A 144,179-nucleotide genomic window follows, 5' to 3' on the forward strand; every position below is an offset into this window, starting at 1 on the left:
GCACTGTACCACAATAACCCCCCCCCCCCCCCCCCCCCCCCCCTCTCTCTCTCTCTCTCTTGATAGAAACACTTGAGTAGCTACACAAGCTGGTGGGTTGCTCTTCCCCACGAATCAGCAAGACAAATGAGATTTAAGTCACAATGAGAATAACGAGAATTAACCATTGGATCAGGATGAGCATTACAAGCCAGTCAGACAACAGCTTGATTCGCTTCACGAAAACGCATGTATGAATCGGATTTTCATGTTGAACATGGCTGAGAGGTTGAGGCATTCCTTTTATGATGCAATCCAATCTCCACGGGATTCCTCTAAGACAGTCGATGATGAGCTTCGAATCTCCTTCCATGACGATCGGTTGGTCCGTGAAGTTAGTATACCCAATGTTATAAGCCTTGGTCACAAGGACATTCCCCTTATGATTTCTTGCAATACATCCAGATCCCTTCATTCATGCAGGATGCATCAAAATTGATCTTGATGCAATCAAACTTGGGGCTAAACCACTCAATAACATTCCAAACTTTGTTATTTGAAATGTTTTTACTTAAAATAATATCCTTAATCTCCTTCCAAGCTCTTTCAATAATGGACTGAGGATTACTCAATTTATCATTGAAACATTTATCGTTTCTATTCTTTCAAATGAATCATACGATCAGATATTCTTGACCACCACTGATTAATTGAAGCATCATTGGTCGAAGGCACCGGGAGACTCGAATGCATTAGTCTCCAAACAAAAGCAATCTTAGTTGAAAATATTGCTACCATTGTTGATAATGTTAATCAGGTCAGATCCTAGTTTGCCCTTTTAGTGAATTAAAAAGACTGAATGCCAAGAAAGCTTGTACGAGGGATAGTTGGTCCCAATTCCCAACTATCTACATCTTTGGATACAGTCCTAATTCCTAACCTTTGACATTGTAAAAATGAGATCAAATTTGCCATAAAAACATTTCCCCATGAATACAAATTTATAATTACCGAGATATTCCCAATGTGCGACTGAAATATGCTGTAAGGCACGCTCTGTGAGGAACGGATCCAAACTCTGTCAAAAATGTTGATCAGAACGCAGTTACCGTATTCCGATAATACATGAAATCTTATGATCAGTAGTACTAAAGAGTGAAAGTTATCATACATATTAACATCTAGAATCTAAATCTTCATCTTAAATGTTGCCGTATTCAAGTGCAGAATTCTTTTTTAATAGGTTTTTTTAAGTAGTTTTTTAAATAGGTAAAATATTTGGGAGTTTTTTTAATTGTAAATGTTTATGAGGATAGTAAAAAGGGTGCAAATTTTACACCAGGTCCACTTTTACTCTTCAAGGCTCGGTTTGGAAGGAATACAAATACAAATATATATAATACAAATCAATGTTCAAAATTTCGCAACGTATCAACCCGTATCGTTTCGGTATAAGTCCGATACATGGAACGCATAGAAATTATCTGTAGCGCTTGGAATTCTCTTCTCATTAATTTCGTTAATTAATAACCCTCTTTCTCATTAAATTCGTTTTGTTAGTATAAAACTACAAATTAGCAATAGCAAGATTCAAACCCTAACTATTAGACTTTAAGAACTAGAGGTAAACCAATCACCACTAAGCCACACCCATTTGCTTGCTATAAGTTTATGCATTTTTATTTTAAGTAAATTTTCTCTTTTTCTTAGTATATGCTTATCAATAAATGTTAGAATTAATTATTAAAATTTATGTATTAATAAACATTAAGATAAATTATATTGATTATTTTAAAACTAATGTATATCAATATACATTTTAGTTTTTATTTTTTTTTGTTTTTTCACGTTTTAGTTATTCCATCATTTGTCAATAGTTACTAAGTGTGTCTTGATATCTCGAATTTTATATAGATCATTAAATTACAGTTTTTACTTTTAAATAACTTATTTATCGTTATTAATATATATTTTTAGGATTTATTTGCATTTTTGAGCATATTTATGCGTATCTTGATTTTTCATCCATATCTATACGTATCCAAAGCGTATCCCAATACGTCTCTTAAAATTATCTTTTCGATACACCTTATATTTCCGATACTTTAAACTTTAATACAAATACATACAAAATAATACAAAAATATAAGGCTTTGCACTCCTTCCAAACTAGGTCTTAAGGGTCCATTTGATTCACAACCAAAATCGAAATCAAAATTGGAATAATTTATTCCCATAGTCTGCTTGGTCTAGACATGAATGGGAATGGGAATGGAAATTAGATTCAGTTAGAATAAGATTTCATTCCCAAGGGAGGGGAGGGAATGGTCAATCCAAACAATTGGATCATTCCAATTCCGATTCCAAACCCTTATTTTTGTGAACCGGCCCCAAGTGTAAACAACTGAAACTTGAGCTCAGTTCGGAAAGAATATAAATACAAATATGTACAGTACAAATTAACACAAAAAACAAGATTTTACATTCAACATATTTGTATTTGTACTCCTTCCAAAAACAAGGTTTTACATTCAAGATATTTGTATTTGTACTCCTTCCAAAAACAAGGTTATACATTCAACATATTTGTATTTGTACTCCTTCCAAAATGTGCCTCAATCTTATTATATGACAAAACCTTATATTTTGTATTATTTTACATTCCTAAACCAATCTTGTATTTGCACTGAACATATTTGTATTCGTATTCTTCCCAAACTGAGCCTTAATCATCGAGTGAGAAGGAAGCATACCCATCCAAATTGAACAAACAAAAATAAGCTACCAAGACAACACTTGAAAGTTGAAACTAAAATGGTTTCAACTAGAAAACTATAAAATGACACCCTTGGTTACCAAGTTTGAAGATAACAAGAAACTAATGACCAGGCTTAGTCAATAATCAAAATTTATTAAAAGTAACTCAAATAAATTTCCCACTTGATGCCAAAGAACTAGCTCTGCCAACCACAATAAAGTGACGAAGCCAACACGTAACAGCGCAGGAAATGGTCCGAAGAATCATTCTACAGATTTACCAATTTACTTGATAAAATGAGCACTCTTGCCATAAAGCAATTAAGAACCACCCAAATCTAAATTTCCATCTCTATAAGTAGACTTTCTCCAAATACACCTCATCACAACTCTAGCTACTAACCTTTTATCACTCTTCTTCACAGCTCTACTCCTGATGCAGAAATCTAGGCCTAAAAAGTCTACTGTGCAAACCTGCTTTCAAAAATCTTTTAAGTACATTGTCCACAGCTAAACCTTGAATTTCATACATGTCCATATGATCTATACCCCTAAGGCTACATTTAGAAACCATGCAAATAAGTGTTAATGAAAATATGTAGAATGTAAAAAGGTCCATACGCTCACAAATTTATCTTCTTACCAAACAGACTTTTAGCTGTAATAGATGCAAACATGAATTCCAATAAAACATATACCTTTTTTTTTATCAAAAGTCCACTTGAATGCAAATTTACTTCTTTTTCATTGATGTACTTTTACATCTTATTATCAATGTAAATGTGCATTGGAAAATGTGTTTTATTTCATTTGTCAATGCATAAATGTAATGTTGTCAAACACAAGCAAAAGTGAACCAGAGTGCAAATTTACCCTGAACCGGGATCTACACTCCATTTGCTTCATTTCCAAACACAGCCTGAAAAACCTATTTTGCAAGGTCAATATTGGCACAATATGCATTACTCTTATACTAACAACCTGACAGTTAATGAGCTCAAAAACAAATAACCTTCAATCTGTTTCCATGTTAAAACTTGCCAAAGTACATCGTTGGGCATAATCTAGTGGGAAGTTATTTATCTTCACTAAAAGAAAAAACATGGTAATAACAGATCCAACCATCAAATTTTGGAGACACAAGGTCATAAATATTTTGAATGATTTATCATTATGCATGAAGAAATCCCCCAACTGGTCATTTGGCCACAGAAGAAAACATTCACACCTCCAAAGTAAGTCTTAGAGATAGTAGGGACTTTTTGACGCAAAGACTTGTATGGGGTATAAAAATGAAAAAGTACGCCAAGAATGGGAAAAATAGATTTTCGGTGTCCAAATGACTCCCCCAGTCTAGCTTGAGACAAAATTCAACCCAACCATCAATAAATGCTTTTGAAGAAAAAAAAAATGAGCTTGAAAACTAGGATAAAAAGGCAACCGTATTGTATTCAAGTTGTATCATACATTGACAAGCACAACAGAAGATGCATTTTAAGAGTTATAATTAATCATGTACCATGCATCATCTAGCAATTAATAGGAGCAATCATATCTTGAAACTTGCAAGTTAAAACAAAGAGAACTCTTCTGGAATCTAGATTGAGTACAACAGGAGAAACAGCTAATGTGGACATCAATTGCAAAAATTATAGTTATCTATTGACTGAAGCCAACCAAAACAACATTCAGAAAGGCATAAAAGTTTGCCTTCTCTGCAATCCAAATAAAGATAATATGGGTCAAACATCCATTTCAAAGTTGTAAAAACAAACTACAGGTGTTGTCTACCCCCAATAAACTGTTACATAACATTAGCTTGTAGATATCAGACTACAAGGAGACACGCGTCACATAGGTTCCACAAATAACAATCACAAGATATACCCAAAATCACTGGTGTTGATCTAGAAGAAGACATAAACTGTACGGTAGAACTTGGATAACAAACCAATATCATATCTAGCCAAATTCACCGTCTCACAAACTATAAACATTTAAAGTAAAGCAGATTTTATGGAGGAAGTCTCCATTGCAAGGCCCACAATGCATACTCAACTAGCACGGCTTCGAATGACATCAAGTCCCATCTCAGTAGGATCAGTCGCTTGCAACTCTATCTGAATGCCATCCAACTCCCTCTTGAATCTGTCCTTAGAGCTTGCATAAATCATCTTACTTCTCACCCTTGAAGTATCAGGTGACCTTCACCAAGAGAAACCCAAAAAGATGAGCATAGACGAATAAAAGAACAATCAACAATGTTAAAACTAGAACTTTGAAGGAGGGACCGGAGGAAAAGGAAATGAATGTTGGCAACATTAAGCATTACCATGCAATAAAGAAAATCCTGCTTTTTTGGCAATTCTCCTCCGTTACAAAGTCAAAATCATAAACGGCATATCGGCATTCATCAGCAGGAAGGCTTGCAGTGAAGTCCTCATAGCTTTCAGTAGGCTCGCCAACCTTTTCAACAACAACCTGCTTTTGTTTTTCCTCTATCTTGAAAACTATGAAGCGGTAGGTTCTTTTTGCCTTCAATTCCAAAAACTTCAATTTGCAGTCATCATGCACAGCCATCCCCGATGCTGCGTTGGCCTATGCATTGGACGGAAGTTAGATCAAGCAGCCCTTGTTATATTCAAAATTCCAATGAAGTATAAGAAAAAATCTATTTGCCATAGGAATAATTTAGACAGACAACAAAACCATTGAAATTTTCAGACAAGGACCAAAGATCATGAAACGATAAAGATCACGAACCTGACTATACGAACATTTCACTTGTTCTGGAGCTTATATAAAGCAGATCGACGTAAAAAAGCAAACTAAAAACTGCAAACCAAGTTAATCCCAAAAAAAGATCCCTAAATCTGAGTCATTTCACAAAATTATAAGCGCGGGCATGGTCCTAAAGCTACAGCCATTATCAGCGAATAGAATTTACGATCAAATAAAAAGAGATCCATTCTGATCGAAAAAATCAACACAATTCATGTCGCCCGCCACGAGATCCATGACATATACGCTCCTGAAAAGCTTCCGTCGCTATCTCGAATTAGATGAAACTCAATTTATAAAATCCAGCACATAAAATAGGTCTATCGATTCAATGGAATGGATATTCAGAAATTGACAATCAAATCAAAGAGAATAATCGATTCTGTTGGCTGAATGAATTATGAATTGAATGAACAAATCCCGTTAAAATCAATCATGTCTGTTTGATTTAAGATAAATGAGTTCCACCAAACAAACCAGTCACGGAACAAGCTGCTAAGTTATTAAGACTTTAAAGAAGATTGAAACATGAAAAAATTAGTGGAGAAGAAAACATAACCCTAGGGCTGGAAGAAAAAAAAACAAAGCAGATAAATACGTTAAAAATAAAAAGGAAAACCTCACCATTTTTGAGGGGGATGATCGGAGATTGACGAGGGTGTTGAAACGAGAGGGCTGGAGAGAATCTAGGGCAGCGTGAGCGGAGAAGATATAGAGAAGGACCCTCCTCCGATAACAAGGGCCTTCGCAATGAAAATGGAACCCTTCTCTTTCGGTGGCTTCTCCTCTAATATAATGATGGATTGATGGTCATAGATTACCACAGAGAATAAAGTATCATGTTCCAATAGAAATTTGACACGTCATGGTGAGCTGGAAAAAATATCATGTGTTTTACTCCATCAAGGATGAAGCTGCTTCACCTCACGTTCACAGTCGCTTGTAGGAGTCGTCTTCGTGGATCTCTTTGAGTGCTCTTTGAGTCGGTGGCGAATTACTTAAATATCCGTTGTTTCTACTGATTTTACGGGAATTGCCATTTGATTCTTCAGAGTTCAGACTTGAAACCAGTAAACCGCTGCTTCATTTGACTGCCAAAAATAAACGACCGTTTTCTTTTAACAATGTTAAAATTCCTGTTTTTGCCTACGACACTTGTATTTCGGTCGGGTCCATTCGTACCGACTGTTGGAACCCTATTAAAAATGACAAATATTCCACATATGTGATGTGATGTGGTATACCGTATACACTACATCAACAAGATAAAGCCTCGTTTTGTAGAAATAGCGGTTTGGAATCGGACTGTTTGGTTGGGTGAAATTGGAATCTCATTTCCATTTCTGTTAGAGCTTGTCTTTCTCTTGGGAATGAAATTTTATTCTTACTGATTCTAATTTCTATTCTCATTCATGTTGATGTTGTCTAATCCAAAGTGTTTTGAACTACAGATGCATTTAGATAGTATTGCCAATTAAACGATCGAGGTGGAAGGACAAAGATGCGTGTTGAAATAATCTATAATCACAAGGAGGGTTAGAGGTTCAAGGAATTATTCCCCGAGTAAGTATTCCAACCCTAAAGTCAAAAAGAGATAGGAGATAAATCGAAATGAGCTGAGGAGAATAGGCTAGTTCAGACTGAGGTGAATGGGAAGGATGTTGAGGTAGGTTAAGAGTCCAAAGTCCTTTACCTTGAAGGGGAGATGCCTTTATATAGATGAACATCCATATCGTAATCGAATAAAGTCTGCAAAGTTGTCAGTATGAAATCGATTGCTGAAGTTTCTAGGAGGTTCCCCTTTCCTCGACAAGGTGTGTTTCTTTGTCCACGTATAACGTTATCTCCTTAGTGCGCATTCCTATGGCACAGGCACATTGAGCGGTGTTGACGTGGTATGAGGAAGTCAGCCATGGAGACTGAAACATGGTGACTTCAACCAACTCAGGCACCACCCGACACCTGTTTGAACCAAACAGACTATGGGAATGGACCATTCCGATTCCCATTCTAATTGTGAACCACATAGACCTTGAATTTATGTGCTTAGCGCAATAGCATTAGTCTTGCACCTCATAAGACCTGGGTAAGATCGGATGAATCGAGTTATATGTAAAAAACGAACCCCAATCATATCAACCAGACAAAGCCAACCCAATAACCAAAGCACAAGTGAGCACATGGATGTCAATAGGTTAGGTTTTGTATAGGTTTGAAAACCTAATCGCCTAATTAAGATGGTGTTTGGTATGACTTACGTTTATTTGATAAACGGTGCCATGTCAGTACCAAATCAACATTTATCCCATCATGCAAATTTGTATGCATAGGTATTAATAAAAGTTGGTATTGGTTTATGTGTACGCAAACAATTGGGGGTTAGGTTTCGTATAGGTTTGAAAACCTAATCGCCTAATTAAGATGGTGTTTGGTATGACTTACGTTTATTTGATAAACGGTGCCATGTCAGTACCAAATCAACATTTATCCCATCATGCAAATTTGTATGCATAGGTATTGATAAAAGTTGGTATTGGTTTATGTGTACGCAAACAATTGGGGGAAGCTTCATTTTAACGCTTCCCCAAACGGTTAAGTGTTCATTCACTGTTCCATTGATGTGGTGCCTAATTGTCAATAAACTCTTTATCAAGTACTTTTTCTCAGTTTTGAAGACAAATCAAGTACAAATATTTATTTAATAAATGAAATCTATACCAAACACGTACTAAATGAAATAGAATTACCGAACCCAAACCAACTTGATCCATAGGGTTACAATGCCTAGACCCGACTTGTGAACACTACACATGGTTTAAAGTTTTATTTAAGTTGTGCTTGTCTTTTGACAAAACTATTGATATACTAGCTCTTCCACAAGTTTCTAAAATTTAATAATTATCCATAACTAAAACAATTTTAAAAGAAAAAAAACATGATTTAAAGTCTTTTTTTTCACAAGATAAAGATTTATATAACATTATCTAAAGTATCTAAATTAACGACATTACAATCCATCACAATATGGGGAAGTCAAAAAGGAATGCAACGAATCAACAATGCTAATAAGTCATATATTAAAAAAAATGGCAAATTTCTTAAACTACCTTTATGGTTTAACTAATTGACTAAGTATACCCCTACTGTTTGACTATTGTTTGATACTACCCCTACTGTTTCTAACAATTGACTACTTCTACCCTTACCGTTAGCATTTGTTAATATTCCGTCACATGTGACATATACTTTTTTTAAACCCAATTTTACCCTTCATCCCTCTCCCTCTTCCTTCTTCTTCTTCTCCTCCTTCACCATCTTCTTCAAGAGAGCCACCGACACCTCTTGCCAATCTACTGATGAAAACCCAAAAGCTCCACTATATGGGGAAGAGAAAATCCATCTTGATGGCAAGAAGAGTTATCCCTCTTTTCGTTGGTTCTCTTCGAGCCTCAATCTCACTAGAAACGGCTTCTTACAGAGACAGCTCCGCTTTCTAGGGTTCAAGCATTCGCTTTTCGCTTTGGTCTTTACATATCATGAGGAGGTAGTGTGTTTTGATACTTGGATTTGGGCAGTTTTGAGGGAAGTAATGATTTAAGGACCGAGAGAGAGAGAGAGAGAGAGAGATTGGTGTTGTGTTGGCTTTGAAAGTTGAAACTAGTACAGGTATAGGGTAGCCCTCCGCCCAAAGCTCCTCCATAGCTGCCCATCTCATCTCAAATCAAGAAACCAATATCTGGACTTGGGCAGTGAAGATAGACCGAGGAAGATGAAGAAGAACCATAAGAGATTCCAATTTGACCTAAGGGATAAATGGGCATTTCAGCCCTTCCGTTAATATTTTAACGGTAATGGTAATTTTTCAAAACAATAGGGGTATACTTAGTCAATTAGCTAAACCATAAGGGTAGTTAAAGAAATCTGCCCTTAAAAATGATGATAAGTAGTGGAGGTATGCTTTAACCCAAATCTAATGCATATCAGTTGTCTCAATTATAAGAGACAAGGTTATATAAATCCTGTTTTTCCATTTTGTTATATTCAATATTAATTTTATTATCAAATTATGGGCATTTAAATCATTTTTTTATTATTTCCACCTAAATTATGTTCAGTCTATCCCTATATCTTCTAGCCCATGCAACTTATAACAAATTCTTCTAATGAGTGTTTAGATGTTCTTTTATGCACGTAACCATAACCAACTCAGTTTGTTTTCTAACCCCATCCTTTCTACTTTTCCACTTATCCGTCTAAGTGCATGCATTTCTGCCACAATTATTTTTTGCACATACTATTTTTTAATTGCCCAAATACTCTGCTCCATGCACATAATTGACCTTACAACTATTTTATAAAGTTTTCCTTTTAGCTAAAATGGTATTCGCATATCACATCAGATCTCAAATGCACCCCTTCATTTTAAATATTTTGTTCTAATTCTATGAGCTACATTCTCCTCAATTTCCCCTTTGTTATGAATCATTGAATCATGATAATAAAAGAGGCCACATTGAATTATTTCTTGGTTTTTATTACCCAAAAAAAAAAAAACTATCTATTGGTTTCCAATCTTAAGTACACCTTAATTTGTATTATTATTATTATTATTATTATTATCAAATTTACATTGCATACACTCTATTTTAGTCATTATTTTAAAACTACTTGATTCAAATATATTTGTCTATAACTTAAATTTTCATTTAATCCGTTGTTATTTTAATCAATTAATGCTATGCTGTCAACAAACACCAAAACACCACAAGACCTTCCTCTTCTTGAATTGTATAGATTTATTTACCTTTTTCATTCTAACCAAACACAGCCTAAGTGAAAACCCATTCTAACTACAATCAAAGTTGACTTATATTTCTTTTTTGTAACTTTTATATTCCTTGCATCTGGACATGCCTCTCATAATCTCACTCACACATGTATGATCTTCATGGGACAAAAGAGTAAGAAAACTTTGGCTGTCCACATTTGATAGCTTTTGATATTCATGGGCTCTCCCCATGTGACATGTTAGTCCATACAGCCCATGAGTCATGCCTCTAGCACCGTTATTGTTGCATGGAGTGCATATGGACCAATTTATTGGGAAGAGCCCTGTGGATAACACAAGCCAAAATCTATTTGGTTGCTTTGCAATCAAAACCAGTGTTCTTAAAATCAGACTGAAAAAACCGGAAACCAGATATTTGACTGGTTCTGTTTCACCCCAAAATTGATTTTTGGTCAAAACCGTTGATTTGGTCAGCAAATTGCTGGTCTGAGCTGTCAACTCATCAACCCGAATAACAATTTTTGGCCTTTTTTAATTTTTTATTTTTTGTCAGAGTGTGCCATCCACTAGGGCCGGACGGTTGTGTTGTTTGACCCAGGAACTGGACCCCATAACGGTTCCCTGTCCGGTCTAGTTTTAAAAACCTTGATCAAAACTAAACATAAATTTTACATCTGGTTCAGTTTTGCATCCATTATGATTTGTACACATTATTAATGCAAAATTTATACTTTTTGTCTCATTTGCACTCACTATAGGGTTGTTCACGGGTCGGGTTGGGTCGGTTTACTACGATTTTTCCAACCGACCCAACCTGGTCGGGTTACCTGACATAGAAACCGAAACCGACCCAGTGTTAAGCAAAACCGACCTGGTCGGTTTGAGTCGGGTTGGGTCGGTTTCGGTCGATTTCGGTTCTAAGTTCATCCCTGTGATAAAATCTTGCTAATTTTAAAAACAGTCATAAATTGAACATCATTTCAGCTATCTCCTATGATAAAATTTAAATGAAAAGTTAATCACAAAAGTTGTTCATTAATCACTATTCACTAATCCAAAGTTTCTTGTAACCATTCAAAAATTATGTGGCCTAATGGGCTTTGGAACTTCATGTTTGAACTAAGTTGGTTTGGTTCGGTTTAGGAATTTGCACAACCCGAAATCGACCCGTGTTGATGAAAACCCGACCGACTCGGGTTGGGTCGGTCTGGGTTGATTGGTTTGGTCGGGTTGAGCCTTCTTATGAACAACCCTACTCACTGATAATGCAATTTTTGCATCCAAAATTAATGCAAAATTTGCACTACCTTCCTCACCTTTCAATTCTCTTTTTTATTTACAAAGTATGGATCATATCATCCTTTCTATTTAACCAAAATTTACATTCTACCTATTTGCACTCTCATGCGTTTACACTAGTGCAAATTTCCATTTGAATGATCCAATAGGTATTTTCTAATAAAAATTGTATTTACTGCCAACACTTATAATTACTTCCTTCCCTAGGAACAACACTCCTAAAATTTTATTTATATTTGAATATCCACTGTCACTCTTCCAATTCCATTCATCTATCTTCTTTTCATTTCTTTTCTTTCTTTTTTTTTAGGTCAAAATGTATAACTAGTCTGAAAGGAAGGGCAGGTTAAGGGGACATTTGATAACGGTTGCTGAAATAAATGATTTACTACTTTATCTTTCAATTAATAAATAATCAGATAATAAATATTTAAGCTTGGGAAAAATACATAATACATTGCAAAACCTTGTATTTTGTATTATTTTATATTCATAAACTTTACATTTGCACAATTGAACTGTACATATTTGAATTTATACTCTTCCCAAATTTGGCTCACGTCACTGTACACAAACATTTGTTAAAAGCTATAAACTTTTCAATTCAGCAACTTCAGCTTTCAATGTGTCAGATGGCCCTTAAGACTTAAAGTGTCAACTGCCTCGTTAGTGGAGACTAGAGATGGAATCTTGCCTTCACCAGGGTCTTGGGGATTATGGATTTGGAGTTGGACAGGCTAGAGGCTACCTGTTGTGTGGATTCCTAATCGATCTGCCCTTAACACTTAGGCTGCATTTGACATTCCTTATTTTAAAGATTTATCTTCTTTTTACAGTTTTTTTTTTTGTGATAAATCGAAAGATACAAGAGGGACTACACAGCTCTGGGTTAGCACGTCCCCAATAATCCATATAACTAATTAAAGATAAAGCTCTAAGAATCGAATCAGATTGAAAAGAAGAAATATGGGCTTGATTTGCTAACCAATTTACTGCTTTGTTGGCTTTCCTATAGACATGCTGATAGTCAATTTCTCCATCGAAGCTTTGACATATCATCTTGTAGCCATCAATGATAGTCTTCAGTCTCTACGGCAGCTTGATCCTGTTTCTAAGGCAGTCGATGACAAGTTTGGAGTCCATTGTTAAAATTTCCTACTAAGTTGTAGGCCTTCCAAGCAGCCCAAGCCTCGGCTAGTAGTAATCCAAATTTTATAAGCTTTTAAATCAATTATTTTCTCCAAATGGTCTTTAGCAATGCAACCAATTGAGCAATTTTCATTCATGCAAGTGGCATCAAAATAAATTTTGATGGAATTTAAGTATGGATTTCTCCATCGGCGGAATCCAAGTTTTTATTTTGTTACTTCTTTCCTTCAGACAATCTTTAGTTTCCAAAAAAAAAGTTCATAGCTCTATCAAGAATGATGGCTGGAGGCAAACATATATTTCTAAAGGTCTTTCATTCTGATTTTTCCAAATATACCACAAGAGAATTCTAGTTTTTTCTTTTATATTGGCGTATTGCCCATTTTCCAAATCAATCTGTCTATCCTTGGTAATGAGGGTATGAAGGTGGTTCTAATCTTGTCCCAATCATGGGCGGCAATTAAGTTTCTAATAAGAGTCTCATTCCATATTCTTCCCTCCTTATCAATTACATCACTAACTTTCAAATCACTATTAGAAATTGAGGTTTCATCAACCATTTCCCTCAGAGGAGTATCATCAGCCCAATTGTCTTTCCAAAAGCTTATATCTTCACCATTACCCACCTTCCATCCAATGCCAGTAAAAGTACGCTTCGAAGACCAAGAACACTCTTTTTTTTTTTTTAAATAATCTCTTTTTAAATACTTATTTGTGACCACTTGGCCCTAAATATTTTTCTTATCATTTAAGATTTGTTTATAGTTAAAATATCCCCATGGAAACTTAGTTTTTAATTGCCAAAATAGAGAAATAAGTTCTTGAAATAAGTAATGGCAAATGCAGCCTTAGCTCTGTTATAAAGGAGGCTGGGCCCATTAAACATTAGATCTACATATCAAGGATGACCAACACGGCTGCACTGCAGGACTGGTAGGTATGTGCAGACTACAGAGTACAAACTTGTGCTTTAAGGACGGACAGTCTCTTTTTACTCGTGTTAGTCCAACCGCAATAAGTACGTCTACATGGACGGGGTGACAGCTATACGCTGTTCACACTTCACACAGCGCTAGGTAGTCCCAGATCCAAATTCCTCGGCCGTTCGTGTTTTCCAATTTCCACCCTCTTGGGCACGAACAAACATTACAAAGTAGCGGGATATGATGTTTAGGATGAATCCACCGTTTCGTTTCCAGTTTTCTGTTAACTTTTCTTTGTCGAGAGACAATATAATTATAACGGGTTTTTACACCAGCAAGCTGCCTCTGACTCTGAGATATTTTGGTTGGTCGTTGACATGGGGACTTTGGATCTCGGGGTTTTATTGTTCAGTCTATTTTAATAAATCTTAGTTTTATTATACAATTAAGATAGGTGTCAGTTCACAATTGTTGTCAATGTAAGGGCGGATATTAGTATTGTAGGTGGTGGTATTTAAAATTTTGAATTTATTATAAATTTGCAGTGAAAGAATTCTAAGATAGAGATGGAGTGCAGTATAGTTACTTGGATCTTTCCATACTTAATGCTTTGATAATTCATTAATAGTACGTGGGCCCAAGGCCCAACCCAATTTAAAAGAGAGAGGGAGACACGCGCCTCTCCGGACAGAGAAAGATGGCTTTCCACAGATGTGAGAGGAATGTCTCTACTGTCTACGCACAAACACAATGGCCCATTGAGATGGCTTTTGGCTGTGCGTCAAATTCACGCTACTCGTTTGATGATAATCCATTGTCTTGTTGGGACTTCTAGTTTTAAATGTCTATTTTATTCATTTTGCTTGAAAAAGGTCTGCAACTTCAATTTTTTTTTTTGCCACATGAAAATTTAAATTACATAACAGGCCAAGTCATTTGTGAAATTTGTCTTTCCAAAAGCAATTGGAATCCTCTACAGTAGCCGGAGCATACTGGGTCAATCATTGACACACCTAGTCAGACTGACCTACATGTCTGTTTCATGATTGATCCAGTACAACCGCAGAGGATTCGTATTCTTCCAAAATCAGCTAACACCTTATAATCCAAAATCCTGCCCATGTAAATTCTCCACAGTCCACACCATCTATCCACTATCCTACTTATGTTATTATTCCTAAACTTGTAATGCATGCTCAATCTCACACTTTTAATTCTCGGGCCTTGTATTTTTATAAGGGAAAATTATCGATTAGTATCCTGTATTTCAGTTCCTGAAATTTAAAATGTGATGATTTATTATTTTAAATTTTAAAACATATTAATTCAGTATTTACCATTAATTAACCGTTAAGTGATACTTGAGAAAGACATAAATGTCTTTCAAATGTTATTTAACCTTCTTTATAAATCATTTAAATATTCACAAAAAATTAAGAGTCCCAAAACCTTGCCTCTTCTATTCAAGAAAGTTGAGGCTATGTATCAATGGGCATTCTGGTCACCCCAACTTTTTTAAATAGAAGAGACAATGATTTGGGACTATTAATTTTTTGTCAATGTTTAGATGGTTGACAAAGAAAATCAGATGACATTCAAGGGTATTTGTGTCTTTTGCAAATACCTCTTAATGGCCGGTTAATAACTAGTTAACAACAGGTACTGAATTGATACATTTTGAAAGTTCAGATACTGAAACGTCGCATTTTAAAGTTTGAGGACCAAAGTGACGCTAGGCCCAAAGTACAGGATACTAATCGGAAATTTTCTCTTTTTATAAATACTTAGAATCTTCTTATTTATTGGCATATCAAGGTTGACTCACTTCAACATTATCATATATCAAAATTAAGAGGTGGTTGGATGCTTTCACCACTGAGGGCTGTTTAATTTGTGTATTAGTTGGTTTATTCCAGTTTTGACGCGGGATCGAATTTCGCAACCAGCATTTTAGAAAAAAAAGGGTCAAGAGGAAATTATTAATGATGGTACTGAATAGAAAAAAAAATTCTTCCACCATAATGAGTTAATGCCCTACTAACTTGATATTAGCCAAAAGGATAGAAGGGTCTAGTATATAGCACATTGTTCCCAAGGGGAGACAGGATCTGCTCCTCATACCTAGGGGTGTTCATGGGTCGGGTTGGGTCGGTTTTGGTTTTGTTCCTGTACAAAAGGACACCTAATTGAATTCTAATTGTAATTGCCTAATGGATTGCCTATTTGGTGTAAAAGATTATAGAAAGTTAGAAAGTATGATAGATTTTCTATTCTAATTGTAATTGCCTAATGAGCTTTCTAGTTCTAGTAGAAGACTAGTTATAGTTAAATAGGAAACTACTCAAACTAGGAACTATCGAACTAGTAGAAAACTAGTTCGGGTCAGGTCGGGTTGGTTTCGATTTTCACACAAAAAAACCGAAACCAACCCGATATATCAGTTTATATATTTGCCCAACCCGAAACCAATCGGTACTGATGAAAACCCGACCGACGGGTTGGGTCGGTCCGAGTTGGTCGGTTTGGTCGGATTGGGCATTCTTATGAACAGCCCTACTCATACCTGGATGTACATGTGAGGCGCCCATTTGTGAAGAGCAGATCCCGTCTCCCCTAAGGGAGTCAAAGCCACATGTATCGTGCCGCCTCCAAGAGAGAGAGATAGAGTCCATTTATTTCATGTTTGCTTTTGGTAAATCCATATGTTAGCCCTCTACCCAAATGTATACTGAAGTTTTTCTCAGATATACTTGCTATATAATTATTTTTTCTTTTGAAGGTTTCACATAAAAATGCGTTAATTCTTTTACCACTTGACAAGTTCTATGTGCTGAAATTTGTTCGAGTAATAGGGGAGGATAAAATAAGAGGGATTATATAGGCCCTAACTATATTGCAAATAGAGTCTCAACCTCTCTTAGTTCCCTTTTTGAAAACCACTCTCTCCCGGAGATTAAAATGGTTGGGTCAAAGTTCACTTGGTCAAACAAAAAATAGGGACATAAAAGGGTAAAAGAAAAGCTTGATTGGGGAATGGCTACAATTCATTGGCATTCCATGTTTCCATCAGCCCGAATTACCTCCATTAAAACTGTCTTCTCCGACCACTCCCTCTTAATTCTTGATACAAATCCCCAAACAACCTCAGGCCCAAAACAATTCCATTTCTTACCTATATGGGTAGAGGAAGAGGATTGTAGACAAATAAATGAAACCCAATGGTCTTCCCCTCCAGAATCAACAACAATCCCGTATAAACTTCACCAATGTAAAGCGGCTCTCAAGGAATAGAATGCACTTAGATCGGAAAAATTGAGGCAAAACTTAAGGAAATTGAGGAAAACCTCTCCAAACTGGAAGAGGAAGAGAATGCAGAATGCCAACAAAGAAAATCTTCGCTAATGAGGGAATATGAAAAATGGTTAATGAGAGAAGAAAAATTGTGGAGAGTAAAATCTCGAGAGTTATGGCTTAAAGAAAGTGATAAAAACACTAGATACTTCCAACTAATCACAAATTTCAACAGAAGAAGAAACGCATTGGAGTTTAAAAAAAAAAAAAAAAAAACACCTCAAGGAGAATTGATGTCTTTGGAAGAAGTAGCAGATGCTTTCAAAATTCAGACAAAGGAGGTGAGCAATAATGATCATATTGAAATCCCTGAAATCCAACATCTAATAATGGAAAAACTTACTAAGCAAGAAGCTCAAGAAATCTTATGCCCCCACTGATGAGGAAATTGAACAAGTTGTCAAGTCTCTATGAACCCATTCAGCACTTGGACCTGATGGATTTACTCCTTTCTTTTACCAGAAATTTTGGAGTGTAGTAAAATCGGATGTTTGCAGACTGGTGAGAGAATTTTTTAGTTCAGCAAAATTTCCTCTAGAAATAAATTCTACAAATCTAGTGTACATTATAAAAGTCAAGATTCCTGAAGTAGTAAGTCAATTCAAACATATTAGTGTATGTAATGTAATCTACAAGATTTTGTCAAAGTATTTGGTCCAAAGGATGCATAAGTATCTAGATAGACTCATTGCTCCAAACCAATGAGCATTCATAGAAGGGCGTCAATGTGTGGATAATGTGATTTTAACAATGGAAATTGTACACAAAATGAAAAAACAAAGGAAAATGATGGGTTCTGTTGAAAATTGACATGTCAAATGCATATGACAGAATGAGAATAGATTTTATTGTTAAGGTGTTACAGGAAATAGGGTTTCCAAATAAATAGTGTGGGATGATAAAATGGTGCATTGAAACCCCAAGATTCTCAATCAAAATAAATGGAACACACAAGGAGTTCTTCCCTCTAAAGGATGGGCTAAGGCAGGGGGACCCCTTATCACCCTACCTATTTATAATTGGGATGCAAATCCTTTCATGTCTGCTCTTTAAAGAAGAAGCTCAAAAGAAAATTCAAGGGATCACACTTAGCAGATATGGTCTAAAAATATCACATTTGTTGTTTGCTGATGACTGCCTTATGATCTACAAAGCAGAGGTATCAACCAAGTGCTAAGGGTATTAAAAGAGTTTGAGAAGGTGTCAGGTCAAATAATAAATAAAGTGAAATCGAGAGTTTATTTTAGTCCTGAGGTGCATAGAAGAAAAGTGAAAATACTCCTGTCAACCCTTCACATGAAAAAACTCAAACAAGTGGAGAAATATTTGGGAGTTCAAGTTGCTCTATGCGATACAAGTAGAATAAATCAGTTGGAACTGCTAGACAAAATAAACACAAGGCTTGGATTATGGAAAGCAAAACTGCTGTCACAAGCAGGAAGAATCACCATGGTAAAATCAACACTCCAGGCTGTACCAAATTACATAATGGGTTCCTTAATCCTTCCAAGCTCTACATTAAAAAAAGTTAGAACAAACCCAGAGAAATTTTCGGTGGGATGGCTCAGTAGAAAGCAAATCTATTCATACCATAGCCTAGAAAATCCTTTGTAAACCAAAAAAGATGGGTGGTTTAGGATTCAGAAAAATGAAAGAATTTAATCAAGCCCTGCTTTCAAAACAAATCTGGAGACTGTTTTCTAGAGAGAAGGGCCTATGGAGGGAAGCAATAAAGGAAAAATATTTCAAAAATAAATCTATTTACTCTCTAAAAAAGAAGTAGTCTATTTCCGGGTGGTGGAAACAAGTTATTACTCTATGGGACAAATTAAAAACGAATACCACTTGGCAAATAAAGGATGGTACTTCGATTCATATTTCTAACCCATGGGTACTAGTATTACCAAATGGAGTTCCAGAAATTAAATCTGAAGCTCAAACACATTCGATGGGGATAACAGTGAATGAATTCATCTCCAGCTCTGGTGCATGGGATCAACAGAAAATTGAACTCTTCTTCAAGCAAGAGAGTATCTAGCCTATCCTACAAACTGTGATCTCGCATCATCTCTCAATAGACAAGCTCATCTGGAAAAAATTCAAATCTGGAGAGTATGATGTAAACATTGGCTACGGATTTCTCATGTCAACACAGACATCCTCTTCTGGACAGCATTGGAATTGGAACCTCATATGGAAATGTAAAATTCCTATGAGATTCCAAATCTTTATGTGAAAGGCATGGTGGAATGGAATAAAACAAAGGATAAATTGCACTTCTTAAATGAAGAGGAGAAGAAATATCCTTTGTGCCAAACAACCACAAAGACTTGGCAGCATCCCTTTTTCGGTTGCTCCTATGCTCGTGCGGTGTGGTTATCTGCTTCTTTGGGAATAAACCCAGAGCAAATCCATAACAAGGAACTTTATCACTTCACTCTTGAATGGATAGAAACTACGTTAAATGGTCTAAACAAAGAGGAAAAGCGGGTCTTCATTGCAAAGTTTTTTCATTCTCTTTAGACTTATATGGGACACGAGGAATGCAACTCTACATAAAAATCATGTTATGAGTCCAGCAAAACTACTACATCACATGCATTGGTTCCTACAACCAAGCCCAAAAATACAGAGTTCCCATCCATTATTTATGCATTCACACATACTTTTGTCCACAAAATATAGAATGTTCATTGATGGCTCTTTCATTTCATCATCTGGTATGGCAGGGACAGGAGCTCAAATACTCTCAACAGATGATATTGCAATTTTCTCAGGGAGTAGAAAAGTTGCTATCGCAAACCCACTCCAAGCTGAATGGTGGGCCCTCCTATATGGCATACAATATGCCTACAAGCTGAAGTTAAAGTCTCTGGCCATCTTTTCTGACTCAGAAAGCTTAGTTAACAACATCTATATGGATGTCAAAAATGATTGGCTTACTCAACCTATAAAGCAGAAAGTTAATCATGTAAATAGAAATATGAATATGGATGCTCATGAACTTGCATATAATGCATGTAAATATAATATATTAGTAGAAAATTCAAGCAGCCAAAGTAGCCTTTGTAATGTTGCAAATGAGTAATGCCAGGTTTCTGAGGTTTAAAAAAAAAAAAACTCTATTGCAAATTTGCAACACGGAAGATTATAAAATGGAAACAATGAAAAAAAAAGATTTTTTATGGATTCTTCCCTTTTATAAATTTGTATAGCTTAGAGCAGTGACAGATGATGGAATCTATCACCATAATCTTTTCCACATAATGCCATTACTTGTCTTGCCTTCATGGCCACACCACTATGCAAGACCTAATCCATTCATTCATCTCACTCCATTTTGTTTTACTACGTATTCAGCCCATCCTTCTATTCTCCTCTCCCTTCCCTTAAAAAGTGCATTCTAGTTAAATATAAACCTAAGGTCAAGGGCCTATGATCCCTTTACCAAGATCGAGAATAATACTAAACAAAGGCATTTATGTGGTTTACATTGTTGTAGCCTGAAACCAATGCAAAAACAATATATTTCATGTGAAACAGTAAAGGCTTAGTTTGGATCAATTTTTTTTAAAAATCGAGTCAGAACCAAAATTATTCTGGCCACCAGTTTTTGGGTTAATAGTTTGACCATTTAGTTCGAATGAATGGTCTATTCTGACAAAAAAGTTTAAAAATTAAAAATAATTAAAATAAAAATGATCAAAACTGTTGAATGGCTCAAATGAATTGATGATTCGATCGCTCGGGTCAACGGGTCATTGACCAATTCAACAGTTTTTTGCCAGGAATCAAAACTGTTTGGAATAAAACAAAACCAAATGCCTAGGCAGTTCCCAGGTCAAATAGTTTGATCGTCTAGGTCAACGATGATTCAAAAACACTAGTTTAGATTCTTTGGAAAGAATACAAATACAAATGTGTACACTTTGTATTTTATATTTCTAAACCTATATTGGCATTGTACTCTTTCCAAATTGAGACTAGAGGTGAAACCACTGCTGGTAATCATCTGAATTATTCATGATGAATTTTACAATTTTCTTAAGACTTTGTTTGTTTGTAGTGCAAATCAGAATTGAATAAAAATTTTAACTTGTTTTGGAATTTGCATCTATTTGTAGCTGTGATTTCCACTCATATTTGATGCAAAATTTGCATCACCTCATCTTGCCTTAATTCTCTCATATAAAGTAGTTACAGATCATTTTATTTCTTCCATATCAATGAACAACCCCGTTATCTCTAATCTCTCTTTGGTACCGCCATTCTATTTCATATAAAGTGGAATTGCATCATCTTCCTCAATTTACTTCCAAACAAAGTAGAAATTGAAACAAATCAATCCAGTTCTTTTGCACTCTCATGCATTCACATTAGTGCAACCATAAACAATCAGAGCCTAAGTAACTTTTTAAATCTACACACAATTCAATTTTTATTAATGTCTATTTAATTTGAAACATTTTTAACAAAATTATTTTTCAAAAAACGAAAGGATTTAAAATATGGGGATTATCATATATCGCACATGTGCACACACACATAAACACGCAAACTAAACAACAACAATTACATATAGGCCTTGTAAGCTTTTTCGGTAAGTTATTTACTTGGTTAAATATTTCTTAATAAACACTTATGAGAGTAAATGCATATATCCATGTTTTATTATTTTTTAGAAAAATAAGGCAATGACTGATGAATCAATTTTGAGTGATGGCCAATTTTTTGTGCTAAGTACCTCATCATTTGGTTTGCTTCCAAGTGGCCGATGACTCGGGCCGAAGTGAAGAACTTTGGCTGCCGAGCTGAGTCAAGCTGGGCAGGCTAGGTGGCGAGCTGACTATAGTGCCGAGCTGCCTATGTGGTGCCGAGCTGACTAGGTGGCGAGCTGCCTGTGAGGTGTCGGGCTGACAAGGTGCTGAGCTGCCTGTGAGGTGCCGAGCTGTCTAGGTGTCAAGCTACCTATGAGGTGCCGGGCTGAACAGGTGCCGAAGTAGATTGATGAGCTTCATTGCTCTTTAGAGACCTGCAAGGAACCAAATGTCAGAGGACGCGGGGTGGCTAACCTGTTGAGGTCGCTCCGATGCTTAAGTCAGTACTCTCATAGTAGACTACGAGCTAAAAATCACAAAGTATGAGAGTTAGAATTTGCTTACTTGCTTACTTGCCATTGGGGTTGGTGCCTTTATATAGACATTGTTTGGTGTGGGCTTCACGCACCATATCCGAGATTTCTGTGAGGTCGTCTAAGTGGTTCGAGATTCCTGGAAGTAACCGCCATGCACGTTGACCACCCTTTGGATCGTTCGGCACGTGGGCCAACTTCCAAAGATCGTGGGAGTGTTAGGATATGCATGCCAAATTTGTCAATGAGCATGTCTCGCAGGTCGGCGCCTGGTTGCCTGGAACAGGCACCAAGCTGCCAGGCCGCACTTGGACCATGCCGCCAAGTCGCGCTGGGCCAGGCCGCTAGGTTGGACACCATCAACTTGGCAAGTTGTTGCCTGAGTGGTTTCAGGTGTCACCTAGTTGTTCTGAGGTGCCATGTGTCACAATGTCGTTGGAGGGCAAAATCCACCCTCATCATTTTCCCCCCACTCCCGACTTGAAAGTAACTTGGCGAAGGGAGTAAATTTCTCCTCTTGGCCCGGAATGAATAATTCAATGAGCTCGTAAGCGTCGATTTAATTCCTTAGGCTCTAGGAGCGACTCATAGTTCGCTCCTTGATTTTGCCCATGCTGAAGAGGCGACTAGGTCTTATGTGGTGAGGAGGTCTTTGCTACTAGTTTGGTATTTTGGCCCTTAGGCTCTGTGAGCGACTCGTAGTCCGCTCTCATTGATTTTGCCCATGCCGAAGAGGCGACTGTGTCTTATGTGGTGCCGAAGTCTTTGCCAATTCGGCACTTTAGTCCTTAGGCTCTGGGAGCGACTTGTAGTCCACTCTCCTTGATCTTTCATTTTGCCCATGCTAAAGAGGCGATTGGGTCTTATCTGCCCATGCCGATGAGGCGATTGGGACTTATCATGGTGCCGAGGTCTTTTATCAGTTCGCCAGTTCGCGCCTGGGCTAGGCCGCCAGGTTACGCCTATGCCAGGTCGCCATGTCGCGCCTGGGCCAAGCCGCCAGGTCGGCGCATGTGCCAGGCTTCCAGGCCACACATGGGTCAAGCCGCATCTGGGCCGCCAGGTCGGCGCCTCAGAGCTACGACTACACTGCATCAGCCTCGTTAGTGACGTTGGTTACCCACTCCTACAAGAAGCTACTAGGAGTCAACTTACAGGGGCAGCACTACTGACTTTAGGTCACTAGCTCGCACGGGAGCCTTGGAAGGCTCAACCGGCAGGGGCGTCCATGCAATCTGTTGGCCCCCTACTCCCGCGGAAGCCACGAAGAGCTCATCTTTGTAGAGGGTACCTCACGAAGAGGACTAATGAGGCTTTATCTGAGTTGAAATAAAGTTGGTAGAGCTGCTTAGTCTGTTGGCCATCAACTTCCTGCATAGTCTTTGAGTTCATAAAAAATGGAACTAAAAAGTGAGAGCTTTTAGTAGAACTTAGCTTTCTGGAAGAAGAGGACTTAGCCTTTCGGAGGATGAGAACTTAGCTTTTTGTAGCGTTTCCCACAGACGGCACCAATTGATGAGTCAATTTTTGGGTGATGGCCAATTTTTTGTGCTTAGTACCTCGTCATTTGGTCTGCTTCCAAGTGGCCGATGACTCAAGCCAAAGTGGAGAACTTTGGTTGCCGAGCTGAGCCAAGCTGGGCAGGCTAGGTGGCGAGATGGCTATAGTGTCAATCTACCTATGAGGTGCCGAGCTGACCAAGTGGCGAGCTGCCTGTGAGGTGCCGGGTTGACCAGGTGCCGAGTTGCCTGGGTGTCGAGCTGCCTATGAGGTGTCGGGCTGATTAGGTGCCGAGTTGGATTGATGAGCTCCATTGCTCTTTAGAGACCGACCTGCAAAGAACCAAATGTCAGAGGACCCAGGGTGGCTAACCCGGCGAGGTCGCTCCGATACTTAAGTCAATACTCTCATAGTAGACTGCGAGTTAAAAATCACAAAGTGTGAGAGTTAGAATTTGCTTACTTGCTTACTTGCTTACTTGCCATTGGGGTTGGTGCCTTTATATTGGCATTGTTTGGCATGGGCTTCACGCACCATATCCGAGATTTTTGTGAGGTCGTCTAAGTGGTTCGAGATTCCTTGAGGTAACTGCCATGCACATTGATCACCCTCCGGATCGTTCGACACGTGGGCCAACTTCCAAGGATCATGGGAGTGTTAGGATATGCATGTCGAATTTGTCAGTAGCACGTCTCGCAGGTCGCCAGGTCGGCGCCTGTGCCAAGCCGCCAGGTCGCACCTGGGCCAAGCCGCCAGGTCGACACCTGTGTCAGGCCGCCAGGTCGATGCCTGGGCCAGGCCGCCAGGTCAGCACATGTGCGAAGCTGCCAGGCCGCGTTGGGCCAGGCCATGCCACCAGGTCGCGCTGGGCCAAGCCGCTAGGTTGGACACCACCAACTTGGCAAGTTATTGCCTGAGTGGTTCCGGGTGTCATCTAGTTGTTCTGAGATGCCATATGTCACAATGTTGTTGGAGGGCAAAATCTGCCCTCATCAATGATTATTTTAATCATAAAAATTTATTATTAAAATTGTAATTTTGTCTCATCCAAATATTGACAATTAAGATTATTTACAGAATATTAAAAACTGACCAAATCAACCCAATCTGATCGATTTCCCAAAGTTATCGATCGGTTTTGGGCCTTAAGATTATAAAACCCAACTGTTCAAGTCGGTTTCAGTTTATAAGCTCGTAATTTTGTAAATCGAAAGTGAACCGACTCGAACCGATAGTTACAATCTTTTAAATTCTAAGTAATGTAATAAATTGGATAGTTGTCGTCCTTCCCCTTTTTCCCAAAATGTTTTGCCTTTTTTCTACTTATCCTTCCCCTTTTTCTCGAAAATAGCCTTTGGATTGCTCCCACATCTTTTTCATTTCACAATGAATAGTGATTGAGTTGCCGCCTCTCCAATCCTTCCTCTTTCCCTATTTTGTATTTTGCACTCTGCGGTTTTGAAAAGCTTGGCGTTCTTTTAATGGAGCACAACCACCTCCGTGGTGTTTGGTTTGCCATCGAGATGTTTCATTCTAACTTCCATGTTGATAATGGCATCTAGTTTTCCTTGGACGTACAACGGAGGTTTCATTCTAACCTTCTCCAACAACACAAACCCTAGATGGTAGATATCCAAACCGTCCCCTTTTTTGCTTTGATTTTTTATTTGTTTTTTAAATCATTCATTCAAGGATTTCTAGTTTGTTATCTTTACAAGCACTCGTAACATTGGTTTAATATTTTTTTTGTTCTTTGAAAATTTCATCATGGATTGCAATATTTTGATCTTTGAGCATATACAGCAATACACATTTCTTACTTTAATATTTTGTAAATATAGATTCAAAATAAATAAATATTTCGTTTTTTCGCTTGTGCAGTTTTTCTCTTCTACGAAAAGAAAACATTTGTCACCCAGTATAAAGTTGGAAACTTGCAAGAGTTGCATTCAGCAGCTTCCCTAAAGTCAACGCTTTGAGGACACTAGTAAGGCCAACCGACCAACCGAGAAACTGACCAAATCGAGAAACCTATAATGGGTCGGTTTTTAGGTACTCTTGGTCGGCTTCGGGTGTATGGTAAATATATCAACCCGAGCATGTCGGTTTAGTTTGGACAAATTACCGGCATCAAATCAAACCGACTCATGTCCTATTGTCAACTTGGAAAAGTTATTTATTCACTTGTAAGATGGGTATGGGTAAGTGATATATAGGGGAAATAAAATTTATATGAACCCCACATAAATTTGAAACAATATGGATATCTTGGATAATGGAAGCTAAAACTTCATTGACCAAATTTCTCCCTGATGAGGGCATATTTGGTCCTTCAATCACATCATGATACATAGCATCTTGGAACAGTTGGAAAATATATAGATACCACCTAAGCGATGATTTGGAGTCCTAGATCGTGGTTCGTCTTTGCTTCAACCTGGCGACTTCGACCCACAACTTAGGTCAGTTAGGAGCACCTCATCTAGGGTCGACCTATAGTACCTCGTTATTGGCCGAAGTGACATCGACGCGAGGAGCGACCTCTCTTGAGGGCTTGCCGGCCTGACTGAGGTTCAGGAGGCGACCTGCGAGTTGTGCTCGTTGACAAATTCAGTATGCATATCCCGACACTCGCAAGTTTCTCAGAAGTTGGCCCATGTACCGAGTGTTCTAGAGGATGGTCAACGTGCGTGGCGGTTACCTCCAAGGATTTCGGACCTGATGAAGGGTGATTTGGCGCGACCTAGCGAGAAGGGGACATGTGGAAATGACCTAACTAAGGGATGACAGCTCAACCTAGCAAGACTAGTTCGCAACATTTGAGTTCGGGTGTTCGGTTACCTCGGCACAGAGTCACCTCGGCACAGGGTCACCTCGGCATTCAATCCAGTTCGGAACTAAAGAACCAAAGTATCAGCTCGGGGCTACCAGCCCGAACCGCCACGTAATGACTCTGAAAGTTTCTCCAGTAGATTCTGAACCTCACAGGATCACGCCGTGTAACGGCATGCCTAATCTTCTCCTCGCCCGGATCGGGCGGAATTAATAATCTTTATTAATTGATACGTTACTCCCCAATTCAACTATATAAAGGCACCAACCCCAATGACACAAGGTATGCGTGATTTTTCTACTCTCTAGATCTCTAGCTCTCAAAGCTTTCAGCTCGCACCACAATATACTAACTTAAGCATCGGAGCAACCTCGTCGGGTTAGCCACCCCAGGTTCTCTGATCCGTTGTCTTATAGATTCACCTAGCTCGTTGCTCAATTGGAAGCCAGATCATCCTCCAGTAGGGAGTAGTTAGATTGCGCAGCATCAGGACCAGTTAGGCATGACCTCCCAGAAATCACGGATGTAGTGCCTGAAGCCCACGCCAAGCAATGCCTATATAAAGGCACCAACTCCAGTGACACAAGGGAGAGGTGAGTAAGCACATTCTAGCTCTCATACTTTCTGATTTTTTAGCTTGCGATCTACTACGAGAGTACTAATTTAATCATCGGAGCGACCTTGTCGGGTTAGCCACCCCGAGTCCTCTAACATTCATTCCTTGTAGGTTTCTCTGAAGAGCTATCCCGCTTGGTAATCAACCTAGCTCGGCACCCAATCTACCCACACCTCGGCCTAGCCAACTCGGCATCCAAGTCCTCATCCAGCAAAAATCCTCCACTTCAGCCTCTGAGTCATCGGCCACCTAGAAGTAGTCCGAATAATAGGGTGTTGCCAAAAAAACCCTCCATCACTCCCCTCTCAAAATCCAAAAAAAAAAGGTTTGTTCTTAATGCCAAATTGTCAACGATCACCTAATCGATTCCTGGTTTATCCAGTTCGACTGTCTGGTCCAGTCTGGTTTTGAAAACCATGGTTGTTGTTTTTGAGGGGTGGGGGTATAATAAAGGGTTCTTAGTTGAGAAGCTTCTATTCTGAAGATAAAGCACCTGTATACCAAATCAGCTACCGCATTGATGATTTAGCCCATTTTCAAGGGCTAGATCGCAACAGATTCGGGCTTTCTAAGGTGGGCCCTATATAGACAACCTTTAAGTTATATTTAGTTAAAGGGAAATTGTCCAAAACCCACCATCACTTTTTATGAATTCTCTTAAACTCACTATAACTTTTCAAAACGTCCAAAACTCACCATGTCAATGAGATTTTATTTTCTATAACTCGCCATCCGTTATAATACTATTAAAGTTCAATGACCCAAGTTGTCCATGTCAACCTAAATGCATGTTTCATGACTAAACTGCCCCTGAATGGTTTACTTGGAAAAAAAAGAGGGATGGAACAGAGTGAAGGTAAGTGACTCGAAGACGAGTTCACCTCTGAAAGCTGCTTGGATACTGAAAATGCTGAAAAACCCCAATCCACAGATTCACAAAAGGAATTTGATGATTTTTTTTCATAGATGGTACCCGATCCACGGTCTGGCCATCAACCCCAACATTTGCACTAAACATATCAAAATCAGTTAGAACATAATCCTGCCAAGAGAAAGAAAAATTACACAAAGATAGGGATGGGGAGATGAAAACTGAAAAGGGAAGAGAAGTGGAAACAAGCCAATATGGTAGGGAAGGTCTAGCTTGTCGATTACTTCCTTAATGTTGTCATTGCTATTGTTGTCATAGATGAACCAGCACTCCACACCAAGCCAATCCACTCCCGAAGCGACGAGGCTTGGTTCTAGAGTCTTATGGTTTGGGAATAAGACTCGATCCTCGATTCTAAGAAAGGCAATCCCAGGGTTGAATCTTGAATTGAATTGCTAGCAGACAAGGAGAGAGACGATAAATGGGAGGAGATAAGAATAGGGTGGAAGGCAGCATAGCGAGGAGAGAAAGATCAAATGCCACATGCAAATATTATCGTACACTCTCAATGCAAAACCAAAGAAAGCTATATTTTGGATAGATAGAGAGAAATAATAAGTCATCAAGTTACACGGGGAGAGGAGGTGATGTATCATGTACCAGCCGAGGAAGGCAAAGGCAATAGGCAAGATGAGTGCCTGAAACCCGACACCGACGTTAAAGTTGTGGAAAGCAGCCATGCGTCCTACGGGTTTAGCTTGGTGAGGTGGCCCACCTCCTCCAAGTACCTTTCATGTTAATGAGCACCCTCTTCATCGGCGTACCGGTTGGGCTTGAGAACCTCGGCGATATCAGCTATGTTGGAGTCCAAGAAGTCAATGACTTTCCCTCCTTGGACATTGGCCTTGGAGATTTCTGCCCCAATGGAGTTAGCATCTCTGGTGCTGATACACAAGGCATCACTAGTATCGACACTAACTCTATCTCCACTCTCTCCTCCATTGATTCTATAACTTTTTTTCTGATACTCAAATAGTATCCCCTCCTTTTAATCACACAACTGTGACGATGAAAGAGTCACAATCAAGACTACCATCTCTCTCTCTCTCTCTCTCCCCCGGGGTGATGCACTCTTTTTGTAGTAGTAGGAGCAAGAGCAGGAGTACATGGCCTCAATCCATGAATTAATTATGGAGTTTTGTTTGTTTTTCCCTTGTCTACTCTTCTTTCTGTCTGTCCCTATCCGATTCCTCATCAAACTCAAACATCATCAGTGGATCCTGTGTTTTTGTGTATGTGAGTGCTAGAGAGAGAGAGAGAGATGAGGGGATTCTGAAGACAATAGATGGATAGAGAAAGGAAGGAGGGAAAGAGAAGAAGACATGTATATAAACTCAAATCAGAAGTGGGGAAAGGACGACCATGATGAGTCACTGAGGCAGGGATAAGAGAGTGAAGTGAAGTTGTAGTAATGCAGAAAAACTTAGAAACTCAGGTTTGGGAATAAGACTCGATCCTCGATTCTAAAGGAAGGCAATCCCAGGGTTGAATCTTGAATTGAATTTCTAGAAGACAAGGAGAGACGATAGATAGGGGGAGATAAGAATAGGGTGGAAGGTAGCAAAGCGAAGGGAGAAGCCATCGAAGAGGAAGAAAGCAAAGCAAGAGATAATGAAGGATAAAATAGTGAATTAACGATGCATGTTAGTCAACTTACCGTTATCCTTTTGACATGGTGAGTTTTAGACATTTTGAAAAGTTATGGTGAGTTTAAGAGAATTCATAAAAAGTAATATGGTGGGTTTTAGACAATTACCCTTAGTTAAAAACCTAGGGAGCCCAAATTAGCTGTCAGTCAGTCAAGTCTTTTGGCTGCTCAATTCAGTCTCATTTAGAATGCTTCAAAGCAGTAGAACTAGTTTACTTGGGATGTTCAGGTCAGCTCTCCCAAATGATCACTTAACTTCCTTAATGGCTGAATCCATTGGGTGCTGAAACTCCAAATTGTCAATAGAAAGCGATCACTTAATTTCCTTAATGGCTTAATCTATTGGGTGCTGAAACTCCAAATCGTCGGTAGAAAGCGGGACAACTGGACAACCTTAAGAGATGCAAGAAACCATTTGCCTATCCTTGTGAAGAGACTGGATCTGCTCCTCACATAGGGCACCTCACACGCACATCCTACCATGCATTGGGAACATCTCCCGTACTTGTAAGTTATTTTTCACGGAGATGTTCCCAATACACTATGGATGTGCATGTGAGGCGCCCAAGTGTGAGGAGCAGATCATGTTCCCCTTGTGAAAGGGGTTTTATTATAGATCTTATAACTCTTCTGCTCACACAATTGCTTGTAGGGGTTTTGTGTAGGAAGGAGAGCACTTTGGAAGTTGGAACTCCCCCGATTTGGCTCTAGAAAAGGATTGCAAGAGAATTGCCTGGCTCTTTTCTTTTGTGGTGTGTCTATAGTTTGGTTGGTGTGTCCATCATGTTTGTTTGGCTATGTTATACGATGTTTATATTTTTAACATTGTTATTTATCAAATTTTAATTTATACATTCTTTGTTTATCTAAATTTCAATTTATACATTCAAGAAAAAAGCCTCATGAAGGGCTATTGGGATTTCCAACTAACCCCATTCTGCTACCTTTCCTACTAACCCAATCACTTTGTGACAGTTGTTCCATTTTCATGTGACCTCAATCCTACGTGCAACAATTTACACGTGAGATGTCTTCCCCTCTCACCCCCTTCTAGCGCTGGTTCAACTCCGGCTGGTAGAAAATCCCCCTCCTCCCCCTCTGGTTCAATAGAGTTTCAATTTTCATTAAGACGTACCTTTCCGAAGCAAGCCCAAGTTCGTTTTAACCGACCTTCACGGGAACCTCCTCCTAATTCTCTCTTTGATAGCTATATGCCTGTATCCATGCCGGACATTATCGGTGACCGTGAAAACTCCGTTAACGCCGTCGATGAGCCTATAGTAATCCAGAGAAAAGAATCTCCGCTGTTACATATGGTAACTGATGAGGGCGGATTTGGCCCTCCAATGATCTTGTAACACCTGGCACCTCATGCCAATTAAGTGCAACCCTTTGATAGCTAGACAGCTCGAAGCTCGCCATAGGTAGCTTACCACAGGCAGTTCGCTACAGGCAGCTCGCCACAGGCAGCTCGCCACTAGGCAGCTCGCCATTATGCAACACTCACAGGCAGCTCGCCACTTGGCAGATCGCCATCACGCAACACTCACAGGCAGCTTGCCACTAGGCAGCTTGCCACTAGGCAGCTCGCCATCATGTAGCCTAGCGCCTCAGAACAACTAGGTGACACCCGAGACCACTTTGACAACAACTTGCCTTTGCTAAGTTGATGGTGTCCCACCAGGTGCGACCTGGCACAGGCGCGGCCTGGCACGAGCTACCAGCCTGGCCTTGGCACGAGCTGGCAACTTGGCCCTAGCACGAGCTGGCGGCCTGGCCCTAGCACGAGCTGGCAGCTTGGCCCTGGCGCGACCTGGCCCCGACACGAGCTGGCGGCCTAGCCCAGGCACCGACCAGGCGGCGTGACATAGGTGCCAATCTGACAACCTCGAGGAGCTCACCACCGTACCCCACATTTTACGAGATTGTGACTTGTAACGGCTATATTAGCTCACCCACTCCCCGGTTCTGACGAGAAGGGACAGTTTTACCGTTTGATGGCATTTCACCCACCTAACACGCAAGCCAGTCCCATCACAGCTGGGATCCAGGAACTGCTCCACCTAACCCATGAGGACTCCAGTATATAAAGACCTCACCCCCCCAGGGGCAAAGGTATGATGCGAAAAGGGATGGGTAACCTATGCTCTCTAGCTCTCTCATTTTCTTATCATCTTCAAGCTCTCTATTACTATATTGCGCTAACTTAGCCATCGGAGTGACCTCACCGGGTAAACACCCTCGGGTTCTCTGATTTAGTTCTCGCAGGTCCCTCAGCTCCCGCCGCTTACAAAGATGAACAGATCATCGCCAGTAGGGAGTAGCCAGTTCAGTTCCCATCGTTATTGGTAGTCAGATCACCTCTTGCTGGCAGCAGTCGGGTTGCACTACATTAGGGAGCTCGTCATCAAGGTAGCTCACCTCCAGGCAGCTCATCAAGGTAGCTCACCTCCAGGCAGCTCATCAAGGTAGCTCACCTCCAAGCAGCTCATCAAGGTAGCTCACCTCCTAGCAGCTCATCAAGGTAGTTCACCACCAGGGAGCTCCACTTCAGCCTCTGAGTCACAGGCCACTTGGGAGCAGACGAGATGACGAGGTACTTAGCCAAAAAACTTGACAAATCACGAAAAAAAATGATACGTGACTGGAAACGGTTACATCATTTGGCGTCGTCTGTGGGAATCACGCTACAAAAAGCTAAGTTCTCATCCTATGAAAAGCTAAGTTCTTATCTTACAAAAAAAGCTAAATCCTCTTCTCCCAGAAGGCTAAGTCCTCACCTTTTTAGGAACCAAACCTCTCGCTTTATAGTTTCCATTTTTTATGAACTCAAAAACTATGTAGGGAGCAAACAAACTAAGTAGCTCTAAGATGCCTGCCTGGCAGCCTGTGCCGACCTGGCGCGACCTGGAACGGGTGCTGACCTGGCGACCTGGCCCAGGCACGAACTAATGAACTGAAAAGGCACCAGCCTTAGAAACAAGTAAGCAAGCTCTAGCTCTCAGATTATGATTTCTAACTCGCAATCTACTATGAGAGTACTGACTTAGCCATCGGAGTGACCTCACCAAGTTAGCCACCCCAGGTCCTCTGACATTTAGTTCCTTGCGGGTCTCTAAAGAGCAACGAAGTTCAGGAGTGGACTACAGGTCCCTCCTAAAGCCTAAGGGCCACATTACTGCTGAAAAGACCTAGTCGCCTCTACGGCATGGGCAAAGTTCAGGAGTGGACTACGGGTCCCTCCCAAAGCCTAAGGGTCACATTACTGCTGAAAGACCCAGTCGCCTCTACGGCATGGGCAAAGTTCAGGAGTGGACTACGGGTCCCTCCCAAAGCCTAACTGCCACATTACTACTGGAAAGACCCAGTCACCTCTATGGCATGGGCAAAGTTCAGGAGTGGACTACGGGTCCCTCCCAAAGCCTAAGGGCCACATTACTGTTGAAAGACCCAGTCGCCTCTATGGCATGGGCAAAGTTCAAGAGTGGACTACGAGTCGCTCCCAAAACCTACGGGTCACACTACTGCTTAAGACCCAGTCGCCTCTCTGGCATGGGCATCAATACTGCTTAAGACCCAGTCGCCTCTACGGCATGGGCAACACTGCTGCTTAAGACCCAGTTGCCTCTATGGCATGCACAACACTACTGCACAAGACCCAGTCGCCTCGTCGGCATGGGCAAAGTCAAGGAGAACGGACTACAAGTTGCTCCCAGAATCTAAGGGCTAAAGTACCGAACTGGCAGAGACCTTGGTGCCTCACGGGCAGCTCGCTTCCAAGCAACTCCCAGAGCCTAAGAAACTGAATCAGTGCCTACGAGCTCGTCGAATTACGGGCCAAAAGGAGAAATCTACTCACTTCGCCAAGTTACTTTCAGCTTGGGAGTGGGGGCAAATGATGAGGGTGGATTTGGCCCTCCAATGATCTTGTTACATCTGGCACCTCATGCCAATTAAGTGCAGCCCCTTGACAGCTAGACAGCTTGAAGCTCGCCACAAGCAGTTCACTACAGGCAGCTCGCCACTAGGCAGCTCACCATCATGCAGCTTGCCACTAGGCAGCTCGCCATCATGTAGCCTGGCACCTCAGAACAACTAGGCGACACCTGGGACCACTTGACAATAACTCGCCTTTGCTAAGTTGATGGTGTCCCACCAGGCACGGCCTGGCACAAGTTGACAGCCTGGCCCTGGCACGAGCTAGCGGCCTGGCCCAGGCACCGACCAGGCGGCCTGACACAAGCGCCAACCTGACAACCTCGAGGAGCTCACCACCGCACCCTGCATTTTACGTGATTGTGACTTGTAACGGCTATATTAGCTCACCCACTCATCGGTTCTAACGAGAAGGGACAGTTTTACCATTTGATGGCATTTCACCCACCTAACACGCAAGCTAGTCCCATCACAGTTGGGATCCTGGAACTGCTCCACCTAACCCATGAGGACTCCAGTATATAAAGACCTTACCCCCCTCAAGGGACAAAGGTATGATGCGAAAAGAGATGGGTAACCTCTGCTCTCTAGCTCTCTCATTCTCTTATCATCTTCAAGCTCTCTACTACTATATTATGCTAATTTAGCCATCGAAGTGACCTCACCGGATAAACACCCCCGGGTTCTTTGATTTAGTTCTCGTAGATCCCTCAGCTCCCGCTTCTTACAAAGATTAACAGATCATCGCCAACAGGGAGTATCCAGTTCAGTTCCCGTCGTTACTGGTGGCCAGATCACCTCTTGTCGGCAGCAGTCAGGTTGCCCTACACTAGGGAGCTCGTCATCAAGGTAGCTCGCCTCCAGGCAGCTCATCACATCAAGGTATCTCACCTCCAAGCAGTTTATCAAGGTAGCTCACTTCTTAGTAGCTCATCAAGGTAGTTCACCACCAGGGAGCTCCACTTCAGCCTCTGAGTCACAGTCCACTTGGGAGCAGACGAAATAACAAAGTATTTAACCAAAAAACTTGACACATCACAAAAAAAATGATACATGACCGAAAACGGTTACATCAGTAACGATTCTTGCCCTTCTGCTCGGTCCCTTACATTTGGTCGCGGCATTGATTCTCTTGGCGTGCTTCCTTCCAAATTACCTAGCTTTCTCGTGCGTAGTAAAGTTGTTCTCCTTTTCTCCGTCAGTTCTGCTTAGCCTTTTCCCTCTCTCTCTCTCTCTCCTTTCGTCTTTCTGAATTCTGACGCTTTTTTTTTTTCAGGATATTTGTTTTGCTCTTGTTTTTTACGGTGCTTCCTGTTAACGATGAAAGTAATTAGGTCGAACATTGGCGTGGTAAAATCGCTTTTTCCCTAATTTTCTCCAAATAACTTTTGTCTTAATTTTATGGTGTAATTTGCATATGAATTTTCAGGTACATCTGTTACCATTGCTGTGCGTATTTTCCGGTGACGCTGCATGTAGAGAATATAAAGGCGTTTGAATCCAAACGAGCTTATGGTATCCATTTATTCATTCAATTGTCAATATATGATGTTTCAGTTCTTTTTGGCCTGCCCGACGGTCCTGGATCCTGGACCAAGACTAGGTTACGCTGATTTTGTTCATGACGGACTCTATCCAATCTGGGCTAATACGGAGCTGACCTATCAACTTTTGCGATTGGAACACTGTTGAACCAGAGGGGGAGGAGGGGGGTTTCCTATCAGCCGGAGTTGAACCAGCACTAGAAGGGGGTGGGAGGGGAAGATATCTCACGTGTAAATTGTTGCACGTAAGATTGAGGTCACATGAAAATGGGACAATTGTCACCAAGTGATTGGGTTAGTAGGAAAGGCAGCAGAATGGGGTTAGTAGGAAATCCGGATTGGTACTACTACACCAAGGTCCATCACATCGATGCTGAAGTCTATCGAATTCTGATGTTTGATTGAGGCTTCACAGTTTGCTCTAACGTTAACGGATTCCTTGATGTCAAGAGGTGCTGGGCTTGGGTGGATTCAGTCAGTCAATATAACCTCTTCTCTGCTTGTACGTCCAGTCCTGCAAAGGACTAAATCAATTCAAAGGTACCGAGACAAGGATCCGAACAGTAACGAATTGTGTCATTCCTCTACAAGTTTCATTGATTCGGAGACCACTTTATTCTGTGCAATCCCTTGCTATGCAAAATTCCAAACTTTGACAGTTGCTGACACACAAGCGTTGGAGGGGATTTTCATTCTGACATAACTGCACCACCTAACATGAATTCATCCTATATGTGGCTTCATTCATTCGTTAAGTTAAAGCGTTGGAGGAGATTCTTCTGTTCTCCATCAACTACCTCCAGGCTCCAGCGACAAATTCAATGTGGTTGTAAAGAGATGAGTGGCAGCAACAAGAGGGACTTTGTATAAGGGAAATAGAGAAGAGTTAGGATAAGATAAATTCAATGTGGTTGATTGATAAAAAAATTAGATGACACACAGAGGAGTTTTTTTTTTTTTTTTTTGTATTTTTACATGCCACTTTTTAAGTTTTAACCTGATCTTCAACCCAGTCCAAACTTACATTTTTTGGGTTTTCTTCAGGCTAACTTGGCCTAAGCTGCTGCACCCTATGCTTTAGTTAGCAAAATATAATTATTAGAAGTTTCTACTTTTTTTTTTTTTTGAACAAAGGCCTTAAAGTGCAGAGAGCTAAGCCAGATTCATTTACTACTGCTCAAAAATACAATCAGATGAAAGATATCAAGTAGGAAAGCTGGAGGAGAACTCCAGGTATGAACATGGAAAATAGTAAGAGCATGTTTGGCTATCACATGGGCAGTCTTGTTTCCATGTTTGGAAATCCAATGAACTGAGCAATGAGGGAGTGATGACATTATGAGTTTGCATTCAGAAATCAAGGACTTGATACACCAAGGAACAGGGCTTTGTAACAAGTTGAGAGTCTCCCTCTAAAATGGTAGAATGAACACCACTTTCAAGGGCAAGTCGAACAGCAGCTAGAGCAGCTTGGGCTTCCACTTCCACAGGAGAGCAAATAGGAATTTTAATAGCCCTTCCAACACGGAAATCCCCCAAAGAATAATAATTAATAGTAATTTATAATAATTAATAAAATTATTTATTAATAGTAATTTACTATATTCATTAATAAAAATTAATAATAATTTATAATAATTAATAAAATTATTTATTATTTTAAACGACACAATGAATGAATCACATCCGAGCAAATGACACCGTGAATGTAGTACATGAAGCAACGAATGAATAGGCTGAAGATTTGCCGGAGGTAACCACAACCACAAAGACATAGCAAATTGGTTGGATGCAAGATCATAAGTCGAGTGGCGGATAATCAGTCCAACGATCAGTCAGCGACAGCTAAAAAACCTGTGAATGTGCTTACTAACGGCCAAATCACCAATCTGCTTTGAATGCGCTTATAAAGGGTCTGCTATACCAAGATTGTTTGAATGGCACTCCTACGTAGGTGTATATTATAAAAAAACTGAACTGAACCAGAAAAATACAGTCAGGCTGTGTTTGGTTTGAAAGAAAAAATAGGAAAAGGAAGGAAAAAGAAGGGAAAGGAAAAGAAACATTTACAAAACTTGTATAGATTTTTCTACCTTTTATTTCCTTTCCCTACCTTTTCCTTTAAACCAAACATAGCCTTAAAGAAAAAAAAGATTGATTTAGTATCTTTGAAAAAACTGAAACATCAGTTTGGCTTTCGATTAACCTAGAAAAACTGATTGGTATAGGGAATTGTAAAAACCAGTAACATCAATTCAGTTCACGCCTACATATTGGCTATTGCCGATATCAAGCATCAACTACTACATCACAATTGCACTTCAGGTGGCCTTTCATTGATGGGCTTCCAGGTTATCTGTTGCAGAATAGTTTAACCTGAGTTCGCATGGGTGCCCCACAGTGTGAGACTGGATCTGCTCCTCATAGAGGGCGCCTCACACGCACATCCTACCATACATTGGGAACATCTTTCGTATTTTTATGTTATTATTCACAGGAGATGTTTTCAATGCACGGTGGATATGTATGTGAGGCGCTCAAGTGTGAGGAGCAGATCCTGTCTCCCACAGAGTGTGTCCCACACGTGTCCCACCACATAATCTAGTTGTGTATTGAAAAATCTTCGCATTGCAAGTATAGGGATGTTCCCAATGCATGCTGAGATTGTACATATGGGGCATGTTCTATGGATGCACCTCATAGACGCCCCACATGCACATCTCAGCTGCACATGGTTGGAATGTGTTGTGGGGCGCCAATATGATCTATGTTTAATCCTATGTCCCAAGTCTCAACATGCTTCAAAGTTTCAACATACTTTTTGTGAAACATCTCACCATGGGATGAGATCCACCACCATCTTTACCTATAAAAAAAGATCACCCATAAGATTGGGACCCATTGTGTCTTCAGACACAGATCATATTGAAACTTGTGAGTTGAGATTTGCTCCTCACACTTATCCCACAGTGTATTGGAAACATCTCCCCATGAATAATAAATATAAGTATTGGAGATGTTCTGTCTTTCAAAAAAAAGTATGGGAGATGTTCTTAATGTGGGGTCAGGACACGAAGTAAGATCAGTGTAAGGAGTAGATTTGGAGTCAAAACTTGTTGGAACAGTTCGACATTTTTTTCCCGCAAGCAGATCATGTTCATTTAACTCTCATCTAATTCAGTCATTTAGAATTTCAGTATCCACCTGCATCATGTTGTCTGATTGGCTCAAATGGAATTAGGATTCCTCTGCCATTGTCAATAAAATATGTTCAAATACCCTTTCCAACATGATGTGATACCGCACATCCTAATATCCTATCATGAGATTGGACCCATCATGTATGAGATGTGTGGTGTCAGATCACATTTCACATTGGAAGGGCATTGGAATGAGATCAGATTGGCATCCCACAGCACCTCCCACCTATGTATTGGAACATCTCCCCATGACAAGTATGGGAGATGTTCACCACACACACTGAAATGTGTATGTGGGGCACCAATCTCATCTTTGTTGGAATGTATTTTGTTTGTAGGAGATCTCAATTAAGGCTGATTATGGCCCGGGCTTAACACCAAATCCAATGATAAGGACTTTAAGCTAGGCCTGGACCCAGGCCCGTCCAGCCTGCACCCCAGGCCTAAAGCCTAAGCCTGGCCCTACACAGGCCAAGACTGGGCTTACAGGCTTTATGGGCGTAACAAGTAAAGACTTTAAGCCCATGAAATCAAATAATAAATTTTAATTTATTGAACATTTTAAATTAAATAATAGGTAAATGTAATACATACAAAAACAAATAGACAATCCAAAGTTAAATTGGGCTTAGCTATGTTTTAGACATATGGCACAAAAAACAACGTATGACCATCATTTAATTGTTAGACTTGAATTGGCTTGAATTATCTATCCCTTTATAGAGGAAGGCAAGGCCTTCATTCTCAATCTTGAACAATGTGGGACTTGTAACAACACTAAATAATTAATGCAACTATTGAGTGTTTTTCCAAAGTCCCTATTACTTAGGGAATGAGAAGGAAGGCAAAGCCTTCACCTATATAAAGCTTTGCTTATGAGGGCAATTCATAAATATTTATTTATATGCTAAAATAAAGTTAATAAACTATAAAACTTTTATATTTAATATACATATTGTGGGTTGGGTCGGCCCTATATTTCCGGGCTTGGGCCTGGGCTATACACAAAATTCTGGGTCAAGCCTGGAAATTTGCGGGCTGGGCCAGGCCGGACCAAGAATGATTAGCCCTAATCTCAATCCGCTCATATGCTCGACACGTCAGCGGAAATTTTCACACGATAACAATAATCACTGATACGAGATCCCACCAACGCTATACAAATGACATGTCAGCAGCGAATGGATCCACAATAATGGATAACCTGTAAAAACGCCAATTTTAATTTCGTGTACCCTTGAAGAAAAAAACGGAGAAATACACTGTAACCCACTACAAAATTCTGAAATTACAACTTACAGCCCCCCATAGTCTACTACTAGCCCCCTCCCCTATAAATCACATCCTGCCCGGGGATTTGACATCATCCCACGGTTAGGATTCAGAATCTGAAATTATAGACTCCTATAATCTACTAATAACTCCCTATAAACCGTATCCTACTTGTGGATTTAATATCATTCCACTTTCAAGATTCATCCCACCTGTACGGTGGAACTAAAAATTGTGGTGGATTGAACAATCATTCTCCCGAAAAAAAACTTCCCATATTCTCGTTAGTCGTTTCTTCTACACGTCACGTTATGCTTTCGACATTATCTCTCTCGTGTCGGGTTTTAGATTGGGTTATTGCCACTCCTTTGCTTTCTCGTGTTGTTCTGATTTTTAAGGTTTCAAGGGGAGAGTAGAGAGCGTGTTTAATTACTTTTCTTATATTTTCGCCCTTTCTTATTTTTTAGCTGAAGTCTGAATCACGTTAATTCCTTATTTGGATATTCTTTGTTGGTATTTCTCTTTCTAGGGAACGAGTTTTGAATCAAGCTTCAAATATATTGATATGCCGGTAGGGGTATATTGGGCAAATCCATACATATTTTTATTATTATTATTATTTTTTGCAACTGATTCAAGGGGTTGGTTTAACTCTCCTCTACCCTCTAAACCAGTCAAACCTCTGATACACCCATTATAAGAGCATATCGAGGGGTCTCGGAAGGATAAGTATCGTTCTATAAGAGTTGATACATGTTCATACTTTGAATGAAAAGGTGGCGGGATGACGCACGAGAGTTATTCAAGAATTGAATCAAAACGTGATCATCCCCTGCATAAGTACTACTGAACCAGAACCGTTCCCAAGAAGAAGCAAGCCAAAGAGACTCCGGATGTCAATCAGTGCAACGCCCGTTTGAACATTTGCAACTTTACATATACGAAGATATTCTCAATGGAAGGCGGTAAAAACTGCTCGAATGGGTTTTGCCTTGACTGAAGCCGAACTCGAATAAATAAACTGTATAGGTACGAAAATATTCCAGGCTGAATAGGCTGTTCGAACGGGACATGCACTGACCAAAGCCGATGAGGAACATAGTAAAAAGGTTCCTTCTGTATCTATATGTCTCAAGTCATAATGGAAGCTCCAAACCCTGTTTGCTCATCTGGAGTTAGAAGATTAATATTCAAGTTCAGCAAGAGCAAGGAAGATTATAAGTTTATAACAATGGCACTCTCTTTTCAGTGGGTCAGCATATGAGGAAGGCTATGGACAATGACCTCTCTTACAGAGGCAAAAAGAAGAAGTCTGAGAACCTCAATGTGACCCTGTAAGGGTAATAGATTTACAGATGTCTAAGAAGGTTGGTTACGCTACAAACGTGAGAAAGTTGTTATCAACTGGTATTCTCGAAGGAGCTACTGTGAAGTATATTTCATTTGCAAGGGAAGTAAGTTTCTCACCTTGTATGTTATCTACTTATGTTCCATTGCTTTCTTCTTTTACTGACATTCTCGTTGGTCGGGATGCTTATCAGAAAGAGCTTCTTGGAGTTATACAAGGTGGGGGATATTTGTGCGGCTGTCCTTTATGTAACTTCTCCTAAGTAAGTTGGTAATATTTAATTCCCAGTGGTTCTGTCAAGGAAAATTCTTATGGCACTTGCTTTGTTTACAAGACATTCAGATGATCTTTGCAGGTTCGTAATGCCTGAGTTTGAGCAGCATGCTGGTTGCAGAACTAAACATCTTAACATCCTAATGATAACATTTTCCTGGAAAATGGGAAGTCAATTCATGGTATCGTCCAAGAGCTAAGGATCACACCTCTCCACTTGTCGCTAGATGTGATTTATGCAGTTGCCGGTACATCAGTCAATGAGAAGCGCTACCTGGCTTGGAAAGGTGAGGCAACCGTACGAGTTACTTTCTGACTCAATATGTTATACAAAGGGCAGCATACCTGTGTTTGTGATGGAACAAAGGGTTCTATCTTTGATGTGAAGTTGTATGCATGTCTTACCTAGACATCAATCTGGCTTTTTATGTTGGTAGTTCCACTCTCATGCATATCAGGTCAGTTACCCTTTCCAGGGGAAGAGGGAGACAGGAAATGAACTACTGGTCTCTTAATTGGAAATGATTTTGGGTTTCATATATCTTAACAAATATCCTATTCCATCCTTTCCAGAATCTTTCCAAAGAGCAAATGCTCAACAAATTAACGAAAAGACTGAAAGGGAGAAACAAGCTGGGACCCCCTCCTCACGGTTCACTGAAGCGGAATTTTGATGGGAGTACCCAGGGCAACCCGAGGCCCTCTGACCTCTGGGTTGGGAGGCTGGAGAAGTTGACTCTTGCTCTACTCTGGCCCATTAGGTGTTGGGAACTCTATTCGGGTAGAATTGTTAGCTGCAATACAAGGAATACTTCTCATAAAAGAAATGGGTATGGAGCAGCTTCTGGTTGAAGGGGACTCTAAGACAGTGGTGGACTGGTTAAATAATGCAGAGGATATCATGTGGGGCTACAAAAATGAGTTAAAGAAATTCAAGTGGCTGATAAGGAATATGTTGTAACACCACAGTGGGTTGGGAGATCAACTAATGCATTTGCTGACGTCTTGGCAAAACAAGGGACAAATAGGAAAACATTGTTCGGGGTGCAACTGTAGTTTTTGTTTTAACATTCTTGTACTCTTTGATGTAGTTTATGTCTTTTCTGTTTGGAGAGGCGGCACCTTGCATCTCTCTAAGGGGGTTTTCATGTAACCAATCTTTGAATTAATGGAATATGATACTTTATTTATAAAAAAAAAGGCAAACAAAACAAGGAAAACTTGGAAGATTCACTACAAGTTGGAGATCAAGTTTTTGTACAATTGAAGGATGTGGATCAGGTAAGAGAGCTTTCTGAGTTGTCAGTTTAGCCGTTGTTGATGATAGAATGGGACGGGATGGAGAAGTTTCAGAGGTAGGGGAGAGTGAGGATGAACATGTTTTAGATCAAACAAGGCCAGCTGAGATAAAAATGGATCTGAATAAAGTGGTTGGGAGAGAAGTACAGGTTAGCAATTTATTGGGTCTCTACTTTGTGGCTGTGGGAGAAGAGTTTGCCATGAAAGCTTTTCTGGATGTGGAAAAGGGTGAGAAAAGTTGATCAATTTTCGTTTGTATCATTTTTTATCTAACCAAACATTATAGCTGGGACCAACATTGGGTGATGGCCCTTTTTGCATCAAACCAAACATAGCCTTGATGACTTTTGATCCCCAAATTCGCATAGTGGTCTGCATGTTATCTTTTTTTTCCCATTCTTTCTTCCTTTCCTTTTTTTTTTGTCTAGTGACTAACATTCTTTCTGGATTGAAACTTTCAGCTGCCCCAGTCAACACACGAGAAACAACAACTGTGGTTCAAGTTACTATGCACAGAAGTTTCATACCAAGAGTTTGATGAAGCAAAAGGCAAAATGTTAGCAATCTTTTTTAATTCTTCCCCCTCTCCCCCATGTGTTTTTGTCTAATCTTCAAGTTAATGTGCTCATAGAAGTTGATATTGCTTAGGTAGCTGAAATTTAATACTAGTTGCAAAGAAATAGAATATAATAGTAGATTAATAATGAGGAATAGTAAAACATCGAAAGGGAAAGGAAAGAAACACAGTATACAGATAAGAAATTCTTTTGTGGGAGAACCTAAAAAGAAAATAAATATCTAAGAAGATAGGAGACAATAACTGGTAAGTGCTAGCTCATTCCACCATTATGAAAAAAAAATACTATGAAGAAAGAGATAAGTGTTAGTAACATTTTTGGAGAGTAAATATCATCATTCTGAAATTATTTCAACTGTTTTAAGGTCCCCTTTTCCAAGGCTTTTATATAAATCAACGGGCTTGTGAGTGTGCACTCACGAAGGAATTTCTTAAAAATTGGAGTTAGATGATGTTAGGGCAAGGCTTAGATGATGATGAAATGGAAGTTAGGTGATCACTCTTCTTTTGGTACTTCAATGCCTGGGTCATGCCTTTGCTTTGCTAATCAACTGGCTTCTAATCAGTCACCATGATTTTAAATGCATGAGACTCCAACATGAGGAGTTGGTGGCCTAGGTGATGCATTTTCAGTTGAAGTGACTGGATAGTTGCTTCTGGTTCTTGGTTCTTAGAGAAATCTGGAGCTGTCAAGATGATTTCTTTGTCTCTCTTTATCGTTTGAGTTATTGACTTCCTATTTATTGTTAGGACAAATTCCAATATTTGTAACTCAGGTACACAACAGAAGAATACCACTGAAGCTGCGGGCAAGAAGAGGTAGGTATAACATTCTGGTTTTCTATAACCAGAATAAAAAAGATCAGAACCACATTATTGAGTAATAGTGCACCTTTTAGCTATGATTGAATGGGTTTAGCAGTTTATTGTTTTCTGTTCACAGGGACAATGATCTACATCAGTTATCTTTCTTGCCAAATGGGCTTCCAGATGGAGCAGACTTAGCTTACTATTCCAAGGGACAGGTGTTGGTTTAGTCTATTTTTATGTTGCTGACTGGTTCTTGGTGTGAATAATTCTTGTTGAAAATACACACATCTGAGATGTCCCTATATGTTCTGCAGAGATTGCTTGAGGGCTATAAACAGGGAAATGGTATAGTGTGTAGTTGTTGTAATAATGAGGTAAGATCATATCATTTTATTGATTTCATCCAAGAATTTTTGTTTCAAGAAGATGAACTCACCTTTTTTATATATTTTTCTGTGGACAGATTAGCCCCTCGCAGTTTGAAGCTCATGCTGGATGGGCAACTAGGCGTCAACTGTGAGTACCTATGAAATACTGTCATTACCTGTTAATGGTCAATACATGTTTTTCTTTATTTTTAACATTTTTCTGTTCTTTGCAGCTACCGTCACATCTATACATCTAGTGAATTTTCACTCCACGATGTATCCATGTCATTAGCAAATGGACAAAATTTGCTGCTAGTGACAGTGATGATATATGTACAGTATGTGGAGATGGGGGGGGGGGGAATTGATGCTTTGTGATGGATGTCCTCAGCCTTTCATACAGGTGTATATATTGTGGCAAAATGATGTTTCTGTGGATTTGTCCTGTTTCAGGTTATATAAGTGGATTGTTTCTTTTTTTCTTCTTTTTGGTACAGTTTGAATGTTAGCATTACCTTTTTTATGTTCTCATGCCATACTAAAGGAAAATAGGAAAACAAATACCATTACTTGGTGTAAAGGTAAAATATTGGGCTGGCAAGTTTGAGAACATGGGTTTGAGTCTGTGAGTGGTCACTCTGTGCAACAAAAAAAAAGAGCCAAATGTTAGGACTCTGTCCAGTCTATCCCTCCCAAGGCCCCAGATTGCTGGGACCAACATTGGGTAATGACCTTTTTTATGACTAGTTTAAGAAATCTATTTTTTGTATAAATCATTAAATTAGAAGTTAAGAGAATGAAGAAAACAATGGAAATAGATATTTTACTGGAAAATCTCAGTAAACAAAAAAAAAAAAACAAGAGGCACCTTAGCTTGAAATTAGGCAAAGGAATACAACAACAATAAACAACTTTAAGATGTTTTGGTTATATGCCATGGGTATGCTTCTCCAAAATCTGTCTGAAAATAAAAAGATTTTCTTCTTGATCAATTTTATGTGATTTGGTGCAATGTGCCATGGCTGTACCATTTGTACATCATTCTTAATATACCATAAGGTGATCACCTAGCATGTCTTATTGCCTAGGTATTTACTTGTTGCCTAGGAATTTGCTCAGATTACTAGGAAGATGTGGTATATTGTCTATCAGATGGTTTTTGGTGTTAACCCTGGAAAAATGCCTTATACATAAGCAGTGCATTGTGGTACCTGAGCTGCACATTGTGTCATAGTTTTCACCCTTCTGTTTTTTTTTATTTATTTATTAAAAACACTGCTTCGTTGATATGGTGAAAATTTACTTTCTTTTCATGTTTCTTGTAGTCTTCTTGCTACTAGGTTTCTTATTTTGGCCTTTGATGCCCTTTCAATAGGGCAATACCATTAATTCATTAACGTTTATCAATCACAAATGGAAAAAGATTAGTCTTCCATCAGTATTTGCATTGCGCGATGCCTAAATTTAACTTAAAAGAATCAAAGACTTTTTTTTTAAGATACAGGATAGCCCAAGGAAGAAGACTGAATGTATTAACAAATTGAATAAAATGTGTTAAGCAAATCAAGCTCAGATACACCCTGACAAAACACACAAGTTTCACTAAGATATTCTGGAGGAAGAGGTGATTCATTTTTACAGAATCAAAAGTAGGAAAACCTGAAACTGGCAGTTCATATTTATACAATTTAATCCCCATAAAAAAGTTGTTTTGTGGGGTATCATCCCAGTTACTGAGAAAAAGTTGTGTAAACATTCCCTTCAAAACTTACAGGTCTTGGGTCAGTGAAATTGCAATTCTTCTTCTGTTTTTATAAGTTAATGAATTCATTAATATCAAAAATTTTCAAACATTACAAGCATCCCTTGGAGAGGCATGAGATGCAACCTCTCCCAACAAAGATAGCACTTTACAACTTACAACTGAGCCCAATACAATAAATCCCTATTCACCTCCAGCGCCTTTTAAAACACTGCTAGATGCATAACTAACTTCCAGCATTTAAGCATGAAGTGGTCATTGTCAGACACAGAGTCACATTTTTATACTTGTCAACCCAAGAGTTTGCCATTGCATCAAGCAACAGCCCCTACAAACCAACCAAGAGCTGCCACTGTCAAATAGATGATTGGTTGATCACATCTGTTTTAATGCTTCGGTCCTTGTGTTACAGTCCTAGGTTAAAGAGAAAGAAGGAAAAGAAAGAGAGGAGGAGAAGAAGAGAGAAAGGAAAATAATGATCTGGACTGGAGAAAGTTCTCACCCAGATGACCTCAACCTTATATAGATTTGCTATAGATTACAAAGACTATTACGCCCCTACTTAAGTGTGGGAACATGTAACTTAAAGCAAGACAGAATAGACAAAACACAACTTAATAAATAAGAGTTAAAAGACTAAAGTGACCTTGTTTAGCCAGCTCTAAAAACATCCAACCCTGATCCATGATTTAGCTTTCTTCTATTTCTGTATATTAGGCATTGACTGTTGAATATGGTTTAGTTTGTATCCATTGTTTTACTATTTTTGTGATTTAAGTAGATAATATGCAGGTAGACAGTTTTCAAATGTCATGTGTCCTTTTGTTTTTGCAATTTTGGATAGATATTTCACTTGGTAATGATGCTTTGTTATATTTTGTTTTAATGCTTAATATATAGGCTCTATTTATGCTTATGTAATATTATAATTCATCTCTTTTGCCAACTCATCTTTCTTTGCTTCCACTTGCAGCTTGTTTGGAATTACAGTGTGTACCAGAAGGTGACTGGCATTGTCCACATTGTAAGGATTGTGAATAAACCCTAGTTGATTCTAGGTCAAAGTAGAGAAGAAGGAAGAAGAAATAAAAGAGAAAGAAGAAGAAGAGTGTTCGGCCAGACTAGAAGAGAGAATGTGAAAAATCGCTCTCCTAGCCGACCCACTTGAATTTTATTCATAAAACTTGGAGTTACAAGAAAAACAGTTTTGTCCCTCATATAAGATGGGACACATAACTTAAACTCAGATACAATAGACCTTTCACTTTCAAGAAGATAAACCAGAATGACCAAAATACCCCTGACTCGAGCATTCTAACACTCTCCCTAAAGCTGGAGAGTATATATCATATAGTCCCAGCTTGTTACAAATGTAATCTATTCTTCCCCGAGACAATCCCTTTGTGAAGAGATCTGCCCACTGATTTCCTGAGCTCACGTGAGATGTAGTTATTACCCCACTTATCACTTTCTCTCTCACAAAGTGACAATCCACCTCAATATGTTTAGTTCTTTCATGGAAGACGGGATTGGATGAGATGTGAACAACAGCTTGGTTATCATAGTATAGTTTCATGGGTTTGTCAATTGAGAACCCCATCTCCTGTAGTAAGTTCTTCAGCCATACTAGTTCACATGTGGTATGGGCCATAGCCCTGTACTCTGCTTCTGCACTACTTCTTGCCACCACTGTTTGTTTCTTGCTCTTCCAAGTTACAAGATTGCCACCCAGGAAGGTACAATACCTTGTGGTTGACCTCCTGTCTGATATAGAATCAGCCCAGTCAGTATCTGTGTACCCTACTATCTCAAGAGTTCCCCCCTTTTGGTATAACAAACCACAACCTGGAGAGCACCCTTTAGGTACCTAACAATTCTCAAAACAGCTTCCCAGTGAGGAACCCGGGGATGTTGCATAAATTGTCTCACCACACTTACAGCAAATGATATATCTGGTCGGGTAATGGTCAGATAGTTCAACTTTCCCACCAACCTTCTGTATCTTCCAGGATCATCAAACTCTTCACCTGCATCCACACTTAACTTGGCATTGAGTTCCATAGGAGTCTCTACTGGTTTAGCACCTAACAACCCAGTTTCTTCAAGTAGATCAAGAACATATTTTCTCCGACATAGGTTGATCCCCTGTTTTGACCTCGCAACCTCAATTCCTAGGAAATACTTTAGCTTCCCCAGATCTTTCGTATTGAAGTGGTCCTGTAAGAATTTTTTCAGCCTGTCAATGCCATTGTTGTCACTTCCAGTTATGACAATATCATCCACATACACGACTAGCAAGATTGTCCCATCCTTTGAGTTATAGCTGAACACAGAATGATCAACCTGACACTGTTTCATCCCAAAGGCCTTCACCACTTCACTGAACCTGCCAAACCATGCACGTGGAGATTGTTTCAGTCCATAGATTGCCTTTTTGAGCCTGCACACCTTACCAGCCTCCCCCTGAGCAACAAACCCTGGCGGTTGCTCCATATACACCTCCTCAACAAGATCACCATGTAGGAAGGCATTTTTTATGTCAAGTTGCACGAGAGGCCAATCATACATAACAGCTAATGAGATCAACACCCGAATTGAACCAATTTTAGCCACAGGAGAGAATGTCTCCATATAGTCCACACCATATAACTGAGAATAGCCCTTGGCCACTAACCGTGCCTTCAATCGTTCCACACTGCCATCAGGAAGATGCTTCACTGTATAGATCCATTTACACCCAACAGTGTGCTTACCAGGAGAAAGGGTGGTGAGTTCCCACGTGTGATTATGTTGTAAAGCAGAGAGTTCTTCTTCTATGGCTTGCCGCCACCCTAGGGAGGTAAGGGCTTCCTGTACAGTCTTGGGAATGGGAACCGATGAGAGTAATGATATAAACTTGCAATGAGAAATAGAAAGGTGAGCAGTGGAAACATAGTCTGAAATGGGATGAGAAGTACAAGTACGTTTACCTTTTCGCAAAGCAATAGGAAGATCAAGATCTGAGGGAGAAGGAGCAGTAGCAAGATTTGTCGACAGGTGCTGAAGTGGAGGAGGGGCCGAAGCACTTCTGCGGGTATACACTTGAGTAATTGGCAGCCTCTCTGTAGTAACAGGCATATGATGTGCATCTGCAGTAGGAATGGGAGCTACGGGGAGAGGGTTCATAATCGGTACAGGAAGAGGAACCACAGAGGGAGAAGAAGAGACCCCGACATCTGAGAAAAATGGAACTGATTCAAAGAAGGTGACATCAGAGCACACAAACGATTTATGAAATTTTGGGTTATAACACTTATACCCTTTTTGAGTCCTCAAGTAGCCAAGAAAATACACTTCGTAGCTCGAGCATCTAGCTTTTCTACTCCAGGCCCCAAGTGTTGAACAAAACAAACACAGCCAAAGACTCTTGGTGTGAGAGGAAATGGAGACAAAGTGGGAAACAACACGGAGAAAGGGGATTGGCTTCCAAGGATTGACATGGGCATCCGATTTATCAAAAAACAGGATGTAAGAACAGCATCACTCCAAAAATGCTTTGGGACATGCATATTGATCATCAAGGACCAAGCAGTTTTAAGAAGATGTCTATTTTTCCGTTCAGCTACACCATTTTGTTGTGGGGTGTAGGCACAAGAAGTTTGATGACTTATTCCATGATGTTCTAGGTATTGCTGAAATGGTGAAGAGATGTATTTTTTGGCATTATCAGAGCGAAGTATTCACTACGGTCTTTCATAAGATAGATCCATGTCATCCTTGAAAAGTCATCAACAAAGGTTACAAAGTACTTAAACCCATTGTATAACACAATTTTAACTGAACCCCATACATCAGAATGAACTAAATCAAAAGGACTTGAGACATGACTCTCAATTCTTGGACTAAATGAGACTCGATGATGTTTTCCCAACTGACATGACTCACGATCTAATGATGAAAGATGACTCAAAGAAGGAACTAGCAGCTTCAAAGCCTTGAGAGAGGGATGATCGAGTCTACAGTGCCATTAGAGAGGAGTAAGAAACAACTGAAAAGCCACTGGGGGGCCACCACCATCAAGGTAATACAAACCACCTGCTTCATCCCCTCTACCAATCTTCTTCCCCGTCTTGAGATCCTGAAACACACAAGAAGAGGGATAGAAGGTTACAGAACAATTAAGAGACTTGGTTAATCTGCTAACATACATAAAGTTAAACGGGAACTTAGGAACATATAAAACAGATGCTAAAGACAAGGAGGAGAAATCAACATCACTGTTTTTATTGTAGCTACAGTAGTCCGAACCAATAAGGAGAAGAAGAAAGAGAAGAAGAAGAAGATGAAAGAATTGTCGAACCTGATAGCTAAACCCTATCAGTCGACCTCTTAATAGTGATTAGGCTTCTAATTAAATGTACAAGGACTAAACTGTCCCTACTTAAGTATGGGACAGAGAACCTTTAATAAGACTGCCACATAAGCTCATAACTTAACCAAGGTGAGTTGACTAATCTACCCTTATTCGGATAACTCTAACACTCCCCCTCAAGCTAGAGAATATATGCCATATAATCCCAGCTTATTACATATATAGTTCACTCTCCCAGAGCTTAAGGCTTTTGTAAACAAATCTGCCCACTGATCACCTGAGCTTACATGTTTTGTGCTTATCTCTCCAGTAAGAACCTTCTCCCTCACAAAGTGGCAATCAATCTCTATGTGCTTTCTTCTCTCATGAAAAACAGGGTTGGATGAGATATGGAGCGCAGCTTGATTGTCACAGTACAACTTCATAGGTTTATCCATGTGGAACCCGATTTCTTGTAGGAGATTCCTCAACCACACTAATTCACATGTAGTGTGTGCCATGGCTCTGTACTCGGCTTCAGCACTGCTTCTAGCCACAACCGTCTGCTTTTTACTCTTCCACGTCTCAAGATTTCCTCCAAGAAATGTGTAGTAACCTGTAGTAGATCTTCTATCAGACACAGAGCCCGCTTAATCTGCATCCGTGTACCCAACTACTTCAAGTTTTCCTCCTGGTTTATACAATAGCCCACGGCCCGGAGCTCCCTTCAAATATCTTACAATTCTAAGAACTGCATCCCAGTGAGATATACGAGGGTTCTGCATAAATTGGCTCACCACACTGACTGCAAAGGAGATGTCTGGTCTCGTGATAGTCAAATAGTTCAGCTTCCCCACTAGTCGTCTATACCTTCCAGGATCATCAAATATTTCCCCTGTATCACTGCTCAACTTAACATTTGGTTCCATAGGAGTCTCAGCCGGTTTTGCACCTAACAGTCCTGTTTCGTCCAATAGATCGAGAACATATTTTCTTTGGCACAGGTTTACACCTTGTCTTGATCTAGCAACTTCTATACCCAAGAAATACTTCAATGTCCCAAGGTCTTTTGTTTGAAAATGATTTTGCAGAAAGACCTTGAGTTTGTCGATCCCCAATTTGTCACTGCCAGTTATGACAATATCATCCACATAGACCACTAATAAAATCTTTCCAGCTTCTGAGTCATAGCTGAACACTGAGTGATCAACCTGGCATTGTTTCATTCCAAAATTCTTCACCACTTCACTAAACTTCCCGAACCAAGCATGAGGCGATTGTTTCAACCCATAAATTGCCTTTTTCAGTCTGCACACCTTACCAGCCTCCCCCTGAGCAACAAACCCAAGTGGTTGCTCCATATATACCTCCTCTATAAGGTCACCATGAAGGAAGGCATTTTTTATGTCAAGTTGAAATAAGGGCCAATCATACATAACTGCTAGGGAAATTAACACACGGACAGAGCTAATCTTAGCCACTGGAGAGAAGGTCTCCATATAGTCCACTCCATACAACTGTGAATACCCTTTAGCAAAAAGTCTGGCTTTCAGACGCTCCACACTACCATCTGGCAAGTATTTAACAGTATACACCCATTTACAACCCACAACATGCTTACCAGGAGGAAGAGTAGTGAGCTCCCACGTGTGAGTATGCTGAAGAGCATAGAGTTCCTCCTCCATTGCCTACCTCCACCCAGGTGAACTAAGAGCCTCTTGGACATTGTTAGGTATGGAAATAGATGACAATAGTGAAACAAATTGGCGATGTGAGGCGGAAAGGCGAGATACTGAAACAAAATTGGAAATGGGATGGAGAGTAGAACTACGTTTACCTTTCCATAAGGCAATGGGTAGGTCAAGTCCTGAAGGTTCAGCAACAGGAGCAACAACAGGATCCGCGGACAAGGTAGAAGCTGGAGGAGGGGCCGGTGTCGTTCGACGTGTATACACTTACCGAATTGGTGGTCGTTCAGTAGGGATCTGCACTGGATGAGGTGACGAGTCAACTCCAACAGGAACACCCGGAACGGGATCACTGACCAAAAGAGGAAGAGGAAGTAAAGGTGGAGACGAAGATACTTCAGTTCTTGAGAAGAAGGGAACAGACTCAAAAAAGGTGACATCAGGACAGACATAGCACTTCCGAGTAATGGGATTGTAACACTTGTACCCTTTTTGAGTCCGAGAGTAGCCAAGAAAGACACACTTAATGGAGCGTGCATCCAACTTGTCTATTCCAGGACTCAGATTGTGAACAAAGCACACACAGCCAAAGATACGAGGTGTTAATGGAAAGGGAGACAAGGTGGGGAACAAGGTAGAGAAGGGAGACCGACCATGAAGAATAAAGGAGGGCATCCGATTAATGAGGAAACACGCAGTAAGTACAACATCACTCCAAAACCGTTTAGGAACACTCATATGATGAAGAATAGACTGAGCTGTTTCAAGGAGATGACGGTTCTTCCGTTCGGCCACCCCATTTTGTTGAGGAGTGGATGCACAAGAAGTTTGATGAATGATGCCATGCTGTTCTAAATACTGTTGAAAGGAAGTTAGAAAATATTTACGACCATTATCTGAACGAAGAACTTTGATTGGAACACCAAATTGTGTACGTATTTCAGCATGGAATTTTTGAAAAATGGAAAATAATTCACTCCTTTCTTTCATTAAATAAATCCATGTAATTCTTGAATAATCATCAATAAAAGTGACAAAATACTTGTAACCATTATAAGACTATTTTGATCGGGCCCCAAACATCTGAATGAACCAAAGCAAAAGGACTCAACATACGACTTTCAACTCTAGGACTGAAGGAAACACGACGATGTTTCCCAAACTGACATGACTCACACTGTAACACTGACAAATGACTCAAAGACGGAACTAGTATCTTGAGTGCCTTGAGAGAAGGATGTCCCAGTCGACAATGCCACTGTAGAGGAGTGAGTGATGTCTGAAGTGCAACTGACGATCCACCACTGTCAAGGTAATACAATCCACCAGCTTCATGCCCCCCACCAATCTTCTTCCCCGTCCTGAGATCCTGAAAAACACAAGAGGAAGGGAAAAAAGTAACAGAGCAGTTAAGAGTCTTGGTTAATTTACTAACAGACATAAGATTGAATGGAAACTTAGGGACATAGAGAACAGATGATAAAGAAAGAGAAGCCATGTCAACATTGCCAACACCACAGATGGGAGAGGAGGAACCATTGGCAAGGGTAACAGTTTGAGATGTGGAAGTTTTAGAGAGAGAAGAGAACACACCTGGAGTCCCGGTCATGTGATCAGAGGCTCCAGAGTCAATAATCCAATGAGAGGTTTTAGATGACAGGCAAGCTATACCTGAGTGGGCAAGAGTAGCAATAGTGTGCTGTGAAGTGGACTGAAGGAACCGCTCATACTCATCACGCGGTACACTCACCATCTCCCTTCCGAAAACAGATGTAGATGTGGAAGGAGTTAGGTCTGCCTGTTGATTATCACTGACATCAACCCCACCAGCAACAGCATGATTGACCCATTTAGAGGGAGGGCGGCCATGAAGATCATAACAGAAATTTACGGAATGTCCTTCCTTGCCACATTGGGTACACTTCCTTGTAGAGCTGCCTTTTTCTTTGCCACGACCTCCCCCTGAGTCACAACCACTACCACGACCAAATATGGAACCACCAAGACCTCCTCGGGAGGCATGTCCTCCCCCTTTCGTACCACGTCCACCTCCTCTGGTTGTCACAAAAGCTGATCTATCAGACTGTGTGGGATTCTTTGTCTGTCCCAAAGAAATCCTGTGAAGCCAAGCAAACACTTCCTCAAGTGTAGGAAGGGTAGAGCCCCCCAATATTTGGGCCCTAACTGGTTCATACTCTGATTTCAACCCCACTAAGAACCTTGTGACATCTAGTTGTTCCCTCTGTTGTTGCTGAACCTTAACATCTGGAGTGAGAGGATGATAGACATTGAGTTCATTTCTGAGGTTCTTCATACTGGCATAGTACTCTTCTAGGGTTTTATTTCCTTGTTGCAGACCAAAGTACTCCTGATAGAGCTGATATACCCTTGTAGTATTATCTTGCCCAGAATACAGTTTCTTGGCATGTTCCCATATGTCCTTAGCTGTATCTAAGAACATGAAGTTGGCACTTATTTTGGGTTCCATACTGTTCCATAGCCATGTCATGATTTGAGCATCCTCCTGTTCCCAATCATCAAACCCTAGAGAGTCAGCCGGTGGTTTATCTTCTTTCACATGCTTCACTTTTCTCTTTGCCTTGTGAAAAACTTCCACCGACTTGGCCCATGGAACATAGTTCTCACCATTCAGTTTAATTGAGGTCATCTGTACACCTAGATAGTCAGAGGAAACCACCACACTAGGTTTCTGATCACTACAGCCATCTCCCATTGCTGCCATGATACTCTTTCAATGCTGCCTCTAATCTGAATTCCCAATCACCAACTAAGTGCTGCTGTCAAGAGTTTGATGTTCCAGAACCTACGGCAGTCCCTAAACACAATGATAGATACACACGCCTTTGTTCTTAACCACACCACTACTGATTTCACAAAAAAAAAACACAAACTACACCGACATTAATTCAGCACTTACTAACCACATGCAAGCTCTCTTACAACTACTCAACAGAGTTTGTGCATCACAAGCACCACCACACAGCCATAGCTGTCACACACAATACAGACCTGCTTTAACGCTTTTAAGAGGGCATCACAAGACCAACAAAAACTCAACTAGTACCATTGCATTACACCTTGCACCATTCGGCCACCTACAGTAGCAGCCCTTACACCATTTGGTCACTGTAAACACAGCCTGTTCTTGGAATTTTTCCAAGAACCAGGGCAACAACCAACCTAGTTCTCTAGGTTCTGATCAGTCCTCTCAAGTTCTTGAAGATTTTCAACCCAGAAATACCAACAGCACACAGAGGAGAGATAACCAACCTTCGTTTGAGAGCTTCAGCCAACCATTCACTGCTGAAGTTGTTTTCTTAGGAAAGGAGGTTCTGTGCACCAGAAAAAAGAAGAGCTGTGATGTTTCAGGCTTGGGACGAACCACTTTTCTCCATTGACAGCCCAGAGAAGAAAAGGAGAGAACTGAAGCACGAATTGAAGTTGTCACGAACTGAAACAGGTCACGATCTGAAGTTGTCACGCTCTGATGCCATGTTTCTACTGTAGCTACAGTAGTCCGAACCAGTAAGGATAAGAAGAAAGAGAAGGAGAAGAAGAAGAAGATGAAAGAACTGTCGAACCTGATAGCTAAACCCTATCAGTCGACCTCTTAATAGTGATTAGGCTTCTAATTAAATGTACAAGGACTAAACTGCCCCTACTTAAGTATGGGACAGAGAACCTCTAATAAGACTGCCACATAAGCTCATAACTTAACCAAGGTGAGTTGACTAATCTACCCTTATTCGGCTAACTCTAACAATCACCAACACCACAAATAGGAGATGTAGAGCCATTAGCAAGAGTAACTGACTGAGATGTGGAGGAGCGAGAAAGGGAAGAAAATACTTCAAGAGTCCCAGACATATGGTCTGAGGCTCCAGAATCAATGATCCAGGGTGAGGCTTTGGAAGCTAAGCAAGTCATACCTGAATGGGCAAGTGTAGTTGTGTTCTGCTGAGATGTTTGAAGGAACTGCTCATATACTGCCCGTGGTACACTCACCATTTCCTGCCCGGAAGCACAAGCGGGTGTGGAGGGGGTTGAGGCTGTTTGCTGGCTTTCAGTAATTGTGCTACTACTCTTAGATGTAGCATGGTTAGCCCAAGTGTTGAGTGGACCATGCAAATCATAGCAGAAATTAACTGTGTGCCCCTCTAAGCCACAATGTGTACATTTTCTCTGAGCATTACTCCTTCCTCTTCCACGGCCTCCCCCTGACTCTCGGCCTCCAGTCCGGCCACTAGCCCGGTTAAACATGTGTCCACCACGGTTGCTTGGAGGGCCACTGCTGCCACCACCACTTCTATTTCCACGGCCTCTCCCTTTAGTCACTACCAAACCAGATCTATCAGAGAAGGAAGAATGTTCCACCGGCTCAATGGATGTCCTTTTAAGATGGGCAAAAACTTCTTCAAGTGAAGGGAGAGCTGATCCCCCCAATATCTGTGCTCTGATAGGCTCATACTCAACCTTCAAGCCCACAAGAAACCTAGTCACATCAAGTTGTTCACGTTGCTTTTGTTGGATCTGGACATCTGATGTTAGAGGGTGATACACATTTAGCTCATTGTGGATGTTCCTCAAACTTGCATAATACTCCTCTAAGCTTTGACTTCCCTGCTTCAAATTGAAGTACTCTTGGTATAACTGATATACCCTAGTTGTGTTGTCTTGTCCAGAGTACAATTTTTTAGCATGATCCCAGATCTCTTTGGTTGTATCTAGGAACATGAAGTTCACACTAATCTTTGGTTCCATGCTGTTCCAAAGCCATGTCATTATCTGTGCATCATCTTGTTCCCAATCACTCAACACAGGGGAATTAGAGGAAGGTTTCTCCTCCCTCACATGTTTTACTTTCCTCTTGGCCTTCAAGAACACCTCTACAGATTTTGCCCATGGTACATAGTTCTCACCATTCAACTTGATGGATGTCATTTGAACACTTATATAATCTGAAGAAAGCATGATGCTGGTTTTGTTGTCATTCCCATCTACGGAAGAAGCCATCTCAATTATTTCACCTTCAAATATACAACACAACCTCACACTCTTTCACAAGGCTTATCTCACTTATAACACCACCAACCCCAGCTTCTTTAAATACACATTACACACCACACACTAAGGCTGAAATCACTCAGTCTTCACATCAAACACCTGGGCTGCACACTGCAGAACCATTCACCATCAACACACTAAGACTGAAATCATTCAGTCTTCACATCAAATACTTGGACTGCACACTGCAGAACTGATTACACACAAGGTCTAGGACACAACCACCACCACCACCAATCACCACGACACAACCTCCACCAATTTACTGTTGTTGTGAACTTCAGCAGTCGACAACTCTTCTTTCAGCATACATATGAAGAAAAATGCAGAGAAACACGACTGAAATGCATATCAGTCACACCGAGCATCACCACAACCAACTTTTGAAGAAAAAAGAAAACATTCGCAGTCCCTTATTTGGACAAACAACAATAGTGTTCATACCTATCCACATTCAGCCCTCTTCGATACTGAATAGAGGGTTTAGTATACCACTTCAACGACCACCACAGCAACAACCGGAGGCATTCTCACCTCCAGGCCCACAAAACGACAACTCCTTTTCAGCCCCTTATCGAACCTCCACTCAGGTCAGTCGAAAAAGAAGAAGATGACTGTGAAAGTTGGCGGCGAACCCAGAAAGAAAACAGCAACAAGAAAGAAATAAAGATACAACCTTACAACTCTGATACCATGTGAATAAACCCTAGTTGATTCTAGGTCAAAGTAGAGAAGAAGGAAGAAGAAAGAAAAGAGAAAGAAGAAGAAGAGTGTTCGGTCAGACTAGAAGAGAGAATGTGAAAAATTGCTCTCCTAGCCGACCCACATGAATTTTATTCATAAAACTTAGAGTTACAAGAAAGACAGTTTTGTCCCTCATATAAGATGAGACACAACTTAAACTCAGATACAATAGACCTTTCACTTTCAAGAAGATAAACCAGAATGACCAAAATACCCCTGACTCGAGCATTCTAACAAGGATAAAGCCAGGCTTGGTAGAAATACGATTTGTGGTGAATCTGCAAATGGTGTGGGACCAATTACCATAAGGTTGACACGAGTTTTTAAAGCACCAGCAACTGGGATTAGTGGCTGCGTTGTTTGCAGGTAGGCTGCCATGGGTAATTTATCTAACATGATGGAGTAAGGTCATCTATCTAGTATCATGAGTTTGATTGGATGAATCTTGGCTCGTCTATGTCTTAAGTAAAATATATTCTAATCCGGTGGTCCCAATTAGGGGTGTCAATTGGACTGGATTTGGTCCCATCCGATCCAGTCCAATGTTCCAGTCCAATGTGAGTCCATTACAAATGGACCAGGTCCAATCCAAACCAATGAATATTTTGGACCATTTTGGATTGGTCCAATTCAATGTTTGGACCATCCAATCTGTTCAAATTTGTTTTAATTTAGATTAATTCTAACCCAAACCTGGTCCATTGACACCTATGTTCTTATCTTCTATCAATGGACCAGATATTTGCTCAATCCAACCCAATCTAATATAAATTCATTATGGATGGACTGGGTCCGATCCAATCCAATAAATACTTTGGACCATTAAATCAGGACTGGTCCAATTCAATATGTCTTATTGGTCTGACCAATCCGTCCAAATTGATTTTGGTTTAGACTGGGTCCAATCCAAAACAGGTCCATTGACACCCCCAGTCCCAATGATGTTTTTTTATAATAATAAAAAAAGAAATTTCACTAAAAAAAAGGAAAAAAAGATACAATCAGGGGTGATAAGGCATTACCATCTCAGACATACTCCACTTAACAACTTGTATTAACCTTATTGTAATTGTTATGATACAGGAAAGGAAATTCCATGGGTTTTCAAAAAATGAGGTCACAACGTTTCTTAACTGTGAATCTGAAAACCCATGGAATTTCCTTTCCTCTACAAGACTGCCAATGACCAATGTTGTATGGAGCACAGTGCAGGGCAGTCAGGAAACAACATTTCCAAAAAATGAGTGGCAGAAAAATGAATGTTGAGAAGGATGAATGGAAAAGTTAGAATGGATAGGATTGAAAATAACTTAATTGAAGGAACCTAGGAGTAGATAGGTGATAAAATGAGGGAAAGTAAACTAAGATGGTTTTTTTATGTGCAGAGAAGACTACATACAGTACCAGTTGCTACAAGCTGAAGGAGTTAGAAGAGCTAGTGGCAGACCAAAAAGGACATGGGTTGACGTAGTGAGAAATGATTTAAGGTTCCATAATTTAACAAAGGATGTGGCACTGAACATAATAGAATGACAGGACATGATTCATATAGCCAAAACCATATGGTTGGGACAAGGCTTATATGATAATGATGACAACGATAGTTTAGGTAGTTAATATAATTGTGTGGATAAAGAATTGTCTTAGTTAAAAAAAAAAAAACTATTTTTGTAAAGAAGTCCTAATATCTACATTGGCTAATTGATCTACTTTCTTTGGTATTTTCTAATTTAGGGCCCATGATTTCTGTGTGTCAAAATTTGATGAGCGGACTGTTATACTCTGTGACCAAGTATGTTGTCTCCCATTTCTTACTTCTTACTACTATTTTTTTTTTCTTTATGTTTTTTCTTATCATTGGGACATTCTCTTCCTTTTCAGTGTGAGAAGGAGTTCCATGTTGGTTGTCTACGAAATTGTGGATTATGTGATCTAGAAGTCCTGAAACTTCCTACAATATTCACCAGTTGGCTACCAGGATATTCATTTTACTACTTTCTTTATCACAGGAGCTACCCAAGGGCAAATGGTTTTGTTGTGAGGACTGTAGTAGGATCCATTCTGCATTACAGAATTTGGTTCTTAGAGGAGCAGAAATTATTCCAGCACCAGTCTCCCATATAATAAACAAGAAGCTTGAAGAAAAAGGCCTAACTGATGAAGCTGGCAATGATGTGCAATGGCAACTTTTAAGTGGGAAAGTTGCCTCTCCAGACCATCACCCATTGCTTTCCAAGGCTGCTGCAATCTTCCTTGTAAGTCTCTACTGGTACAAAGTGGATTTTCATATCTTTAATCCACTCTTTTGAGTACCATGTAAACTTAAGAATTAAAGTTGCTTGCAATCTATGAACTTTTTGTAGTTATCATGTAATTAAATTATGCTTATGTTAATTATATATGTATTTTTATTAGAACATATTTAATTTTTCATTGTTTATTTAATGTTGTTGCCTAGGCTGGGTTTGGCATGCGCCTACTTCAATATGACCCCGACCCAAAGCCAGATTAAAGCTTACCTGGCCCTATCTTGGTGGGGTCAAGTCAATGAGGGTTTATTACTTAACCCAACCCACTGACATCCCTAGTCTAGGCATTGACTCTCACCTTGCCAGGCCAAAACGCCTAGGCAGCTTAGGTGGCACCCTGCTTCCTTAATGACATTGGATTGAACATCTATTGAATCTTGTGGAAATAAATAGGCAATTACCCAATGTTGGTCCCGGGCTCCCAGCTATTTGGGGTCTTGGATGGGGTGGACTGGACAAGAACCTAACTCTTGGAACTTTTTTGTTTTTGCACAAAGTGGTTGCTCTCAGACTCGAAGTCTTGAACCTGCATTGTCACATGCTTCTTAACCCAGGATGCTTGAACCTGAATGTAATGCATGTGCTTGTTTTCAACTTGTTCTTGTTTACATGTTGATGCTTGAACGTTATCCTATTGGTACCTTTCAATAAAAAACATTATCCTATTGTTTAAGTATGCCTTCTGATGTCATTTTACAGGACTGTTTTGATCCTATTGTCATGTGTGGTCGTGATTTAGTACCTATTATGGTCTATGGGTAAGTTTTTAACATACTCTGTTTACTTTAACCGCTCTTTCTTCAAGAATATGGTTTTTGCTTCCATTGATGTTTTTGACAATTAATAGCTCCAACTAAAAGTCTACATTGGACTGCTTGCTTAAATCAAATTGTTGCATAACTTAAAAATGTTAATAAGCAAAAAGATCTAAATAAGAACAGTTGTCTAAAAGCAAGTTTTTTTACGACTTAATAACATCAACTTCTAACTAAGGTGGTGTTTGATAACTGCTGAAATAAGTAGTGAAAGCAAAATGAAGAAAGCAATTCCAAATTTAAGAATGACCCATTCTGCATTTTAGTAACTTGCTACCTACTTATTTGCTGAACGATGAAGCATGGCCAATGGGGTTATTGGTTTGTCCTAAAAGATTTTCATAGACCTTATCCCTAGACTTAAGCTGTTTTTTTTATTCTGCTTTCAAAACTTAGATCAACAGTTATCGAAGAAGGATTCGATGAGGTCAGAAATGGAAACTAATTTTTACCTCATATAAAAGAAATCTGCCCATAGACCTTATCCCTAGATTTAAGCTGTTTTTAGGCAGCTAATTTTTTAAGTATCTTGTATAAAAGTGGTTAGGGAGAGAAGGTATTTGGGATTTTAGTTAAATAATGGAACTATAGTTTAATGGTGCTACAATTTTTTTCTTACCACTATACTCCCAATAACTTCTTGGGAAAATAATTACTTCCCTCGTGTTTATTGCTAATAGGATTCATGTTTGCATCACACTTCTGCTTGTGTATGCATAGTCAAAATAAATAAGTTTTTTTCTGCCGGAAAGAAAGCATGTTAACAAAAGTGTATAGTGTATCTGGATGATGGAATCGTTCATGCATGCATGGTAGCAGATATAAGTAGCATCACTCATGCTGGAATATCAGTGTGAAAAATTTGTGCTTGCTTGCACGTCTCCTCACCCCCAATCTGCATAAATGTTACAAAATGTTCTATCTTGGTTGTTTAATATTGTGCAGGAGAAATTTAGCTGGGCAAGAATTTGGGGGGATGTATTCTGTTGTTTTAACTGTGAAGTAAGTTTCCCTTGAAAAAAAAAGGTTTTTCTTGCAGCCTTTTTGTTCCAAATTTGTTCTTTTTAATCTTACACTGATTGTTTTAAACTTTTATATTTTCCATTCTGCAGCTCCATTGTTGTATCAGCTGGAATTCTAAGAATTTTTTGCCGGGTGGTTGCAGAACTTCCTTTGGTAGCTACAAGTAGAGAAAATCAAGGAAAGGTGTAAAATGTGGCTTTGGAATTGCAACAAAATCTTGAAATCTCTTATTGCAACTTTGACCTTATCAGCTTTCTCTTTACCCTTGTTTATCTTTAGACTGCACCAAATAGGCCCTCTTTGGTGCCAAAGCCTGTCAAAGCCCTACTTCATTCTAGGGTTGGTTACAGTTACACAAGTATGGCATGTCTTGTAAAATTTCTTTTTTTTCTTTTTTTTTTCCAGAATGTGAAGTATCATTGTATTGTATTAACTAGCAAAAAATATACATGGTCCTCTGTGTCAAAGTCAGTTTGAAAGTCAGAAAAGAAAGAAAGAGATAGACAGACAGAGAACAACCGAATGGTGGGTGTGACACCTTGTGTCAATTGACACCCTAAAAGATATATTTATATTAAGTTGTAAAAGGACAGATCTGCCCTTAATGTACAGGAGAGAGATAATACAAAGAGCAGATATACAACAAAGAAAAGTAAAAGTACAAAAGTAGCCCTACGGCTAGATTTCACTGTCTCTACACTCCCCCTCAAACTGATGCCTAGGAATAAGCATCAGTTTGCCCATGAGAAATAGATGCCCGAGCCCATGTCATTGATTTAGTCAACAAGTCTGCTAGTTGGAGCCCGGAAGAGACATGAGGAAGAGATATGGTATCCTCAAGAAGGAGATCACGAATGAAGTGACAATCAACTTCTATGTGTTTGGTGCGCTCATAGAAGACGGGGTTGGATGCAATTTTTATTGCACTGATATTGTTTGCATAAAGAGGAGCGGACAATGATGGCTCATTTAGTATTTCAAATAGAAGAGCCCGAAGCCATATGATCTCACTACACACAGAAGACATAGCCCTGTATTCAACTTCAGTAGAAGATTTGGACACAATAGCTTGTTTCTTGCACTTCCATGAGATAAGGGAGTTGCCTAGGAAGACACACCAGCCAATGGTGGACCATCAGGTGTCAGGGCATCCAGCCCAATCAGCATCCACATAGGCCATAAGATGAATGGGAGATGATGAGGAGAAGAATATCCCATATAATAGTGTGCCTCGCACATATCTTACAATCCAATGAACTGCAGATAAATGTGGTTGTCTCAGAGAAGACACAAACTGACTTACTATCTGAACTTTATAAGATATTTTCGGCCGAGTCATGGTGAGATAGATTAAACTGCCCACTAGCTGACGATAAAGGGTAGGCTCTTCAAGGGGAGACCCATCATCTTTGCTGAGTTTTAGGTTCAGTTCTAGTGGAGTGTCAACAATCTTTGAGTCACTAAGATTTGCCAGTTTAACCAGGTCAGCCACATACTTTTGTTGATTAACAAAGTAGCCTCGAGAATTTCTACTCACTTCAAGGCCCAAAAAATATGTCAAAGGCCCCAAGTTCATCTTGAATGAGTATATCATTAACATAGAGGAGTAACATTGTTACTCCCTGCTTCCCCCTTAAGATGAATAAGGAATAATCAGAAGGGCTCTGGTTAAAGCCAGCATCAGTGATGACGGATCTGAACTTTTCAAACCATGCCCTAAGGGCTTGCTTCAGGCCATAAATGACTTCTTCAAATGACAAACAAACTGCAAATCTGTACAGTATCCTAGAGGGGGCTTCATATAGACTGTCTCTTTTAATTCCCCATGAAGAAAAGCATTCTTGACATCCATCTGATGGGTTGTCCATTGTTTGGCTACAGATAAGGCCATCAGAAGATGTACAGTAGTCATTTTAGCTACAAGAGCAAAAGTCTCCTCATAGTCTATCCCGTTTTCCCATTTGTATCCCTGTGCAACAAGTCTGGCTTTATATCTATCTAGGCTCCCATCAGATTTCAGTTTCATAGAATAGACCCATCGACTTCCTATGAGAGAGGCTTCAAGTGGAGCTTGAACCAGGTCCTAGGTGTCATTCTCAAGAAGGGCTCAAATCTCAGAATCCATGGCATCTTAATAGTATGGTTCTGCTACGGCCTGCTGGTAAGATCTGGGAATGTCTGTGGTAGATAAAACAACAGAAAAGGAGTTATGTTCTGGTGAATAACCATAGTGGTTAGGTGGTCGAGAGATTCTAGTGGAATGACGTAAAATGGGTTCAGGAGGAAGGTTAGGTACATGTAGGTGGCGTTTGATAAATCTGAAAAGTTAAAAAGATATTAAAAGTGTCTGAAATCTGAAAAGAGGCATAGATGCTTTTCTACTTTTTAGAGGATCTGAATCCATAAGTTTGTTTGTGTTGGATCAACCCTTTACCATATGAAATTTACTGATTTTACTATTTTACCCCTAGAACATACTATTTGTAAATGTTGAGTTCAATTTGCATTATCTCATTAAAAATAATTTTCAACCTCAAAATAACATTGAAACAATACAAATAAAAAATAATAAATCAATAATTACTAATTGTTAGCGTAGGGATATTTCTGTCTTTATACCTAGATTAATGTTGCTGATTTGTAATGTTGTGTTGGAACCCGTGCTCCTAACTTAAGTAAGGGCACATAGGTCTTTTCAGATATTTTTAATAATATAAATACTGCTTGGCCGACTAGGAGATGTTATGTTGAGTCTTCCAGTTCGAACCATAATTTCTCTCTTCTCTCTTTCTCTCTTTCTCTCTTTCTTCCACCTTTCTCCTTCTACATAACTGATCTCAGACAGACAGAACTCTAAGGCAGAACCGAATTATAACATGGTATCAAAGCAACTTGAATCTGCCTAGATTTCTGCTTGCCTAGGGTTCTATTCTCTGCGCACACTATCTAGGGTTTTTCCTCTTTCTTTTCTGCATTCGATTGGAGATAAGGGAAAGGGCTGAAAAGGAGTGATCGCCCTCTTCCCTTGGAGGTTTCTATGCCTCTAGTCAGGTTGTATGTGGTCGGTTGCTGTGATTTCTGAGATCGCCCTCTCCTAGTAGAGGAAGAATAGAGGGCCGAACTGTGTGTGCAGTGGCTGTCGTGTGTGGCTGTTGTGTGTGCAGTGGCTGTCGTGTGTGGCTGTTGTGTGTGCAGTGGCTGTCGTGTGTGGACTGATTTCCTGCCCGTATGGTTGTTACTTCAGTGATAAGGTAAGAGATCTCAGTGCATGATATCTGTTATGGATTAAATAGGAAGTGTGTTTCAGACCATATGCTAGGGTTTCTGACAGTAATGTGCTAGGGTTTATGCTGGTTTCTTTATGCATTTCGAAGGAAGAGATATGATCATATAGTGGTGAGATTTCAGGTAGTTGTAGGAGTAGGGTTTGTGGTGTAAAGAGCACACTTTTCAGCAACAACAAGTGCTGAAATCAGTGTGACAGGTGTGATCTAGGGTTTGTGGTGTAAAGAGCACACATTCCAATAACAATAAGTGTCGCAATCAGTGTGACAGGTGTGACCTAGTGGTGTGTAGTGTGCAGATCTCAGTGATAATAGAATTCAGCAAGTGTGCAGAATCGGTGATAACATAATGGGAGATAATAGTGATTATAAGCCTAGTGTGATGGTGCCTACAGACTACCTGAATGTTCAGATGACCTCCATTAAATTAAATGGAGAGAATTATGTGCCTTGGGCTAAATCCGTTGAAGTCTTTCTGAAGGCAAAGAAGAAGGTAAAACACATCAGAGAGGAGAAACCCTCCTCTGACTCTCACGAGTATGAAGACTGGGAGAAAGAGAATGCTCAGATCATCATATGGTTGTGGAACAGTATGGAACCCAGGATTAGTGTGAACTTCATGTTTCTTGATACTGCCAAAGATGTGTGGGACCATGCGAAGAAATTGTATTCGGGGCAGGACAATACAACCAGTGTTTATCAGCTGTATCAAGAGTACTTTAGCCTGCAACAGGGCAATCAGAGTCTTGAGGAGTACTATGCCAACATGAGAAACATACGTAATGAGTTGAATGTCTATCATCCTCTCACTTCTAATGTCAAGATTCAGCAACAACAGAGAGAGCAGCTTGATGTGACTACATTTTTGGTGGGACTAAAGTCTGAATATGAACCAGTACGGGCTCAGATATTAGGAGGATCAGCTCTTCCCTCCTTAGAAGAGGTATTTGCTCGACTCCGGAGGATTTCTATCGGATCTACTGAGAACTCTAATATCTCAGATAGATCTGCCTTTGTTGTATCGAGAGGCCGTGGTGTTAGAGGTGGAGCTAGGGGAGCTCAGTCTGGCCGTGGTGGTGGTAGTGGTTCTGCTTATGGACGAAGTGGCAATGGTGGGTCTACTCATAATCGTGGTGGTGGTCGTACTGGGGGCAGAGATTCAGGGGGAGCCCGTGGTAGAGGACGTGGCTCAGGCCCGAGGAAGTGCACTCATTGTGGTATGGATGGACATACCATCAACTATTGTTATGATCTACATGGTCCTCCCTCAACCTGGGCCAATCATGCCACGACCGGTGACTCAAGTTCCAGCTTTAGACAGGATAATCATTCATCTGATCCGATGCCTCCTACATCCAAAGATGGTCCCGTGAAGGAGATGGTGAGTGTTCCCCGTGATGAATATGAGAGGTTTATCCAATCACAGCAGAACACAGCGACTTTCGCTCACTCAGGTATGGCTTGTCTGGCATCCACACCCAATCCCCGGATCATTGACTCTGGAGCCTCCGATCACATGACTGGAACTCCAGGTGTGTTTTCCTCCTTATCTCATTGCTCAACATCACAATTTGTCACCCTTGCTAATGGTTCCACATCCTCAATTTGTGGTGTTGGTAATGTTGACCTAGATCCTGTATCCCTCTCCTCAGTTCTGTATGTTCCTAAATTGCCTTTTAACCTTATGTCTGTTAGTAAGCTGACCAAATCACTTAACTGCTCCATTTACCTTTTATCCTTCTATGTGTGTTTTTCAGGATCTCAAGACGGGGATGAAGATTGGTGGAGGGCATGAAGCAGGTGGACTGTATTATCTTGACGGTGGTGGCGGTAGAACTTCAACAGCTCTCCAGTCGTCTCTTTCTCCTCTCCAGTGGCACTGTCGATTTGGTCATCCGTCGCTAAAAGTCTTGAAGTCCTTGGTTCCGTCCTTGAGTCAGCTTCCTGTTTTGGATTGTGAGTCGTGTCAGTTTGGGAAACACCATCGTGTTCCCTTTAGTTCTAGGGTTGATAACCGTGTGTCGAGTCCTTTTTCTTTAGTTCATTCAGATGTTTGGGGTCCTTATAAAGTGATGTCATATAATGGATACAGATATTTTGTCATTTTTGTGGATGATTTTTCAAGGATGACATGGCTCTATTTAATGAAAGAAAGAAGTGAATTGTTTACCATTTTTCAGAAATTTGATGCTGAGATTCGTAACCAATTTGGTACCCACATCAAAGTTTTCCGTTCTGATAATGGCCGCGAATATTTATCCTCATCATTTCAGGAATACCTAGACCAACATGGCATTATACATCAGACCTCGTGTACCTACACCCCACAACAAAACGGGGTGGCTGAGAGAAAGAATCACCATCTCCTTGAAACAGCAAGATCCCTCATGCATCACATGCATGTTCCCAAACCTTTTTGGAGTGATGCAGTGCTTACCTCTTGCTTTCTGATTAATCGGATGCCCACGTTCATCCTTGATGGTCATTCTCCATTTCAGGTCTTGTTTCCCACTTTGTCTAAGTTTCCTCTTACACCGAGAGTTTTTGGGTGTGTCTGCTTTGTCCATAATCTGGGCCCCGGGAATGACAAGTTCGATGCCCGTTCTCTCAAGTGCATCTTCCTTGGCTATTCTCGGACCCAGAAAGGGTATAGGTGTTACCATCCTGGTTCTTGACGGTCCTTTGTGTGTGCTGATGTCAGCTTCTTTGAGTCTATTCCGTTCTTTTTGGGGTCTGGTGATTCTTCTTCCTCCTCATCACCTCCTCCTCTTCCACTTCCCGTTGTCGACCCTCCTTCCTTTGTTCCAGCCGTGACCAAACCCTTGCCTCCGGTGCCACCACCTGTTGAACGCCCACCTATCCGTCATGTGTATACACATCGCCCATGCGACTACTTCGGCTACATCTCCGTCAACAGATCCGACACCAGACCCGCACTTAGCATCTAAGCTTGATCTACTCATTGCTTTGCGGAAAGGTAAACGTACTTGCACTCTTCATCCCATTTCTAATTATGTTTCTCTTACTCACCTTTCCGCTTCCCATCGCTAGTTTGTCACCCTGTTATCATCAGTTGTTGTCCCTAAAGATGTCCAAGAAGCCCTTGCCTCTCCAGGGTGGTGTCGAGCCATGGAAGAAGAACTCTCAGCCCTTCATCATAATCATACTTGGGACCTCACTGCTCTTCCTCCTGGGAAGCAAGCTGTTGGTTGTAAATGGGTTTATACAGTTAAGTATCTACCTGATGGTAGTGTTGAACGCCTGAAAGTGCGATTGGTTGCAAAAGGGTACTCCCAAACCTATGGTATTGACTACACAGAGACCTCACCGGTTGCTAAGATAGGGTCAGTTCGTGTTGTGATCTCTCTTGCAGCCATGTATGAGTGGCCACTATATCAGCTTGATATCAAGAATGCCTTTTTGCATGGTGACTTACTCGATGAGGTCTACATGGAGCAACCTCCAGGGTTTGTTGCTCAGGGGGAGGATGGTAAGGTGTGCAGACTAAGGAAGGCTATATATGGGCTTAAACAGTCTCCTCGAGCATGGTTTGGTAGGTTCAGTGAGGTGGTAAAGAAGTTTGGTATGAAACAGTGCAAAGTTGACCATTCTATATTTAGTCATGATTCTCCGGGAGGAAAAATACTGTTGGTGGTGTATGTAGATGATATTGTTATTACTGGGAATGATAACATTGGTATTGATAGGCTGAAGACTTATCTGCAGGATCACTTTCAGACAAAGGATCTGGGTAAGCTGAAATACTTCTTGGGGATAGAGGTAGCAAGATCCAAGTATGGTATTAACCTGTGCCAGAGAAAATATGTGCTTGATTTGCTGGAAGAAACAGGCTTGTTGGGTGCCAAACCAGCTGAAACACCCATGGACACAAATACCAAGCTAAGCAGTGATATGGGTGAAGTGTTTGAAGACCCTGGCAGATACCGATGACTTGTGGGCAAACTGAACTACCTAACCATTACTAGACCAAACATCTCATTTGCGGTTAGTGTGGTAAGTCAGTTCATGCAAAAACCTCTGATTCCTCATTGGAATGCAGTTCTGAGAATTGTGAAGTATCTAAAAGGGGCTCCGGGTCGTGGTCTGATATACAAGAGTGGCGGAAAACTTGAAATAGAAGGGTATTCTGATGCTGACTGGGCCGGTTCTATGTCTGATAGGCGGTCTACTACAGGCTATTGCACGTTTCTGGGAGGTAACCTGGTGACATGGAAAGGTAAGAAGCAGACGGTTGTGGCAAGAAGCAGTGCAGAAGCAGAATATAGGGCTATGGCGCACACCGCTTGTGAATTAGTGTGGCTAAGGAACCTTCTACAGGAAGTAGGGTACAGCATTAACACTCCCATGAAGCTCTATTGTGATAATCAGGCTGCAGTTCATATTTCCTCTAATCCAGTGTTTCATGAAAGAACCAAGCACATGAGGTTGACTGTCACTTTGTGAGGGAGAAGGTGCTGAATGGAGAGCTAGACACTACACATGTTAATACAGGAAATCAGTGGGCTGACTTATTTACAAAAGGCTTGAGTCGGGGAAGAGTGGACTACATATGTAACAAGCTGGGAGTATATGATATATACTCACCAGCTTGAGGGGGAGTGTTAGCGTAGGGGTATTTCTGTCTTTATACCTAGATTAATGTTGCTGATTTGTAATGTTGTGTTGGAACCAGTGCTCCTAACCTAAGTAAGGGCACATAGGTCTTTTCAGATATTTTTAATAATATAAATACTACCTGGCCGACTGGGAGATGTTATGTTGAGTCTTCCAGTTCGAACCAGAATTTCTCTCTTCTCTCTTTCTCTCTTTCTTCCACCTTTCTCCTTCTACATAACTGATCTCAGACAGACAGAACTCTAAGGCAGAACCGAATTATAACACTAATTAATAAATGAAATGATTAAATTTTAAAAAATAATTAATGACTATAAAAATATTAAAATAATTAATAATTTACACAAATAAAATTAAAATAATTTTAAAAATTTAATGAAATAATTAAAAATTACTAGTTAATAAAAATAATTAATAAATAACACAAGTAAATTTAATAAAAATTATTAAAATAATTAATAATTAATAAAAATAATTTATAATTAAATATTTTTACTCACTGAATAGTGGTGGTGAAAACACAGGAGAGAGAGAGAGAGAAGACAGGGGGAGAGAGAGTCACTGCTGCAAGTTGCAACGGCAGTGGCGGTGGCGGGAACATAGGGGAGGGAGAGAGAGAGAGAGTGAAAGAGAAGATAGGGGAGAGAGAGGGGAAGAGAGAGACCCACCACTGCAAGTTGCAGCGGCGGTGGCGATGGTGGGAACATAAGGGAGAGAGAGAGGGAGCGAGAGAGAAGACAGTGGAGAGAGGGAGCCGCCGCTGCAAGTTGCAGTGGTGGTGGTGGGAACACAGGAGAGAGAGAGAGAGAGAGAGGCGTTCTTCCTCCTTGAGCGAGAGCGAGAGCGAGAGAGGCGTTCTTCCTCCTTGCGAAATGATTAGGTTTTTTGGATTTGGGGGTAATCAAGGGTAGCACACATCATTTCTAAAAAAATAAAAGGGTAGATTCGACCTTGCACCGGCTCTAAAACGTGTCTGAGCGCGTTAAGAGCTGGCCCAAGGTCTATTATTTTCAGATCTGAATATAAGATTCAAACCATGTTTAAGAGGTAAAACCAAACAAGGGGTGAGGTCTGAAAAGCAGCATTTTCAGATTCAGACCTCTAGAAAGTGCAATCAAACGACCCCTTACTGAGGGAGCTGGAGTGACCAGATTAGCAACTGGAGGCGGAGCAGAGGGGGGGGATGGAGACTGAAGAAGGCCGTTGCTTCTTGAAGTATGTTTGAAGCTACTGCGGAGGTGACAATGGAATATCTGAGGTGCCTACAGAATCAAAACTGGGCAACAAGGAAATAGAAGGAGCTGGGAATTTCACAATATGTTCAAAAAAGGACACACTTTCAAGAAAGACTACATTACGAGAGATTCGAAGGCGACGAACCAAGGGATCATAGCAAAGGAACCCCTTATGTTCAAAACTGTATCCCATGAAGGCACACAAAGCTGCTTGTGTAGTTAACTTTGTGCATTCATGGGGTGGAAGGTGGACAAAAGAAGCACAACCAAAAACCTTGAGCATGGATAGGTCTGGGGGTTTGTGAAAAAGAGATTGAAAATGAGAGGAGTTATTCAAAACAGATGACGGAAGATGATTTATGAGATACACAGCAGTGCTGACCGCCTCCACCCAAAACCAAGAGGGTACATGGGAATCCTATAAAAGGGTTCTAACTACACTCAAGAATGCCCATTCTTCCTTTCTGCTACCCCGTTTTGTTGTGGGGTGCTCGGACAAGATTTTTGGGGTTGAATTCCATGTTGTTTCAGGTAGTTCTGGAAATCCCCATCAATATACTCTCCCCCTGAATCCTATCTTAGCACACAGATTCGAGCATCAAATTAGGTAATTACATAGGTGTGAAAGTGTTTAAAAACAATGTACACTTTAGATTTCTTTCAAATAAAATAAGCCCAAGTAGAATGAGTGCAGTCATCAATGAAGGTTACAAAGTACTTATATCCCAGCCGTGAAACAACTGAAGACGACCAGACATCACTATGTATTAAATGAAAGGGAACGGTTGCATGCTCAGAACAAGAAGGAAAGGGTAAAATATGACTCTTACATAAACCACAAGTAATGCAATCATTATTCACATTCTTAAAAGAAACATCAGAAATAGGTAAACTACCAGAAGCAAATAACTGATCAAGTTTCTTAGAAAAATGATGGCCAAGGCGTCTATGCCACAAATGCCAATCACTATTATAATTAAAAGATCTAGAACTAGAAGTAGTAGAAGGCAAACAAGAAGTAGAAGCAGAATTAGTCTTATTCTTCTCAAACTCCAAGGCAAAGAGTCTTCCCAGTCTATGCCCCTTCCCCTTCACCTCCCCAGTTTGTCGGTCCTGTATCAAGCAATCATCAAAAGTAAATGAGACATTATTACCTTCCTCTACAAGTTGGCCAACAAAAATCAAACAGATGGTGAGTTTAGGTACAAATAGAGTTTTGGATAAATGAAACGAAGATGATTTAGAGGTAGATAAATACAAATCATCACAACCAAGTATGTCAAGTTCTCACCGTTTGCAGTAATGTCTATTGGGAAGATGGGGTTTGGGATACTGACCAAGAGTAGCCCCTGTCATGTGGTTAGAGGCTCCTGAGTCTATATACCAGAGGTGGTTCGGTGAAGGGCAATAGGTCGGTGACTTACCAGACAGACTGATAGTAGAAAACACTGAGGAGATGACCGAGGACATGAGCTGTCGATTCCTTTCTTCAAACATATTGTTGGAGGTGTCGTTTTGGCCAGCTATAGAAGTGATAGAGGAGGAAGCATTTGAACCATCTACATCAGTCTAATAGGCCTTGTAGTTCCCTTTCTTTTGATTTGGACCACTACCTTTCTGTAGCCGGGTAGGACATTTAGTGATGATGTGGCCGACCTGCTTGCAAAAGGTGCATGTGTGTCTTCTTAAAATGGGAGACAACATGCCCGTCCTTGCATTCATAACACCGTATCTTAGAGAAATCCTTCTTCCCCTTTGGTTTAGTTGCCAAGAAGACAACATCAATGTTGGAATCCTTTTTTTTTTATGAATAATAATAAGTTTATTGATTCAGAAGCAACTTTAGAGTGAGTTCATACATCATCCCAACGAGAGGCACGAGCTGCAGCCCCTCCTTGAGTCTTACAAGTAAGCTAGGAAAGAAAAACAATAATCACAACTGAGCCCAAAATAATTCTTCCCTATTTACCCCTTGCTTAGCTAACACATCTGACAAAGTATTTGCTGATCTCCCCACCCACTGTACAGTGACCAACATATTCCTTGTCAACCAACTAAATTTCTTCATTTCATTCTTGTATCGCCACATAGCCTCTTCATAATTTTTTAACCAACCCACCACCACTTTGGAATCCCCCTCGATTATTAGGTGTTGTACCCCCAGCTGGTTTGCAAATTGCACCCCTTGTATAGCAGCTAAGAGTTCTGCCCTGATGGAGTTCCCAATTCCCAAGGGAACTGAGTAGAGCAACAAAATCTCTCCCTTCTCATTTCTCAAAGCACCCCCCACTCCGGATAATCCCGGATTACCCATGCTGCTTCCATCAAAGTTCAATTTTATTGAGCCTTCGGGTGGAGGAGACCAGCTTGTAATTGATTTGTCCTTTAAAGATGAGCACCTTGCTACTACTGACCAATTTCTCCAAAGGTCATTAAAGGAGAATTGATGGAAGATTTCCAAGGTTTTCAGCCAATGTATTGCCCTGTTTAACACACAGTCTTTCAAATCTTGGTTGTTCCTTTCCTTGTCTTGAAAAATTCTGAGATTCCTTTCTTCCCAAAGAGTCCAAGTCAAAGCAGCACGAGCACATCTCCACATAATTCTCCCTATTTTTGTAGGCCAATAAAAGGTAGAATGGTTGAAGAGCATGTGAACTTCTGCTAGTAGACTCCAACTACCCCCAAACAACGAAAGTAGCCAAGCCCAAAGGTCTGCAGAAAAGGGACAAGATACTAGTAGATGGTAACAATCCTCACCGTGAGCTCTACAGAAGATACACCAATTAGGAGAAATACAGAGAAAAGGTCTTCTCTTTTGTAGGTTGTCTAAAGTGTTTACTTTCCCATGGAATACTTCCCAACAAAAAGCCATAATTTTTGGGGGGACTGGCCTGCACCAAATTTCTTTAGACAGAAAGGGTTGGTGAGAAGAAAGTTGAGAGATGGACTTGAAGAAAGAAGCACAAGAGAAGGTTCCAATGGGTCTAGGAGTCCAAACTCTCTTATCTGGCTTGGAGGGATCCAAACAAACCTGATTAAGACAACCAAGCAAAATAGAAAGAGACTCAATTTCAGCATCCCTAAGTCCTCTACGAAACCCAAAATCCCAAGTAGGATCTAAGGGTGTTCCCAAAGGTGAAACAAATTTTGAGACCACCTCTTTTTTGTACAAAGAAATAGAAAAAAGCGAAGGGAACAAGTCCTTTAACGGTGAGTCTCCTACCCAAATATCCTCCCAAAAAAGAACAGAGTTGCCAGAACAAACTTCATACCTGATAAAATTGAGGAATTGAGGAAGGGTGTTGTGAATAGCCTTCCACGATGCTGCTAGGTTAGCTTGCCTCGATACACCAGCATCCCATCCGTTCTCTGACCTCCCATGAATGCTTCCCACCACCTCATGCCACAATCTCTCTCTTTCCAAAGGCCATCTCCACAACCATTTCCCTAACAGAGCTTGATTCTTTCTAATTACCCTCCCAATTCCCAAGCCCCCCCTCTTCTTTACTTCTGCACACAATTTCCCAATTAACCAAGTGATCCTTTTTTTCTTGTCCCGGCTCCCATAAGAAGTCTCTCATCAACTTCTCCAGTTTCCTGACTTCCCTAACTGGTATCCTAAAGACAAACAAATAATAGGTAGGTAAGTTAGCCAAGGTAGCTCTTATTAGGGTAATTCTCCCTCCTAAAGAGATATAGTTCCTCTTCCATGAGGCTAATCTCTTCTCAAACTTTTCTATCACTAGGGTCCAAAATCTACTCTCCCTAGGATTTGCCCCTAAAGGAAGCCCTAAATATGACATAGGCCAAGCAGAGGTGGAACGCTCAAGACACTCCGCAATAGCCTCGACCTCCCCTACCTCTAAATTTATACCCGCTATGCAGCTCTTTTCCAGATTTATTCTCAAATTAGAGACACTTTCAAATCCTTTTATTATCTCCTTTAGGTTTGCTACCTTTTCACTAATACCTCCTTCACAAAAAATCATTAGGTCATCTGCAAACTGAAGGTGGGTGACGGGGACTTGGTGTCTCCCTATTCTCCAACCCCTAATGGCATCTTCGCTGTCAGCCTTAGTAATGATCCTACTAATCACATCAGCTACTAAGGTAAAAAGGAAGGGTGAAAGTGGATCCCCTTGCCTGACACCCCTGCAAGCTGGAAAAAAGTCTCTCACCGTACCATTTACCAGAATAGAGTAGTGACAAGTACTGATACACCCAAAGATCCAACTACACCACTTGTCCCCAAGTCCACAGTTTTGCATAACCTCCAATAGAAACTTTCAGTCCACCAAATCATAGGCCTTTTCAAGATCCAATTTACAAATGAATCCTCTCTTACTAGACCTTTTCATTTCCTCCACACACTCATTCGCAATTAAGATCTGATCTGTTATTTGTCGCCCTTGAATGAAAGCCCCCTGGGTTTCACTAATGATGGTAGGGAGGACTGTTTTGATTCTTAATGAGAGCACTTTAGCCAGAATTTTATAGATGCTTGTCACCAAACTAATAGGCCTATAATCTTTTGGTGGTTGGCATCATTCTTCTTAGGTATCAAGGCCAAAAAGGTGGCATTAATTCCAGGGCTTATAGTATGATTGTCTGCAAATTCCTTAAAGACTTCAGCTAGATCCTCTTTCAACACCTCCCAACAGTCTTGATAAAAACCCATTGTAAAGCCATCTGGACCCGGAGCCTTGGATCTATCCATTATAAAGACAGCTTTCTTAATCTCTTCTTCCTCGAAATATCCTTCCTTCCATCCAGTGCAGTCTGAGTAGTCAATCTGGTTTCTGCCCTCAAAATCTCCCCAAGAATAGTATCTAAGTCAGAAGTGTTCCTCGGTTTAGGATATTATATCGGGCAACTTCAAATTCTGGTCTTAGGTGCATTAGGAAGTGCATAGTTTTTCTCCTGTCGAAGTGTTCCTTCATGTATTTAACACAATAGTCTGAAGAATTATCTCCCATGTGAACTAACTCATATTCTGTCCAAAGGTTAATGAACCCGGCATAGTACTCTTGGACCTTTCTATCTCCCTGATAGTAAGAAAAAATGTCAACCTCTATCTGATACTGTCTAGAGGTATTCGGCTGTTAATAAACTTTCTCAAGGTATTGATACATCTCATAGGCTGTCCTGTACCCTCTCATAGGGATAGCAATATCAGTTTCGACTGAGACTAGAATCCATGATGCAATTTTTGCGTTGTCGATCTTCCACTGATTAATTCCCTTAATGTCAGAGTCATCAGGTTTAGACACAAATCCATCTAGGTACCCCCGAAGACCCTTAGCTTTGACATGGAACTAAAAATTGAACTTCCATAGTGCGTAGTTCGTACCGTTGAACTTAATAGGAAGAACATCCATCCTCTCTGATACCATTGAATGACAAAAGGCAACAACACACACTTCCATAAACAAAGAATTTCAAACCAGAGAAGAAAAGAAGAATACCTTTCGGCTGATGCCCAAAAATGGCAATTGTAGATTTCTGCTGAACTGAAAAGTGGATCAAAACCCCTCAAAGACAAAACCAATCCAAACCAAACCAAAGAAGTTCAATAGATCTGTTCTAGGCAACACCAGATCTAAAGTTCCAGGCTGATCCGATGTCTCTATAGGGAGATATGAAAAATAGATTGAACCCAGTGGCGCAGCAGTCCAGAAAACAGAACTGTAAAGTTCAGATCTATAGCCGATCCAGGAAGAGAAGTAAAGAAGATACTCAAGAACTTCCAAATACTATTAGGGAGTTCTTGAATCAGAGGTAGCCAAGGTGTTGAGTGAAGTTCAGGTCGTGACCTGCTCTGATACCATGTCAGAGTCAGCTTGAAAATCAGAAAAGAAAGAGAGAGACAGACAGAGAGAGAACAGCCTAATGGTGGGTGTGACACCTTGTGTCAGTCAACACCCTAAAAGATATATTTATATTAAGTTGTAACGATGAAGTAAATTCCTCCCCTCTAAAGGTATTTAGGGTGGAAATCTAGTTCTTTAGCATTTCTATCGAAGTATTAATGACCTCGTCAGGGTTATCTTTATGTTCAAAAATCCTGTCATTCCTCTCCTGCCAAATAGCCCATAAGACTGCAAGAGGCACTGTCGCCCAACACTTTCTTCATCTCTTGGTCATACCACTTGCCAACCTGCCAGGAGACTCTTCACCCAATCTGGGCAGCACCAGTACACTGGAACCACCTTATAAAAGTGGAGCCAAATCCTGTTAGAGAACTTGCAAAACAGGAATAGGTGATTTAGAGATCTCTTCCTTCTCAATAAAGGCGGGTAAGGTTAATCCGGCAACTGCTGGCTAGAAGGCAAAAACCACTTTTGCCATTCAAAGTCGTTGCACTCGTGCTCCTCACCTGAGGGTCCCTTCGCTCCAGTAGCCTGGATTGGCAGATGGAAGTACCAAGGTGCATCTGGTGGTAGGCCACTCCCTTCTTGTAAGCATCTCCTTGGTCAAGCATTTCTCCCAAGCTGCGACCCACACAAAATATATATATATATATATATATATATATATATATATATCTTTGATGGAGCTTCTGTGCTCCAAAAGGCCTTAGCCGGAAAAGATTGATCTGATTCCACCCATCAAAGAAAGATAAAAGGATTTAACCGAGAACAGTCCTTTTTTAGTCCTCCACCCTATATCCTGCTCTTCCCTTTTCTTTGGAGTAAGGCAAACAATCCTGCAACTTCTTAGTCTTGTAAAATTTTCCTTTAGCAGCTCTTAATATACCTTGAAAAAAAATAGGAAAAGAAGGAAAACGTGTCATTTATTTTGCTTCTAGGTAAGTTCATATTTGTCATGATAGGAAGGCATTAAAAGCCACATTAGCTAACATCTTTGAAAGAGAATGAGAACGAACAAGGAAGAAATAGCCAAAATATCTTGCAAATGGAATCCATGTGGGGCACATACTAGCTGTCCTTGGCATTTTCTCTTCATAAAAGTGAGTTTATTGAAGCATGCTGCTTGGAGCATACCTTAAAGATCCCTCAGCTTTGGGCCTGTGTAATTCTTGATGCCCCCAGACTTAGTGGAATCCATCCCCCTCTTCCTATTCTCATGGGATTTCCCTCATCCTGTACAAGAAGTCAAGAAACGAGTTGGCAACCATGCATACAGGCATAAAACTTTTCTGCTTAGGTAGATTTATTTTGTCATTGCCTTGTTCAGTTGTCTGTTTCATGTTTTTATTTCTTTGTTTTTTTGCCTTGCAAGAAATTTATTCAAAGGGGAAAATTGCTAGGCAGCACCAAATTCCCAATGTGAAGGAAACAACCTTAATATAGTCTTTGCATATGCTTGTTGGCTATGTATTGATGTTCATTCAATATTGGTGTAATATAATACTGGTTTTGGCCTTCAGTTGGTTGAGTATAGTTTTAACTCTTGTTTTGTAGGGTTATTTTCAAGCATTGTTTTCATGCATTGAGAGGCTACTTTGTTCTTTGAATGTGGAAAATCTTGTGCTTCCTGCTTCCGAGGAAAGCTGAAAATAACTATGAAAATAAATTTTGGGCAGTTATTGAAGTATACAAAGGACCTCCAGCTAATGATTTTCCGGGGCACTTTCAATGCTAGAGAAGGCAGCATAGCAAATAACAGAATAACAGTATCTCCTTGTATGGTTGTTCCAAAACTAAGATTCTGTGAATTTGGTTAATTTTTTATTTGTTATTTTTCTATTGTATTTTTTTTCTGCCATTTTGTTTCTGAGTGCAGTGGCTATCATTGATTTAGGACTAGATAGACAATTGGTTGCATGTAAAATATATGAAGGAAAGATAGTGAAGAAAAAGCTCACAAAGAAATGATGGATGCGCATTGTAAAAGTATGAATGAGAATGAGAATGTCAATTTGCCAAATGTGCATTAATACTAACAGGTACCAATATTATGATGCATACATTTTTGTCATGCATGCTCCAGATTACACCTGCGGGTGCAAATTTGTCAATGTTGAGCCATGGTTTCTAACCCAACTTTCAATTGTCACAACTTGTTTTGGTAATACAAGAGAAAGAGCCAAGAGTTACACATGTCTGTCGGGCAATAAGCAGATTCACTTCTCTAGTCATGGTGGACGTGAAGACAAATGGATATGGGTGTGGGAAAAAACTGGGCAGTATAGTGTGAAATCGGGGTACGACATCCTGGGCAGTATAGTGTAGGGTACCTTTGTATCCCAAAATTCAACTCTTTATTTGGAAGCTGCTTTCTAATGGGATACGATTTTGTGAGATTGGCAGAGGAGCTTGGTTTGGTTCAATTTTGTGGTGGTGGATCCCGGAGCCTGATAGGAATTCAGTGAAGCTGTGGTTGAGGTGTATGGCATTAAAAACTCGTTTGTATGTGAATTGTGAACGCTGCTGTTTCTCCTTTTCAAAGGAGAATCCGTTGGGAAAAAGAATACTCCTATGTGCATCATTTGGTGTATTAGATATGTCTAAAAGTTAAGCCTCCCTTCGCTTTTTGGTAAATTATTTATCCAGGTAAATGCAATTACTTGGATAAATTTTTCCTGTGAAACACTTATCCAGGTAAGTGCATTTACCTATGCTTTTTTATTTTTTGGGTAAATAAGGTAATGACCATTTTTTCTATAGAAATCCATTATTAAAATGAGCATTTTTGTTCCATTCAAGTGTTGGTAACTTTCCCTCGATGTGGAAAAGTTATTTATCCATTTAGAACATGGGTTTCACTTTCTTGGGTAAGTGATACCCAATAAAATAAACTCTCATTAATCTCCACATAAAACTGAAAAGAGAACATAGGATTCTTGGTCCATGGGAACCAAAATCCCATTGACCAACTTTTCCCTCGCTTCAAATCCGAAAAAAGAACGCTCCCTAAATGGTAAATATCCATATTTCCCTTCTAAATCATGTTGCGGTTGTCTTCTTCATTTCATATTTTGGTAGCATAATGTCACCAAACATAATCCGATGAATTTATCCATTTTTTTCAGGAAAAAATCATGTGACAGTAGAATTCAGATTAACTGAACACTTTAGCTGTTCAGCAGGCCGTGGAATGTTTAGGTGAATTATGAGGGGAGCTTTAATTCTTTGGGTAAGTTATAACGATCCCCATGTACTATGGGCTTAGTGACAAGACCAAACTTTTGCGTTTCCATAATATCCCCTAGACTGCTATGTCGAATAATGAAAAGTATTACATCACCAAAATGTCCCACTAAATTTTCTTTATCTTATTTTTTTCTTGCCATTTTCTCTTAAAATATAATGGCCCAGAAACACATTTGGTCATCGCCAGAAAAGGAAAAAATGACTTTATCTGGTGAGATATTCCCAGCAATGAGAAAACTGACATTTTCACCAGTGATAATCGCCGAAAAAAGGAAAAAAAAAATCTCTAACAAGTTCATTGGTGATGTCTTCTCATATCTCTATCATACTTCCCTTGTTGTCATGATCCTGCGCTACCACTGCTGCTAGGAGTTGCAGCCATGAAGACACAGTCGTGATGGCGAAGACAGACAGACCGACCGGATCTCCCGCGAATCAAGCAAAAACTCTGCGCAAAAGGCGTCACCTGTACATTCGGAATATCTTGAATTCATGTAATGAGATATGTTTCTAATCTGCGGCTGGATGCAAAGACTTGCAGCAGAATGTATGTGGAGTTTTTGCTTTTATTATGTCCGATGGAGCATTGAGTAACATTTATAGATTCTATTTTCCATATCACGTGCGAGGTTAGGATTCGAAAGAGAACGGATGCTTGAAAGAACGAGAAAAAAGAGAGAGAGAGAGAGGAATATGTCCCGCATTATTCTTTTTTTCTACTAGAACTATAACTAGAATATATCCAGCGCTTACTGAGCTCTAATAGAATCTTACAAAATCTTTACTTTGCCTCACTCACTTCGATTGATTGTGCACGGCGGCAGAGACACAGAGAGCTCGTCCTTAGAATAAACCCTAATCGCCACTACTAAACCCATTCCCCAGTTCGTGCATCGTTTCTTTCGAATGGCATTATCTGTCCATCACCACATTACGCTCAAAGTTCCAGAAGTTGGTTGCGGAAAGGTGGGTTGAAGAAACCATGTTCTTTTATGTCAATTTGAGGGGTTTAAGTGCGTATTGGTAGTGTTTCCAAGTGGTTATCGTTAGTTTTATTGTTAAGTAAGAAATGGATATTTTGCAGCGCCAGAGTTCGCTTGTTTATTTTCTCCGTCACTTTAGGGTCTTTTCTGTATATTCGAGTCTGAAGGAAGCTTCAAACTATATACCTGCAGCTCCGATTCTCCTGCCAGAGGGACCATGGAAACAGGTGAGGTTTGTGATAATTTTTTTTCGTATTTCTCTTTTTCGGTGTCTACAATAACATATTGTTGTGCCTACCAAGCTTTGCCTTTTGCATCCGGTTGTTGGTGATTCTCAGTATTGTAGCTGTGGTATTTCCTATATTCTACATTTAGATGTTAACTGCTAAAACGTCACGTACATGGTAGTAGGTAAAACGGATTCTCAAGCCTGTGAAAATCATGAATTCAACCCCTATAATTTACTAATAGCTTTAACAATGTAGATTCCGGGAGGCGTTACTGCTGCAAAGGGATTCAAGGCTGCAGGGATGTATGGTGGGTTGCGTGCAAAGGGAGAGAAGCCTGACCTTGCACTTGTAACATGTGACGTTGATGCTGTTGCTGCAGGTGATTTTGTTTACCTGAAATATTTCCAACTTTACTCATCTTGTCTAAGATAGGCTTGGACCTATACATTTCTCAAGGATTTAAATTTTTTCTTAACATTGGGTTTGGACCTGGTTTGAAACAGAAAATTTCTCCAAAATTTTGGTGAAATTTCAAGAAAACTTATCAATAATATCTTTGTTATTTTAAATTCTTTTCATTTCCACTATCCTTTCTCCATCTGGCTCTTTTCTTTTCTTCTAAAGCACCTATAAACAATTAACCATTCTCCTATTAGTATCAATTATAGAAAAAAAAACTTAGGATTTTTCTTATCCACATATTTCCTTCCGGATGCTCTGGAAACTGAAACAAAACCTAATCCTTGATCTTGCTTTAGAACCGGTTATTGTCTCTTCAAATCTGTAGTTGATTTGTAAGCTGTTGATATCTTCCCACCACTTGATTTAGAAAAAGAAACAGATTGGATAGTACATAGTACCAATATTTAAAATTCACAGACTCCTAATCATCTCATACTCGTTTGTTCTCAGGGGCATTTACGACAAATGTAGTTTCAGCTGCACCGGTTTTATACTGCAAACAGATGCTGGATAAGTCAAAAATGGTATGCCAGTGGAACTGTATCAGGGCCCAGGCCCTATCCATTTTGGATTTCTGTTCAGAATTACACCAATAAAAGATATGTATTTGCTTAGACTACACTGATAAAAAAAGTTTTTTTCTTTTTTTTTTTTGTAAAAAATTACTAGGCCAATTAGTGAAAAGCAGTCTGTAGCATAGTATGAGAGTTGCACATGTCAGATATGATTTGTGTATTTCTGACCCCAAATAATTGCAATTAAGGTAGAGTTTAGTTGATATGAACTAAGATCCGCATATTCTAGAATAAAGTTTCATCTGATTGGGTGGTTGCAACTATATAGACAACATCCCTTGTGTTCTTATATTATTTTCCTCTCATTCTTTGATGGTTTAACCATGGAAATCTCTTAGCTAAGACCTATAAATTGATGATTTTACTTTATGTAGATTTCATGTCATTGTTCAATTACAAATATTTATTACTATCTTCAATTAATTCAATTGTTCAATTCTAAATAAATGAATTGGTCTGAGCATTTCAGTATTCCACTGAATAGTATATGTGAGGTGATGCACGTCTAATTGTAAACCACATATTTAGTCTATAGGAATCAAGGTAACTGGCACATTGGATTTATATTATTTGTAGAGTTATTCATAAGTATATATGACATGTGTATCTGTCTCTAACAAGGCAACTTAAAAGAAAATGGTGTGTCTTTATATGGTCAATAACCAACTACTTTGGTGGGAGAAATTATTTTCATTCTTTATATTCTTGATAACGGCAACTTTTAGTGTTTTGTGGATATTACATTCTTCAATATCTTCATATTGCTATCTTTTCAGGCACGTGCGGTGTTAATAAATGCTGGCCAAGCAAATGCTGCAACAGTAAGCACTTTTGTTATCATTTTTTAAGCCATATTTGTTCTAGCCAAGGTTCAAAATATCGATACAGGTCAATACGCCAGATGGGGTGTATCGGCCTGTATCAAAGGCTGCCTTTATTTATTTTTTTTAATTTTTTTCTTTCACACTGGTTTGGGGCGGAGGGGGTCAGTTTAAGGCCCCCGTCTACCCCCCTGAAATAGGTGGGACCCCAAAATACTGAGCATAGGGGCATATTGGAGGGTTGTATTTGGCTGATATGCCCCAATACGTTGCTATATTTTGATCCTTGGTTCTGGCACTCAGTTAACCATTAGCCAATGATCCTTTTTTATCTTAGATTTTAGTATGAACATTGTCGTGCATAAAAAGAACTTGAAAATCTTTATTTATCAAAAAAAAAAAGAACTTGAAAATCTTTTACACATTTTTCTAGTCCATTACCATAGAAGGTTGCAGTTCTCATAGTTTCTCTATAAATCTTATGCTTCTGTGCTTATTTTTTCCACTGAATCTATGAGAATTTGAGTTCCAATGGCTTTTGCACTCTATGAAGAATTGATTGTCATACACTTAAGGTGATCATCCAATTTATCCCAGGGTGATGCAGGTTATCAGGATGTGATAGAATGTGCAAGTGCTGTTGCAAAGGTATTTGAACTTCAAGTGTTAAAATACCAAGTTATCAAGTTTGGTCATGCACAGATTGGATGTTTCTGTTCTGCTAATGTAACCATCTTGTTGTTGCAGCTTCTTGAACTTAGACTAGAGGAAGTTTTAATTGAATCTACTGGTGTGATTGGGCAACGAATAAAGAAGGTAGATGTAGAGACATTGCCTTTGTTTGCTATGTGTTCTATACCTTATATCTGGCATATGGATGCTGCGTTTTACCTTCTTGAGATTCAACTTGGAGATTTCCAACCTATCATTAATCTTGGGATCTGATTTCCTTGATCCATTTATATTATTTTATGCAGGATGCTCTTCTAAGTTCACTTCCAAAGCTAGTTGGTTTGTTGTCATCAACTACTGAGGGGTATTTCTTTTCACCACTCTCATTCATTCAACTTCTGGTTTGACAAGTTGACATCTTCTTGTTTGTGAAGGAGCTTGTTTGCATTCTGTTATTTTCACATTTTAATTTCTACAACATGAAATGTTATTATGCCTCACTTTTTTTGTTTCTTCCCTTTGCCTTGAGTTTGTATGAATAATTAAACACAGATGTGATATGCCTTTTATTTCTACTATTCCTATATATTGTATAAAATTCTGATTTGTTTTGGTCGGCATGCAGGGCAGATTCTGCAGCAGTAGCAATTACAACCACTGATCTTGTGAGCAAGACTGTGGCCATTGAGTCAGAGGTTTGCTTAATTCTTTTTGTATAGACTAGTAAAAATGTACGCGCGTTGCACATGACAATATCAAATGATGATGATGATAATCGTCAGCAACCAAATGACCTTACTGATTTAACCATTAACCTATTTAACCAGGAAAATGGACTATGATTAGGGGTGGATTCGAGCCGAGCCGAATAGTACAAGGCTCGAGCTTGGCTCGGCTCGGCTCAAGCTCGATTTGAGAAAAAATATTTTATAAAAATAAAAAATTATATATAAAAAATATTTTTATTTGATATTTAAAAAATTAAGAATTATAATATGTTTATTATATATAAAAGCTGAGCCGAGCCGAGCCGAGCTTTTCATGAGCCAAGCTCGAGTAGATCGTGAAGAGCTCGGCTTGTGGCCACCCCTAACTATGATTAAGACATTAATTCATTTTTTTCTTCGTATTTTAGCTATTTCTATCTATACTAACAATAATTCTTATTTTTTAAACATATTTTTGTTTAATATAAAGAATATATAATATTAATGCATGTTCAATTTTTTTTATAAAATTTATAAAAAATTCTATATTTTTATTTTTATTATTTAATTTATGAGATAATAAAAATTACTTATTTACCAAGAGGAAATGCAATTCCAATATATTGTTTGAATATTGGTTTTTAATATTGTGGTCAAATCAATTATATGTATATATATATATATCATTTATATATAATATATATGTTATTTATATTGCATTTTGTAAACTTCTTATATGATGAAAATAGTTGAAAAAGACATTTTTTTTGTTTTTCTTTATTTCAACTATTATATTTTCTTTTTCTTTTAATAATTTATTATTATTTTTAATTAAATCGGGTCATATCAGATTCGGATATCCATCATATTGATCGGATTCAGATTTGAATCAATATTTATGAGATCCGATCAGATCTTCGGATCGAATCGAATTCAAATATACCTTGATTCAAATCCAATTTGATCTATTTGCATCCCTACCAAACTACTTGCCTACAATGACCTAGCTAATTAAATCATTGAACCATTTGACATGGTTAGTAGTGTCATGTGTTAGACATTAATGCTCTTTATTTTTTATTCTAATTTTTATTCCATTTCTATCATTAATGAAAATAATTCTCATTAATCACATTTTTTTTTATATGATGAATATATAATATTATAGAATGTACCCAAAATTATCTACAAATTTCTATATTTTCTAGAATTTTATGTATTTTATTATTTAATAATAACACCATGTGTTGATCCATTTGACATGGATAGTTTTTGTTGGGAAGCCTATTTGGAAAGATTCAACACTAGTGATCTACTCCAAAATAAGAGACCCATTACTTGCTTGTCACCTCATTGGTGTATTCTATGTAAAGCGAATGGGGAGACTGGTTTTCACCTACTGGTGTCTTGCCATTTGGCGATGTCAATTTGGGATTGAGCTTTTTTCCTCTTTGGGTGTAGTTGGAACCCTCCATCAGACTTGCAGGGCCTTTTTTCCCCTTCTTTTTTCAGGTAGCGTATGAAAAGGGGAAGGACTATGTGGAGAGGACTGAGGGCTGCAGTATGTTGGACACTATGGGAAGAAAGAAATTCCAGGATATTCTCAGAAGCTGAGAGAGGGTGGAAGAACTGAGGGCTATCATACATATTAGGGTTGTACAGTGACTGAAATCTTTGGAGTTATTCAAAGATTACACAGTGGATGACATGTTGAGGAAGTGGGGTGAAATAGCAAAATGCACACAGACCAAGTCAGTAATGAATGTGTCTTGGACCCCTCCACTTGCTGGACTCATGAAACTAAACTTTGATGGGAGTAGTAGGAGGAATCCTGGACAATCAGGGATTGGGGGTGTCTTTAGGGATGAGAATGAGGTCATCTCTGCCATGTTCTCAGGCCCAATTGGAGTGGGTGACTCCCTTAGAGTTGAGATCTTTGTGGTTATGGAAGGAGTCCAGAAAGCTAAGGAGATGAGCATCAGGAAACTCCTAATTGAAGGGGATTCGGAGGTGGTGATAGGGTGGCTGGATAAAGACAACAACGGCTTATGGAATTACAACAATGAAAGGAGGAAATTTAAGTGGTTGGTGCAAGAGATGGAAGTTAAGATGTGCCAGGTTAAAGATCAGCCAATTCTCTAGCTGATGGTTTAGCTAAACAAGGGGCAGAAAGGGATTCAATGTTTTGGGCTAAGCTGTAACTTTAGTGTCTCTTCCTATTCTTTTTCCTTTTTCTTGAGGTCCTTTGTTGTACTTGGAAGATAAGTGTGTTTGTCTTCCTTTTGTAACTTTTCTTATGGTAAATTAATGAAAGTGTTTGATCAAAAAAAAGAAAAAAGGGGCCATTGATAATGGCTTATGACTGAAGTTGCTAAACTTGATGACTTATTGCTTTGTCTTTTGGTGGATAAAAGAATTAAATACTAAAATATCAAGGTATAATGATCTACCCAACTTCAGCTTTCATCCATTTAGGATCTCATAACCTCATTCTTATTCACTAAAAGACAAAGCAATAAGCTTTTCAGTTCGGCCACTTCAGCTATTAACAAACAGACCCTTAGTGGGCTCTTTGGGGCGAACCAGGGAAAGAGGCAAACAATGTAAAAATAAAAAATTGCAGTGTAGAGTTGAATGATTTGGCAGCTTAGGCTCTAGTGTGTAATTTGAGTGGAATTGCTTTGTTTTCCCTATCTTTAAAAAAAAACTATTGAATTATTGTTACTTGTGAAAAGCTCTTTGATAAAATTGTTTAAGAACTGTTATTTGCCCCCCAAAAGCAAAGAAAAAAAAACTTCAAGATTTCAGTTTAGTGTCTAGTTTAAGTTTGAAAGACCGGATTTCTATAATACAAAATGACAGTCAAGTTGTGCTGTATACATATATTTTCTAATGTCTACCTTGAAGAAGTTTTGCTCGCAGTTTCTTTTGTAAAAGAAAATCCATCCATTCTCATAAGCATTGCACCAAGATATATTATTCATTTTTATGATATTTCTTGTGCTTTCTGAGTTCTGTTGCATCTTAAATAAAAGAAGTCATGCTGGCATAACACCTTAATTACTTGAACAGAGAGGTAACATAAAAAAAACACTTTGTGGGAGCATTATTTTGTATGTACTAAATTTTCATGCTCCTGACAATTTTAACATGATGTCATTTCCATGATCGCAATTGTTGGTTTGCATAGGTTGGAGGAACTTGCATAAGAATTGGGGGAATGGCAAAAGGTTCTGGCATGATCCACCCAAATATGGCTACCATGCTTGGTGTATGTCTTGTTCACTGAACTCTAATAATCTCAGAAAGTTCAAATTGAAAATTGAGATTTTACAAATGACAATGAATTATAACTTCTGCTCCAGGTGATAACAACAGATGCATGGGTGACCAGTGATGTCTGGAGGAAGATGGTGCAGACTGCAGTCAACCGGAGTTTTAACCAAATCACAGTGAGTATCCATATTCTATTATTATTGAAAATGAGACCAAGGGACATAGAAGCTTACAAAGCAGTGCAAATGCTATAACTAATATACAACCGTTTTGCTTCTAAATGCACATTGTTCTTGAATTAGAAAATATCTTGCCTAGGTCTGGAACCTTGCTGGGTAAATCATAGTTGTGATATCAATAAGATTGCTAAATCTCCTATCTGCTGCTAAACATATTGTTATCGAGTCAGTGAATATTGCGGGCCGTGTTGCTATGGAGACCTGAGGCCTTGAAGGTCCATGTATATTGGAAACGCTAGTCATGATGTCAGGGGGTGCTAGATTCTTGATATCCTTGTGCTTTTACATATATGCAATTGATTCTATTGAATTTATGGGGTTTTTAATAGAACGGATTGGTGAAACAGGATTCATGTAGCTGACCCCATGTAGTTGGGGTAAGGCATGGATGAATGTTTCAATTGAATTTATGGGACTGTGAAATCAACTTACTTCCAACTTGTATAAGTGGGAACATTACTGAATACTACCTATTAAGCTATTAGAGAACTCCATTGAATTATGATGTTTCCATTTTTTACCTTTTTTTGTGTTTTTAATATGTGCAATGAACTCCATTGAATTATGAGAATGTCAAGTCAGTTTACTTTCTACTTGTATAACTGAGAATACTACTGCATACAGCCTGTCACAGAAATGCTGACATACTGGATACTGCCACATCAGAGCCTAGAAATGATATGAATCTAAACTTCTCTGGAAAAATAAAAAACAAATTTATTTTGCTCATTTTAAATATATTTATATTCTTTCAAATATTCCTACTCTGAACTCACTTTGGAACTAGCTCATGAACTGGGGATTCTCAATATCAACCTTTACAACATGAAAACCTTAAGTCTTGGCAGTTACATGTCTTCTTTTCTAGACTAGAAGGCAGTAGGAAGTTGACATCTTTGTAATGTTCAATGAGGCAGCAAGAGATAATAATGTTCTATAGCCATGGGACTGAGGGTTGGTCTGATCTAGGCCATTATTTGACATGGATTTCAGGTTGGTTTGACTAGCCTATTAGTAGCTTTTAGCTATTATAAAAAAAGAAATTGAAGGAAAAAAAATTTCATCACCATTAGATGTCAAGGATTTTCTTGCTTCATTGTTTTTTGCAGGGGTGCAAATGGGGATCATGATCTGATCCGATCCGAATATGATTTTTTTTTTGTTGGATTTGTATAACCCCTTGTTGGATTTTTGGATTGGACCGGATCTGATTGAAAATCGGATTTCAATCGGATCGAATTTGGATAACCACTATCCGATCTGAAAGGATCTGCTCCGATCCGACCCATATATTTTATTGCATTTTTTGTAACTTTTTATAAAAAATACGTGCATATATTAATATATATGATGAAAATAGTTGAAAAATACTTGTATTTTTTGTTTTCTTTATATAAACTGTTAGGTTTTTATATTTTAATAATTTATTAAAATTTTCAGAAATTAAATCTAATTGGATCAAATTCGGATATCTGACATCCTTAATGGATTTGGATTCGAATCGCTATTTGTAAGATCCGATCAGATATTTGGATCAGATCAGGTCTAGGTTTTGTATTATCAGATCGGACTCGGGATATACCCTGCTTCAAATCTGGTCCGACCCATTTGCATTCCTAGTTTTTGGGTAAATTACTTAAAGTACCCCTGAGGTTTCTGACAAATACTTGATGTACTCCTAAGATTTCAAAACCTACTTAAAGGTCCTTATGGTATGATGTAATATAACAAATACTACCCCTCTGCTAGTTGTCCATAGCATTCTGTTTGCATGTGAGTGACTTCTTTTCAAGTGAACTTGGACTTTTGTTTTCTTTCTTTTTTTCTCTTTCCCGTTTCTCTTCTTCCATGGCAATGACAAAATGCAAGTCAGCCTTGTAAATGGCCTTCCATTGTTGCTGAAGCCTCCCTCGAGGCAAGCTGAAGGCTAGCAGAATGAACACGAACCCTCTCTGTCAGCGGAAGTAAATACGAGTGAGATGCACTGCCATGGAGTCATAGCAGCTGAATAAATATATCAGTAACCAAGAAGAGAAAGGTGAAGAAACCCATGAGTGATAATACCAAAAACCCTGTCACAACCTTCTGTTTAGCATCCATTATTGAAGTTAGAATAGCAGAAAAAGACACGGAGGCCTACCTATCCAGAATACAGAGAGATACAACCAGAGTAATTTCCCTCAAATAAAGGCATGACTATTTTTGATTGAATAAAAAGCAACAGTATAAAATGAATTCAGGAAGAGGCCTCCTCCAATGCAGCCTTTAATTGAAAAATGATGTTGCTAGATGCCATGTGTGAGAAAATCAAGTGTGTTACTGTGTTTTCGATGACTTTGAAATGGCTCTGGCGGAGCGGATGCTTAGGATACTGATGCAACAAAAGTTGGTGAAGGGGGTGGTAATAGCTGATGTTGCAGGGGTGGTGCTCAGATTCAGTGATGGTGCTCAACTCCATAATTGTCAAGGCGGTGCCTTGGCAGGAGCCGAGGTGACAAGGCGCCCTTGTAGGCTCACCTCGCTAATTGCCAAGCAGTTTTGTACATTGTGTTATAAAATACTTTTATATTCTTAGTTTTTTGAGATTATAATTATAAAATAGACATTATTAAACTAAAATATTCATGTTGTGTGTTTATATACTAATTTTTTATTATTTTATTATTTGTTAGGGTTTAATCAACACAAACATTGCTAAATGTTGTATTGAACCCTCAAAGACTTCAAAAGCTGAACCAATAAGTAAGGGAGAATTTAAAATTTTGTCTAATCAGTGCATTTTCTTCTTCCACCTTTTCTTTTCTTTTCCTATAACAAAAATAGGGGATTGGCCAAATAAATTGAAGCTGAACTTTGATGGTAGCTCTTTTGGAAACCCAGGGAGGGCAGGTGTAGGGGGGATCTTTAGAATCATCATGGAGAAGTTGTGGCTTTGTTCTCAGGACTAATTGGGTATGGAGATTCGGTTCAGGCAGAAATTATGGTGATTTTACAAGGGTTGAAGTTAGCAGTAGAATTAGAAGTGAGAGAGCTGGAAGTAGAAGGGGATTCACTATTGGTCATCCCTTGGGCTAAGCAAGTAAACTCAGTACCCTGGAAATATAAATTTGCATTCAGGGAGATTGACATTCTTGCAAAGAGTTTTAACTCTAAATTTGGTTGGGTTAAAAGGACAGCAAATGGATTGGCGGATACTCTAGCAAAACAGGGAGTTGACAGGTCTACTTTTTTTTGAGCAAAGCTGTAGCTGATTGTAGCAAAACAGAGATGATGATCCTTGTAATCTGGGGCAAATTGCATCTGGATGTTCTCTGGACTACAGAGTAGCTAAAACACTTGTAATCTATCTTCAGCAGCATCTCTTTTGTGAGGCATTTCTCTAAAGCTGCCACCCAAGCAAAAAAAATTGATTTTAGAGGGTGCCACCGTTTCCCAAATAGCCCAGCTAGGAGAAGGAACTTGATTTCCTTTGACTAAAAAACTGTAGAAGGATTTAACTGAGAACTCTCCTGATTTATTCCACTTCCACACTCTTGAATCCTGACTTTGCAAATTCAGAGTCTGCTCTTGGAGCAGAGCTAGGAGATTTCCTACATGCTGAATCTCCCAATCATTAAAGTCCCTTCTGAAAGAGGGGGTCCAGCAAATGTTGTCTCCTCTCTGTGCATAAGAATCAGCTACCAGCACCTCTTTGTCAACTGCCAGATTAAACAGATTTGGAAATATCTCTTTGAGGGAGCTCTCCCCAGTCCAAGGGTCCAGCCAAAACCTGATCCTTCTGCCATCTCCTATTTTAAACCTGATGCAATGTCTGAACTGGGTCTCTACATATTCCTTTCCATAGGCTGCAATCTGCATCCATAAGTCCCAAGAGGAGGCCCACTATCCAACCCAAATTTCTCAGCTATTACCTTCCTCCAAAGGTTGTTTGGCTCAGCATCAAACCTCCAGAGCCAACTGCCTAATAAGGCTGTGTTGAAGAGCTTTAGATCTCTTATCCCCAAGCCCCCTTGTGAAAGGGGTTTGCAAATCTGATCCCAATTCACTAGGTGATACTTGTGTGAATCTTTCCATCCCACCCACAGAAAAACTCTCATCTTTTTTTCTAAAGCCTCCACCACCTCCGAAGGGATTGGAAAAAGAGATAAAATAGGTTGACAGGCTGGCTAAAACACTCTTAATAAGAGTCATCTCCCCACCTTTGGAAAGGTACCTAACCTTCCAAGTGGCCGGTTTTTTATCCATCCTCTCTAAGATTGGGTTCCAAATGGCTTTTGATGTGCACTTGGCACCAAGTGGCAGCCCCAAATAACTTGTGGATAGAAGTCCTACTTTGCAGCCCAAAAGATCAGCCAGCCTCTGAATGTTAGAAACTTCACCCACAGCAATCATTTCACTTTTTGCTAAGTTCACCTTTAACCCAGAAACAATTTCAAACCAGAAAAGGCATTTAGATTAAGCACTTGTTCCTCCGAAGCCTTGCAAAAAAATAGTGTGTCATCAGCATACTGCAAAATAGGAATGGAAGTACCATTTGGGCTCACTTCAAAAGCTTCCAACAGCTCCAAGTCCACCGCCTTATCCACCAATTTGCGGCGGCCTTCCATTACTATTAAAAATAGGAGAGGGGATAAGGGATCCCCTTGTCTTAAACCTCTCGAATTTTTGAAATTGCTTCTAGTTACTCCATTAACAAGGACCGAGAATCTTGGAGTGGAGATGCAAACTTTCAACCAGCTTCTCCATTTTGAACCAAAGTGCATTCTTTCCATCAAATAATCCAAAAAAAGATTAATTAACATGGTCGTAAGCCTTCTCTAAACCTATTTTATAGACCAAACCATTTCTTCCATTTCTCTTTCTTGAATCAACTAGCTCATTTACTATGAAAACCACATCATGAATATGCTTGTTGTGAACAAAAGCTCCTTGGTATTTGGATATCAAGGAATCTATCGCCTTTCTTAACTGAGTGGCTATAATCTTGGCCAAGATTTTGTACATACTTCCTAGTTCCTACCAAACTTATTGGTTTAAATCCTTCAAATCAGAGGCCCCTTTCTTCTTTGGAACCAAGGATATAAACATTGCATTCAAGCTTCTTTCCAAGGCTGCAGAATCATGAAATTCCTCAAGAACTTTTAAAACATCAACCTTAAGAAGCTCCCAAAACTTCTTGAAGAAGTGAAACCATCGAGGCCTGGAGCCTTTTCCCCTTCCAATTCGTCTAAAGCCTTCTTTACCTCCTCTTCTGAAAAGGGCTTCTCCAAATCTGATGCCCGTTGTTCTGTCAAGAAGTCAAACCTTATGAAAGTTATGGATAATATTAAGGGAATATGGTTATGAAACCTAGGTGATGCCTAGGTTCCCTTGCAGGCAACTAGGTGACAAGGTGCTCCCCTGTTTCCTAGCCTCGCCTTGGAACCTTGAAAACTATGCTCAAATCACAAATGTCAGTCATAGTTGCAGTGTCAAGACAACCAAGGAGATTTGGCCTAAACTGGTTCCACCTAAAGTTATTATTTTCTGCTGGGAGGTGTTTTATAGAAAGATTAATACCTTAGACTGCTTGCAGAGGAAAAGGCCTTCTTTGTGTTTGTCCCCTAACTGGTGTGTACCTTGCAAGGCTAGTGGTGAGGATTGTTCTCACTTACTTGTACCTTGTTCCTTTTTTGGAGTTGGATTTTCTCTTTGTTTGGGTGCAGGTGGAATCTGACCACAGATTTAAGTCAGTTGTTCGATCCTTCCTTTTTTATGTGGCCTACAAAAAAGGAAAAATAATGTGGAAATGTATTAAAGCAGCCGCCTTGTGGACAATCTGGTCTAAACTCAGGTAGCCGAATAAAATTATGGGAACAACTTTGGGTCGGGGATTCTCCTCTGAAGGACCAATTTCCTTCCTTGTATGCTCTATCAAACTTGAAAAATGAACCCATATCTTCTTTCTTGGTCCCTTCAACCTCACACTTCTGGCTTTGGGTGGAACCTAGGCCTGCGTAGGGCAATTAGGGATACAGACATGGATAGCTTGGTAACTTTGCTAGCCTCCCTTGAGATTGTCTTCCTAAACCCTGTTGAGGAAGACACCAGATTTTGGACCCCTTCTAGCTTTGGTACCTTTTCTTGTGCTTCATTCTTTGAAACCTTAACTCAGCCTCCTATCCCCTTTGGGTTGTCCTTTCCGGTTAAGGAAATTTGGAGTAGGCCTATTCCTCCTCGGGTTGTTTTTTTTTGTTGGGAAATTTTTCTGGAAAGAATCAACACTTTAGACTTACTTCAGAGAAAGAGACCCAACTATTGTCTACTTCCTAATAGATGTGCTCTTTGTAAAGCTGATGGGGAATCTGACTACCATCTCATGGTCTCTTGTAAGGCTGCTAAAACTGTACGGGAGTGGGTTTTCTCCCGCATTGGGTGTTCTTGGTATCCTCTGGAGACTGTCCAAGGTTTGTTTTCTCCTTTTTTCAGTTGGCCTAAGAAGCGAGGGAAGACTATGTGGAGGTGTATTAGGGCAACGGTATGCTAGTCATTGTGGGAAGAAAGAAACTCACGCATTTTTTTCGACAAGGAAAGAACATTGGAAGAATTGTTAGATCGAATCCTTTTAAGGGTTGTCCACTGGCTAAAATCTTTGGAGTTGTTTTCAGATTTTTCTGTGGCTGACTTGCTAAGAAATTGGAAGGAGATTGCTTTTAATGCTAGATGCAAGAGGACTCTTTGTCCATTTTGGTCCCCTCCCCCCTCGGGCTTTATAAAGCTGAATTTTGATGGCAGCAGTGTAAGAAATCCAGGGCCCTCTGGGATTGGAGGAGTTTTCAGGAATGAGGAAGGGATTGTTATTGCTCTATTCTCTGGCCCTATTGGAGAAGGTGACTTAGGGCTGAGATCCTTGCAGCGCTTGAAGGAATTCGAAGAGCAAAGGAATTAAATATCAGCCGTTTGATCCTGGAAAGTGATTCGAAGGTGGTGGTTAGTTGGTTGAAGACAGAGGACAATGGTTTGTGGAATTTTAACAATGAAAAAAAAAAACAGTTCTTATGGCTGGGTAGGGACATTGAGATTCAGTACAGCTGGGTGAAGAGGAGTGCCAACTCATTTGCGGATGGGCTGGCCAAGCAACGAGTGAATAGGGAGTCTGTATTTTGGGCTAGTTTTTAATCTTTTCTCTTCGCACTCCCTTTGTTTTCTGTTTTTGGGGAGCTAAGATATTTTATCTCCCCTCTTGTATCCATATTCCCTCTTTTCTTTTAATTTAATGAAGCTGGTGTTATTGATCAAAAAAAAAATGCAAGGTTTTTAAGGAAGAGGAAAGAAGCTCTCAAGCTGTTAGGAATGTATCTTAACTAGGGCCATCAATTGGTTAAGAACTATGGACTTATTTCATACATTCTCCTTTGATGATTTTTGGAGAAATTGGATAGTGGTGTCTAACAGCCATGCAAGGAAGGACAGGAAATCTGTAGTGTGGATGCCTCCACCTGAAGGATGGGTAAAGCTGAATTTTGATGGAAGTAGCCAAGGAAACCCAGGCTCATCGAGGATAGGAGGGGTGCTGAGAGATAATGAAAGAAAAATATTAGCATTGTTTTCAGACCCCGTGGGAATAGGAGACTCCAATAGAGCTGAGATATTAGAGGCGGTGCAGGGTATTCAAATTGCAGAACAATTAGGAGTTCAGCACTTGGTAGTTGAAGGGGACTCTGAGATTGTTGTGGGATGGCTCAAAGAACCAGCTTCAGCTATGTGGCGACATAGAAATACGTTAAGGAAAGTCAACTGGATCACAAGAAACATGACTGTTACCTTTCTTTGGGTGGGAAGATCAGCAAATTCCTTAGCAGATGGGTTAGCTAAGCAAGGGGCTTCAAGGGAACATTTATTTTGGGCTGCTTTGTAATTCTAGTTCTGGTCAATTCTGTTTTAATTTGATGTAATACTTGTTAGAAGAGGTAACAACTCGTGCCTCCTCTTGGGTCTACTGTATTGTCTCATATTTCTGATTTAATAAATTATACTCATTCATAAAAAAAAAAAATGGAGGACGGGTATTTGGTTAAGCAGTTGTTGACTGAGATGATGCAGTAGTTATTGGTGATGGCTGACATCAATGGCGGTCAATGGGGTAGTGGTGATGATGATGATAAGGTGAAGGTGATCCAATCCTGAAGAGACCAAGTTGAGGGGTATTGCAGAGGAGATGTTGTCCTGGGACTTGAAGAACCAGTTGCAACCACCGTTTTCCAAAGGATCCCAGCCCGGGTCATCGTCTTCCTATTTGGCATCCTTGCACATTGACGACAGAGGATTCAGAGAGAGAGGGAAGGAGAGATCTGTGTCTAACCTGTCATGTAATAAGTCATTTTGCATTAAAGGTTGCACCACGCTCGCTGTTCAGACTTCATAGTCAAGTATGTGGCTTCAAAACTTCAAGAGAACATACGATCAATCAATCATCCTGGACTAACTTGTGACATGGTGCCTTGATTGAATGGTTAATAAATAATCAAATAGCTAGGTGTCAAGAAAACAGTTCAAATGGAATCTGCAGAGAATCACAATTTAAAGTGTAATGAACTGTTCCCATTGCAGAGCAGGTGCAGAGCTATAATCAAATGGGGTTCATACTAAGAATTTGCAGAAAAGGAGATGAAAACAGGTTAGAAAGGTGGGCTTTGTTCAATCTCTTTCTAAAGGTGCAAGGTGGTAACAGCTGAAGCCTTTTCTTTTCTCACCATTTCTGCTGGTGCCCTCAAATTTCTCATAAAATCCAAGCTCCTATTTTTGCAACTCTCTGTTCACATGAAAAACTTTTAGGCCTTTGAAGGTAGGTTGATTTCATAGACAGAATGGGTATCAACTTCTTCCCAACAGACTTCAAATCCAGGTTTAGAAGCTTTGGTTCAACGGATTCTACAAAACCCAGTTGACCTAATATAATTCTTCAACATCTCTGAAACACCCTCTTTGAATCAGTGCCTAACTTCTAAAGAAGCAGAATTCTCCGTTGTTCTCTTTTGCGGTTTGTAGAGAAGATGGGCCGAATGGCCCATAGGCTGTTTATCCTTTTTTATCTTTTATGTTCTTTTCTGTAATGGGCCTTAATCTGGGCTTTATTCTTTCTTATGTTATGTCTTTTTAATTTTCTGCCCAACTAGGGGCTTCTCTGTAAATTACTAAAGTTTAACTTAATGAAATAGAATTAAGGGAGTAAGAGAAGAGATTATGTTCGAAAATCTCTCTCTCTGAACCCAAGTTGCCGCCACCTTCTTCTTCTTCTCTCCTCTTGAACTCTGATTCCTGCTACTTTCTTTTGAATTTTTGCAACTTTCTAAACAGTCCTTTCTTCTCAAAAGGCTGTTTTTCTTCTCAGTTCTAACACCTCTTTGGAGTGATTATTGCAGGAGATTTTTTTATCTTATTTTTGTACTTCTATTTATTATCTGATGAACAAAGTGGAGGCGGAAGGAAAGAAGAGAGACTGATAATATTGCTCCATATATTTGCAAAATTGTTGCTTACTCATTATGTTATAATATTGTCTCATAAACTCCACATAGTGCTTATTCTACTACTATTTTGTGTCGGTATCCATGGAAATGGAAATATGTCAACATTTTAAACCATGTGAAAACAAAAAATAAGACTTAAATACCATTATTGACCTGTGTATGGTGAGAGTGGATGGTCCATAGTGGTTTTTCTCATCAAAGACAGGTTTTGTTTCAGCCATGGAAGACACCTGAAAGATTTTTCCGGAAATATAGTTACAAGATTTCAGGCCCAGCTGGAGCAGGGAATTCTTCAAGAGTTGAAATTAGCAGATGCGGCAGATGTGACATAATAGTTGAAGTGGATTGTAAAGTAGTAACTTGGTTCCTGTTAGGGACTGGAAGGACCTTGCACTAAGAATTATGATATGGGAAGTAATGGCATTAGCATTTGACTTGAATTTGTTCATTTGGTTAGATCCTCAAATCTGCAAGTGTATTGGCTGGTGGGTTAGCAAGGGAAGGAATATGCATGCATCTTATATCATATCAACTAATTATTATATACATGAGATAAATGCTATGGTGCATAAACTGCACTGTGAAGAACATGAACCAGTGATAAAGTGAGACGTCACAGTTGTCATGTTAAACGTAGTTGGGGTCTTTAACTTGATTGGCAAGTAAACCTTTTTTTTTATCAGTGATTGGCAAGTAAACCCTGTGAAACATGAACCAAATGAAAGGTAAGTAACGATGTAACAGCTTTAACATGATTGCTTGATATCTAGATTTAACTTGTTGCAAATATTCATTTTCTGCACCATAGTAGGACTCTATACATGATATTGTCAATTTCTAAAAGCATGCTTGGAGTCAGCATCTATAATCTTCTAATTGATATCATGCTTTAGGTTTATGAATTCAGGTTATCCTATTCCTGATTCAGGTATGGTGGGAATGCAGGTAGATGGGGATACAAGCACCAATGATACTGTCATTGCTTTGGCTAGTGGAATGTCAGGATCAAACATGATATCTTCTTTGGATAGTTATGAGGCAAAAAAGCTCCAAGTGTGCCTTGATGCAGTGAGTTACGCTCCCTTGCAACTTTTTTTTTTCTGCCTTAATGCAGTGATTAGATGCCCCACCATTGCTGTTTCTTATGTTTGTGGCTTTAGACATCTTCTTTTAGTTGTTAAAAAGACTACCAATTTTTTTAAAAATCTGCAGATCAGAAGGGGCTTGGATCTTCCTATCCTCCCCTCTTCTCTCATTTTTTACCAATCACTAGGCCAACTGGGTTTGGTCATATTAAAATGTAAATTTAAAAATTAATATGAACTGTCAAACCTGAAGCATGTTTTTTTTTTAAGAATGATAATAAATTTATTAATTCAGAAGCAGATTTAGAGTGAGTTCATACAATATCCCAAGGAGAGGCGCGAGCTGCAGCCCCTCCTTGAATCTTACAAGTAAACTAGGAAAGAAAAGCAAGAATCAGAACTGAGCCCAAAACAATTCTTCCCTATTTACCCCTTGCTTAGCTAACACATCTGACAAAGTATTTGCTGATCTCCCCACCCACTGTACAGTGACCAACATATTCCTTGTCAACCAACTAAATTTCTTCATTTCATTCTTGTAACACCACATAGCCTCTTCAGGATTTTTCAACCAACCCACCACCACTTTGGAATCCCCCTCGATTGTTAGGTATTGTACCCCTAGTTAGTTTGCAAATTGCACCCCTTGTACAGCAACTAAAAGTTCTGCCCTGATGGAGTCCCCAATTCCCAAGGGACCTGAGTAGAGCAACAAAATCTCTCCCTTCTCATTTCTCAAAGCACCCCCCATTCCAGATAATCCTGGATTACCCATGCTACGTCCATCAAAATTCAACTTCAATAAGCCTTCAGATGGAGGAGACCAGCTTGTAATTGATTTGTCCTTTAGGGATGAACACCTCACTACTGCTGACCAATTTCTCCAAAGGTCATTAAAGGAGAATTGATGAAAGATTTCCAAGGTCTTCAGCCAAGGTATTGCCCTATTTAACACATAGTCTTTCAATCCCCGACTGCTCCTTTTCTTTTCTTAAAAAATTCTAACATTCCTTTCTTCCCAAAGAGTCCAAATCAAGGCAGCACGAGCACATCTCCACATAATTCTCCCTATTTTTGTAGGCCAATAAAAGGTAGAATGGTTGAAGAGCATGTGAACTTCTGCTGGTAGACTCCAACTACTCCCAAACAACGAAAAGTAGCCAATCCCAAAGGTCTGCAAAAAAGGGACAAGATATTAATAGGTGGTAACAATCCTCACCTTGAGCTCTACAGAGGATACACCAATTAGGAGAAATACAGAGGAAAGGTCTTCTCTTTTGTAGGTTATCTAGAGTGTTTACTTTCCCAAGGAATACTTCCTAACAAAACGCCATAATTTTTTGGGGAACTGGCCTGCACCAAATTTCCTTTGACGGAAAGGGTTGGTGAGTAGAAAGTTGAGAGATGGACTTGAAGAAAGAAGCACAAGTGAAGGTTCCATTGGGTCTAGGAGTCCATACCCTCTTATCTGGCTTGGAGGGATCCAAACAAACCTGATTAAGACAACCAAGCAAGACAGAAAGAGATTCAATTTCATCATCCCTAAGTCCTCTACGAAACTCAAAATCCCAAGTAGGATCTAAGGGTGTTCCCAAAGGTGAGACAAATTTTGAGACCACCTCTTTTTTGTACAAAGAAACAGAAAATAGCGAAGGGAACAGATCCTTTAAAGGTGTGTCTCCTACCCAAATATCCTCCAAAAAATGAACAGTTGCCAAAACAAACTTCATACCTGATAAAATTGAGGAATTGAGGAAGGGTGTTGTGCATGGCCTTCCAAGATGCTGCTAGGTTAGCTTGCCTTGATACACCAACATCCCATCCATTCTCTGACCTCCCATGAATGCTTCCCACCACCTCATGCCACAATCTCTCTCTTTCCAATGTCCATCGCCACAACCATTTCCCTAACAGAGCTTGATTTTTTCTAGTTACCCTCCCAAGTCCCAAACCCCCCTCTTCTTTACTTCTGCCCACAATTTCCCAATTAACTAAGTGATCCTTTTTTTCTTGTCATGGCTCCCATAAGAAATCTCTCAACAACTTCTCCAATTTCCTAGCTTCCCTAACTGGTATCCTAAAAATAGACAAAAAATAGGTAGGTAAGTTAGCCAAGGTAGCTCTTATTAGGATAATTCTCCCTCCTAAAGAGACATAATTTCTCTTTCATGAAGCTAATCTCTTCTCAAACTTTTCTATCACTGGGGTCCAAAATCTACTCTCCCTAGGATTTGCCCCTAAAGGAAGCCCTAAGTATGACATGGGCCAAGCAGAGGTGGAACACTCAAGACACTCCGCAATAGCCTCGACCTCCCCTACCTCCAAATTTATACCCGCTATGCAGCTCTTTTCCAAATTTATTCTCAAATTAGAAATACTTTCAAATCCTTTGATTAGCTCCTTTAGGTTTGCTACCTTTTCACTAAAACCTCCTTCACAAAAGATCATTAGGTCATCTGCAAACTGAAGGTGGGTGACGGGGGCTTGGCATCTTCACTGTCAGCCTTAGTAATGATCCTACTAATCACATCGGCTACTAAGGTAAAAAGGAAGGGTGAGAGTGGATCCCCTTGCCTGACACCCCTGCAAGCTGGAAAAAAGTCCCTCACCATACCATTTACCAGAATAGAGTAGTGACAAGTACTGATACACCCAAAAATCCAACTACACCACTTGTCCCCAAATCCACAGTTTCGCATAACCTCTAATAGAAACTCCTAGTCCACCCATAGGCCTTTTCAAGATCCAATTTACAAATGAAACCTCTCTTCCTAGACCTTTTCATTTCCTCCACACACTCATTCGCAATTAAGATATGATTTGTTATTTGTCACCCTTGAATGAAAGCCCCCTGGGTTTCACTAATGATAGAAGGGAGGACTGTTTTGATCCTCAACGAGAGCACTTTAGCCAGAATTTTATAGATGCTTGTCACCAGACTAATAGGCCTATAATCTTTTGGGTGGTTGGCATCATTTCTTAGGTATCAAGGCCAAAAAGGTGGCATTAATTCCAAGGCTTATAATGTGATTGCCTGCAAATTCCTTAAGGACTTCAACTAAATCCTCTTTCAACACCTCCCAACAGTCTTGATAAAAACCCATTGTAAAGCCCTTTCTTAATCTCTTCTTCCTCGAAATCCCTTTCCAGCCACTTTGCCACTCCATCATCAATTATTGGCCATTCCACCCCTTCCACGACTGGCTGGTAATCACCTCCTCTCCTATCTCTAGCTTGGTCACAAGATTCTTTCTTCGTCTCCCATTTGCCAAATCATGGAAAAATCTAGTGTTCCCATCGCCTTCCTTAATCCACTTGTCTAGATTTTTGTCTCCAACTAATTTCTTCCCTCAGTAACACCTCTTCCAAATCCTTTTTCAATTGTCTCCTTAATACTCTATCCTCCTCGGTCAACCCATTTTGAGATTTCTTTACATCCAAGTTTTCTATTCAAGAGATTAGGCACAATTTTTGCTCCTCAATTCTACCAAAATGATCTCTATTCCACTCTTTTATTTTGGCTCTCAACCTTTTTAATTTCTTATGAAACTTGATCCCCTTCCATCTTACCCCCTCTCCTCCTCACCCCACCATTCCTTCACTTTTTTCACAAAATCTGGATGGGTAAGCCACATATTTTCGAATCTAAAAGGTTTGGGTCCTGTAGGAAAAAACTCAATACCTATCTGGATAGGACAGTGATCAGAGGTGACCCTGGGTAACGCTCTAGCAACCAAGTTTTCCAAACTATTCTCCCAGACAAGGTTAAACAAGAACTTGTCCAACTTCGAACACAAAGGGATTTCTTGAAGGTTGGACCAAGTGTAATTGGCTTGCAGCAAAGGTATTTCCTTCAATTCACATTCTTCAATAAAACCATTAAATTTCCTCATGCTTGTTGTAATTACCTGTTGGGGATTACTGGTTTCATCAGAGAATCTAATGACATTAAAATCCCCGCCCAGGCACCAAGGGTCAGACCATAGCCCCTTGATGCCTATCAATTCTTCCACTACTTCCACCATATCCTCCCTCCACAGTGTTACGATCCCCTCCGAGGCTTCCCAAGAAGGAGACAAGCTCCAACCTAAACCTCTAGACCTCCAAAAACTCCTCACCCATCTCCCATCTAATTCCATCATTTTGGATTCTTGTAACAACACAATATCGGGTTTTTCCCTTTGGAGTAGGTCTTTGATCACCCTTCTCTTTCTTACACTCCCTAATCCTCTTACATTCCAGCTAATAATTTTCATCGAGACAAAATAGCAAAAACACCCATGAAAAGGCCATAATCTCCTCATTTTAGGCCCTTCCTCCTATCCCCTCTACCACTAAATTCTAAATCTCCCTCAATGTCTGAGATTAGCCTTTCCACTTCAGATCTTTTTTTTCTTCTTTGTTCCTTTCCTCCTCCCCCCCCCCCCCCCCCCCTCTTCCTAATACAACAATCATCCTCTTTATTTTCTCCACCCTTTCTAGCCAATGTCTGAGGAAGAATTTTACCCTGCTCACGCTTATTTTGGCTACAACATCTCTCTAAGAATCCTTCCTTTTTTTTAGTTCCCCCATCATTGTACAGATCAACTCCCAAATTCTGTCTGCCTCCCCCTTACTACTTCCTTCCATCACCCTCTCTCCTCCTTCCACTATCACCCTCTCTCTTGCATCAGAACCTCCTGGATGGGAAGCTGGCATATCTGTTACAGGCATAGCACACAAGTCAGTACCTAAAAAATAATTGACACCCATACCTGGTAGGACGGGGGTAGGACTGGAACCACTGGAATTTAGTTGCTGACAGGCGACAAATGGTTTTAAGGCCTTTCCCCTTTTTGGACAAAGTTGTGAAGTAGACATAGTGAAAGAATCACTTCTTGACGACCTACCCACTTGGAAATCCTTTCTCTGTGTTTCCGACACTGGAATACCCACATCCATCATCATGGCCGATTCTTGTCCCTCTCCACCAACATCCTGTAATTCATTAGACTCGGGGTCAGCTCCCTCGACAAAGGGAAGAGAAGTTTTCATAGCTTTAGGACCATTTTCTTCGCCATTTCTAGTCTTCCTGCCACCTGCCTCTTCAATCTCTTCCTCTAAAAATTACAGCTTTGTATGCAAACTTTCTATTTCAAGTAAATCATTGTTGCTTTTCGGAGACAGACTTCCCAAACTTATAGATTCATCTCTGTTGTTTTGTTCACTCTACCAATCTTCAAACCCTGTTCTGTTCAAATCACTAGGCTTCAAGTATCTCGGGTTGCGCCTATCTGATGAGAGACGGTTCACCAGGTTGGATGGGACCCATTGTAGAGAGCCTCGAGACTGAGAGTCTTGAGATTTTGCGCCTGAACTGTTCGATCGAAAGGAGGGATTCGGGGTAGAAGAAGATAGACGCTTAATCTCGTCTATCAGCTCATCCCTCCTCCCAGTCACGTGCTTACTTTAAAACCTTTACTTGAGTTGCCTTCTCCGGCCCACCAGAAAAGGGATCCACTCAACTGGGCCCATTTTCTAAGTCTTTTCCTCCTACGTGACCTCTTAACAAGTCACGCCCCCCTGTTTTAATGGTCGAACCAGCAACCCTCCCTGTCTGAGGTTGCTGGTTCAGCCCTCTCCCTTTAGACACTGGTATATTTTTGTCAATTTCCCCTGACACCACCTGCACAAAAGATCTGCTATTTGTCATAGCCTTTTCTTGCTTTCTACAGGTTTGACCTTCCATCTGCCCCAAAGCTTTTTGGCTTCCCAGAATTTGTTGGCCCTTTTTAGCGAAACATTACTTCCCATTTGAATTAACCAATCTCACAAGTCCATGTAATGCTTCTTCTTCCTCCTCCCCTCCTACCATACGAGCCTCCTTCCACAGCCCTGCTTCAATGGAGGATGCTAGCCACACAGAGACAAAACTCCCCTCTGTTCGTACCTCTACCTTTTGTGGAATGTCTTCTGGCTTCACACAACTTAGCAGGATTTCTACTGAATAAAGATCACCCCAGAAAATTCCTTTCAAGATTCCTCCACACAATACTGCTATAGACTCTGCTACTTCTTGTTTCCACAGATGAAATGGCAAGCCTATTACATGCACCACCACACCATCTTCGACAAATAAATCCTTGGAGTTGGATGTTGGATTCCATTTAAAGACTGTGAATGATCCGAAATCAGCCTGAATATTGATAGCTGATATTTCCAATTCATTCTCTACTATGAAGACACTCTTCAGCTTTACAGTTATCGAAGGGGGTTACTATGAAGACACTCTTCAGCTTCAACCTGGTTGCCAGTAAGTCAGCTACCCTCCTCCAATCATTAACCTTTTCCTTGACTTGTATCACAAACTTACTATCCCACTCTTCTCTCTCTAGACCTCCCACCATTCTGCATTGGCCTTTTGTTTTTGCCATGACCACTGGCCCTTGTTCTACCCTGCTGTTGCTGAGATATGCCTTCTCCTCCCTTGTGGAGGCTTTTTTATCATTTGCTACTCTTTGAGCTAAAAACTCTTTGAGCAACCAGTCAACTTCCCCCCATCCTTGGCTCTGTTTTCCTGCTGGTAGACACACCAGTTGCCTTCGTCCCTTACCAAAAAATTCAGCCAAAGCTATGAAGAAGCCTTTTCTATTCCTCTTACATTCAACAACATATCTTCTCCCTTCTAATGTACTAAAATCCTGCCAGTTTATCTGCTTACCTTTTGAACAGGCTCCAGCTATGAACTCTCTTAGCCACTCGATCACTTCTAATCCTTCCAGCAATACTGTACCCTTTTTCGCTTCCCTTACCTTCAGGCTTACCTTCCCCTTGATTCTCATCTCTTCGAACAGGAAATTTTTTGCTTCTATCTTCAAGGATCTCCTCCACTGACCTGCCTGCACGAACTCCATTCCCTTCAAGGATCTTCAAGGTCTCTTGTCAAATTGTTAGACCAAAATATTAAAAAAAAAAATTGTTTTGTTGAGCTGAAACTCTCAATACACAAAATTTGCATATCAAGGGTATTGATACCTTGAACTAGGGCTGTTCACGGGTTGATTCAGTTCTCAAACCTGAAGCATGTTGACACTGATTAACCTGAACACTCCAAGGTTTTAAAAGGTCAATGGCATAGTTGAGGTGTAATGGCCCAAAAAGGTGAAGCATAAACCTCAGGGCAGCCTCAAAAATTAAGAAAAAAATAATTAAAGTTTATAAATGATAAAAATAACATATAATATACCAATTTAGAATGATAGAAGGTACAAATATCCATAAAATAAAATTTTATAACCAATAAGTTTTAGCTTTTAAGCATTAAATAAAATAATAACTAATCAACTAACAATTATAAACATTTTACATTTCATGTTTCAAAATGCAAAGTTCTCAAATGATTCAAATGACCAATTTAAAGGAAAGCAAACATATGAAGAATCATCCATATAATTGATATTATATTTGTGGTGATCCAACAATTTAGAAGAATGTAAACAACTTAGTTGATTTGACCTATGCAAAAAGTTCAATAAAAGAATAAATCCATTATGCAAAGAAATTAGAAAATTAACATATTTTGGATGTTAGATTTATGATAATAAGAAAAAAATCCTACTTGATTTATTCAAGAGAAACTAAGAATTTGATTAGCCCTATTGATTTTTCATTTCTACTCTTTTTATTTGGCCCACAATTATTGATGTGCTTCTCCCATATATTCTGAATCTGAACTACAAAAATGCATAAAATCTATAGTTTTTGCACTAAATCACTAAATAATCATTGATAGTTGAGGCTTACACCTTTGTACGCCTCAAGTTATGCCTCACGTCTTGAGGATTGAGGCTTAGGTCTCATTCTGACAAAGGTTCAAGCTTCACAATTTTGATGCGAAGCTTTAGCCTTGAGGCAAAATCTGTCTTGTGTCAAGGCATATGCATCATGCCTCAAGGCTTAAGCCTTTTAAAACAATGCATGCTTCCATGTGATGAATTGAATATTCAAAATATCTTAGTCAATGATGGTATTCATGTAGTTGAACCCAAATTGCCTTGGGTGCTGATTGTGAAAATAACGGTAATCTAGAATTTGCAAGATTTTGAAGGGCAATAATTTAAATGAGACAATATTTCCTTTTTCAGGTAATGCAGGGTCTTGCAAAATCTATAGCATGGGATGGAGAAGGTGCAACTTGTCTAATTGAGGTATTGTATAATTTTCAACTTTGATAAATGAGGCAGTATCTTCTGTGATTCCTTCGTACATAGAGTGAAACTATGTTATGGTCAGAACAAGCATAGTTTGAACAAATAACAGAATACATTCATTCATTATTGGACTGCAAAGTTAAATTCTTGAAGCTCTTCTATCTATAAAGGAAATTCAAGCGTTGGATGTAACTATTGTGTCTTTTGCAACTATTTGCATGTCTGTAATGGTCTACCTTTAGAAATGAACTCAACCTGTTTCTCAATAGACTCTTAGATCCCGGCAGTCATATAGGTGTTAATGCCCTGATAAAGATACAGACACAAACACTGACATGGATGTAGGAAACAGGGATAACTTCATTTCATAAAATCCTGGACATAGATACAGATATGGATATGGGTATCTATATAATATGTTTCTACTATGTGTTTATATCTAGTTTTTTATGCTAAATATCATTTCTCAAGACTTGTGTTCTGATTAAATCTCAAGCAAATATAGATCTTTTATGATATAATTTGTTAAAACACACCCCATTTTACATATGTTAAAAGTGTTAATGCTATTAAGTACATCTAGAAAGCATCCATGCAGTATCTGGTAATGCATCTGATTAGTGCCATATCTGAGACAAGTATACGAGTATCATAGCCTATCAGTGGACCGTCCCATATACACACTGAAAGAAAATTTTCCAATATACAGATTACTTCGCTATTGTTTACCTGGATTTTGTAGCCCTCTACATTTTAGATTCAGTTATCCAGGTAACAAAGTTATGATACCCCTATAAAACCTGATTTTGAGCAACACTTTGTTCAAGAGGTGGCCCACTAAATTCAGTCCAAGTAGGGGTAGAGGTGTAAATCGGGTCGTGCCACCCGCAGCCCGGCACGATTTGTATGGGCCGTGCCGGGCTTGGGGTTTCAAGTCAGCTGGCCAGCCCGACACGGCCCATATATATTTTATATTTATATATATAATTTATATATAATATATAATATATTATATAAATTATATTTATATAATAATATATAGTATATAATATATTAGTAAAATAAACAATTTTTTTCAATTTTATTATACTATTTTTTTTAATTAATGTATATATAAGCAATTGTATACATCAAAATTCATATAATATTAAAATTTTAAGTTTTTTTCAATTTTTTAAATAAATAACTTTGGCCAGGTCCACGGCCCGGCCTAGCCCATGGCTTGGCCCACGGCCCTTTTCACCTCTAAGTAGGGGGTAGTGAATGATGCAGATGTTATGAAATTAGGGTTTTTTTTACCCGAGTCCAGCATGTTTCTTCTCAATAAGGTGTAGACTTTCTAACCGTATGTTATGAAGATAAGAAGAAAAATTTAGTACCAGGGTCCATTACATCATATTTTTTCAAAACATTGTACCATCTTTCTAATGAAATCTTAATAAGTGTGTAGGTCATGGTAACTGGCACCAACAATGAGGCTGAAGCAGCAAAAATTGCACGCTCGGTAGCATCTTCTTCACTTACCAAGGTATCCGCTCTCTCAACATGTAACATCCTAATTGGTAATGTATCTAGTATGATGTATGAACTATTAATCAAGCCATCTCTCTTATTTCTGTTTCTCTTTAGGCAGCAGTATATGGCAGAGACCCAAACTGGGGACGCATTGCTTGTGCTGCTGGCTATTCAGGGATTCCTTTCCAGCCAAATAAGCTTCGCATATCACTTGGAGATATTCTGCTCATGGATGGTGGGCAACCACTTCCTTTCGACAGGTGAGATAGCTATGTTTCTTTTAGTTGTTTTCTTTTCAAAATTGAATCTTTCTAGTATATCAAAACACTAAGTCGGGAACCAACTTCACTTATGGCAGCTACATATGCAATTTGGGGATGTTAATCTAGTGGTGCTTGGCTAGCTATGATACTCAGATACCTATACATGTTAACATACCAATGTCAGATTCAGATACAATACTGGATACTGCATGGATACTTCTAGATGTATAGTCTTTTTTTACAAGTTACGTTTTTTTGAAAAGGGAAAAAAAAATAACTTCTAGATGTATGTTATACACTGATACTTTTAAAATATGTAACATGGTGTCTTAACAAATTATACTAAAAAAAGTTGCCTGTGTTAGAAATTTAATTAAATTCAGCAAGACATACATCTTGAGAAAATGGCATATGGCTTCAGAAACTAAAAATAAATTTGTAAATCCCCAACAGTGAATGGTTAGGCAGTATAAGCGTATAATTCTGAAATCAGTATTTTTATTGTTCATGTTGCCATTTTCTATTCCATTCCGTTCTGTTTGTGTGATGTCCATTATCAAATTATGTGCACTTAAATCATTTCTTACTACACCTACCCAAGTTCTTTTCAGTCTGTCCCTGGCTCTTCTACCCCCTTAAACTCGTAACTGATCAATTCTTCTAATGGATGCTGTAGATGGTCTTCTTTGCATGTGACCAAACCACCTCAGTTTGCTTTCATTTTATCATCCATTTGAGCTACTTCTAGGTTCCTTCATATGACCTTCATTTCTGACCCTATCCTTTCTTGTTATACCACTCGTCCACCTATCTGCCATGTTTTTTTTTTTTTGTACATGACACTCTGCTCCATACAACATAGCTGGCGTTACAACCGTTTTACAGATTTTTTTTATAAGTAAAGAGTTTTGTTAATAAAATCAAATAGTAGTTATACAATGAGTTTTCCCATAGGAATACCAAAAAAAAACGAGTTTTCCCATAGAGAGGTGTGAGATGCAGCCTCAATTACAATGCAGATTACAATTGAGCCCAAAAAAAATGCTCCCTATACACCCCATGCTTAGCTAAGTAATTAGCTATCCCATTGGTCAATTTGTCAGCCATCCAACTACCAGCTTTGAGTACCCCTCAATTATCAATCTGTCCACGTTCAGCTCTCTAGCAAGCAGTGCTCCTTGCAATACTTGAAGGCCTGAATATAAAGCATGTATGGAGTCCCCCACTCCTACAGGACTTGAATATAAAGCAATTATATGCCCTTCTGCATTCCTAATTCCTAAACAAACCCCCTATTCTTGAAAGCCTTGGATTGCTAAGGCTGCTTCCATCAAAATTTAGCTTTATGAACCCTGCTTCAGAAGATACCCAAGTAGGACAAGGTTAAGCTTAACCTCTGAACTGTTTTACAGAAATTTCCTTTTAGCCAAATTGCTATTCTCCAAATGCACCCCTCCATTTTGGCAATCTTGCTCTAATTCTATGAGCGACATCTAACTCGTTCTCCCCTTTGTTATGAATTATTGACTCAAGATAAAGGAATAGGTTAAGTTGAGCTATCTCTTGGTCTCCAATCCTAAATACTGGTTTACATTTCCACTATTATTAAACTTACATTGCATTTATTCTACTTTAGTTCTACTTATTTTTTATTTTTTTGTTCCTAATGTACTTGTTTTAGGAAAAAATAAATGCATAATATGAGCATATTACATGGGATGTCCGTGTCCACGTCTGTATCCAGGATTTTAGGAAATGGAGTCATATCCCCATTTCCATATCAATGTCTTGTGTCCATATCCATATTGGGGTGTCAACAGTATCCAGAAATCCGATTTCGAATTTGATATTCAACATAATCGAGTTGAATTCAGATTGTGACTTTATTCAATTCAATAAATATCCAAATCTGGTCAATTATATAATATATTAAATATTTAAACATTTTAGGTAATGTACATATATACTATTTAAGTTATATAAATAATTTATATATTTTATATACATAAAGTATTCATATTATATATTAATTTCCTAAAATAATCATTTTGTTGAATTCAAATCAAATATTTGAATATTTAATCAAATTTGAATTCAGATATTGGTTGATTCAATTCAAGTTCAATCCATTTACACCCCTATATCCTTATTTTGGCATCAAGTTCGGATTGGTTCTCCATAGAGCGCATCCCACATGCACCCCACAGCACACCTCAGTGTGCTTTGGGAACGTCTGCCGTACTTGTCATGGGGAGATGTTCCCAATGCACAGTTAGATGTGCTGTGGGGCATGCTTTGGGGGAGTCGGTGCGAATTCCTTGGCATCATAGTTGGCCAGGCTTAGCACAAGGTATTAGCAATTTCCATGGTATTCATTAGTCATTACAATAACTGGTTTTTGGACTTGTTTAGAAATTTCCACGGTATTCATTTACACCCCTATAATACTCTAGCATCACAATAACTGATTTTTGGACTTGTTTAGCAATTTCCACAGTATTCATTACAATATCTAGTTTGTAAACAATGAGAGGAATTCCACACATTCATATCTACAAGCAATGGAACTTGGCTCTTTTCCCTACTGCATTTTCTCCAATTCTTTCATTGTTCTTTCTTGATATATGGAGCCTTTTCAGGAATGCAGCTAGTGATTATCTGAAGAATGCTGGTAAGACCCATGGTACGGTTGGAATTCACATTTCTGTCGGTAAGCATGTTTCAAATTCATGCAAATGTCGAATACTTATTTTTTGTTTGAAAAAAAAAACATGGTGAAACATTTCTAAGGATGCCATCTCTTCAATATATTTTAGGGTAAATTCTAGGCAATTTTCTGGTGTTAAGACACACACTCAAGATATGATAGTTGATGGTGTGATGTACCAGCATTGAGCTTAATGCTTCCATGTTGAATATATACTGTGAATGGGTCTGGGACTTATTATTGAATAAAATACCTCTATAACCCATAACTTTAATGGTATAAAAACCTATGTTTTTAAAACCAACTTAAAAATGAAATTGCTTTTCCATTTAGATAGCGGGTTAGTGGTTGAACCATCTGAGTCAAATTGGCTAACCCATGATGTCATAGTTAAATAAAATTCAAAAAGATAGACATACAAACATTTTTGTAAAAAATGCTGGCATATCACTAATATTAAAATATTATATATTCAACATATTAAACAAAGATAAGCATGATACATAACTTATTAATGATGGAGATGGAATACAAAATTTAAAACTAGCCAGAAAACAAAACTTAGACAAAACAAAATGGGCTGATCTGCTAGCTGGCAAATCTCTAATATTAGGCAAAATTGAAAAATAGATAGAAGTACAAAAAACATAGACATTTTGTAAAATAACAGTACAGCATGTCTCTAATATTATATATTCATCACATTATACAAAACAAGTGTAAATTAGAATTATTTTTATTAATGATGGAAATGTGTTGCAAAATTTATATTGATCAAAAAATGTATTGCAAAATTTGAAACTTGGAATCAAATCTGATTTTTTTGTCTAGGTACCAGGTTAGCAGTTCAATCATCTAGGACAGCCCATGTGCCATAATTAAATAATAAAAATTTAAAATAGACAGAAACGCACCAAATTATAGAAAAATATAGAATTTATAAAAAGTTGGGCGCACCTTTAATATTATACATTAATCATATTAAACAAAATGAAAAATTAAAAAAAATTTCATAAAGAAGAATTATTTTTATTGATGGTAGAAATGAACACAGAAATAAAACCATTTTCCATCCAGGCCAAATGGGTCAACCGACTCAACCCATGATGTCATAATTAAATTATAAAAAATTTAAGCTAGCTAGAGCTATTACAAATTTCGTGGAAACATGTAGGGACATTTAATATTATATATGGAAAAATCTATGATGCCAGAAAGACATGATACCACAAAGGCTTTGGCCAATCAAAACCCCCTGTTAATTTTGATGAAAACCCACCTGATTGGTTACCACCGCCTTTATGAAGCTGGTTGATTAGTTGTAAATTTTTCCAGTATCATGTCTTTCAACCATCATAGTTGAACCCATTATATATTCATACTATACACAAAAAAAAAAGAAGTATTCTATTGAAAATGGAAATGGAATACAAAATTTAAAAGTGACCCGAAAATGAAATTATTTTCCCATCTAGGTGGTGGGTCAGCAGTTGAACCTGGGTCAAATGGGCCAATGCCATGATTAGATAATAAACATAAAAATACATATAAAAATACAAAAGAAAAACTGTAGAAAAATTTGGACATGTTTATTCATCATATTAAACAAAAATAAGTGTGTTAAATAAGAACTATTTTTATTAGTGATGGAAATATAATACAAATTGATCAAAATGGAAATATAATACAAAATTTAAAATTTAATGGCATCAAAGTCGTTTTTTCATCCAAGTCAAGCCACAATGGTTCAATCGTATGGATTAAATGGCTAAACCCATGATGTCATAATAAAAAAATGAAAATTTGTAAAACAGATAAAAATACAAAAATCTTACAGAAGAACATAGAAATGAAAATCTGTAATATTATATACCCATCATAAAAAAAATATATATTTTTTCATCAATGATGGAAATGAAATACAAAAAATAAGAATGCAGTATGGGCCTAATGCGTGCTTGTAAATAACATAGGTCTGGGACCAGAAATTTTCAGATACCATATATTTTCCATATCATAGTTGAACCCCTACTAAAAAGTATTAGATGCTGAATATTTTAAAAATATGGAAAAATATAGGAGTTTTTCATGAAGAGATAATATGTATTATGTCATCTTTAAGATATTTTCGTAAATATAAAAATATTATTATCTGTTAATGTCTATATTTTTAATAGATTATACATACATTTACATGCAAAAGATATGATAAATTATCATTCCATATTTTAAAGAATGTATTAGACATGTATTCATTTTTAATTATGCTGAATAGTTTATTTTTTATGAATAACTCTTGCCCAAGGTTCTTATTTCGTATAATCTTTCGTCAACAGGAACAGGGCAAGGATCCGGGAAGGCTTGGGGCTGTGATTTAAGTTACGACTACGTCAAAATTAACGCAGAGTACACCACATAAGGACTATGATGGTGTCACTGACAGTGGAAGGACTGGAGAGGAAAATCAAAGAGAGGATTGTGAAGTTTAACCAAGACTACTTTGTTTCGTCACTATATATCGACTTGGAAGAATAAATTAAATTGAAGAGCCCAAGGATCCGGGAAGGCTTAAAGGCTACGATTTAAGTCACGACTACGTCAAAATTAACGAAAAGTACTGCCACATGAGGACAATGACGGTGTCAGTGACGGTGGAAGGACCAGAGAGGAAAACTGAAGAGGATTATGAAGTTTACCTTAGATCTACCTTGTTTTTTCACTATTTATGGAGTATGAACTTGGAAGAATAATGAATAGCTTCTTGGTATCAGCAGATCCCAGGGATGCAATTATCCCCGTGACTAACGATTGATGATTGGACGATCGGTATCTGTTCGTTCTCGGTAAGCCTCCAATCCTATTTTAATTGTCTGGTTAATAGCCTGCAAATTTGTATCTCTAGGGTTAAAACCTAAATCAAGTTCACAGGTGGATCCCATTCAAACAACTACAAGCTCCGCATCTTTACTCGTTATCTTCAATCTTCAAGGTGAAACTCCAAGAGTGCTCTTTTGCACACCATGACCCAGGAGCCATGAATCTGTAGCTCAGAAAAACCGTTGACTAGACCCTATATTTCCCAGGCAACTGTACTTACGAAGGCTTCCATAACCTCTCATAAGTCATAACCAACCAGTAAATCATGTAGCATTTACTGAATCTCCAAATGAAGATTGACGAAAACTTTCGTTTCTGAGATCGAAAATCTTTGATGTATTATTTGAGGCTAATATTAATTGGTCGGGATTTGCTGCACTTGATTCAGTCTGACTGTATTACGTGTGTAAAAAATTATATGAAAACACAAGTAATGCTCGAAAAGGTGCAGTAAATCTCGTTACAACATCATAAGGTTGATCATGTTTTTTAAAGGAAAAAGGTTGGTCATCGTTACGACTTGTGACATCGTAAAGTTGGTCATTCTTGAAAACGTTATGGCCTTTTCACTGTGGCCACACGCTCATGTTTTGGTTAAGATATTCTGGGCATGGGTCGCAAAAGATGATTTACCAAAAAAAAGAAAATAGCAAAAGATGCGTTATAATAATAAAATAAGATGCATTAGTCGTAAATCACGGAGCATAGTCAAGTAACTATTGTACAAGCATCATTGCAGGTAAATGGCAATGCATTCAAAAGAGTGGAGAGGTGTTGCTCAGGAATCAGGAGATGCATACAAAAATTAGATTTGATCAAATGACAACGATTTCGTATCTTCTAAATACATTAGATAATGCTCGGAAATGACAAATGGTTGAAAATGAAGATATGCTTATTTGCGGGATCTCTAGCGAAAATGAAATCCATCACATTACAGATCAGGATTCTCTGCAAGCAAAAAACTCCAGCCGCATGGATGGAAGAACAAACCACCCCCTGAGCCACCCTTTTAGGAGTCCAGATCTCCTTACACAGCGTGCGTCAGACTGACCTCACGGCCTGTCCGAACCGCACATCGGGAACATCTCTCTACTTGCATTTATTATTATTCATGATGTGGCTGTGAGGTCTATGTAAGGCGCACTCAGTGAGGAGATCTCAATTCCCTTTTCAGACTAGCCGTGAATTGGAGATGCATGCTAAACGAAAACCTACAAAACAATAACCCCATCATCCCATGTAAAGGACGAAAGAGATGCATCATACATACGAAACGAAATTTTACAACACAATAAACCCTTGTAACCGAGCAAAGATCAAACTCTGGTCGAAAAATGACATAGCCTGAGTTATAGTGTTCTACCATTATTATCTTACAGAATGCATTCACCAATTCACCATCCACAACCAAAATGGTGCAGGGACGAGTATTAGCAAATCGTTATTAACAACCAGTGAAGAATAGCATAGTCGCCCAAACTATACTTGTTTATATATATTTACATAGATCCGCATAGGGAAACAGAACTTGGATGAGGTGCCCTTTTTTATGTAGCCTCCGCGACTGAAATGTGCATCTTAGCTAGCGACGTCCTCAGGAAGCTACTGCCGCACTTGGTGTCCTGACCAGTTGTAGCGAAATCTACCGTCTCCACAGTCGACTGCCTCAGACCACCTATGAGTAATCTTTCACTGCTAGTCGGCAACTTCGAACGTGTATCCGTGCTTGAGACAACTTTGCGTGACTGCTTCTTGTCACTGCCGCTACCTCGAGAAGATTTGCTCTTGTGCTTGTGTTTGCCATTCTTCTTATTCCCTCTGGAACGATGTTGGTTGTGACTCTTCACTGTGTGAGATAGGGACGTAGCAGGTGGATCATAGACATCGGGAGCCCATGTCACATTCAACTTCTTCAAAGGCATCCCCTGCTTCTCGCGGCTACCTTTCATTGCAGACACAAGCTTCAAAGGAGTCTGAGAGGAGAAAGCACATGGAACAGGAAAACATAAGGATATTGTAAGGAATTAACCAACCAAAGCAAGTAACTCGCATCACTGGTAATACACTTCACACTTGGGAACAAAGCTTGGCAAAACGTCGTAATTAAGGAATCAACTTTTCGCATCTTACGAAACCAGGTGAAGTCTCACTTATTCCGATCAAATATCAGGGACGCCCTTTCATCGTAGTATTTACTACAGTACTCACATAGACACATCCAGTTGGCTGTATCTGCCTCATAGGTGGTGAGGATCAAAACAAAATAGAGTTGGCGTCCAAACGCTCTCAACACTGTTCGAACAGGACACTGCAACGTCTCCCTGGCCAGTTGCCATGGGAGATGTTCCCATTGTACCACCATATTGGCTTGTTAGGACAGAGTTGGGAGTGTTTGTTGGTAACAGATCCAAACACTCTTTTAAGTACTGAGAAACGAAACATTGGAAGAAAAGTTCACCAACTATTTTAGCAGTAAAGTTCTAACTTCCAACTATGTAGACAAAAAAGTCAAACTCTTGATGATTACACCCAACATTCTTTATCTTGGTAAATATGATGGTACTTGTCCAAACCTTGTGACTCAGGAAGTATCAGATGGTTTGCAATAAGCACAATGAAGTTGATACACGCACTTGTATTACGCAATGCAACAACAAGAATCAAGCTTGTGAAACAATAAACTTGAATGGTGGTGCAAAAAGTGGAAGAAAAAAAAAAAAAAAAAAAAAAGATCTCCCAACAAATCCCTCCTCTTGAATAGAGAGACCCATATGCAAAAAAGCATACAAGTCAAGAAGTTGGGGATTAGTTGTATAAACTTGAATGACTTCAACGCACACAGACTAGTAGGACACTAGGTAGGTGGGATACTTACGGGCAGAGATATAGAACGAGTACAGGTTGGATTCCCAGACAATGTAGAACTTTGCGCAGGTATTTCCTCTCTCCCATTCATAGATGCAGCACATGTCATTCCAGAGCATGGAAAAGTTGCAAATCTTGTCAAACCCTTCTGGGTCGTTGAAATTGAGGATTGGAGCTGGTGTATTTTCAACTCCCCCCACGTTTTGTCATCTGCATGGTATATCTCATCATCCCCACCTAAAAGTGGACCGCTGTCTGGTACCAGTTCTTGATCATCGTCATGTAAGACCCCAGGTGCATTTTCAAGTTCCTCTACCAAATTGCTTTCCATGCTACCATAAGGGCATTGGTTAAGATTCAAACATGATTGCTCTAGTTCAAGAAGATTATCCACATATTTAGAAACTGAATTTCCACTCTCCGCTACATCCATCAATAATACGAGGTACTAGGATGATAGAACTGCCAAAAGGACTCATATTAGGGAAACAAAAATCTATATAATTCACTAAGACATAATCCAATGAAAAACGGGCCAACAACAATATGATACACCCCCCCCCGGTCCACCCCTATTGAAATGTATCATCCAATCCAATGGCATAAACATGATTAGGACCACGATGGTGGTTGTTATGACGTACAGGACTAAAATTTACAATTATGCATCTATGCATGCAACAGTAACAAAAATACATTACACTCACAGAGACAAGTCATTCTAATTGCCCGAGTAAATTGGGGAAAAAATACTTGACATAAGAATCAGGGCATTAAAAGAGAAATTAACATAGAAGATAATTTTGTTCCACAGATACAGTCTACGTACTTGACATAAGAATCAGGGCATTAAAAGAGAAATTAACATAGAAGATAATTTTGTTCCACAGATACAGTCTACGGTGGTCACAGTTAAATGAAAGAAAAGTGCATCTGAACACTGCTAAGAAAATTGGACAATGCTGCGGAAAAAAAAAAAGGCATGGAATAGTGAATTTCATCATGCAGTTGCATTTAAGGGAATACCAAAATGTGCTGAAAAGAAAACAAGGATGATATAATTAAACATAAAAACTTGAACTGCTAGACTTCCGAAATGCAAACCACATCATTTTTTGAGAAATTTTACAATGGGAAGCAAGCTGAGGCCTTGCCTAGTTGCCTTGACCTTAAGAAGGGTTATAAGTAGCCGCCTAAGATATTCAAATCTCTTCACAAATCATGCCTCCGATGTTCGAGGTGCAGATTAGATGCAACTTTTACACCTTCATGCCCATGTTCTAGCAATACAACATTGAAAGGGCACTGTGAGAATTGAACTAGCAACTCTAGCACCCAAAGCAAGAATCATATCGCCAGACAAAACAACCAGTTGTTAAAGTAATTGAGCTCATAGTCATAGTTACTATTACTGAATTTGCACAAAACCCAAAAGGATGATGAGTACTTAACAGGGCTCATTTCCTGGCAGAGGAATGGGATCAGGGTCAGTATTGACAAATAAAAGATCTGAAAGGAGCAAAAAGGAACAGTCGAGCAGTAGATCGCGAGCATGTCAGCATGTCTTCCTGTTCTCTGCATGTACTGAATGAGATCATTCGTTTTTTTTCTAAAATGTCAGCATGTCTTTCTGCTTCCTTCTTTCTTTTTAAACTCTATCTAGTCTTTCTATCTCTGAGTGAAGAGAATTAAACAAAGGAAGAATTAACCACAATAAGATCGCGACTCGCGAGCATGTTAACGGTACGCTATTCAGTTAAAACATCACAAATTTTTACACGTTAATATAAACAATTCATCTAAATACGGCAACATCAAAGCACAAAGCACAGCAGGAATATAATTTTTAGAAAAGTATGATAAAAATAAAGCAAACATAGCAATTGACACGTTGGGATCCAAAGAGAATAATATCGTGGATAATCATTGAGAACGTTTACCTCTACAGTTAAAAAAGAAAAGAGGTCTCTTATATGAGAGAGAAGTCCAAACGGTAACCTGGATCCACCCAAACAGCCACAAATTCCAACTTCCTTGAAAGATCGTGCTGGCCCAACCAATTTAAGAAGAAATGGAGTGTGATTGTTCAATGAGTGATTTCTAGATCTCTAATTCTTTTTATCTCGTTCAGATCCGAAAACGGGAAGAAAAGAAGAAGAAACCCTAAAATAACAAGATAGCCATTATTAAGCCGAACGTTAACTCAAATTACCACGCCGATTCCATTTCTCAAGCTGTTTCAGACGATGAGAACATGAACCACCATGGAAAGAGGTCGCCGAGGGAATCGTCGTTTCACGCCGGTGGATGAATTCTCCGAGCACCGAAGGCATGGTCGATGCTCTTTGAAACCCTAAGCTGGAAGATCAAGAACCCTAATCAAAGCCACCAGATTCAAAAGAAGATACAAAATCAACCTCAGATGTTGAGAGGTCTCCCTAATCACTTTGAACAAAAAAAAAAAGCTAAAATACCACCATCCCTCTCAAATCAGCCCATCAGAACACCGAATTTGCAGAGATCGGACATGTAAGCACCTCGGAAGCCCTAATGACGGATTATTAGGGATTTGTGGAAGAAAAGTTGCGAAAATTATGCAGATTTTGCAGCGTCTATTCTCCGATCCGATCTATGTGAGCAGCAGGAAGATCAGAGAGACGGGAACGAATGGCGGGCGCGGTACGGAGGGGATGAGGGGTGATCTTCACATTATATATAAAGACTTAATTAGGCAAAAGCCTAGGCGGTTCACCGACTTACCGAGAACCTAATCTGAACGTACACGTGGCGATTTTATATTCTTTCTTGTGCTGACTGCTAGCACCACGCCCACGGAACCGGAGTTTCCGAGACGCCGGAGTTTCCCAGTGCACGGTGGATGTGCTGTGAGGCGCCTATTTGTAAAGAGCAGATCCCATCACGGAGTTCCCAGCCTCCCACTGGCGGAACGTAACACCATGACCACAAACCACCATAATGAAGGTCCCTAACCACGAAACAGTGACGTAATCGTTGCTTTTCTGCAATTACAGAAATATCCTCCCTCCCAATGGCAAAAGTTTTCAAAAAAATAAATATTTAAAAGGGCTTTTTACAAAATAAACAACATATTTTTAACATAAGAAATTCGTTAATGTTTTGAAAATAATGCTCAATTTGGTGAGCAAATAAAAAAATCTCCTTTCGGACCGAATTACCCTTATCCACAAATTTCATTATAAAATGTAGGGAAATTTCCTCATAGTTACCCTGTGCTTTCGCTCGAGTATCAATTTAGTACCTAAATTTTAAAATGTGACAATCTAATATTCAAACCTTTAAAACACGACAATATAGTATCGTTAGTGAACCGTCAGTCATGTATATCACGTAACCTCGTGTATGATTTAGGATATTTGAAAATGTCAAAATGTTCATCATCTTCTTTCTCAAGAAAATCTGTTCCACATCTTTTCTTCTCCGTTTGAAATTCAAACAATTTTCTTCATCAAAAAAATGTGTTATGCATCTTTTATTCTCACTCTCATCAGAGTACCAAAACGTTTGGCGCTCTAAGCCATGAATGCGGGAGCCTTTCTCCTCAAAGCAACAGAACATTTTTCATTAACTAAGAAGATCACCAAATCGCTCAAAACAAAAGCAGTTGGCCTATAAGTCTAACTACAATAGCTTCCTTCACTGAATCCCACAAGAAAATAAAATACTGAAAGCTTTAATTTATAAATTACAGCCAAACCTGGGCATCCCCAATCCAAACAAACGTTCCCTACCCATTTCTTGCCAATTCACCTACTTGGACGTGTTAGGATAGGACTGGAAACTCCACTATGTTGATGGAAAAGAAACTGACTCGCCCATGCTCTACATGAGAGAATTTTAAGGGAATGCCATTGCACTTCCTCTCTAGTTCTTCGATCTCATTTCTTGATGGTGGATGAGCCCTATTTACATAGAGCATAAAACTTGGACACCAGTAGATGATTTTCTAAACTTGCTGTTAGGAAGGTAAACTTCAAAATCCGGTCTCAAATCACTAACCTGCAAATTTTTAAGTTGGTTGATGAAGGAAAACCTGTTCAACAATTCACTGTCTGAAACTACACTGGTTTTTGTTGTTCCTTGAAGAGCAGAGTTACAACCATTATTACTCTTCATGGTCCAAGGGACACCATACCGACCAACAATGTACCCAAGGGACTTTAGGTGTCAAAAGTCACCCAACAGCACCCACTCTTTCCTTCTACAACCTTCTCATATAAATCTTTCAGGAAAAGTGTTGTATCATCAACATCCAACAGATGTAGTGCCCCTATTTCAGCCAAAAATAAGGTTTTTTCAATTGTACAGTAGAGCTTTCCTCTTCGAACTATTCCTGTTGTTATCCACATTTTGCCTTTCTTTTCAATAACCTCAGCCATTCCCATCTCTGCATTCCAACGAGCCTTAGATGTATATTTTCTGAATTGCAATTTGGGGATAGAACCATATGTATATTGAAGTTCTTCACCATTCAACTCTTCTGATGTAATTTCAAGATCAGACATTCCATCAGATGAACTTGCTAGATCTTCAATCACCATTATGCTAGTTATTGGTCGTATTTGCTTTGTTCTGAGGACTGATAACCGTCGGCGCGAGTTACAAGGGTTCTTCAATTAGAGTTTTTGTCGTTGTTCCACAATCATGAACACTGGTGTTTGGTGAGCGGCCGGTGGGGTGTTTCGGGTTAGGGCTCAGAGGAGAGAGTGGGGAGCGTTCTTCCTTTTTTTTTTTGGGTTCTGAGAGGTTAAGTTATATGCATTACTCGAAATAGATGAGGGGTATTTAGGTTTTTTTGTCTTCTAACTAATGGTGAGTTAACGTCGGGTACTAAATTGTCGCAAATGAAAGTTCAGGTACTAGATTGTCGCATTTTAAAGTTCAGGTACTAAATTAGCACTTGAGCCAAAGTACAGGGTACCTATAGGGAATTTTCCCTAAAATGTAAACTGATTTTAAAACTTGTTGTAAAATGACATTGAAAAACTCTAACGAAACCCTTATTCCAATACTTACCCAAAAAAAACCATTATTCCAATGATAAAATCTTTAAACTTTAACCATATTAAATTAGGGTTAAAGACTCAAGACCTCCCTTGAAATTAAATATAAATACTAAAACCTCTATCTCTTTTTAAATTAGATTAAGGCTATGTTGGAGAGTGCATAAGTTAAAAATAAGTACTTGTTGAATAAGTGCTTAAAAACAAATGTTTATTTGAATAAGTATTTATTTGCATTTGACACCTAATTTTTTCAAGTGCTTATTTTTTAAGATAATCACTTATTTTATATTTGGTGTTTGGTTGTCTTTTTTTCTAGTAAGCACTTAAATAAGTATTTGTGACCAAGGTTCAAAGTATCAAAAACACCAAGTGTATCGTAAAGGCAATTTTAAGAGACATATCAAGATATGCCTTAAATACACATATGTATTGGAGAAAAACTAAGATACGCATAAATATGCTTGGAAACACTATAAAAAATACATCAACAACACTAAATATAACACCTCAATGAGGTGTATATACATTAAATTAATATATCTTAATGGTTTTGTGAAAAAATACATTGTAGTTAATTATAATTTCGTTAAAAATCCTATGCTTAACTATAATTTATAAATTATAATTCTCAAGTTATAATTTTTTATGCGATGGGGAAAAACCTAGCTCTCTTATCTGACCATAAAACATGCATTGGAACAACTTCTAAGTGAAAATATAATTAATAACTATTTATTATTTAAATAATTATTATTTATTTATTTACAAACATCATAAAAAACAAATAAACATTATATAATATATTCAAACAATAATTATTAAAGAAGAAATTTCAATTGATTTGTGGATATGATAGATCATCTATAGAATTATAATATATCCAATCATTGTGATAAAATGATAAAATATAATTATTTATTTATTTATTTTAAAAATAAAAAATATATATTAAACAACAAATTTCAATTGGTCTGTGAATATGATAGATCATCCATAGAATTATAATATATTCAATTTTTGTGATCAAATGATAAAACATAATTAATTATTATTTATTTTTAATTATATAAATATAAAAATAAAAAATATTGAAGAAGAAATTTCAATTGCTCTATGGATATGATAGATAAATCCATAGATCTAAAATATTTACTCTTTATAGGCAGAGAAAAATTACATTTTCAATTTTTTTGTTAATTTATATTTTCCCCAAATATCTTCATGAAATTTTCATAAATCTATTGATAACACAAAAAAATGTGATTTTGAATGTAATAAATGTAGATTAGCATAAATTAAAACATTCGAGAAAAAAAAGAGATCACAATATATTATAAACAATTGAAAATTTTACCTATTTTTGCAATATTTTTTTTCAAAATTTGAAAAATCTTCAAAAAAAATAATGATTCATACTTGTTTGTTGCAAATCTAGCACTCCATGAATGAGGTTTGGAGTTTTAGAGTCATTTGGGGGTAAAAGAAGCATTATTTCAGGAAAAAAAAAAGCTTGCTTTCCCCTTTTTTTTCAGTTTTTGGTCATATCTTTTTCGTCGATACGCCCTGATACGGGTCCGATACGCATGAAAAAAGACAAGACACCCAATTTTCATGTGTATCATGTATTTGTTTTTCAAAGATACGATACGATACGATATGCCCTGTACCGGGCGTATCATATCGAAATTTTAAACCTTGGTTGTGACTATTTTGTCCTTCATTTTCTTTCAAATTTTCAAAATATACCCTTTGAAAGCACTTTTATTACATTTTTTTATTAATCACTTTTATGAAAGTACTTTTCTAAAAACATTTTTATGAACTTTTATAAAAGTGTTTGTAAAAGTACTTCTGTAAAAAGTGCTTTTGTAAAAGTACTTTTACAAATTTGCTTTTATAAGTGCTTTCATAAAAGTGCTTTCGTATAAATGTTTTCATAAAAGTACTTTTATAAAATTCAACTAGGGATAAATTTATAAGTGGTATTTTAAAATTCAACTAGGGATAATTTTGGAAGAAAAAAATTGAATAAGTGCTTATTATATAAGCACTTAAAAAAACTGGAAATTTTGGTTTAAAAAATAAGCCCTTATTTTTAAAATAAACACTTATTTCAGGTTTATTTCCCAAATACTAATAAGTGCTTAATGGCCCAAATAAGCAATTATTTTGAATAAGCACTCCCAAACATAACCTAAGACCTCCCCTTAAAATACACCAACCATTATATGTAATAAAAGGAGTTGAAAAGTCAAGTATACCCTTCAAAAACAATCTAACAAAACTACTCAAATCAACTAATAAGCCTTAAATAGACTACCAGTAACTCTTCAAATTTCCTGATACAAGCCCGAATCGTCTGACGTTGTTTTACGGACACTGGCACTGCCTTCAAGCTTTATTGTTAAAGCATGCACTACCATCATGAAGTTCCAGCATACATCTACTACTACTAATGGTTGATTGGTTGTTAGGCTCGTTGCATCGTCAATTGATCTCCATCTAGTCAAGCTTCATTGGTCAATCAATATAAGACCAATGGCTTCCTTTACTAAGGAGAGCTGAAACCATTTTTTGTAGTCTTCTTTGGGTTTACAACTGAATTCGTCAAGAATATGGAAATTCAAATGAAAAATCAAATATCTTTAGGCTTTGTTTGGTTGCAGTGCAATTTTATTTGCACTAGTATAAATGCATGGGAGTGCAAATGTAAAAAATGTAAATTCTTGTTTAATTTTGTTTTGTATTCTACTTCAGGGATTATAGTTGATAAGGGCAACTTTTGGGCCCTAATATCAATAAAAATAATCCTTTTAATATAATTTATAAAATAGGTTATTTTTTTCAAAAATATACCAAAAATGGCAAAAAACTGTTCATCTTCTTCCTCCTCCAAACCACTGAGTAAATTTCTCTCAAACATAGATCTCAACTTTTTTGTTCACTCTTGTAAAAAGAAATACTAATAAGTTCCATTCACACTTTCACATGCCTCGTTTGCCATATTGTTCTCCCTCTGATCTGAAAACTCGAAACAGCTACGAACTAATGACAAAACGTCTCTACTACAAGACTATACAGCTACAGCTCTTTGAATATAACCATACAAGAACAAGATTACAAGAAGAAAAGTGCCTTTTTTTCCCGATTTTCTTCAAAAAAAATTCTGTTGGTTTTTCTTACAGGAAAAATTAATCCAAACCCACCACACCAAGCTCAACCATGAATCAAACAAGAAAGAGTACAGAAAAAGTGAGGATTGCATAGTAAAGAATCGTTCTAGTCTTCTAGATCAATCTATCACACTGTAGTATGAAATCTGAACTTCTATTTTCGTGTGGCTATATTGACTGATTTTATTATGGTATATGTTCATGAATAAACGAGTTAATAATCAATCTAAGAATCTAAACAAATTTGAGGATGCACCAAGTGATTTTTAATTTAATTCCTCCAGGTGTAAACCAACAAACAAAACCCAGCCCACTCCATCACTGATGATGCTGCACCTAGATGAAGCCAACAATGATCTCCTCGTCATCTTTCAAAAAGCCTTTGTTTATTCTCTTCCACTCAAGTGTACACATCCTAATCCCGCCACTGGCTGGTGTAGTAGAGTCATATCATTATATTGGCATTGTCGGAGGTGGGCAAAGGCAGCAATGACACTGGTGGATGGTGGTCATTAAGGTTTGCGGGAATGGGGCGAAAGCCAAATGGGAAAAATATTTATTAATCTTGAAAGATATTTATTCGGTGGTTTGGAGGAAGAAGAAGACGAACAATGCTTTTGCCTTTATTTGATATATTTTTTAAAAAGTTAACATATTTTATAAATTATATTAAAAGCATGAACAATGCTTTATGTCTTGATTTACTCCATTTGTACTACAATCAAACAAAATAAGGCTACATTTGGAATCAATGTAAAGTGTCATCGGTGTGAAAATACATTGATAACATTTTTCACCGAACCGTGAAAGTGACTGTTGCTTTTTGAAAAATGCGATGGGTGGAAGAGTGTAAAATTTTACATCGATAAAATCAATATAGTTTTTAAATCGATTATCGATGTAAAGCTTTATGCTTTATGAGGTTTTACATCGATTATTGACGTAAAACTCCACTCCATCGAAACACACACAAAACTGAACCGGAGTGGAGTTCTACATCAATCATAATTACATGCTCCTTACAAATGCCTACAAAATTGAACTGATGTAATTTTTACATCGCTTCCAAATGCAGCCTAAGCTAGAATTTGAAAAAAAAATAGGTCAGAATTTACACTAAAATCGTTTACATTGTCATAGTTTTGCATAAGTGCAAATTTATTTGCATTGCAACCAAACACAACCTTAAAAACAACTAGACAAGACCCCAATAGCTTATCACGCGGCCAACATCTTTTAGCCATCTAAACTGTCCCAAGATCTTCCTAAAAAGTACTTGCCAAACAACACACACACACATACACACACACACATATATATATATATATATATATATATATATATAGGATTGTCCATGTCATCATGTCTCTCCTTTGAGATAAGGTATTTATCTATTTTCTTATTTTTTGTATTTTTTTCTTATTTTCTTTTATTTAAAAATATAAAACATTAGTCATTGCTTATGTTGATTAGATTAAAGCTACACATTATTAGAGAGAGACATTTGAGTTTTCCAAGGCCTATTATTTTAATGAATGTTATTGTTACATTTAAGAGAGAGAGTGAGAGATAGAGAGAATAGTAATAATATAAATAAAGTTTATTAAAACTGAACCAAACAACGAACCGGTTAGAGGTCCGTTTCCCAAGTCGAACGGTTTGACCGTTTGAACAGAACAGACTGCCCATTCTAACAAAAAATAAAAATGGCCAAAACCATTGGACAGTTCAAATGGTTTGACTGCCCAGGTTAGCAGTTTGCTGACCAAATCAACGGTTTTTGGCGATATAATGGTTATGTTCAATTCCACTTAAAAATCCAACTTAATAAACGCTAATAAAAATAAGAAATTTAATTATAAAAATATTAATTGTTAGTTTTAATGATGTTATTAGATAACTTATGAGTTGAGACCTTAATAAACGCTAATAAAAATACTAATTGATAGTTTTAAAATACCAACAATTAATTAAAAATCTGAAAATTTCTAAAAAACCTAAACATAATTGAAATACTAAGAATAATTAAAAAATATTGAAAATTAACAATATTTTATATTAATAAGAGTATTTACTAAAATAATTAATAGTATTTTATTATTAAAAAAATACAAAAGCTAAAAATTATTGAAAAATATATGTATTTTTTATTGACTATGGTATTTATTTATTTAGTTATTTAATTTATTTTATTGAAAGCAAATGCAAATTAATTTTGTAGTGACTAATATGGAAAAATAATGAAAATACTAAAAAAATTGAAAAATACTCATATGCAAAAATTACTACATAATAATGAAAAAAAACACCAAAAATTAATTAAAAGCTCAAAAATTATGAAAAACCCAAAGCTTAATTAAATTACTATAAATAATTAAAAAAATTAAATTAATTGTATTTCATTGCAAAAAATACTGAATAATAATGAAAAAAATAATGTATTTTAATTATTAATAGTAATATAATTAACAATAATTATTTTAAATGGTAATTAACAGTAACTATAATTTAAGCTATAAATAGTAGAAAATTACATTTAATTACCAAAAAGTTATATTTAATTACCAAAAAAGTACACTTAATTAATTTTATCAAAGAAATTAGCAATATTCTTGAAAATATGATAATTTCCATAAATTACTATGTTTTAAATATAGTAATTTAATAATTACAATATTTTAATAGCTAAAAATATTTTAATAAATAATAATAAAAAATAATAAATCATTTATAACTTAACCTAACTCGATTAAATCTATAAATTTGCAGGCTCAAGTAATTATTTTCTTTTGAGTTAGGTCTAGCTGTGATATGCACCATGCCCACACATTATCAGGGATAATCTAATTCGAAGTCTAATTGGGTATCAAACTTTTGGAGTTCAATGAAAGATTCAGCGGATAGGACTCAAGCTAAACAACCCCTAATAAATTCAACTTAGAACTTATATGCATATATGGTAAATATTATTGTATAATATTTAAATAACAAATTTTATATTAATATATATATATATATATATATATATATATATATAAATGTTATATATATATATATATTTATACTAGACTATAATTAAATAAAAATTTTAATTTGTAAAAAAGCATAGTTTTATAATTAACACATGCCTCTTTATCAATAGAAAATGTGCAAGCTCGAGCCTGAGCCTAGCCCAACCATCGGGCCTAGATCTTGAGCTCGAGCCCAACCCTTATATAAAGCCCAAGCCTGAAGCTCGATTTGTACAGAAAATGTCTTATTTTCAGTATACTTTTATAAACTAATATTATATTAATTTAGTAATAATTTATATAAATTAATAAACTAATTTATATTTCATATTAGTAAATTGATATTTATTAATAATTTAAGAAGCATATATATATATATATATATTTATTTATATAACATAAGTACTTTATATATATATATATAATAGTATCGGGCCAGGCTTATTTGGGAAAGCCCGGGCTCGAGTCCACATGCCTAAATTTTTGTCAAAGCCTGAAAAATAACGGGTTAGGCCGGGCTGGGCTGTCGGGCTACCTGGCCTATGAATATGTCTAATTGTATATATAAACAATTGTATACATCAAAAATCATATTAAATAAAAATTTAAACATCATTTTTTAATTTTTTTTTGAAAATGGACCTCTCATAGCTTGGCTTGGTCTACGGCCTGGCCTAGCCCAAGGCTTGGCCCAATACAACCTGATTTACACCTCTACTTGAACCCGCCCAATACTAGGGACGAGATGGGGAAATTTGAGGACTCTCCTTCCTTTATGAGGAGTGGGGTGTCTTGTCCCTGAACTCGCCCAACATTGAGAAGTGGTTGCCTTGCCTTAAACCCGCCTAACACTAGGGATGGGGTAAAGTGTCTTGACTATGGGGCAAGGACAGGGATGGAGTGCCCTACCCTGAACCCACCCGGTTGTCAATTCTATATAATTGTTAATTATTAGTGAAATTAATAAAAATATTAATTTTTGCTATTATTTTTATTTATTTTAAGTTAATTAAAATTTTATTTAAAAATAATAGCAATTATTAAAATTACTATAAATAATTAATAAAATTAAATTTATTACAAAATATTTGTTCATATTAAATTAACAATAATTATTTTATGTAAATCAACATTAAATAAAAGTACAATTGTTAAAATTTTAGATATTAACAATAACTTTAAATATTTTTAGTTAATTAATAACAAATTTTGATTATTAATTTAATATAATTAATATTATCATTTTATTATCATACCGTCCATAAGATCATTTTATTTTATTATTAGAAAATAATGGGACCCATTTCAGATTTATCTACCCGTCCAATGAGTCAGATCGGGTCCCAGTCTTATCTTCATTCCTTTTATCCTCCAGTCATCCACTTTTACTTCCCCGCTAAAAAACGCAGTGACCCAATCTCGCACCCCGTTGGTTCGTTTCTAAATGCACGGATCGCAACATGAGAAGCCCAAGGCCGTCGATTAAAATAAAGATCTAACGGTATTAACCCTTCAAACCCAAAACTAAGTGCGGGCAACAAGACCATATAAAACTGGCCACACAAGCCCCACCCAACACATCCTCATTCTCTTCGGACAAGTGTGGACGGTCGTATTTCCGGTGTGGGGGAGTCGTTACTCCGGCGTGATCTCGTGTTTCTTTTTTCTTCCGTTGAGAAGGTTGAGCGATGGAGTCCACCGGAAAAGTGAAGAAAGGTGCTGGAGGACGGAAAGGAGGTGGGCCAAAGAAGAAGCCAGTCTCTCGGTCTGTGAAGGCTGGTTTGCAGTTCCCTGTTGGAAGGATCGGTCGGTACTTGAAAAAGGGCCGATATTCACAGCGTGTCGGAACTGGTGCCCCTGTTTATTTGGCCGCTGTCCTTGAGTATCTTGCAGCTGAGGTAGTATCCTTCTCTTTGTCTCAATTTTTATATCTGTGCCTCATTTCTTAGATTCCCTTATTTCAACTTTTTCTTTAATCCTTTTTTTTTTTTCGTTGAACATTTATTTTTATTCTACCATCTGGTAATTTGGCTGGATTTCAAAATGTCCGAGCTTTTATTTTCTTGTTTTTTTCTTTAATTTTCTATAAACAAAAAACGTAGTAGAAATTTTTGAAGGGAAATGCTATTTTTGTTCATAGTTTCTTCTAACTTTAGAATTTCTCGTTGAAATGCTGAATTCACAAGAAGTCTTTAAGTTCAACCAGGATCGAACTCGCATTTGACTTCGTTGCATCACGCCTTTTTTTTTCTTCCCTCGGAAGTTTTATTGCGGTTTCTGATGTTATTGGATTTGGCTTCAGGTGCTGGAGTTGGCCGGCAACGCGGCAAGAGACAACAAGAAGAACAGAATCATCCCAAGGCACGTTCTTCTGGCTGTGAGGAACGATGAAGAGCTGGGAAAGCTTCTTGCCGGTGTGACAATTGCACATGGAGGAGTTCTCCCCAACATCAATCCTGTGCTCTTGCCTAAGAAGTCCGAGAAGGCAGCTAAAGAGCCTAAATCTCCTACAAAGGCCGTCAAATCTCCCAAGAAGGCTTGAATGGCTTTGGCGAAAGCCAGAAAGACTCCTTTTTTCTTGTTTCCCCCCCTTTCCCTTCTCTTACTCTCTTGTCTGTATGTAATTTTGTTTATTTCACGTTTAGGATACTCGTCTCCTCTTGGGATTTCAAACATTGTACTCAATTCCATCGTACCCTATCTTTCTGTGATGATGATGTATTTGGATCAATGAATGAAAGTTGTTGGTAGCTTAATCCCAATTTATTTGCTTTGTGGTTATGATTTATCCAATTAGTTAACCCTTGAATCGGAAGATGGATTTCTCACCCCGGTTGATATGGAAACTGTGGGCTCTTGGGGGATCTGAACATTTTGTAACCAAGATTAAAGAACTCCCATTTGTTGTATTTCCTGTAATTAGTCAACCCTTGCCCACCGCATGGCAATGCAGTCGGAAATGCACCAGTGCAAGTCAAATATGGCGAACCCAAAACTGCTGATCTTTCAGGAAGACGTACCCTGTTGATTGAATTGGGTAGTGGTGAATGCGTTTGATGCAGTCATTCCTTACTCATACCTTAGGCCTAGTTTTCTTTGTTAACCACTTCCGAGTTCCTCTCTATCCTGGACGTTGATGATGTGGATGGAGGGAGCTAAGATGTTTTTCTGTTTCCAGATGTTTTCAGTGATGCTTTCTGTTCCTTCTAGGGCGGATAGAGGATTCCTTTCCCATTTGCCATTTGTAGTGAGCCAAGCAACGTTAGAAAATGTCTCCAAACATTTTTGTGGCTTTGTAAATAAAATTTTCTTTCATAAAGTAAAATGATTGTAGGGGCTTTTGTTAATTTAAAGAATTTTATGCTCACACATGAGTCTTGGTCACGTTTCAACCCAATTGAAGTGGTATGGTGTTAAAAACCTTTATGCAATTGTTATTGTACAAATCCAGAATTTTAGGCTCAGTTTTGGATTGAGTACAAATACACAAATACGTAGAGTGCAAAGCTTGTATGTTGCATTACTCCATCGAAACTGAGCCAAGGGGAAAATTCTCGATAAATACCCTGTATTTTAGGCCTATTGTCAATTTAGTATCCGGATTTTAAAATACCAACAATTTAGTACCCAATTTTCAATTTGTTAAAATCAATACCTGGCGTTAACTCACCTCAAATGCAAAAAAGGCATAATTACCCACCTGCAGGTTCGAAATGATGAAAATGACCCAGCTATAATCGTTTGTCTGCAAGTGGGAATCATTGTTCACCCATTCTATTACCTGAAGTTTCGAAGAAACCAGTTCCACACGTCAGTAAAGTCAAGCGGAATGTGACGCTGGAAAAGTTGAAATCGACGAATGACAAACCAGACAACGTCGTTCGAAGATCTGCTCCGTGTATTGAGGAAGAAATTGCCGGAAGAAATCACATCTGATAACAGTACCCCTTTTTCTAACTCAACCGTTGCCGGAGAAGAAGACCCCTTGTTGCCGGTGCCGGAAGAGACGACCAGGTTTTGTTTTTTGTTTTTTTTTTTTGCTTTTTTCTGTTATTCTCTATGCTTTTTAAATGTATTTATATTACATTGACTTCTGGTTGATTTTAATGCAAGATTTTTAGGGATTTTCTGATCAGCCTATATGAAGCTACTGCTACTGAACCTTTTGGTCCCACCATCTCTGATGCCTCCGGCAAAATTTGGTTTTTCTTAGAGGGTTCAAGGTCTAGCTGTGCAACTACTGGGTTTGGCCAAGCTGTTTCTGTTAACTTGTTGGCTGTAGCTTCTGTATAGAGCTCCAGATGAATCTGAGTAAACAAACTGATCGAATTACAGAGACACAGGTGAGACCGTTACGAAGTGATGGAGAGCCTTAATTCACACTTTCTTTCCATATATACTTCATAACCATTTGTCAAAAAATCAAAATTTCCCAATCCCCATTCATTTCTTGCTGGGCAACGTACCAATGGCCAGAACTGATCAGACGAAAAGCAGAGACATTTATTGCTGGACATCCATTTCTTCCTAGACAATGTTCCAATCCCCATCCATTTCTTGCTGCGCATCCATTTATTTTCCTACATATATACTTCATAAACAGCCACCTTGCCCCTCCAAACAAATCAAATGAAAAGAAGAGGAAGAAAATTAGGGAAAGGGACTTTTTCAACCTGAAAAATTAGGTTCTTTTTCTCTGTATAACCACACCACCCGAAAGCGCTTTCTGGAAAATCTCATAGTCCAAATCATATTCATCCACCTTCTTCCCACCAACCCCAAGACGAATTGCCGCTGCAACCTGATCCTTACCGGCAGAAAAATCGAGTTTTCCGGCCACTTTGTCAAGATCATCACTAAGAACCGGAGCACTAGCTAGAGAATCCCAAAAGTCGGCAAGCTCCTCGCCCTCATCAATTCTCAGAATTGGACCTTGCGCTCTCTCATAACGGACGACCTGACAGGCAACCACTCAGCCACTCTAGTACGATAGCTAATTTGTGAAACTGATCAGACGTTAGGAGTTTAAAGCTTACCACCTTCTTTGACGTTCATTCAACCTGCGCGTGAACAGTCTCCTCTCCTCTCCTCTATGTTCCTTCAAGTTGGAGTTGATCGAAGTTTACCACCTACGCGAGCAAGAGCAGGAGGTCAAAAAATTACCGTGGAGGTCGGAATCAAAGGCTACGCTTACCACCTATGAACACTGAATTCGGAACGAAGGGCTGCACTTACCACTTCTCTTGATCCTTCTTCAACCTAGATTGAAGAGAAAGGGGAAAAGGGAAAAAATAAGAGAAAAGGGTAAAATGGTTTGAAAATTATGATGGAGGTTAGTTTTGACATTATGAAAACATTTAAATTGCACCTCACCTTAGCACTAAGCCTAAAATACAGGATACTTATTGAGAATTTTTCTTGTACAAAATACAGGATATATTTTTGATATATTAGGAAGCATTGTGAGGTTGGTGTGAGGAGTGTTCTTCCAACGAATATTCATAAAGTGATCAATCAGAAATGTCAGTTTCCACTTTTGGTCCATATTGATGGGAAGCGAAATATGTATGGGGCATCCCTTCTTTTTTTTATTTTTTATTTCATTTGGCTATCAATCACCAAGAATTATGGAAAGAAGTAGATGTTGAAGATAAAATGCCTCTGCCACAGGAACAATAAAATATCTACTTCAAAGCAGGCACCATTAAGAGGTAACCCTCTTGTTGTCTTCAGGTCTTTTTCTAGCCTTTTAAGTTGCCACCTCCACGAATGAATATTATGGTATCAAGACACATGAACATGGAACAGTTATTCAAAGCAAGTACCGACTTTTTCTCCCCTATGCCAATCGCCATCTTAAACTTGACCAGTGAAAAAGAAACCAAGATTTTGCCAATATATGGTTATTTGTCCGAAATCCTTAGCTCCCAAATTAAGCCTTAACTGCACGAGATGATTTTATTTGATGTAATGAAAATGGACAAATGTGATGGAAAGTGATTAAGCAAATTTCATGGAGCCCAAGTTAAATGGTTTTGGGCTTCGGTGGGCTTTTTAGCTAGATGCCTAGAATTCAGATAAAGATTTATTATGGTGGTGTTTGGGACTAATGCCAATTTCTCATAAATTGATGTTACATCAGTAATCAACAATTAAAAAAAAGGAGAATGACGGTTCAGCCCAGGGTCAAAATTTTTAATCCCAAAATATAGTTGAGGTAGGTGTCAATTTGGAATTGATGCCAATTTATGGGAAGGCATTGGTGTGCCTATGGAGTGGGGGTATTTGACATTTTGAATGTTTATAGGTGTGCAGTGAAATTCAGAAAATCTGCAATGAACTTGTCTGTACTTTTTCGTTAAAAAAATTACTGATCATTTTGGTGTCTGATTGGCCAATTTCTAAGAAATCAACAAATTCAATGATAATCAGTAAATGGACAAGTAGGTCAGAAAACAATTTTTAAAATTGAACCGAAAAGAGAAACCAGCAAATTCAATGATTCCTATAAACACAAAAACCATTGCTGATAATCATTACCAAACAAACAATTTCTCTGATTTATGAGAAATCAATGAGCTAAAAAATCAGTTTCTCAAACATCTACATAGCTTGTTATCTGGCTAGTTTCCATATTGGAGGACTGTTATTGCACATTTTTTAACATTAATCTACATCTTCATGTGTACCCTATTTTTTATATACATAAATAATTCTCGTTATGCTTTCTACAATGAGGAATAAAATTTATAACTATTCCATTAAAGCGGATGAGGGTGGGTGTGGGTTTTGGCGCAACTGAGACCTAGGTGACTTGGGTTTAGATCTTTGAAATAGCCTCTCTGTATGCACAGGGAGAAGACTACATATATCTATCCCTCCACAGACCCTGCATTGGTAGGAACCTCATGCACAGGGCTGCCCTTTTTATTCCATTAAAGCCAATTCTTCAATGATTGTGCTTGAAACACTTGCACTGAACAAGGTAACCACTCTTTGGCCTTGTTTTATGATTCTTCTCTCTGATAAATTGCTAAATAATCCTGTCACCGATAAGTTGTTGTTAACCAATCTATCTAATGAGAACTAACAAAAAACATTTTCATGCTCATGAGCCAGAAATGAATACACTTTCAGGTCTGTTCCTCATCACATGATGACATTTAAATACAATAGTTTTTGCAAATTTGATTATTACCTAGAAAGATCTTTTTGGTTATACCAACCAAATGAATGGCATGGAGCATTGAAAGGTAAAATCCATTCAACTCTGAGAAATAAATTGCAATGGTACAATAAGAAATTGAGACTATTAGTGCTTTGTCTATTTGGAAGGAATTAATACAAGCCGGAATACCAAGGATATGGTGGTCAATCACAAAAGGGGTAGCATAAGCATTCATTTGCATGGTATTTGGATGTTATTTGAATTTAAATATTTAATATTAATTTGAAATATAATTTAAACCCACAATGACCTCAAAAAATGGAGTCATTTTCAGTTTGAAGGAAGAAAGAATATGAATCTGTTCCTTTCATCCTAAAAGGACCTAATCTTTATCTTGTCTTAGCAAGTGCCAACTGGTATCATCTTCCCTTTGGATAGTAAACTTGTGCTTAAATGAAATGGAAAACCATAAGTGATTTTATCTTTACCAGTTCTATTGCTGGTTTTTTTTTCAAACAGTCCAAGGGGATTATTTGGGGCATTATGGAAATTGCTGCTAAGGATAAACTAACTAGAACTAAAATCTCACAACATTTTGTGAGGTTAAAATAAAGGACATCAGATGTTATTCATCAAATATCCCATTGCAGAATGTCTACAAAATGTATGGTGTGACTTTTGGTTTCATATTGTAACCAATTTAGTTTTGACTCGGGGCATGGTTCTTGATGGAGGGTGATTTGGCCAGAACTCATCATAAAGGGATACATGGACGTGACTCAACATAAGTAACAATTCAGCACGACCAGCCTGCCAAGATCCAGCGTGGTAGCTCGCTACAAGATGACACTTCGATTACCCTGAGCTAAGGTTCTTCCAAGTAGGAAATGCCTTGAGCTAAGATCCTCCCAAGACGGGAATCTCCCGAGCTCAAGGCACTTCGGGTTGAGCTCGGCAGCCTCCTAAGAATAAACTCGCCCGACCAAACTCAAGTAGGCCCCCTTGGGTAGAAGCACCTCGGCACAGGGTAGTTCGATACAAGGTAGCTCGGGGCAGAGCAACTCGACATATCACAGGAAGATCTCCTGCCTGACAACCGTACCTGCCAAATTTGGAGACTGTGCCCACGTCTCCATCCAGGTGGCATCGTGCCTCCCAACCCTGAGAGGTGTCCCTTATCTGGCAGGGTCGTACTCTGCAACGGTTACCTGTGCCCACCAGCTCAGCCTTGGCAAGTAACAACTACGACAGAGATTCAGAGGTAGTTATACCTGATTTGTTAGGACATTAGTATATAAGAGCTCCGACCCCCAAGAACAAAGGTAACTTGCATGATTTGCACTCTAGCCCTTTCATTTTTGCTCTGCAACTCTTTCTTCCTGCTATTAACTTAAGCATTGGAGTATTCTCACCGGGAGAGCTCCCCGGGGATCCTTCTTCTTCCTCACAGGTATCTCGTCCGTCGCCAGTTAGGAACGCATCCGCTGCCAGATAAGAGTGACTAGATCGCGCCCTATCAATTGGCGCCATTTGTGGGAATCGAACCTACGACCACGGTTAGAGTTTGACTTTTGTATATACTTGTAGACATTTTTATTTGAACAGTAATATTTTCCCTTAATATAATTATGCGTATGTGTTTGTTATCTTGCACTATTGTCTTTATATGATTTTTTTATTAACTTATCAGTAATATGGGACTAATAATCAATCAGAAGGTCACATAGGAAAAATCATTAATTTATGTAATTTGGTCCAATACATGTGATTGGGATTATTGCTAAAGGATCTGAAGGGAATAGTTCCCTGAAGGCTGTGAACCCAATTCAAATGAGGAAATGAATGGAATTTATTTTGTATTTGTATGTTTCACACATATTATTATTTAGTACCTTATTAATGGTACATGATTGATTGAACCTAATTAATCAGTACTATAAATTATTTTCAGAGATCTCGTTGAGAGCATTATTTAGATAGGAAGTGCACATAACCATCACATAAGACCTTGGATTCGCCTCTCCTTTTTGCCCATCTTGCTCTAATTTCTATGGGTGATTTCCTCCTCTTCAGTCTCTCCCTTATTATGGATTATCAGACCAAGGTAATGAAAGTGGTCACCTTAAAATTTTAATTATACAACAATTACTCTTTTGCCACAGTTTATTTGGAAACACAATCCTAATCAAGGGCTTTTGAAAATTTATATATAGTTATGGAATGCGTACTCTAGCCCTAAGAATTGGCAATAGTGAACAAGCAACAAAGGGAGATAGAGGGAATAAGTAATGGATGATTAATGGGAGAATCATCCAAGATCATTGACATCTCAGTACGCATTGCCTAAATTGATATTAAAGCAATGGGAAATATTTTTCTGCACCAAACCTAACCTGTTAAAGCTTACAACTAACTTGAAAATGCATAGGATTTAGGTGCTTATTGGTTGTGTTAGAGGTGGAGTGGGCTGAACACACCCTTTTAGGCTGTTTGCAGTTGGGTGTTAAATGGGTGGGTTGAAGCAATGAAGTCCAACCCAAACCCACCCAAATGTAACAAATTCATAATAAAAAAAAACTATTATTTTTATTGAGAGGCAGAAAGAGGGGGAAAAAGACCTTTGCTCAATTTAGATCTGAGAAAGCTATAACCAGCTTCTCTATCTAAATAATTTAGCTTTATATGAAGGTCATCCACTCCGTGCAAGCAAATTAAAAGACAGAAATTCAGAAAAAACAAATGAAGCAAAGGTAGAATTAAACTCAAAGTTGTTATATATAGAGATAGGAAATAAGAATTGGGCAATACACTTGCTCTTTGGGAGGTTATTGTTCATCAAGGTCGTAAAACCCCTAGAAAGAAATATGCACTCTTATAAAGATTCATGCCAAACAATAAATACTGCCCCTTGAATCTCCTTCATTGGTTGCCATTAATCACTGATCAAGACCGGATATCTATTTTCAGGTTTAGTGCAAGCATTTCCATTGTTCTACATTGATAACCACCAGAAAATTTTCCTCTTTCTCAACATAAAACCGGTATTAAGATAAACCCTCTTCCATCATTAGAACCAGTTGAACAAGCTGGATTTTCTTCACTAATATCACCCCTGCAGTCACCCCAACATTCACCATCATCCATCGCCCAACAAAGCTGGGTATATCCTCTATTTACCACATTTAACCAGTTGATTACATAACTGGTTTTATTTCAAACATCTGACCCGCTATCCACTTTGTTTTGATCATCAGTATTCATTTCCTAACAGTGATAGATTTCCACTATTTTCTATCCTGAATAACTCACTCATTATACCTAGGAAGATGACTAGATGTCATCCATCCAAACCCTCCACCAATGATCAGATATATTGGAAAATTAAATTGGGGAGTAAACTGGTTTTGACTTAACTCGTTACAAATATCTAAAATAAGCGTATCTCTTTGTTTAGATATTACAACCATAGCACCTATGGAAAATTAGTTTCACTTTAGATATTGAAATGGACTGTTGCTACTTCTTGTCATCAATTAATTAGACAATAGCGAAGTATTCCTTTAAGAGTCCAATCTAAAACAATCCCACACAACTTTTATTAGCAGTTTTTTCAACCTAATTGTTTTTATTAATACCAGGTAATAAACTGTTTGTCAAAGGGAAAAAGGATTTCAATTTACTGACTTCTGCTCATTAATCTTGGTGGAATCTTCTTTCTTTGATTTTCTCTAGTTGGTTGCATTAGTAAAATATATTTTACTCAAGATTGATTGGTGGGTATGGATATCGGTCGAAATGTGTTTTGCATAGGTAACATGAGAAAAAATGTCAATGGCATATTCTTGAGTTATTTCTCTCAGAAAATCTGCAAACAAGCTTCGTGGTCTTTTTAATGGGAATCAATCTTTGCTCAGATTTCTAGATCAGCTAATGCCTTGGCTGATGAACAGTAGCTGACTTATTTTGGTAGGCATGAGGCTCAAGGGGTCAGCAAGAAGGATGAAGGTAATCAAGGTATGATTTTGAGGTTTGCTAGGCAGCTAATAGCTGTGCATTGTTTTTCAAGTGCTGAGAATTGAGGGTTTTCATAATTAACTTTTATGAAGTGGCAAATCTTAACTTTTATGGTTGCTAAGTAATCCGGGTTCATTAGACATAGGGAAAACATTATTTTAAGCTTCTCAGGGGCAGCATGGGTTGGAAACACACTAAAGTAGAGCTTCTTCCTGCTCTACAAGAACTAAAGTTTTCATCATCAACTGGTTGGGCAAAGATTCAAGTAGGAGACTGTATTGAGGTCATGAACTGGTTGAAAATTGGGAGAGAAGTGCCAACTGTACCATGGGACTTGCGTTTTTTGGTAATAAGACATGAGACCATTGGGAACCAACTTGAATTGCTGGTTCAGGTGGGTTCTGAGGTCAGCAAAGAGCGAAAATAACTCCTGTTACTATACCAAAAAGAGCGAAAAAATAACTTCCCTAATTCTTTATCCGTATTGTACAATCACGGTGATAATTATACAAGACAGCAGAAATGTACAGAAAAATCCAATTAAAAAAGAAAAATGTACAATAGGCTTGGTTAATTTCCATGAGAAATCTTAACCAAGCATGTTCCGCAAACAATAGATTGCTACAACAGATTATAGAAAATATAAATTATAAAAAAGAGGCTGGACATAGCCTATAGTAATAGTTTCTCGTGCATCATTGATGATGTTTCAACTTTCAAGGAGGAAAGGATTTAAAGTTCAAACATAAAAAAAAAATAAAAAATTAGAAAATAAAGAATTAGGGTTTTACAGTGACACAACAACATACTGCTTATAAGGAACTGCGAGCTGAATGTCCTCGAGAAAGACAACGACAACCGAGAGGTTGCGAATCATCTTCTTCACAAGGAAGGTTGCCATCAGCAGTACCAATAAGAAATCAAAGGCAAACCTTCACCGCTGAATTCTCCTCTTTCAACTGTTTTTTGTAAAGATTGATGGTTTCGTCAAACAAAAATTTACACCACCCGGCTATCCACTGTTTATAGTGGTGATTCTCCCGCCACCGACTGCAAATCCTCATATTACAAATTTACAATGGGATGTCGAGGGGCAGAGTATGAGTGAAGAAAGAGATGAATTCAAATACAACGTGTCAACGGCCTTTCCCGTTGTGGAATGTTAATCAGAATTCACGTTAAAAACTGAGTAACTGACCCGCAGGCGAGTCATCATTTTCCATCCGGATCTAGAGAGAAAGAGCTGGGTCAGAGATAGGTGCTTAGTGTTTTTTTTTTTTTTGGTTAATTACTTTGCAAGTTTACAACCCAATGCAGAATGCTGAATGACAGCCCTCCATATTGTACTAATAGCCCCTTGCCCGTGAATTTGACATCAATTCATTGCTTTGCATTGAGAATATCTCTCATAAAAATAAAGCAGAGAAGTATAGAAATATTTCCGACGGGTGAAAGATAGCTTATTTAAACAAAAAAAATAAAATGTCGAATTTGTCCTGTTGAAAATTTTCAAGATGAGTAAATCGATCACGTAACCGTAGCTTATCGGTCCTCTGGATCAGAACTTAGGTAACGAATTCTGGGAACCACCAACATTGCTTGAAAATCAAGGTTCTCCTTCTCCCCTATCAATCGTCCTTCCGAGAACCACCAACACCATCCCCAACGCAGAAAAACTCGTAAGAACTCCAATGGTGGGATTTACCTTCCTGACTTCACAAAACCACTGATGTTATCAAGGATGTTCAGTTTGGTGGCCTACACCAATGGAAGTGGATACTTCGAGATCGAATTAGAAGCCGGAAATGACTCATTTATTCGTCCTTCGAACGTTTGAATGCTTGCCAAAGACGAAGAGGACAGGCGCAGACGATCGATGTCAGGAAACTTGATCGTCGGTCGTCAACTCGTCCCCAAGTGAGCTTTTGCGACAGAAGAGCAAGATAATTACAAGCTCTTGTCGGCCGTTAAAGAACGTCTAAATAAGTATTGTACTTGGTGCAGATATTGATTATATCTCTGTTTTCTCTCCAATCTCATTTTCTTCTTTAGCCATCAACTATCAACCGCTGATGTGATTATTAATGCCAGAGATAATCGGTCTTCATTTGTCTACATTTTTGTTTCATTAATTTATTGAAAATTTGAATTATTCCTTCTCTCCTCTTTGTACGCAAAACTTTTTTTTTTTTTTCTGAATTCTTAGAGATAGGGAGAAATCTAAAACTTCCTGTACTTAATTCTGAAAAACAGGGTGGGATTGGACATTGGAGGTCCCTAAAGTCAAAGTGGGTTTCGAGAATCAGCACATTTTGGCGACATGAAAACCAGAACGAGGGCGTTGCCTACTCTGCTGAATTACTCCCGTGGCGTATAGTCGAGGTACGTATCGTGGTGCACTTGCATTCCTTTCTTCTTTTATCCAAAGGCTAAAATACAAAAATCTCGCTGGAAGTTTTTGACAATCATAAAAACCTCTTCTATAATTTCATTTTAGCAAAATTTCTCTTTTTATTTTCAAAAAAAAAAAATCGACAAAAACCTCCCTTCGGTTAATGAACAATTTTTTTTCAAAATACCTATTTTACCCTTATATAAATTATTGTATACTTATTTTTACTAAAATACCCTTTGCCCTCTGTATTGAGCATGAAACTCTGTTCCTCCGGTTGCCTGAAAATGACAAGGCCGATCAACTTCCTGTAGTGGTGGTTTTCTGTTTTTTTCAGGCAAAAGAAGGCCGACTGGAGGAACGCCGAAAAGGAAATCAAATATCAGCAAATTCTACATTCAATTCCCTTTTACACGAACAATCCATCCGGATTCTCGTTACGATCTGAGCACAACCCATCCGAGGTTGAACTGTGCTCCAAAGGTGAGGTCATACAGTGCTCCAAAGCAAAGGCCAGAGCTGGGTCCCAGGAAGAAGCTATCGCCGCACACGCTCTTAGCAGGAGTAACGGGTACATTGGACCCACCAGAATTTACAAACCGAGGGGTGCTCTGTGCGGTGGAGAACCTACATTCGTCGCCGGTGAAGCTCCAGTCGAAGTCCTGGAAATTACGGCAATCCGGTATAGAGAGACGAGCAGGAATCTGGCATGGAAGGGGAGAGGAGACCGTTTGATAAGTTGGGTCTTTGCCGCACTCCGACATTGAGGTGTTGGTTCTACGGGATCTCGACTTGGGTCTAACTGTATCGATTTCGACAATCTTTGGGATGATCAGATGACCATTCCTCCCTTGTTCAGATGCCCAATTAGTTTAGACTTGTTCACAGATCCAGTCACCCTATGCACAGGCTAGACCTATGATCGACCCAGCATTGAGAAATGGCTGGCAGCTGGGAATCTCACTTGTCCTTCCCTGGTCCCCAATCACACGCTTCGGCATCTGATAGACCAGTGGCTCTGCATGGACTACGGCTTTGACCCTGATTATTTAAAAACCATCTATCCAGACCTGTCCTTGGCCGCTCTTGACGCAGCGTGGAAGTAATGAAAAACCGGGCTGGCTATGCAAGGACCGCGCGATTGCTAGCTTCTAGCGAAGAACACCGAATTCTCTAGGAGAGAGAAAAGGTGGCTGGGAGAATAGCAGTATTTATAATACATTTAGAAATTGTAAAAGAACTAGGAAATAACAACTAGGATAGATCCAAATATCTAATCTGATAGGATCAAATTCTTCTTGGTTCGTCCGATCTTCCTTGATGCATGAATCTTGGATTATCTTGCTAATCTTGATGCTTCTTGGAGTCTTGTTGGAATTCTGATCTTGATTTCTTGATAATCTTGGATTCTTGATAAGTCTTGGAGTCTTGGATTAAGTCTTGATGGATCTTGAATTATCCTTTCTTGACTTATCTTGGATTCTTGACCTTATCCTAGGAGCTGCTGCCCCTAGGGGTGAGATGGGCCTTGGGATGAGCTTCCATCAATCTCCTCCACTTGGAGAGAACTCAACCCCGAGTCGTGACTAAGATAGACAAGTGTTATCTCTGGCAGGTACCGGTGAATGTCAACAACGTTGAAGGTTTTGGATATACCCATATGATCTGGTAGGTCCACTATATAGGCATTATCATTAATCTTCTTCACGATTTTGTATGGACCATACTTCCGAGGCTTCAACTTGTTGTAGGTACCTACGGGAATTCTTTCCTTCCTTAAGAAGACCATAATCTCATCACTGACATCAAACACTTGAGACCGTCAGTGCTTGTCTGCGGCCATCTTGTACTTGGCGTTGGATTGCTCAAGCTTCTGCTTCACGGCCTCTTGGACAGATTGGATTTGTTCTGCCATCTGTTCTGCTGAGATACTGGCGTTGGGTACTCTGGGTAGCTTCACTAAATCCAGTGCATGGTTAGGGACCTTCATGTACACGATGGAGAATGGGGATCTGCTTGTAGAACTGTGCACTGCATTGTTGTAGGCGAACTCAGCCT

General features: G+C 38.7%; 4 protein-coding genes, 1 long non-coding RNA gene and 2 pseudogenes across 23 annotated transcripts; 4 read left to right on the forward strand and 3 right to left on the reverse strand.

Moving 5' to 3' along the window:
- Nucleotides 1-4,463: 4,463 nt before the first annotated feature.
- On the reverse strand, nucleotides 4,464-6,461 carry LOC104594594 (actin-depolymerizing factor 2). Its single transcript, XM_010254964.3, has 3 exons — nucleotides 6,142-6,461; nucleotides 5,069-5,334; nucleotides 4,464-4,941 (listed from the first exon to the last, which is right to left on the reverse strand). The coding sequence occupies exons 1-3, from the start codon at nucleotides 6,142-6,144 to the stop codon at nucleotides 4,791-4,793; spliced, it is 420 nt and encodes a 139-aa protein (XP_010253266.1). The 5' UTR covers nucleotides 6,145-6,461; the 3' UTR covers nucleotides 4,464-4,790.
- Nucleotides 6,462-40,637: 34,176 nt separating this feature from the next.
- On the forward strand, nucleotides 40,638-78,912 carry LOC104594595 (increased DNA methylation 1-like; annotated as a pseudogene). The gene is made up of 18 exons (XR_016082851.1): nucleotides 40,638-41,093; nucleotides 41,181-41,249; nucleotides 41,343-41,547; nucleotides 43,021-43,115; nucleotides 43,887-43,955; nucleotides 44,080-44,161; nucleotides 44,261-44,320; nucleotides 44,410-44,462; nucleotides 44,548-44,717; nucleotides 47,050-47,134; nucleotides 58,182-58,289; nucleotides 59,658-59,715; nucleotides 59,805-59,861; nucleotides 59,933-60,178; nucleotides 60,932-60,990; nucleotides 61,993-62,049; nucleotides 62,160-62,253; nucleotides 78,649-78,912. The product of XR_016082851.1 is annotated as an increased DNA methylation 1-like (transcript).
- A 1,607-nt stretch (nucleotides 78,913-80,519) lies between these two features.
- On the forward strand, nucleotides 80,520-114,451 carry LOC104594597 (arginine biosynthesis protein ArgJ family). The gene is made up of 17 exons (XM_010254966.3): nucleotides 80,520-81,306; nucleotides 81,425-81,550; nucleotides 81,809-81,932; nucleotides 82,466-82,539; nucleotides 83,367-83,411; nucleotides 84,009-84,059; nucleotides 84,159-84,227; nucleotides 84,389-84,447; nucleotides 84,709-84,778; nucleotides 87,981-88,061; nucleotides 88,156-88,242; nucleotides 98,760-98,882; nucleotides 107,023-107,085; nucleotides 108,539-108,616; nucleotides 108,718-108,863; nucleotides 111,506-111,576; nucleotides 113,910-114,451. Exons 1-17 carry the CDS (start codon nucleotides 81,247-81,249, stop codon nucleotides 113,990-113,992), a joined length of 1,410 nt encoding a protein of 469 aa, XP_010253268.1. The 5' UTR covers nucleotides 80,520-81,246; the 3' UTR covers nucleotides 113,993-114,451.
- Nucleotides 114,452-115,755: 1,304 nt separating this feature from the next.
- Nucleotides 115,756-120,267, reverse strand: LOC104594601 (uncharacterized). 18 transcript variants are annotated; one of them, XM_088897696.1, is made up of 6 exons: nucleotides 119,796-120,001; nucleotides 119,531-119,693; nucleotides 119,259-119,365; nucleotides 118,473-118,893; nucleotides 117,329-117,780; nucleotides 115,756-116,426 (listed from the first exon to the last, which is right to left on the reverse strand). In XM_088897696.1, exons 5-6 carry the CDS (start codon nucleotides 117,749-117,751, stop codon nucleotides 116,001-116,003), a joined length of 849 nt encoding a protein of 282 aa, XP_088753822.1. In that variant the 5' UTR covers nucleotides 117,752-117,780; nucleotides 118,473-118,893; nucleotides 119,259-119,365; nucleotides 119,531-119,693; nucleotides 119,796-120,001; the 3' UTR covers nucleotides 115,756-116,000. The 18 variants fall into 18 exon arrangements, with proteins under 18 accessions (XP_088753822.1, XP_088753826.1, XP_088753824.1 ...); XM_088897700.1 differs by lacking the exons at nucleotides 119,259-119,365; nucleotides 119,531-119,693; nucleotides 119,796-120,001 and adding an exon at nucleotides 120,079-120,267 and having other exon boundaries at nucleotides 118,473-118,598; nucleotides 118,771-118,992; XM_088897698.1 differs by lacking the exon at nucleotides 118,473-118,893.
- A 9,846-nt stretch (nucleotides 120,268-130,113) lies between these two features.
- On the forward strand, nucleotides 130,114-131,309 carry LOC104594602 (histone H2A). The gene is made up of 2 exons (XM_010254970.3): nucleotides 130,114-130,445; nucleotides 130,850-131,309. Exons 1-2 carry the CDS (start codon nucleotides 130,236-130,238, stop codon nucleotides 131,087-131,089), a joined length of 450 nt encoding a protein of 149 aa, XP_010253272.1. The 5' UTR covers nucleotides 130,114-130,235; the 3' UTR covers nucleotides 131,090-131,309.
- On the reverse strand, nucleotides 131,133-134,497 carry LOC148801880 (uncharacterized). The gene is made up of 2 exons (XR_016083190.1): nucleotides 133,783-134,497; nucleotides 131,133-133,676 (listed from the first exon to the last, which is right to left on the reverse strand). It is a non-coding gene; the product is annotated as an uncharacterized LOC148801880 (long non-coding RNA).
- A 5,410-nt stretch (nucleotides 134,498-139,907) lies between these two features.
- Nucleotides 139,908-144,179, forward strand: part of LOC148801881 (uncharacterized) — a 9,612-nt pseudogene continuing 5,340 nt past the window's right edge.

The sequence above is a fragment of the Nelumbo nucifera genome, chromosome 2 (genome assembly GCF_055504915.1).
Source record: "Nelumbo nucifera cultivar China Antique chromosome 2, China Antique-T2T, whole genome shotgun sequence".
NCBI classification, from domain to species: domain Eukaryota; kingdom Viridiplantae; phylum Streptophyta; class Magnoliopsida; order Proteales; family Nelumbonaceae; genus Nelumbo; species Nelumbo nucifera.

What these genes read in the sequence shown, in the direction of transcription:
- LOC104594597 (XM_010254966.3), top strand. Translation starts at nt 81,247, where the DNA reads ATGGCATTATCTGTCCATCACCACATTACGCTCAAAGTTCCAGAAGTT. An exon ending in GCCAAGCAAATGCTGCAACA is followed by an intron (nt 83,412 to 84,008) that starts GTAAGCACTTTT and finishes AATTTATCCCAG; the next exon opens with GGTGATGCAGGTTATCAGGA. An exon ending in TCCAAGTGTGCCTTGATGCA is followed by an intron (nt 98,883 to 107,022) that starts GTGAGTTACGCT and finishes TTCCTTTTTCAG; the next exon opens with GTAATGCAGGGTCTTGCAAA.
- LOC104594594 (XM_010254964.3), bottom strand. An exon ending in AGGATTTTCTTTATTGCATG is followed by an intron (nt 4,942 to 5,068) that starts GTAATGCTTAAT and finishes CTCTTGGTGAAG; the next exon opens with GTCACCTGATACTTCAAGGG.
- LOC104594601 (XM_088897700.1), bottom strand. Translation starts at nt 117,751, where the DNA reads ATGGATGTAGCGGAGAGTGGAAATTCAGTTTCTAAATATGTGGATAAT. An exon ending in CTCGTTCTATATCTCTGCCC is followed by an intron (nt 116,427 to 117,328) that starts GTAAGTATCCCA and finishes TTCTCCTCTCAG; the next exon opens with ACTCCTTTGAAGCTTGTGTC.
- LOC104594602 (XM_010254970.3), top strand. Translation starts at nt 130,236, where the DNA reads ATGGAGTCCACCGGAAAAGTGAAGAAAGGTGCTGGAGGACGGAAAGGA. An exon ending in TTGAGTATCTTGCAGCTGAG is followed by an intron (nt 130,446 to 130,849) that starts GTAGTATCCTTC and finishes ATTTGGCTTCAG; the next exon opens with GTGCTGGAGTTGGCCGGCAA.